Source organism: Moschus berezovskii, chromosome 27 (genome assembly GCF_049115385.1).
Source record: "Moschus berezovskii isolate FMDL1 chromosome 27, NW_MosBer_1.0, whole genome shotgun sequence".
Lineage (NCBI taxonomy): Eukaryota > Metazoa > Chordata > Mammalia > Artiodactyla > Moschidae > Moschus > Moschus berezovskii.
In genome coordinates this window covers 7,776,797-7,906,848 of record NC_142486.1, presented here as the reverse complement: position 1 = coordinate 7,906,848, position 130,052 = coordinate 7,776,797, and the positions used below count along the sequence as shown (strand labels likewise).

Here is a 130,052-nt window from a genome sequence, read left to right as displayed (position 1 = left end):
CCAGCTCTGCCAGGCCCCCCGACGCGTGGGCCCCTGGGAGTTGTAGTTCACCCTGTGATGGGGTGATATGTTGGGGAGATCAAGGACAAAGGGGCGGTCAAGACTACATCTCCCAGTGGTCATAGCGGGCAGACGAAGGAGGATTGAGGAGGAGATGTGGGTCGCGGGGGGCGGTCTAAATCCGCGGTTACTGGGGACCCCTGGCGGGGACTAAAGGCTGCCCGAGTCCGCGCGAGTGCTGATTCACGGCCCCGCCCCATATTCTCCGGGAAATTACTGGGGGAAGGGGCCGGGGCCTCAGCCCTAGACCTTGTTTCCGAGATAAAACAGCAGGCCCGCGGGAGACTGGGAAGATGGGACGCATTCACTATTTGATCCAAGCTGTCTGGGTGGTACCCACCTCAGAGATGTTTGAATTAAAAGAGCCAAACCTTGGGGGGGACTGCCACCCTCCCCCACAAGGTTCCATCTCTCCTTCCCCTCCTTGAGGTTCTTGGACTTGACAGGTGGAAATGTGTAAAGACAAATACTGGCCAGGCATTCTGGTTAATATACGGAAAGGATGCAGCTGTTTGCAGCCTGATCCCTGGGGAGCCCTTTCTTCCTCTCCAGGGTGGAGCGTTAAAGATTCAATTCAGTTACCAGAGCCAATGGATGCTTACCACTGGGTTGTGTCTGGGGGTTGACTAACACTTCTCTCCCCGCGTAGGATATACACGCTGGGGTCAGGCTGACTAATTCTTGCTTACATGCTTCCCTTTTTTGACGTTCCATGTAGCTCCCATACCCCAAAGTTTTGAGTGCACATTTATTTGGTACTTATCTATTGAGCACCTAGTATGTTCCAAGCGCTGTTCTAAGCAGTGCCGTACAGCAGTGAACAACAACACAAAATTCTGCCCAAGAAAATAGGCTAAAAAAAGATAATGTGTAGAGTACGTTAGAAAATTATAACTAGTTAAAAAAAAAATTAGTGGGCATGAAGTGTTGTGTATGAGAACTAAGAATGAGGGAATTTCTGTGAAGGAATAGTCCAGGCTCTATGCTAGGCACTGGAGGAAGAGAGCATGGAAGGAACCCTGCCCTCAAGGAATTCAGAATGTGTTAAGTACTGTTGTTTTGTTTTGTTTTTTAATTCTTTCATGCTAGATAGAAAAAGGTTTTGGTTTTTGTTGTTTGGGTTTGTTTTTTTTTTTTGGCCTGCTCCTAGGCAGCTTCCCAACCAGGGATTGAACCCCCTCCCCGGGCAGCAAGAGAACAGAGTCCTAACCATTGGACCCCCAAGGAATTCCCAGGAAGAGGTTCTGAAAAGCTGGTAATATTTCCAACCCACTCCATTAAAGATGTATAGGATTTAAAATAAATAAAGTAATTAAAGTGAAATGAAAGGCAAAAAAAAAAAAAACTTTCAAGTAAAAAAGAGATCTATAGAATTTGAAAGCAGGCAGAGGGGACAAGCAAGGGACTTAGAGGCAAATTCCTCCCTGACATATGTATTGTTAGACAAAGAATCCAGTGTGTTTGGTGCCTGAAGTGATGGGTAGTAGGGACTGGGGATGGAACTTGGGGAGTTCCAGAACTTGGGGAGCCCTGAATCGCAGGCCAGGGGTGAAGTCTTTCTTCCCAAATAAATAGAATGCCTGTGAGAGATTTTAACCAGGGCAGGAAAGGACTAGGTTTGCATTTGGTTTCCATCATCGTTGCTTCCCCAGTGCTGAGCACAGTGCCTGGCACAGCATCCACATGTAGAATGTGTGAAATGAAGAAATGAATGAATACATGCATGTGTTCAGGGATGCTGCTCTGGCAGGAGTGTAAGAGATGGCCTGAGTGAGAAGAGTCTAGAAATAGCTCTCTTCACCCCTCCTCCAACATGGGATCTGATCCCTCCTCTCTTACACACCACCCAGCAAAATGCAATCCTGCTGGTGAATAAACCCTCCCACTTCCTTCTGTCTCTTACACGCCTGTTTGCCAAGTCCTTCCTCTTCCTTTCTCTTCCTCCCTGCAGGACAGGCCTCAATCTTTCTGGCCTGGGCATCCCAGGTCTGTAAGAAGGAACCGTTACAGCCAACCCTGTTTGTCCGCAGGTGGATTAAATGGATCAGTGATTCAGGACCCAGAAGCTAAATCTCGGGAACTTTCTGGCATATTTCAGGCTGCCTTTCTCCACCTCACTTCCTTCCCTGACCAGTTCAATGGAAAGGGGGGAAAAATCCAGGCCAAATCTGTTTGGGGAAAAAGTAAAGCTGATGCAAAAAAAAGGATGTTCTAAAGGGAAACAGGAATGATATCGGCAGTCTGCATGTTGAGACCCCTCTCTGATGGCCCTGCCTTCTTTTCCCTTTCAATTCTTTTTAAGACTCTAGGCTTACTGCTGCAGCTGCCCAGTGGCCCCAGCTGTTTTAGAGGGCTGCTTTACAGGCATGGTGACATGACATTGAGCAAGTAGCTTAGTAGTCTGGTTTCCTCCTCCACTCTATGTGGTACTGCTGAAAGAAATGTGGAGCAGGGAGGTGGAGAACTAGCCATTCTGCCTTCTGCCTGGCCCCCAGCTCAATGTGCAAGACCTGTGTTCACTCTGGCTCTTAATTTCCCCACCTTTGAAGTGAGAAATTAAACTCAATGCTCCACCCAGCCATGATGAGTTCTAGATTAGAGTCAGCCTGTTCCTCATCTGAAATGGAAGGCTATTCACATTCTTTAGCTGTGGAAACAGGGAATCTGTCTACAGACCTGGGAGCTGGTTCAGTGCCAGAGCTGAGAGGCTCAGAGTCATCTTTGTTTTTTATTTTATTTTTAAATATTTTTGGCTGTGCAGCATGTGAGATCTTAGTTCCCAGCCAGGGATCAAACTCGCACCCTGTGCAGAGGAAGCCCAGAGTCTTAACCGTTGGACCACCAGGGAAGTCCCCATCTCGGGTTTTTTTAGACTTGGAAGCTGAGACACAGAGATCTCAGCTGTATGACTGGCCAGTGGCCACACATCAGCGACCCCTAGAGCCTGAATTCAAACCCAGGCAGATCTTCTGGACTTCAGGCAGAAAGGGCACCCTTTCCTGCCCAAACTCTTGAGAGTCTACCTCTTAGGGAAAGGTGGAGCCTTGCCCTCTGAGGACCGACTTGACACAGAGGCACTGGGCAGGCACCCTATGTGGCTAACCCTTTGCTCCATGCTCCATCTCCAGTGCTGGAGGATATGACCTTTAGAGGCATCCTCTTGGGGCTGAGTTGGCGGACAAACAGGCCAGCCGGAGATATTAGCGTCTTGCTGTTTCTGGGCAGTCGTAAATCACTGCAGCCCCATCCCCTGGCTCCTGGCTTCCTCCTGCGGCTAGGAAGCTCCCTGATTGGTGCAGGGGCAGCAACAGCAGCAGCAGCAGCAGCAGCATCTTCCGAAGCAGACCGGCAACGCTCCCCACCCTGTCCTCTGGGAACACTTCCCAGTAGCTGCCCTAACAGGCAGGTCTGCAGTAGGGGCAGGGCGCATGACAGATTCAGAGGCAAAGGACAACAGGGAGATCTCAGTGGGCTGCCTCTCTCCCTGAGGATTCGGGAGCCACTAGTGGAGGAAGCCTGTGCTGGGAGGTAGGACCCACCGGTTGAAGCCTTGACTTTGATATTGATCCTGCTGGGTGACCTTGAACAAGCCGCTTTACCTCTCTGGGCCTCAGATTGTACACCTGTAAAATAACAAAATTGGATGGATGCTTCTTAAGGTCCTCCAGCCTGTCAATTACCCTACCTGGGTGTCTCCCCAGCGTCTCCAGTATAAGAACTGAAAGATGGCTCTATATGTGCTTCCCATCTTCTCCTGGGCTTCCCTGGGTTTCCCAGATGGTAAACAATCTGCCTGCAGTGCAGGAGACCTGGGTTCAATCCCTGGGTCGGGAAGATACCCTGGAGAAGGAAATGGCAACCCACTCCAGAAGTCTTGCCTGGGAAATCCCATGGACAGGGGAACCTAGCGGGCTACAGTCCATGGGGTCTCAAAGAGTTGGACACGACTGAGTGACTAACACTTTGATCTTCTCCTTCCCTCACCTTGGCTTTGCATGCGTGCCACTCCCATTTTATATGCATCAAAGTCCCTGCTCCCTAGCCTGGAGTTCACAGGCTTTTCCCGAGGTTCCTTCCTACCTCCCTGGCTACGTCTCACATAAGACACTTGACTGGCATTTCCTGACCAGGCAGTGCCCTCTTCCAACTTTGGGCCTTTTCAAAGGCTGGGATAGGGATGGGAGGATGGGACAGGAATCGGGGTGAGAGACCAGAAGACTGGCCACGCAAAGGTGTTGCCCAGCAGTGGATCTCAACTCCTTCAACTCTTACCCCCCATACCATCCCACCTCTTTAGCTTTTAGACTCAGACACTGCATGTTGAACTGACCACTCCCCCAGGAGCTCCCTCCAGCTCCCAGCACTGGCTCTAGACCTTGTCACTGCACTTATAGGTATGGGACTTTGTCTTCCCCTGTGGTCTTACAAGTGGATTTCTCAAAGACAGACCCATCTGAGTCACCTCTGAGCTCCCAGCCTGGCATGGAGCAGGTGCACGGGGAAGTTTTGTTCAATGAAAAAGGCTCTGTTTCAAGAATGAATCACCTGGTGATGGTCTGACCTCTTGAAGAGGACTTAAAAGGTTTTTCCTCCAAACAAATGGCCATGATCAAATTGTGGCCAGAACTCAGGAAGGCAGAACTGTAGACAAATCCAGGAGCAGATAGGGCCACAGTCAGACAGGACGGTCTTGAAGAAGAGTCAGACAGAGGATTTCAAAAACAACCTGTTGACATGGGGCTGACAACCACAGAAATTCTCTCTTCCGTGTGTCTGACCACTGCTCACCAAACCAGCTTCCCTAAATCTAGGGTCTCTCAGATCCCCTAAAACTAATTGGGCTGAAAGGAGGTAGAGATTGAAAAGTCTGACACATCTTTCCATTTTAAGTTTTGCATTCCCCTAAAGAGGCCCACTTCAAAGTTTACCACACCAAGGGAATGTTCATCACCATTAAAAAAAAAAACACAAAATAGGCCGTTGTTGGATTTCCCTGGTAGTCCAGTGGTTAAGATTTTGTGCTTCCACTGCAAGGGGCATGAGCTGGATTCCTAGTCGGGGAAGTTCCATGTGCTGTGTGGTCTGTCTCCATTCACAAGAGATGGACTTTCCAGGGCAGAGGAGCCTGGGATAGAATCTTCTCCTCAAACTCATCTGTGTGAACTTGGGCCAAGTGCTTCCCCAATATGGACCTCCCATTACACCCCCCAAATCTGAGGGAACTCTCCATCATGCCCTCTTGAATACATTCTTGACTCAGTAGAGGGGTCTGAAGTCAAGGTCTTGACGCTTGACTCCAACAAAGAGCAAATGACTCAGCAGGGAGCCACAGTGATGGGGCTGGTGGCAAACTACCTACCACAGGGAATGAGGCAGGGGCTTTCTGTTTTTAGAAGACGCCAAGCTTCCCTGGTGGCTCAGACAGTAAAGAATCTGCCTACAATGCAGGAGACCCGGGTTTGATCCCTGGGTGGGGAAGACCCCTGGAGAAGGAAATGGACACCCACTCCAGTATTCTTGTCTGGGAAATCTCATGGACAGAGGAGCCTGGCTGGCTACAGTCCATGGGGTTGCAAAGAGTCAAACACGACTGACTGACTAACAAGCTGCAGGGAGACCATCAGTTTCAGTTCATTTCCAGGAGGCAATTTCTCCATCAGCTGGAGCTGTCCAGTGATGGCCTGGGCTGAGTTTGGACAGGGTGGGACTGGAATCAGGGGTGAGGGACCAGTAGAGAAGCACGGCCAGAAGGCTGGCCACTTGGAGGTAATGCCCAGCGGTGGTTCTCAACTTGGCTGTGAATGCAGTCCCCCAACATCCAAGGGAGGAGAAATAAAACCCGTTCTGAGAAAGCCCTGAGGCTGGGAATCTCAGAACGGATCAGCTTCTGCCCTTTGGATTCTTCAGCCAGAGCAGATGTCAAGCAAGCGAGAGATGGGGTCCAATTTGCATTTCAGAATGGCCACTCTGCCAATACCTAGACAAGGGGAACTTGCCTAGAATCCAGAATCTCAGGTCCAATAGAGTGGATCAAAATCTCCAACCGTGGGGTCTGGGAACTTGAAGCTCTCTGGGGGATTCTGCCACCATCAATGGTCTGCCAGAGTGACCGCGAAAGACCCTGGGAACCCTGAAGAAGGTCAGGCTGGGCTGCTCAAAGAGGAAGTGGCATGGCCACGAGGCTTCAGAGAGCTGGCCGAAGAGGTACGGAACTGGCATTTTCTTGCGTTGGCCACTCTGCCGAGTCAGCCCAGCAGTAATGCTTCCAGACTGCAAACCCCACTTGATCATGTAATAGGAACGTGGGTGCTGACGCAGCGGGCAGACTGGAGCCCAGGCTGCACCAGGGGACGGGAGGTAGGCCCAGACACTCAGCACCAACTCCGTGCCCTGAGACTGGGGACAGACAGAAGCAAAAGGCACTCCCTCCGCAGCAAGCCTGGAGCGAATTGAGATGACTCAGGAGCATGGGGCTTGCCCTGTCTTCTAGGTTTCAGAACCAACCATGTTTCCTCCCTGACTTCCCAGACCGGTTGGTAAAGCAGAAGGGACAGCAGGAGGACCTTTGTTCATCCAATAGAGAAATCCCTGATACCGCACCCCGCCTGCTGTGTGTCAGCCCTTGCAAGCACACCTCTGGCTACAGGCAGCTTACCGAAGCCCCGCTTCGTCTGTGGGACAACAATGAGGTTCCCAGGTCCTTTTCCCCATTGTTCCTTATTCTACCTTTAGATGTCATAAGAAAAAGGAGGGCCCTTCTTCTCCCCCAAAGCCTTTTACATTTAAGGCCAGAACAGGTAAAGCCCTTTTGTCTCCACACTGAACAAATTTCTCCAGGAACAAAGAGTAGATTTTAGCACGTTCTTTTTTCCCCCTCCATCTATAATGTCTGGTGTATGATGGGAATGGAGAGATGGCCAAAGAGATGGATGACCAAGATATATGGGACTGAGCTCCTGACTCCCTCCTCGTCCAAGTCGAGAAACCTGTGCCCAGGGACTTCCCTGGTGCTCCAGTGGTTAAGACTCTGCACTCCCAGTGCAGGGGGCCCAGGTTCGATCCCTGGCCAGGGAGCTAGATCCCACATATTGCAACTAGAAAAAAAAAGAGAGTGAGAGAGAAGAAAGAAATGTGTGCCCAGAGGGTTATACAAGGCCTGAGAGCACTTCATGACAAGTGGAGATTGGGCCTCCAACCCCAGGCAGGGCAGTCACAGCAACCTGGGCTGAGCCAGGTGCCTATATCAGAGGCTGCCTCAGAGTCTATAGTCTCTCCCCCTAAGTCCTTACCTTGTTTCTAACACTCGGATGGCAAAGAAAGGCCTCTGAGTGAGAAAACACAGGCACGCATGGGCATTTACCCCCGTTCTTCCACACTATAGATGGGGGGTCCAAGGCACAGAGAGGTTAAATGACCTGTCCAGGTCACACAGCTAGTAAATGGGAGGGCTGAGTCAGGAAGGAGGTTCACATGTCTCCTATTCTCCACTGGAGGGGTGAAGGCAGGCCCGACTCCCTACACACAGTTGGGTTTAATTCTAACCACTCCCATGGGAGGATGCAGATAAAGCTGGGTAGGAGGAGGAGCCCGAGAGAGGAAGTGAATGACCTGCTCTCTCATGTGAGAGGGAAGGAGTGTATTCCCCAGGAGGATGAGTCAAAGCCAAGGCCCTCCTGGAGAAGTTGGAGGGACAGCAGTTTCCAGGCATCCTGCCCAAGGCAGTGGCTGTCCATGCTGGATTCAGGGACCTGAGGCTGCAAACGGAACACTGGAGACCGGCTGAACCAATGATGGGCTAAATAACCTCAAACAAATCACTGATCTTCTCTGGATCTCTGTTAATTCTGGAACGCAGAACTAATGATCCATCAGCACAGAAAAAAGCCACTTGGGTTAATACTAAAACCTTGACACTTTCTGCTCTCTGCTAAAATGATCTGAACTCTAGTCACCCTGTGCAAATCAGAAGACTTCAAAGAAAACTTTGGGGATTTCCTGGGTTTGGGGGCGTCAGGGAGGGGAGGATAAATAAAACCAGCCTTGAGAAAGTCCTGAGGTTGGGAATCTGAGACTGGATTGGATCAGATTGGACCAGATTCTGATCTTTGGATTTTTCAGCCAGGGGAGATTTCAAGCAAGGGAGAGGAGGAGTCAGGTTTGCATTTTAGAATGGCCCCTCTGGAAGCTGAAGTAGAGGATGGACCAGATGGGGAGACAAGAGAAAGGGAGACCACTGGGGTGGGGGTGTTCCTATAATAGCCACTGTGAGAGGTGGTGGGAGTGAGGGTAGGGCAGCAGTGGTGATCAGAGGAGATGCCCAACATGACTCCTACACAAGTGGGTAGACAGGGAGAGTCCCATTCTCCTCGACAGAGCAGGGTTAAGGGAAAGATGCCAAGTTCAGTTTGGGAGGTGAGATGCCCAGACTGGGTCCTGACAGAGAAATTTGAGTTTGCAGTGGGTGGTGGACCCATGGGCCTTTGAAGAATATAAATGGGAGACTTCCCTGGTGGTCCAGTGGCTAAGACTCTGCACTCCCAATGTAAGGGAGCCCAGGTTCAATCCCTGGTCAGGGAACTAGATCCAGTATGCTGCCCCTAAAGATCCCAAGGGCCGCAACTAAGACTTGGTGTAGCCAAATAAATAAATTAAATATATTTTTAAAAAATGAAGAGTATAAATGAGCAGGGAGTGAGGTATGGGGTTGAGGCAGAAGGCAGATGGGCCCTGCCCACCCCCTCCTCCCAGAGTAAAGCTACTGGAGATTCATTCCCTATGGACTGAAACTCCAAGAATATCAGGACAACTAAGGGAGGAGGCTGGGCCCTGCCCAGATCACATATTTCTTTTCTCAAAGTCAGGAGACCTCCCCAACCACACGTGTGCAGAAAAGGCTCCTTGGAGGTCAAGGGGGAGTCACGTCAAGGGATATTCCTTACCCAGACACCTTTTCGGTAAAATCCATCTTGGCTAAGAGACGCGTGTGCACACATGGGAGGATCCTGAGATGCACCAAATATAGACTGTGAATCAGGCAAATCAAAAGGATTAGCCAAAGGAAACCCGGAAGAAATGCCCCACAAAAGTAAATCTAACTGCCACGAGGGCGCAATTCAAGAACTCTGCCTCCGAGGCTGTGCTCGTGCATTATCTATCCACACGCACTGTACTTGTTTCCTTCCCGTTTTTATGGGAATTCTTCTCTGCAAAGCTGCAGGGCCAGGGCCCTTGTTACTGATCATGGGTCTAGTAGCTGAGTCTGGTGCTTTCTCCACTGCAACCCAGCTTCAGTCTCTGGCTGGGAACCCAAGACCCACTCCAACTCATTGCAGGCCCATGCCACCCGAGATCAGGGTGGGCTCAGGAGATCTGGAGAGATCACCAGGAAGCACTAGATGTGACCATCCATTCCTCATGGTGCCAAGTGCCTCCAGAAAACTGGAAGGACACAGAAACAGGCCTTGGCTGAGCTAGGGCATCTTTGTCAATCTTGGCAAGTGCAATTTTAATGGAGTTGAGCTGTAGTGGATGAGAATAGCAGGGGTTAGCAAGGTGGTGAATCAGAATTTGGAAATGACTGTTGTCTATCTCTTTTTTTCAATTTAATTTTAATTTTATTCTAGAGTACAGTTGATTGACAATACTTTGTTACAAAAATGACTATCTTCATCCGTCATTTAATAGTCAGATGAAGGAGGGAGAAGCTGATATTGCTGGTGGCTCAGGACCGAGGGAGGGTTTCCTTTGTCTGCAAAAGGCTGGGGGTTGTTTGAAAGCCTCAGGGAGAGTCTGGAGAGAGAGAGAGGCTGGAAGGATGGGGGTGAGGTGGGAGGAGCAGGTAGATGAATCGATGTGGGAGAGGTCTGGAGCCCCGGAGGAGGGGTCAGCGGGGATGGAAGGCAGGTGGAGACTTCCGAGTGGAGAGCAGGGAGGTTCCTGGGAAACTTCTTCTCCAAGAAGAAGCTGAAGTCATCTGCTGAGTCACGGGAGGAGGAGGGGAAGAGGCTGTGAACAGGCTGAAGGTTTGAGGGAGCCTCTGGGGAGGGTGGGGGAGTGAGCTGGGAGAAGAACCAGCTGGGCCTGGAGGCCGCGTGCACCGGGCCCCCATCTGCTGGGCCCTGTGGTTTTCTGCAGCAGTTCTCACTCAGCACTGTGGATCAGAAGCTGTGAAGGTGGAGGTCAGACCACCCAGGGCAGGCAGTGGTCGGCAGCGGTCGGCTGTGGCCAAGAGACTGGGGGCCAAGAGGGCTCAAAGGAGTGGGTGCTAGGACTGGCCAAGGACACAGACGGGGCAAGGTGGGGAAATCAAGGCAGGAGGAGGTCAGAGGCTGGAGGGCTCAGGGACAGGGAAGAGCAGGCAGAGGGAGCAGTGAAGTGGGGATGCCAGAGCATCAGGAGAGTGGGAAGCCCTTCAAGAGTAGCAGAAAATTCTGGGCAGTGGACAGGCGCTAGGGCAAAGACTCCCTTGAGAGGTTCCAGTTGAAGACACTATGTCCTGTGGATGCTGGAAGTCCCCAGGATGAGGTAGGGCCTGGGGAAGGAGGAAAATGACCACTGGGGGTCAAAGGCTCAGGAAGGTCACCCAGGACCAGGCTTTATGGGCACAGGGATAGTTGACAGAGCTACAAGCTTTGGGCCCCAAGGAAGGGGGCCTGCCCAGGGAGTTTGGAAGAAGCAGCGTGGCACACGGGGCAGCTAGTGGCTTGAACCTTCATGTCTCTCCATTCTGCCAGGCACAGGGCCCTGCCACCCTTGCATCTTGCTCCCGTAACTCTGATCTCTGGGCCAGCACTTCTACCTCAGGAGGAAGATGGGACGATTTGGGCCTCCTGAGCTTCACAACCAGAGAAGAGGAAGCTGAGGGCTTGAGCAAAGGGGAGTGTGACCACGGTATTCCCCCGCCTTGCACTTTCTTTGTCCACTGGTCGTGCAGGTGGCTGAAGACAGGCACCAAGCACAGTAGGGGCCACCGTAATTCCCCAGGTGCTGGATGTCCCGGGGTTACTCCTGGGGCAGGAAAGATCAAGGAGGAGACCCCCGAGGCTGCTGCTGCTGCTGCTGCTGCTAAGTCACTTCAGTCGTGTCCGACTCTGTGTGACCCCATAGACGGAAGCCCACCAGGCTCCCCCGTCCCTGGGATTCTCCAGGCAAGAACACTGGAGTGGGTTGCCATTTCCTTCTCCAATGTGTGAAAGTGGAAAGTGAAAAGTGAAAGTGGAAAGTGAAAAGTGAAAGTGAAGTCGCTCAGTCGAGGCAATTAAAAAAAAAAAAAGCAGAGAAGAGAGAAATAAATGGAGACAGAGGGACAAGGATCTGACAGGACAGAAAGACAGACAGGAAAGCAGGATGGCTGAGACAGAATCGTGGAGGGAAGGTGCTGAGCTCGCTGGCCATGTGCCCATGGCTCATTCTGGAAGCTGCTGGGATGGACCCAATCAGTGCAAGACGGATGGCTGTTCTGGGAAGGCAGAGGCTGCTAGGCCAGGCAGCCACAGCATACCTTCCATCTGCACCACCTGCTGCAGGAAGCCCAGTCAGGTGACTCCTGCTAAAGACTGGAGTGCCCCCAGGGTTTCCTCAAGGGCAGCAGGAAGTGGGAGAAGGGTTCTGCTTTGGAGGCATGGACACAGCACTCCTCCCCAGCCCCGGTCTGCCTCTCACTAACTGTGAGGTCTGGCAGCCATTGACCTCCCTGCAGTCCTCATCGCCATCAGTAAGATGGAAACAGCCACCCAGTGCTCAGTGGTTGTGACATGTCTTCACCTGCCCACAGGGGACCTGAGTAACCTGGGCGTCAAGGCTGTCCTGCAGGTCTCACAAGAACTGACGTCTTCTGTTCCTGGCATCGTTTGAGGAGAGTTCCAAAACTCTGGCCAAGCCGTTTGGGCCAGGGGCGGGGAGTCAAGAGATTAGGTTGTGACCCCAGTTCCCAAGCTGCACCACTGCTAAAAGTGAAAGTCGCTCAGTCGTGCCCGACTCTTTGCGACCCTATGGACTATACCGTCCATGGAATTCTCCAGGCCAGAATACTGGAGTGGGTAGCCTTTCCCTTCTCCAGGGGATCTTTCCAACCCATGGATTGAAACCCAGGTCTCCCACATTGCAGGCAGATTCTTTACCAGCTGAGCCACCAGAGAAGCCAAACAACACTGGAGTGGGTAGCCTATCCCCTTCTCCAGCGGATCTTCGGGACCCAGGAATCACTGATAAAGATCTCACCAATTAAAAGCTCCTACCCACCTCCCCAGGCTTCCCAGGTGGCTCAGTGGTAAAGAATCCGCCTGCCCATAAGGAGGCTCAGGTTCCATTCCTGGGTTGGGAAGATCCCCAGGAGAAGGAAATGGCAAGCAACTCCAGTATTCTGGCCTGGAGAATCCCATGGACAGAGGAGCCTGGCAGGCTACAGTGTTGCAAAAGAGTCAGACAAGACTGGAAGACTAAACAACAACCCACCTCTCCTCACCCCCAAACCCTAACACTTATGCTGGCTGCCAAGCCCCAACGACACAGGGACGAAAGGACATGTATCGTTGCTCTGTCCCACCCACCTAAGAGCACTGCCCCAGATGGCAGCCCTCCACAACTGGGCTGGAGGAGACCCTCCTGATCATCAGGGTTGCCTGCACACTGGCCTCATTCTGCCTCTCCACCATTTACTTGTCCCTCCATTGGTTCAAATGTTGGGTACTTATTAGTTGCATTATATCTGGCGGGTGAGACAAATAAAGACATGTGATAAGAAGACGAGCCCAGGATGCTGGGGAGGGACATCAAGGGGACCCTAATCCTGTCTATCCAAGTCCTTGGCCTCCAACTCCAGCTTAAGTGCTTCCTCTTCCAGAAGGCTTCCCAGAACTTCTTCTTGGAGTGACTTCTTTAAAAATATATATATTTATTTATTTTATTTGGCTGCGTCAGGTCTTAGTTGCAGTACGAGGGCTCTTCAATCTTCCTTGCACCATGGCAGCATGCAAACTCTTAGTTGCGGGGTATGGAACCCAGTTCTGAGACCAGGCATTGAAAGCAGACCCCCTGTATTGGGAATGCAGTCTTAGCCCCTGAACTACCAGGGAAGCCCCTAGGAGTGACTCCTGCTTATGAGCCCACATTTCTCCACAGCTGCACACACCAGGCTCTTACTCAAGGGCTAGGAATGTATATGCACAGTATCCTTACAGACTGTCTCCTCTTTGGGGTCAGAGTCCAGATCCTATTCATCTTTGCTTTCCATGGAACCCAGCACAGTTGCAGGGGATCAGAGGTCAATGGATACATATATTTTTGAACCTCAGTGGAGTTCATCAGATGCATAATAGTTTATGTCTTTAAGCCTTAGTCTCTTCACTTGTTAAGTGGGGATAATAATTTTCACTTCCTGGCGAGGCCAGATGGATCAAATGAGATATTGCATGTGAAGTCCTTTGGCAAGCTGGAGGCTGCACAGCTCTGCGCAGTCGTGGGTTGTTGCTAATAATACTGCAATCTCGGGGCCGGAGTTGGACGCAGAGAGGCAGGGAGCAGGCGCCCCTCTGTCTGCAGCTTCTCCTCTTGCCTGACAGTGGTGGAAAGGCTCTCAGAGCCTAAAACAACCCAAATGTGGGCAGCCAGACTGCGGTGGGAAGAGAAGCCAGTGGGAGCCTGGATACTCAGGTTCCAAGTCTGCCTCTAGCTCAGCTGGTGACCTTGGACAGGTCAGTCCCTTCTCTGAGCATCAGTTTCTCCATCAGCCAAGTAGGAATTGAATTCACTGGCTGGCTGGCAGCAGAGATGAGGTGAGGCTCTGGTAGGAGCTGGGATGCAGAGGAACCCCACACCAATGTCCCAGTATTGTACAGCTGTGGGGTCCCAGTGAAGTCTGTACCAACCCATCTGCAGACATTACCCTTTCCCTTCCAGCCCAGCTGGGTCAGATGGCAGAAACCAGGCATAATTTCTGGCCAGAGTGGTGCTCAAATGTTTGTTGAATGAAAGAATAAATGAGTGGATAAAGGGGACCCCACAGGGGGAGTGCCACTCAGGCTCCCAGAGCATTACAGCCCCCCTTGGACAGGTCAACAGTTCATCCCTCAGTTCATGGTCTGTACTGCTTCTACCAGAGTTGGAACCATCATCATGGCTCCCCTGCATTAATGCTGCTGGTTTTTCTGTTTCCATCTTCTTCCCCTACTATCTATCCCTTCTCCACAGGATGCTTAGAGCGATCTTTTTAAACCTCAAATCCTATTATGTCTCTCTTCTGCTTGAAATCCTCTGGTTAGCTTCCTAGTGCCGTCAGGATAATCTTCCTAACCATTAATGAGCCTACAAAGGCTCTCCTGCCATTTCAATCCACTGTCTCCCTTGAGTCACCTGCTTCTTCTTCCATTCCTCCAAGAAGCCCAGGCTCCCTTTCATCTGGGTAAAAGCTATTTTCTTTCAAAAGCTTTCCCTGGTCCCTCCTCCTAGACTCAGTTGTGTTCAGTCGCTAAGTATCGCCCAACTCTTTACGACCCTACAGACTGCAGCATGCCACGGTCCTCTGTCCTCTACAATCTCCCGGAGTTTGCTTAAATTCATGTCCATTGAGTCAGTGATGCTATCTAACCATCTCATCCTCTGTCGTCCCCTTCTCCTTTTGCCTTCAATCTTTCCCAGCATCAGGGTCTTTTCCAATGCGTTAGCTCTTCGCATCTGGTAGCCGAAGTATTGGAGCTTCAGCTTCAGCCCTTCCAGTGGATATTCATGGTCAGTTTCCTTTAGGATTGACTGGTTTGATCTCCTCGCTGTCCAAGGGACTCTCAAGTCTCCATGGAGTACTCATTTAATTTTAGTGTTACACTGCTCGGTCATGTCTGACTCTTTGTGACCCCATGGACTGTATAGCTCGCCAGGCTCCTCTGTCCATGGAATTCTCCAGGCAAAAATGCCCTGAAAACTGCCCCAGACTTATCCCTCTATTCTTCTCCCATCCAACTCTCATCAGTATTTCATGGAATCACTGGTCTATCTCCTGCCTAGACTGTAAACTCTACAGGAGCAGAGACCTGGTTGGCCCTTTGATGCGCTGTTTGCTCCAGTTTGACACAAGGAAGGGCTCAAATATTAATATTTGCTGAGTAGCTGAGTGAGGTTGACAGGAAAAAAGGCTGCTAGCAGTCTTTGAGAGTAAGATAAACTTAAGCAGACCAAGACCAAGGGCAGAGGCCAGACAGGTGGGTGGAGAGCAGTGCAGGGTAGATGGCGGGGAGGGGGTGGGGTGGGGGTAGGGAGAGACAGGGCCTAGACTATGAGTTTGATGAACAAACTGCTAAGATCCAGAGACCAGCCTCCCTGCCTCTTGTCTACAGCTCAAAGACCCTCAGGGCCAACCTTGCATGCCCAGGCCTTTGTCGGCTGGTCAAACTCTCAACCTAGAACACATGTCTGCAAGTACCTGGGCCCGCCCCTTCTAAATGCCATTTTAATAAAAACTGGCCTTATAATTTTAATAGTCTTCTGCAGGGTAATCCAGGAGAAGGCGATGGCACCCCACTCCAGTACTCTTGCCTGGAAAAATCCCATGGACGGAGAAGCCTGGTAGGCTGCAGTCCATGGGGTCGCTAAGAGTCGGACACGACTGAGCAACTTCACTTTCACTTTTCACTTGCGTGCATTGGAGAAGGAAATGGCAACCCACTCCAGTGTTCTTGCCTGGAGAATCCCAGGGACGGGGGAGCCTGGTGGGCTGCCGTCTATGGGGTCGCACAGAGTCGGACACGACTGAAGCGATTTAGCAGCAGCAGCAGGGTAATCCTCCCCTAAAGCAAGAATAAATATCCCAGCCTGGCCCCATTGTCAAATGCTCTTTGTAAACTGAGAATGGCCGCACAGACTAGAAACGCTCGCCTTCACCCCAAGTGCTTGGGCGCTGTTCCTGACCCTTTCCTCCTGACCCCGCATAGGTGGCACCAGGCTTCCACGCCTGTACCAGGCACACCCGCCTCTCCAGTAGCGGAGCCCAACACGCTCCCCAAAGCCCCGAGGGGCGCGCCCGGAAAGGGCAGATTCTCGGATAGGAGAGGAGGTAATGTCTTTGCCTTTGGCTCCGCCCCACCCGCACGCTGCAGCTTGCTGTGACTGGATATGTCAGTCCATGGCTCTCCAATCAGGAGGCTACCCCGGAGCCAGAGGCGGGGCTTCGGTTCCCACGCAGGGCGGCTCCTAGTCTCTCTCTTGGGGCGTCCACCCCGCCCTGTCCCTCCGCCGTGACTCAGCAGGAAGGCGCGACCCGACTGGGCCGGAAGGGCCGAGCCAAGTCACCCCTTCCAGGTCCACGCCACTGAGCGTGTGGGACTGGGAGGAGGATTTGGGGGCGGAGGTGAGAATCCCTAGACCTGATCCCTGATCTTTGTGACCCAGAAAAACTGATCCTTCTCTGACCCTGCGTTTCCCTTTTGAATAGTAGCGATAAACACGTCCAGGAGAACTCAGGAGACACGATCATACTAGTTAGTAGGAAAAGCATGGGGCTTTTCTGGAGTTTGACAGTTCAGGGAGTGAATCTCACCCACTTAATTATCTAGTTGTGTGATCCTAGCCAGTCCCTAAATCCTCCTGTGTAAAATCATAGATTTTTATCTCCATCTCTTAGGTTGAGACAGTGAAATGAAACAAATGAATACAATGTATATGAAACCACTTAGTTTCACAGGTGGCTGCAGAATTCAATTAGGAGAACCAGCTTTGATTAGCAAAACGAAAGGGACAGTTTTGGAAAGCTAGTCCTGGAGGCTAGGCAGTAGACAAAATAAACAGTTCTGCCTAAGAAATGGGCAAGAACCCAAGCGAAAAATGGGCAAAGGACTTGATAGACATTTCTCCAAAGAAGATACACAAATTGTCAATAAGAGCAACAACAACAACAAAAGAGACTTGACATAATTAGTCTTTGCTGCTGCTGCTGCTGCTGCTAACTCGCGTCAGTCGTGTCCGACTCTGTGCGACCCCATAGACGGCAGCCCACCAGGCTCCCCCGTCCCTGGGATTCTCCAGGCAAGAACACTGGAGTGGGTTGCCATTTCCTTCTCCAATGTGTGACTTTAGGGAAATACAAACCCAAACCAGGAGATAACACTTCACAGTCACTAGGATAGCTAGAAAATTTTTAAGGGGATGGGGATAACAAGAGTTAACAAAAATGTGGAGAATTGGAACCACTGTGCACTGCACGTGGGAATGTAAAATGGCCCATCCACCTTGCAAAACAATTTGGTAATCCCTCAAAATGTTAAACATGGAATTACCATTTTTGCTCTTGTTGTTTAGTTGCTAAGTCGTGTCTGAGTCTGCAATCCTATGGATTGTAGCCCACCAGGCTCCGCTGTCCATTGAATTTCCCAGGCAAGAATACTGGAGTGGGTTGCTATTTCCTTCTGCAGGGGATCTTCCTGACCCAGGGATAAAACCTGAGTCTCCCATATTGCCTGATTGTATGTCTACAAAATGTCTAGAAGCCATCGGGACAGAAAATGAATTAGCGGCTGCCAGAGGCCCCAGGGGTGGGGAAATGGGGAGTGACTGCTAATGGGTATGAGGTTTTTTTGGTGGGGTGATGAAATGTACTGGAATTAGATAGTGGTGACGGTTGCACAACCTTGCAAATAGCTAACGGACCACTGAATTGTACACTTTAAAAGGGTGAATGTTATGATATGTGAATTATATCTCAGTAATGCTGTTGTTTAAGAAAAGGCAAAAATGTGGGAGTCAGAGGGCTTGCCAACTTTGGGGTAGGAGACAGGGAGGGTCTCATTTGGGGTAGGCTGTTAGGGCTAGAGTAGAGAAAATCAAAATAAAAATGATGTGGGAATGTGCCTGTGTGTGCAGTGGTGGTGCTGGTGGCCCTGCGAATGTACAAAAGGGCTCTTTAAAAACAGGATATGTAGGGACTTCTTGGTGGTCCAGTGGTTAGGACTCTGAGCTTCCACAGCAGGGAACCTGGGATCCACCCCTGGTTAGAGAACTAGTATCCCACAGGCTGTGTGGCATGGCCAAAATAATAATAATGAACATGAGTTTTTTTAAAAAAGCAAACAGGGTATCTCATTTTTAATTTTCAGTTGTTTGGTTCTTTAATTGTTCTTTGTATTTATTTACTTGGCTGCGCCGGGCCTTCGTTTCGGCACACAGGGATCCTCGATCTTTGTTGTGGCATGCTCGATCTTTATTTTTTAACGTTTATTTATTTATTTATGGCTGTGTCTGGTCTTAGTTGTGGCACATGGGATCTTTCGTTGCTGTAGGTGGGCTTCTCTCGAGTTGCGGCACTGCATGGTTCCAGAGCCCTCGGGCATGAGGGCTTAGTTCCTCTGAGGTGTGTGGGATCTTAGTTCCCAACTATGGATCAAATCCTAGTCCCTTGCATTGGAAGGTGGAGTCTTAAGCACTGGACCACCAGAGCAGTCCCTCAGCTGCTTGTTGAATGCTTGCTCCAAATCAGTGGCCAAGTGTGCACCATGCAGCCTGGAATCGGTGGAACTTTGTGGGTGAAGGGCTTAGTCAGTGAACGGGTAAAGGGGGAGTCACAAAGGCGATAAAAGCAGCTGCTGCTGCTGCTAAGTCACGTCAGTCGTGTCTGACTCCACGACCCCGTAGACGGCAGCCCACCAGGCTCCCCCGTCCCTGGGATTCTCCAGGCAAGAACACTGGAGTGGGTTGCCATTTCCTCCTCCAATGCATGAAAGGGAAAAGGGAAAGTGAAGTTGCTCAGTTGCATCTAACTCTTAGCGATCCCATGGACTGCAGTCTACCAGACTCCTCTGTCCATAGGATTTTCCAGGCAAGAGCACTGGAGTGGGTCACCAGTGTCTTCTCCAAAAGCAGATGGGAGATTCAGAAATCAGCAAAAGTCAGGGGGACTTAGCAGGACCTAACCTCCTTAAGGGGCTTCCCTCATAGCTCAGTTGATAAAGAATCCGCCTGAGATGCAGGAGACCCCGGTTCGATTCCTGGATTGGGAAGATCTGCTGGAGAAGGAATAGGCTACCCACTCCAGTATTCTTGGGCTTCCCTTGTGGCTCAGCTGGTGAAAGAATCTGCCTGCAATGCGGAAGACCTGGGTTCGATCCCTGGATTGGGACGATCCCCTGGAGAAGGGAAAGGCTACCCACTCCAGTATTCTGGCCTGGAGAATTCCATGGGCTGTGTAGTCCACGGGGTCGCAAAAAGTCTGACATGACTGTGTGACTTTCACTCACTTCACTAACCTCCATAAGAATTCCTGAGACTTTTGGTAGGGATCCTCGGTATCCTATTTTAATGGGCCATTTTAATTAATCTTAAGAGGCAAGCTGCAGTCAGGAAGTTGATTATTCTAAGATTGCCCTTAGAATAAAACTCCTCCCTGTGGCCCAGAAAGCCCTGAGTGGTCTGACCCTTACCAGCTTTCCTGACTGGTCTCTTGGCACTTTGCTCCAGTCACAATGCCCTTCTTGCTGGTCCTTCTGCAGGCCAGGCTAAATCCCTAGTGAAGGACCTGGAATGGTCTACCCTAAACCTTTTCACGGTCAACAAAAGGCTTAGTGCTGGTTCCCACCCAGGCCCAGCTCAAGCCTCACCTCCTCAGAGGCTTTCCCTTAGGAGCCAGTCCCTCCTGTAACACTCTGCTTCATGTTCTTCATAGCACAAATCACTGCTCCAAATCTCTTGGCTGTTGATTTGTTCAGTGGCTTACCACGGGACTTGCCTTGAAGGTAACCTCTGGGCCATGCAAACAGAAACAGGTCTAGATCTTTCTGGGGCTCTGCAGCCCCAGAGTCCAGCCCAGTGCTCAGACTAGCACACATGTGCTCCAGAAATATTTGCTCAGGTCCTCTGTTCACTGGCCAAATATTATTTGAGCACCTGCCGCGTATGAAGTCTTGCATACAAAGTTCAGCACAACAGCCCCAGCCCCAGGAGAACACAGCCAAGTCAGAGCAGTCTGCTGAGATGTGGGGGTGGTGCTGTCCCTGGGCAGGTACAGGGTGTGATGGGGGCTCCTAGCCCCGACCGTGGGTGCAGGAGGCGGTACCCATGAAGGCCTTCTGGAGAAAAGGAAAGCTGAGCCATGAGGCTAAATAAGAGTTGACTAAGGGGGAAGGAGGGGAGAGGGTGATGTGTATTCCAGGCAGAGAGAACAGCATGTGCAGAGGCCTGGTGGGAAGAAAGCCCAGACATTAGAGGAACTGAAAGTGGTTCAGCCTGGAGAGATCCTGGCACCAAGTGGTGATGGATGATGTCAAAAACACAAGCAGGGCCAGTCTGTGCAGGAGACTTTGTAGACTGAACTAAGAAGTTGAGCAAAGGGCCTTCCCTGGCGGTCCAGTGCTAAGATTCCATGCTCCCAATGCAGGGGGCACGGGTTCGATCCCTGGTCAGGGAATTAAGATGCTGCTTGCCATGTGGTACAGCCAAGAAAAAAAAAGAATCTTAACTTCCAGTCCTGCGTCTAACTTATCTGCAAACCTGGATAAGTCATTTCCTGTCTCTGAGCCTCAGTTTTCCCTGTCTGTAAAAAGGGATGCTAATACTTCCCTTGAGTTGAGCACCGATGAAAGCACTTTGTTAGATGGGGAAGGGGCGTCCGGGGGTGGGAAGCTGTGATACACCTCAAGACAGTGGGAAGGCATACTTGAACGCGGCGGTACCTCAGTTCGTCAGTTCAGTTCAGTTGCTCAGTCGTGTCTGACTCTTTGCAACCCCATGGACTGCAGCACGCCAGGCTTTCCTGTCCATCACCAACTCCCGGAGCTTGCTCAAACTCATGTCTTATCAAGTTGGTGATTTACCTGGAGAGGTAATAACCCTGGGCTGTGCAGAATGACAGTGTGCTGCACTCAGATCTGGGGCTCTGGGTGGCTTGAACATCCCTGACTCTCTGCCTGACTCCCTCCATTCTTTGGTGCTCTCACAGGAGGAGATGAGCACATGTCCTTCTACTCCACCATCCTGAACCAGAAGCCCCAATTCCCTGAATTCTTCAGCATTGTCATTCCTTCCCTCCTCCAGCCCTCATCCCGCGAATGACACAGTGGGTTGCAGGGCACTCCCTGACAAATGGAGACAAAACCAATAATGCCAAGAGCTGATGGAGTTTGGAGCTTAAGTGTCTGCCTCGCTCTTTGGCTGGCAGCCAAGACTTGGGTTTGGAGCCTGTGGGAAGCAGAAATAATGCCTTCCCCCTCTAAGATGTCCATGTCCTAATCCTTGGAGCTGGTGAAAATGTGACTTTACATGGTTAAAAAGATTGTGCAGATGTGGTTAAATTAAGGACCTTGAGGTGGGGAGATTATCTTGGATTATCCAGGTGGGCCTGATATAATCATAGAAGACCTTTAAGGATGGAAGAGGGAGAGTCAGAAAAAGAGATGAGATGATGGAAGCTGGGGTTGGAGTGATGCAGTTGCTGACCGGAGGAGGTCTTGAGCAGGCATGGAATGCAGGCAACCTCTAGAAGCTGGTAAAGGTGAGGAAATGGACTCTCCTCCAGATCCTCTAGAAAGAAAATTGCCCTGCCAACAGTCTTGAATTTAGACCAGGGAAACCCATTTCCAACTCGTGACCTCAGGAGCTCGAAGATGATAAATTTATGTTGTTTAAAGTCACTAAATTTGTGATAATTTATTACAGCAATAAGAAAAAAATCATACAGAGCCTTCAGGCTAATGTGGAAGGCTGAGTTTTTTTGGTCAGACAGTTGCTGTTGGCAAGTCATGCACCTTGGGGCTGAGAGAGGCTCTGGCAGGATCCCCCACTTCTCTGTGGCCCTGGGGCTCCAGGTGAGATACCTCAAGAGCTGCCCTTGGGGAAGCCCCAGTGCTGCTTCCTTTTCCCCATCATCCTTTCTGCCTCCTGTCAATTTTTTTCTCTTCTAGTCACTCCACTACCATGACCGCCATGTTTTGTGACCTTGAGTAGACCCCGTCAAGGACCCAGATTTCTGTGAATGTAAAAGTGAGGATGGCCCAGGGGACCTTCTAGGAGCCTTCCTGGCGGCCTGACACTGCGAGTCAGCGTTTCCAGGATGCGATGGGCCTGCGGAAAGCTCTCTGATGATGCTCTTGACCTGCCCTCCATCCCCCAGCGGGTTTCCTCCAGAGTCCTAACCAGAGTCTTTCTTGCTGCCACAAACAGTGCACTTACGCCCCAACATTGACCTTGGTTAAAAGACGAGGGAGGGGGGAACAATGCTTTATTGACTTGGCACCTATGAACGGGTGGCTACAGGCCCCCAGGGTTCTTTGCATCTGCAAAATGGAGGCTCTGTTGTGGGGGCAGCAGAAATCAGAGTTGCTGGTTCCAGCTGCAGGGAGGGGCCACTGTCACTGCTTTGGCCCCTTCCAGTCCCCTTGTCCAGCCAAGCACCATCTGGCCTTCTTGGAGCAGGCCAGGGCAACGACCCCAGTTCTTCTGCAGCCCTTGGCAGTCTAAGCTCAGACCTGTAGGCCTCTCCTGCCTTCCCTCTTCCTGAGGATTCCAAGATGAGTAGAGGCAGGAGGGAAGGGATATACCCCATTTTCAACTGAACATTCTAGAGCACAGGCCAGGAAGGCTGGGTCAGGGTTCCCGTAACGGGACCCCTGCCAAAGAGGACAGTTAGGAGTTATTCACGTCCCACCGCTTTCTGTCTGAGCTGAGCAGAAAGTGGGAGCTTTCATTGAACTGGGCCCACCAAAAGTGATGACAGTGAGGTCACACACTAAGTTGATGGGCTATGCTCCCCTAGGCAGGACCACACCATTTGGGCAGGCTCTCTCCCAGGCAAGGGGAGGGTAGGGCAGAGTGAACTGCTGCTCTCACAGGAGGAGGACTTCCTGGAGGAAGAGGGGCAGGCCACAGTAGGTTCCCAGAAGAGGTGGTCTGCAGAGCAAGCTGGGTCACACCGGCTGGCACAGGACACTGGCATCCTCGCTGTGGTCACAGTTGTGGGCATCCCAGCGGATGTGAGAGCACAGCAGCAGGGCACTCTCATCCCCACGGCACTTGACATTGTCCAGGAGAATAGGGCCTCGGCCTGGGCCAAAGTGGGCCTCACCGGGGGCTGCCAGGGCCTGGCCACAGCCCAGCTGACGACACAAGACGCCAGCTGCCCGCAGGTCCCAAGCATCGTCACAGACAGTGCCCCACCGCTGCCCTAGGAAGAGCTCCACACGCCCCTCACATCGGTGGGCTCCGTTGGCCAGACGTAGGTGTCCTGTGGGGGGACAAGGCCTGGGGCTGGAAGGGGCAGGCCCAGGCCAGGCCACTCCCAAGCTGGGCCAGGGGAGGGGTAGTTAAGAGGAGACAAAGGGTGGTGGTTTGGGACACCTCACTGCCCTGGGCGCCACTGGATGAGGGCAGACAAATGAGATAAAATAAGATGGGCATCGGGAGAATGTGTACAAGCCCTTGTGGGGCGCTCTGTGCATGCTGCGAGCTCCATGTCTGCTCTCTCCTCAGTTGTCTGTTTACAATCCCAATACCTCAGCCCTACGGCTGTTGTCAAATGAGATTGTCTCCCCGAAAGTCATCACCATCTCCCCTCCCCTCTGGACTCCCCAAGTTAAAGCCTGAATTCTTTCATTGATCTCCTCAGGACAGGAACCCCGCCCCTTTATTTTGGTCTCAACTCTAGAAATCTCTCAGTTGCTCTAGCTTAAAATCCCCCTCCCTCTTTCCAGACATCCTATCTCTATTGATGAGGCCTGAGACTAGCAGGAAAGGACAAGAGTTCGAGGACCTGGTGCAAATATGCTGTGTAACCCGGGGCTGTGACCTCCCTTCAGATCTGGTCCCTCCTACCCTGATGCCTCCACCTCACTCTTAGGGACTGTGAACACCTACCGTCCCTAGGCCGAGGAGTGGGCACCCGGGTGGTCTCTGCACCCTCCTGCTGGACTAGCTCCTCTGGACCTGGCTCAGCAAGGACAGAGAAAGAGGTGACTGTGATACTAGGGAACCAGTCCCTTGAGACCAGCTCACCTCTTACCCTCCAAGGGAAGCCTGATCTAGGATCAGAAAGGACTTCATAGGCCCCCACTCCTTGGAACAGAAACGGGGGTTGTGTTTCTCTCACTCTGGGCCCAAAGCAGAGCCCTCTGTGGCCAAAGCTACCACCAGGGCACCAAACAAGGGCAAAAATATCAATTCCCACATCCATCAATAAAGAGACGCATTTTTAAATGTGTCGGACTCTGTAAGTATCCCTTTTCCAGTGACTTCCCAAGGTACAAACGTATGCTCCCCGAAAGCTGATCAACTCTCGTTGCTAACTAGAGCTTTTCGGATCCTTGACGCAGCACAGCAGAAGCTCCCCGACCACGCCCTTGACTGACTCTCCCACACAGTGCTCTGGGACTTCGGACTCAGCTCAGGCCCCGCCCCGCACTGCCGCAGAGGGCGCTCCCTCCCCGGCCCCGCCCACACCGCGCAGCCGCAGAGCGAGTGGGTTCCACCCGATGGTGGGCTCCACCTCTTACTGCGGAGCGTGAGCACTCTCCCGCCGCGCTCACGCAGCAGTGCCGCGGTGAGCGCTCACGCGCGACCCCGCCCTGCCCGCGCTGCAGAGCGTGCCTCCGCGAGGCCCCGCCCACCTTCAGCCCGCCTCCGCGAGGTCCCGCCCACCCAGAACCGCCCCCTCGAGGCCCCGCCCACCTCCAGTCTGCCTCCACAAGGCCCCGCCCACCCCAGAGCCTGCCTCCGTGAAGCCCCGCCCATTCCTCAGAGCCTGCCTCCGTGACGCCCCGCCCACCCCTCAGAGCCTGCTGGTCCGGCCGGCACCGCGGTAAGCGCCAGCACGCGGCCCCACCCATTTTACAGCAGGCCCCCGCCATGCCTAAGTAAGCGCCTGCGCGCGGCCCCGCCCACTTCTCAGACGGAGCTCCGCCTCGCCTGTGCCGCAGTGCACACGTGGCCCTGCTGCGGCCTCACCTGAGCAGAGCGCTCCCGCATCCTCATGGTGGCCGCAGTTGTGCTGGCCCCAGCCCAGGTGGAAGCAGTCGCTGAGGCGGGCCTCCGTACCGGCGCAACCCACGTTGTCCAGCAGCACGGGGCCGCGGCCGTAGCCGAAGTGGCCGAGGCCCGTGGCGCCCAGCGCCGGCCCGCAGCCCGCCTCGCGGCAGGCCACGCGCGCGTCCGCGAAGTCCCAGTCATCGTCGCACACGGTGCCCCAGCCCCCGGCGTACAGCACCTCCACACGACCGCGGCATGGGCCTGGGCCACCCACCAGCCGCAGCCGCCCGCCTGTAGGGCGCACAGGCCCGCGGCCAGAGGGGCTGGGCTGGGGCCGCCAGCTCCCTGGCAGAGCCCCGGCCCCACCCTCTCCCACCCGCAACGGAACCCCTGCCCTGCCACTTACTTTTTTTCCCTGCCGCCCAGGCGGCAGTGGTGAGCCGTGCGGGCTCCCTGGAAGGCAGGGCACCAACTCCTGTAGCTGCAGAGACAAGGCATCTAGAGCGTTTGAATGGGACAAGGGGGACTTCTGGCCTGCAGTAGGGCACAAGGCGCGCCTACGGAGATGTGCGACCTCTACCACGCCTTCACCCTGCTCAGCCTCAATTCTAGAGTTACCGTGTTGTCTGCGGTGGTGGGGTCCTCAGGAAGCTTGAAGGGAATGAATCAAATCCTACTTCCAGATTTCAGTGCCAGCAATAGCTCCAGACCTCATTCTAAAAGTACTTCTATCCTTCATTCAACTTGTATCTCAATTTTCCCAAGTCCCCTTGATTTCCAACCTCAGCACCTCACTCCAACCTGCCCCTGCCAAATTTTATTTCAGAGCTTCGAAGAAGTGCCTCCTCCCACCCTGCTGAACTTTTCAGAGCTCTGGATTTCATTCTTGCTCCATCTGCTCATCCGTTCTCTCACCCACCTCTTTACCATCTGGTCAAAAGCCCTGGCCTGCTAGCCGGGGCCCCCGCCCCATGGATCCAGACAGTCTTTCCAATTCCCAGTCCTACCCACCTAACCCGTACCATTCCAGCTTAGAGGGCAGGGCTCCTTACCCTCTGCCTCTGTGTGCCAGGCCCAATCCGCTCTTGTGGCCGACGGTGGCAGTGCTGTGAGAGTCAGGTGGCCCAGGACTAGAGCAGGAGAGAAGGGAGTGGGGTCAGAGGACAAGGTTCTGGTTCCTGGAGAGGATAAGAGGATTTCCCTGGAGAAGACAAACAGATTTTACTTCCAGAGCTGGAGGCTCAGCCTCAGCTGGGGTCCAAGGAAGTCTGCCCTGCTTTGCCAATTCTGGTCATTTATTTGTGCTGCCTAGGCGTACACTCTACAGTTTATACAACACCTTCACAGGCATGTTTTCATTTCTTTCCAGGGTTCTCAGAAGCCCAGTGGGTGTCCAAGTTGGGGAGATAAAGGAGTGCCATGCACAGTCCTGAGGGGCTTGCAGAACAAAACTCACTATCCCCATCTTACAGATAAATAAGATTAGAAGGGGCAAGGGGCATGCTCAAGATTACGCAGCAAGGTTAGCTGAGGCTTTGCCAGGGCACACTCTGCCTCATTGGGCCTCAGCTTTCCCATCTGTACATCAGGATTGATGACTCCTGGTTTGCCATGAGGCATGGGCAAGCACTTTATATCTGGCAGAGTGGAGTCCATCTGTAAAGTGCCATTAACAGCCCTATTTCTATTTGTTCAGAAAACCTTTTACTGCGGAAGAAGGACCAGGTGAGGGGAAATACTATCATAAGAGAATCAGGATTGAGGAGACAGGGAGTTCTGGGGACATGCCTGAGTTTCAGTAAAAGAATTCTGGAGTATCTCTGGAGCCATTTTAAAGTACTATTACTTTACTCCGAAGTATTTCACAAAAAGTGCTTAGTGCTAAACTAAGTAATCAACAAGAACCTACTGTATAGCACTCAACATACTGTAATAATAACATATGAGAAAAGAATCAAGAAAAATCCATGTATATACATGTATATACATGTAAGTATAGTCTAAGGGTTCAAAGAGTCAGACATGACTTACACACACACATATGTATAAGTAAATCAGCGTGCTGTACACTGAAAAGAATTACAACTATATTCCAATATAAAATAAACTATATTCCAATATAAAAATTAAACTTGAAAATGCCAACAATTAAAAAAAAAAGTACTTAGTGCCAGAAACTCAGCAGTGGTCACAGGACTGGAAAAGGTCAGTTTTCATTCCAATCCCAAAGAAAGGCAATGCCAAAGAATGCTCAAACTACCACACAATTGCACTCATCTTACACACTAGTAAAGTAATGCTCAGAATTCTCCAAGTCAGGCTTCAGCAGTACGTGAACTGTAAACTTCCAGATGTTCAAGCAGGTTTTAGAAAAGGCAGAGGAACCAGAGATCAAATTGCCAACATCCGTTGGATTATTGAAAAAGCAAGAGAGTTCCAGAAAAACATCTATTTCTACTTTATTGACTATGTCAAAGCCTTTGACTGTGTGGATCACAAGAAACTGTGGAAAATTCTTCAAGAGATGGGAATACCAGATCACCTGACCTGTCTCTTGAGAAATCTGTATGCAGGTAAGGAAGCAATAGTTAGAAATGGACGTAGAACAACAGACTGGTTCCAAATAGGAAAAGGAGTACGTCAAGGCTGTATATTGTCACTGTGCTTATTTAACATATATGCAGAGTACATCAGGAGAAACACTGGCCTGGACGAAGCACAAGCTGGAATCAAGATTGCCGGGAGAAATATCAATAACCTCAGATATGCAGATGACACCACACTTATGGCAGAAAGCAAAGAAGAACTAAAGAGCCTCTGATGAAAGTGAAAGAGGAGAGTGAAAAAGTTGGCTTAAAACTCAACATTCAGAAAACTAAGATCATGGCATCTGGTCCCATCACTTCATGGCAAATAGATGGGGAAACAGTGACTGACTTTATTTTTGGGGGCTCCAAAATCACTGCAGATGGTGACTGCAGCCATGAAATTAAAAGACTCTTGCTCCTTGGAAGAAAAGTTATGACCAACCTAGACGGCATATTAAAAAAGAGACATGTCTTTGCCAACAAAGGTTCATCTAGTGAAAGCTATGGTTTTTCCAGTAGTCATGTATGGATGTGAGAGTTGGACTGTAAAGAAAGCTGAGCGTCAAAGAATTGATGCTTTTGAACTGTGGTGTTGGAGAAGACTCTTGAGAGTCCCTTGGACAGCAAGGAGATCAAACTGCTGCTGCTGCTGCTGCTAAATCGCTTCAGTCGTGTCCGACTCTGTGCGACCCCATAGACGGCAGTCCACCAGGCTCCCCCGTCCCTGGGATTCTCCAGGCAAGAACACTGGAGTGGGTTGCCATTTCCTTCTCCAATGCATGAAAGTGAACAGTGAAAGTGAAGTCGCTCAGTCGTGTCCGACTCTTAGCGACCTCATGGACTGCAGCCTACCAGGCTCCTCCGTCCATGGGATTTTCCAGGCAAGAGTACTGGAATGGGGTGCCATTGCCTTCTCCGGAGATCAAACTAGTCAATCCTGAAGGAAATCAACTCAGAATATTCATTGGAAGGACTGATGCTGAAGCTCTAATATTTTGGCCACCTGATGCAAAGAGCCGACTAATTAGAAAAGACCCTGATGCTGGGAAAACTTGAAGGCAGGAGAAGGGGACGACAGAGGATGAGATGGTTGGATGGCATCACCGACTCAATGGACATGAGTTTCAGTAAACTCTGGGAGTTGGTGAAGGACAGGGAAGCCTGGCGTGCTGCAGTCCATGGGGTCACAAAGAGTCGGACACGACTGAGTGACTGAACTGAACTGAGTGCCAGAAAATTCTGGAGACATATTTGGAGTACTGTTAGACAACTCTGGAGTATTGGTGGGGTAATACTGCAGTACTACATAGTCGTAGAATTTTCTGAGGCACTTCTAGAGCAGTACTGAGAAATAAAAACTAATTTGGGGGCCTTTTCGAAAAAACGCAGGGAAACATCAGCCACTCAACATCCGGGTACCCTCCGAGGCCCCTCTCCCGGTCTCCTGCGTCAGAATACAGCCCCTCCCCGCCCCGCCCACCGGCACCGCCCCGCCCACCGGCACCGCCCCGCCCACCGGCACCGCCCCGCCCACCGGCACCGCCCCCAACCCCGCACCTGCGCAAAGAGCGCCAGCGTCCTCGTGGTGGCCGCAGTTGTGCACGCCCCAGCCCAGACTCAGGCAGGCTGCTAGACGGGGCTCGCCGCCTTCACAGTGCACGTTGTCCAGCAGGATGTGCCCCGTGCCGTAGCCGAAGAAGGCGTTGGTAGTGGCTGCCAGGGCCGCCCCGCAGCCCAGCTGGCGGCACACCACGGCGGCGTCCGGCAGCCCCCAGTCGTCGTCACACACGGTGCCCCACAGGCCACCGTGCAGGATCTCCACTCGGCCCTGGCACGGGCCTGCGCCCCCCACCAGGCGCACGCTGCCCTCACCTGGTGATGGGGGCGGGAACCAGGAGCATCTCCCGCAGGGCTTTGCTGCCCATCCCAATCCAGTGGTCTTGCTATTGCCCCAGGCCCTCTGCATACCCACAATACATGGTGGCCCAGGACCTAACACCCAGGAGGACCTGCTCACCCGCTTACCCCCAAAGCACTGCCTCCTCACAGTCTAGATTAGGGGCGCTTTGGGGGATCTGAGGATAGAATCCTATGACTCTGTCACTTTCTGCCTGCCCTTGTCCACGCTCTCCTAAACCGTGTGCAATGTGCTGATTCCTTACTTCACAAACAACTCTGCCTCCAGGAAGCCCTCCCTAATCTCTGATGAATGAGATCCTCTTCCTCCTCTGGACTCCCTTGCCTTTTTATCTGTGCTTCTGTAAGAGAATTTTTCATTTTTCATTTTCTTGCTCTAAGATCATTATCAGCATTTCTATATATAGTATATCTGACTCTCCCATTGGATTAAGCTTCAGCCCCCACCTCTTTTGGAGAAGGAAATGACAATCCACTCTAGTATTCTTGCCTAGAGAATTCCATGAACAGAGGAGGCTGGAAGGCTATACAGTCCATGGGGCCACAAAGAGCTGGACACGACTGAACGACTAACACTAACCCACCTCTTTTATTTTCTCCAACCTTGTGCTGGCTGTTTTTATCATCTCACTAGAATGAATCCTCTTTCCCTATCCAGACAGTGAGCAGCCTGCGGGGTGGGGGTGCAGGGGGCAGAGCAGGGGTGAGGGAATGACCAAACTCACCCGTCAGTAATCCCTCTCTTCCCACTGCCTAGGGTAGGATTTGGGAGATTCCTCCTGGGTCCCTCTCCTGAGACCCGGGTGGTCCCCACATTGCATTACTTACCTTTTCCATTCTGCGGCGTTGTAGGGGGTGCCCTGCTGGTTAACACTCTCCTTGTTGGGGGCTGCGTGGGCAAGAATTCTGGGAAAGAAGAGAGGAAGATGTGGATATTTCTGTTCTCCATACTCACACACACAGATATGTGAGGGGCAGTGTATGGACCCCTAAGTTTCCTGATCTCTGGGCTTCTGGCCACACAAAGGGTCAAAGCTGGGAACTCTGGGTAAGAGAGGAGAAAGGGCCGCCTGAGTCCTGAAAGCAGTAGCTTTAGAGGAGTTTGCTTTAGAGGATTTCTTTCTGTTCTTGGTTTCCTTAGTTTTTAAAGCAGCATCACATCACCTGAGAATTTGTTAGAAATGCAACATACAAATTCTCAGGCTCCATCCCAAATCTGCAGAAATTCTGGGATGGGGCTAACATCAGTGTGTGTGATTTTCCTGTGCCATGCAGCATGCAGGGATCTTAGTTCCCTGACCAGGGCTTGAACCTGTGCCTCCTGCAATTGGAGTGCAGAGTTTTAACCACTGGACCGCCAGGGAAGTCCCACCATCTGGGTTTTAATAATGAGCCCTCCAGCTGATTTTCTTAAAAAACAGAACTACTGCTTTCGAGGTCAAAGCCTCCCAGGGATTTGTTGCAGGTCTGTGCCAAGTGGGCCTTAAACCACCAGACCCCAGTGGTGTGGATATAAAACTGGGAAGGGGGCTCTCTGCTGGGATGATTGAAGCCCTCTGTGGAAGCAGTATTGCTGGTTTTCAGCGGAGGTCATACCACAAGTCGGAGCATGGCAGGGCCCAGTTTTCTGCCTGCCAGGCTGGGGTCTTGCCCAGGGCTGTGTACACACTGCAGCTGCTGGCTTGGTCTTCACTGGAACATTCTGACCTCTGGGAAGTCCCTTCACGTGTCTAGCCCACAGCCCTGCTGCCCAGCAGTCTGTCTGCCCTTCTGGGTCACAGGCGGGCCCGCCCACTCACCGTCACACAGGACCGCCACGTCCTCATAATGGAAGCAGTTATGCACGCCCCAGCCTCGGCTGCCGCACTCGCTCAGGGCAGCTTCCTGCCCGCGGCACTCCACGTTGTCCAGCAGGATGGGACCTCGGCCCTGGCCGAAGGCGAGGGGCCGGGGCACGGGCAGCGCCAGGCCGCAGCCCAGCTGACGGCACACCACGTTGGCGTCCACCACATCCCAGTCATCATCGCAGACGCTGCCCCAGGAGCCCCCGTGCAGGACCTCCAGGCGGCCCCGACAGCGGCTTGGGCCCCCCACCAGCCTGAGTTCTGTGGAGAGAGTTGAGCTGGCACGGGGTTGGGGGTGGGGTCACTGGGCCCTACCGAGATGATGCCCACCTTGCCACGAAGCCATGGGGACCTTGGGATCAGTCCCTCCTGGGCCTTATTTTGCCCTTTCTGTAAAATGGGGACACTGGAGCTGTCCCTTTGCATCTTGAGTACCAGAGGTCTTCTGAGCACCTGAGTGCTTTGGGAGCGAGAGTTGGGGGGAAGGGTGGGGAGAGAGGCAGGGGCACCTACCTGGAAAGGGCAGTGAGGTGGGCTGTAGGGCACCAGCTGGAACAGAGGGAGGAAGAGCATTGGCCCCTGAGCCCCTTCCCTTGGCCCCAGGAACACAGCCTCCCCTCCAGTCCTCACCATCACCCGCTTCCTCATCACTCCCCCTGCTTTGCCAAAGCCCCTGACTGCCCCAGTTGGCCTCCTAGCTTCATCCCTCACCCATTGGTCCATGGGCTGCCCCAGAGAGATCTGCCTGAGACCCAGACAGGCTGATCCCATTCCATTGCTGAATTCCTCAAAGCCTCCCCTTTTCCTGCAGAAATCCTGGACTCTAAACTTTCTCTGCAAAGCCTTCTAGGATCTTCTGAGCAGCCTCACCTTCCTTCTTAATCTTGCATCCGTCTGATCACTCTAATCTTGCTATCTCCTCTGCTCACCCTGCTCATTACAACCCTGTAGATGGAGCCCCCTCCTATGGGAAGCCTTCCTGAAGCTCTCAGCTAAAAGGGCTCTCTTTTTCCTCTGAATCTCTGGGTGCCATATACATACCCCTTTCCAGGCCTTCTGCCCAGTGATGTGGCCAGGTCTTTGACATCTTGGTTTCCCCCAGAGCTCCCTGCCCAGAGTCTGTTACTCCCCAGATGTTTAGTAGCTTTGCCTTAGGGTTGTAAATTAACTTTGGGTTTCATTCTGGTTTCCCCCTAAAGAGTTTATCTATGTAAGTCTTTCTGTTTCCTTTGGGTTTCTTTTTTGGTTTTTTTTTTTGGTTCTAGTTTTTTGGTCATGCTTTGTGGCATGTGGGGTGTTAGTTCCCTGACCAGGGATAGAACCCCCACCACCTATGTTGGAGGCACAGTCTTAACCACTGGACCCCCAGGGAAGTCCCTATCAGTCCTTCTGCTTCAGCTCTCACATATGTATATGTCAGCACTGTGCTCATTGCTTTATGCGGCCTGGCTCACTTAATCATTAGGACAACTTACGAGGCAGCTTGGATTTTGCAGAAGGGAAAACTTCAGGTTTAGTGAGGTCAGGCCACTTGCTCAAGGCCACATAGCAAATAAAGAGTGAAGCAGGAATTCTAACCCAGCTAGCCACACTCCTGTTCACCGAACAGTGCTGAGCACGTGGCCTAAGAAGGAACCTGGCCTGGCGTGGGAAGTTCATACCCCATCAGTTCAGTTCAGTTCAGACGTAGCCCTTCATTTGTGCTCAGGCTTGTCAGACACAGCCACATACCTTACCGTACAACCTCTGAGGCAAGTACTAGTGCATCCATCTTATAGATGAAGAAACAGAGTCAGTTTCTTTTTCCCTAAGTTAGGTTAGTCCCTAGGTTGTTTGATTCCATCTATTCTACCAGCTGGTTTTCCAACAGCCGTTGGTGAGCCCATGCCTTTTCCCTCCTTCCCTATTTCCAGTATCCTCACTGCCTAGACTCTGTGTGCATTGAACTCTCGCCTTTAACACTGAGCCTTCCCCTCCCCCAACTCGGACCTTAGCTTTCATCAACCTGGGGCAAATGTCAGAGCTGGAAAGAATGTTGGAAAACACCTCATTTACAGGCCATGTCCCACCATAATTTTACAACTGGGAAAGCTGAGAGTCAGAAAAGGGAAGGGGGAGGGTCAGGGGAGTTGAGGGGCACTCACCGAGTGGCAATAGGAGGAGGAAGGACAGGGCTGGGGGGAGAGGGGAAGGGGCAGCGCTCCTATCTCCGGGCCCCCATCCCCTGCTCCTCTCATCAGGCTGGGGACCAATGTGCATCTCTGCTTCCTTGTGCGTCCAGCCAATGGGTGGTCTTTCCAATGGTCCCATCAAGGTGCGGTGAGAAGTCACAGCTGGAACATCTGGAATTAAAGGTTCCAGGTCTCTTCTTCCAGCTGGAAGAGCCCAGGGAGAGCTTTGGGGGCGGGTTGAGGTGGGGAGTGACATTTCCACTGGGGTTTGGTATTCTGAATGGAGGCAGTGGTTGGAGGATAAGAATGGAAATACTCATAGTAACTCCTCATGAGGGGTTAAGTCTGGCTGAAGCAAAGGTATATGAAAGCAGGTGGTGGGAGATGAGGTGGGAGGGTCATGCAATCCCCAACCGGGATAGATCCACATGTATGTGCCAAGGGCTTTGAGTTTTTCTCCAGGGCAGCCCATCTCAAAACAAGGTGCTGATGCCACTGGTAGCAAAACTCACATCGTTTTGTGGGGGAGATAGATGGACATTTACTGTTGCCTTAATTTTTTCCTTTTGCAGTGCATTCTGTTTATGACAAATGATCCTGGCTTTCCATTGATCTGGAACAATATCAGGCTTCCCTTGGAAGTTAATTAAAGTTTAAATTAATTATTTATTTATTTTTGCTGCACCGTGGCTTGTGAGATCTTTCTTAGTTCCCCAACCAGGGATTGGACCCAGGTCTCAGCAGTGAAAGCACCAAGTCCTAACTGCTGGACTGCTAGGGAATTCCCTACAGTTAATTTAAATCAGAAAAAAAAAAAAGGGCCAATGTAAAGAAAAAAACATCAAGGAGACATGGTTCCCATGAGTCACAAATATGCAAAAATGGTGTAGGACTGGAAGTTTAAATGCCATTTGGGATGCTCTGCCCTTTTTAGGTAGGAAGCCCTGGGAGATTATTTTGTTTAATTTTGGATTGAAGTTTACAAGCCAAGAAGAGCATAAATCCTAAGTGTAGAGCTCAGTGAACATTCACACCATGTCACCAGCATCTCAGTCTGTGGATAATGATTGGATGGTTGTGGCGGGGGTGGTGAGGGGTGGCTGGTTTAGAAGATGGTTCTGTTTGAGGGACTTCCCTGGTGGTCCAGTGGCTAAGACTCCATGCTCCCAATGCTGGGGGCCTGGGTTCAATCCCCAGTCAAGGAACTAGTTAGATCCCACATGCTGAAACTAAGACCCAGTGCAGACAAAGAAAAAAAAATTTTTTTTAAGAGAAGATGATTCTGTTTGGGATACACTGGGACTGAGGTGCCCAGGGACGTGGGTGCCCCTCTCAGCAGGAACACTGCCCCCCGCCCCATCTTTCCCTGGGTCTGCCTCCATCCTGGCGGAAAAACAGGCTGGTTGGGAAGAGGATGAAAATCTATCTGGATGTGGACACAGGGTTTTCAATACTCCATTCATGGAGCCCAGTACAGCCCACAGTGGAATAATCAGCTTTTGTCCTTCTGGGGACAGATGGGAGATGGGAGTTGAGAACTGTGAGGAGGGGAAAACTGTGGTCCAGGCTTTGCTGAGGGGAATCCACAGTGACCTGGGCCTGCCCCTGCCTCCCAGGCCTGGGAGCCACCCACCTCTCAGGCTGCTGGGACACTAGCCCCCCAGGTCAGGGAAGCCCCCGCTCTGTAAGTGTGGGGACAGATAGCTCCCAGGGAAGCTGGCAGGGAATCCTGAAGTCCTCCTGCTGTATCCCCCATCACTCTGGCCCTCAGAATGAGAGAGGGGGACCCCGATCCTGACCATCACTGACCTCAAGTCCCAGATGACCCAAGAGCTCTCAGTGAGCCTCATGAGGGCTGCCTCATCTCCAGGGTCAATGTAAAGAAAAAAACATCAAGGAGACATGGTTCCTGTCTGAGCTTGGTCCTGTCTTACACTCTGAGAGACCTTGCTCAAAATGAGGCCTCACTGTTGCCAGCCCCCGCAGACTCCCTCCCTGCGCTGTAGTGGTGCACCTGTTGCCCTGAACTGTCTCTTTACAGTGCAGGGAGGACACATCCACAGTGGTTCCAAGCATTGGTTCCACAGCTGTGTGACCTCATCTCACTGAGCCTCAGTGTTCTCACCTGTAAAATGGGGCTAGGAATACACTTAACCTCTTGCAGTTTTTGCTAGGATCCATGAGCTCAAGTTGATCAAAGCTTAGGCCAGTGCCTGACCCACAGTAAGTGTGGTCGCTGTTACTACGATTACTGTTTCCCCATCCAGACTGGGGACCGTTGAGGGCAGGGATCAGGGATTATCTAGTGGCAGTACCTGGCACAGGACGAAGGAAACGCTGAACAACTGAATGAAAGTTAGGGCTGCAGAATCAGCACCGAAGCGGTCAGAAGGGGCCTGGGAGATCATTACGGACAACTTCATCTCTGACCAATGGAAAACCTGCCACACACACTCATACTCACACATGCCAGCAAAAGTGAAGAAATTCTTACCCTGTGGAAAGGTTCTAGGCTCTTTCTATTCCTTCTTTTATAGTCAACCCGAGGTCAAATCCCTTTTTCCTGCCTCCATAAGTTTAGGACGGGGAAGGATCTCCCAGATGCAAAGCAACACAGACCTTTCTTCTTTTCTTTCCAAAGCTGGGAGGTGAGCAGAGGCGAAGTCCCCCGTCCATGGAGCTGGCTGGTGGCCCCAGCCTGTCCCCACTCGACCTTAGGGGCAGATGGAGGCAAAGAGAGAGCGGAGGTGGCCTGCAGGGTCTGGAGCAGCCCCCAGAAGGGGGACCGGGCTGAGGAGGAGCTCTGGGGTGGAGGGGGACAGACGTGGACTCTCAGGGCTGGGCAGCCCCTCCCCCTCTCCCCCACCCCAGGGTTCAGGTTTCTGAAAGGCCTGGCTAGGTCTCCACCCCTTTGTAGAGGTGCCAAAAGCATGCCTGTCTCCTGTTCCTGGGACTGCCCTTGACCACCTCCCACCAGGGAGGTTTGGAAACATTGATCGTAGGAGCCTGAGTGGGCTTTCCACGCAGGCAGAACCTTTGATTTTGCTGCCAGGTCTTTTGCCTTGTTATGGTTCTTTTGAGTCTGGACTTTGTGTTAGCTCTTTGTTGTGTTCAGCTCTTTGCGACCCCATGGACTGTAGCCCACCAGGTCCTTCTGTCCATGGGATTCTCCAGTCTAGAGTACTGGAGTGGGTAACCATTCACTTCTCCAGGGGATCTTCCCAGCCCAGGGATTGAACCTGTGTCTCCTGCATTGCAGGCAGATTCTTTACTGTCTGAACCACCAGAGAAGCCCTTTGGGGCTTTTTAAATTCCTGGTAACAGATAGTGGCATGTGGCTTACTCTGTAGCTTATAGCTTCAGTCAAATGCTGTGCCGGAATTCTGCACCATCCTGGCAGGGTGGGGACTACAAACTCTCAGAGCTGGAGGGGTCCTGAGAAGCCTGGCAGGGTGGTTCCCAAACCTGGATGTGCCTTCACATCATCCCTGGCCATACTTTAAAAATATATACAGGGACTTCCCTGGTGGTCCAGTGGCTAATACTCTGTGCTCCCAAGGCAGGGGGCTGGGTTGGATCCCTGGTCAGGGAACTAGATCACACGAGCCACGCCTAAGAGTTCACATAGCCACAACTAAAGATCTGCGTGCTGCAACGAAGACCCCGTGTAGCTAAATAAATAGGTAATAAATATTTTTTAAAGTACGTATATATACATATGTATATACACACACACATACACACACAGATTCTTGCCCTTATCGCTTTTGCCCCAGAGTCTGATCCAGCAGCTGAGGGTGGGGGTCCCCCCAAAGTGTATTTTTGAAAAATCCATCGAGGCTTAAACAAGTTGGGGGAGCAGGGTTCTAACCCAAGCTGTTTATTGTGCAGGTGGTAAAACAGACACCAAGAAAGGAAACCAGAAACACAGTTCTGTGCAACCTCGAAGGACTTAGCTCCCTGACTCTGGAGCCTGGCCTTGCTTCCCGCTTCTCAGGAAAAGAAGCTTCTCTGGTGAGAGGTCTGCCGTCACCTCGCTCCCAAACCTGCACCCCCTTGCGTGTCCACTCTTGATCCTCCCGTCCTCCTGCCTCCCTCCTCCCCGGGCCTGAGGATCTGTTCCCCCGCGGTCCAGACTCCATCTTCTGCCTTCCCAGGGACCTCCCTCTCTCCATCTGGGCGTCTTCCCTCATCCGTGTTCGGCTGCTCTTTCCCAACTTCGCGTGGGACTTCTGAGCAAACTCTGGCCTCTGTCATTTAAAGCAAACAACAGAAAACCCTTTCCATCCATGTTGCTTGGGTCCTCAGGGTAGCAATGGCCCGGCCCGGTATCCCACCCTGCTTTGTCACTGGTGGGGGATGCCCGGGAAGAGTGTATCCCCAGCTCCAAGGTGCTGCAGATGGAGGCTGTCGGCTGACTGCACTCCTCGGGGCTCATCAGCTCTTTTCTCACAGGGAGATCTGAGCAGAGCCTTGGCATGGCTTCCCCTGGCCTCCACGTCCCCTCCAGCTGCTGCTGCATCCCTCTGCTCCCCATCACAGCCAAATCTCCCCCAAAGCCATCTGCTTACCCACCTTCATTTTTTTTTTTTTTTACCTCTCACTCACTGGTCAGTTGGCTTCAGTCTGCTTTTGGTCCTTAGTACGCCAAGCACCAAACCTTTCCTTAGGTTAATAGTGAAGACATGCTTCTCCCCTTAAGGGGCACGACCATGTCCCTTCTGCTCTCTCAGGACCGGAACATCTTCTCATGGCCTTAGCCCGGTTAAGAATTCTATTACTGTGTAACAGTGGGGGGAAAGTGCTGGGAACAATTACCGTTTCTGCTCTAGCCCTTGTGTTACCTGATATCTCAGAAGTGTTTTTTTTTTAATTGAAGCATGGTTGATTTACAATGCTGTGTTAGTTTCAGGTGTATAGCAAGGTGATTCAGGCATATATATATATATATATCTTTACTGCACTGGGTTTTTGTTTGCTGCGAGAGCTTTTCTCTAGTTTGCAGAGAGCAGGGGCTACTCTCTAGTTGCTGTGTGTGGGCTTCTCATTGCGGTGGCTTCTCTTGTTGCTGAGCGCAGGCTCTAGAGCTCGCGGGCTTCAGTAGTTGCAGCTCCCGGGCTCCAGGGCACAGGCTCAGTTGTTGTGGCCCATGGGCCTGGTTTCCCCACGGCATATGGAATCTTCCCAGACCAGGGATTGAACCTGTGTCCCCTACAGGCGGGACGGGTGGATTCTTGATCACTGGACCACTTGGGAAGTCCTATGTATATATTCTTTTTCAGACTCTGTTCTCCTACAGGTTATTACAAAATATTGAGTAAGTTTCCTCAGAGGTCTGACACTCTTATCAGTTACAATGTTTTGGCTGTAATAGAAGATGCAAATCAAAGTTACTCAAAAAGAGGAGTTTTTTTTTTTTTTGGCCTCACTTAGTGAGAAAGTGAAAGCGTTAGTTGCTCAATCGTTACTCTTTTCGACCCCAGGGACTCTAACCTACCAGGCTCCTTGCCATTTCCTCCTCCAGGGGATCTACCCGACCCCAGGGATCAAACCCAGGTTTCCTGCACTGCAGGCAGATTCTTTACTGTCTGATTCACCAGGGAAGAGGGAAGGCCATTTCAGGACTGGTTAATTCAGTGGACAGACATCATCAGGGACCCAGGTCTACTCTGCCGTCTTCAGCAAGTTGCTCCTCCCTTTGGCTGGTTTCCCTTATGACTCAAGATGGTGGCCTCAGTTCTGAGTAGCTCATGCATACGACAATGTTCAGAGCCAGAAAAGAGGAAACATCCCCACCTTGTGTCCTATTTTAAAAGCTTAGAAGACTTTCCCAGAAAACCCAGAAGAGAAATCCCCTCACGTCTCACTGGCCAGATCCAGTAACTTGCCCATCGCAAAGCATGATTGGCAAGAAGACGGGAGCCCTCGGCTTAGTCCCAGACTTTTCTCCATCCATGCTCCCTGTCTAGGAAACTTTGAACAAGCTCTGGGTGTGCAATTTACTTTTTCTGTGTATACTCACAGAGTTGTACAACCATCACCATTATCCAATTACGGAACATATTCACTACCCCCAACGAAACCCTGTGACCATTATCAGTCAGTCCCTTCTCCCCCTCCTTCCAGCCCTTGGCCGCTGCTAATCTACATTCTGTCCCTACGGATTTGCCCATTCGGGGACATTTCCTATAAGTGAAGTCTTCTAACATGTGGCCTTCTGTGTTCTGCTCCTTTCACTTAGTATAGTCTTCAAAGGTCATTCATGTTGTAGCATGTATCTGTATTTTATCCCTTTTTATGGCTCAGTAATATTCCACTGTATGGATATACCATTCATTCCTGTAATGGGTAGCCTGTCCCTTCTTCAGGGGATCTTCCAGACCCAGGAATCCAACTGGGGTGTCCTGCACTGCAGGCAGATTCTTTACCATCTGAGCTACCAAGGAAGCCCGGAGGGTTCATGGGGCTTCCCTATACATTTCTTTTCTTTTTAAAAAAATTTATTTATTTGGGTCTTAGTTGAGGTATGTGGGGTCTAGTTCCCTTGCCAAGGATTGAACCTGTGTCCCCTGAATTGGGAACACAGAGTCTTAGACGTTGGACTACCAGGGAAGTCCTTCCCTATACATTTCTTTGTAATTTCCTATGAATCTATAATTCAGTTCAGTTTAGTCGCTCAGTCATGTCCGACTCTCCGCGACCCCATGAATCACAGCACGATTAGTATTTCAAAATAAGACATTTTGTAAAAAGTCATAGATGACTTACAAAGCAATATAGATTACCCTTGCAAAATAAAAGCAAAAAAGTTTTTAGCACTTCTCAAAATGTGTGTGAAAATGGATTCTGACAAGGGGTTTTCCCTGGTGCGAGAAACTGCAGGTGCCCAGGGGGTTGAGTCACTGATGTACCTTCTCAAAGATCCTATGGAGGAGACTTCCCTGACCTTCCAGTGAGTGGTTAGGAAATCCAGGTTTCCAGTGCAGGGGGCACAGGTTTGATGCCTAGTTGGGGAACTAAGATCCTGCTTGCCAAGGGGTGAGGCCAAATTAAAAAAAAATATCCTCTGGAAGCAGCTGGGCTTGACTGAATAGTAGGAAATCCTGGTGTAAGATGTGTGAGTAGATCTCCACGAGGGCCCCAAATTCTGGAATGCCTTTCCCGAGTGGAGCAGCTGTTCTGCACCCTGGGAGGGTGGTGACCTGTTGACTGTAGCCCACCAGGCTCCTCTGTCCTTGAGATTCTCCAGGCAAGAATACTGGAGTGGGTTGCCATTTCCTCCTTCAGGGAATCTTCCTGATCCAGGGATCAAACTCACATCGCCTGCACTGGCAGGCAGATTCTTTACCACTGAGCCACCTGGGAAGTCCCTTAACTACCAGACCACCAAGGAATTCCCCTAAGCACCTCCAACAGCCCCGCCTATTTGGAGGAAATCTGTTGCATTAAATCATACAATGGCCCACATCACCCTTCCTTCTTGGTGTGTTTTTCTAGGCTGAAGTGAGAGTCCGTTGCAACTGTTGTTGGGAAATGAAAGTCCCATTGTGAGATACGTTTGCACGGTGACAAAATGCAGTTTCCACAGAATACCCAAAAGTGGAATCAGAGGATAGAAGAGACGTGCCCTGTATCTCCCCCTTGAGTCACTGAAATTTCATTCTTTGATCTTTCTGGGGACTTCGGCCAGGAGCATGTTTGGGGCAGCACTGGTGCTGGTGAATGACCAGAAGTGAAGACCGTTATGTTTATCCAGCCCTTTATTTCAGAAGCAGCCTAAGGGCTGCCAAGGAAGAAAGATCCCAAGGGGCGTGCCTTGTATTGGGCAACCAACGGTGCAGAGGAAGCTTCTGGGAGCAGCTGCTGCATTCTGAGAATCAAGCAGGCCCTCTTGGCTAGAAATTGGATTTTTTTTTTTTAATGAAATATTTTAAAACTATTTTACTTCATTTTTAAGCAGAAAAATATATTTAACAGAAAATTTACCATCTTAACTAGGGTTTTTTGTTTTGCTGTTTTTTTTTTTTTTTTTTCCTGGCTGCACTGTGTGGGGTGCAGGATGTGGGAATCCAAACTTAGTTGCCCAACCAGGGCTTGAACTCATGTCCCCTGCAATGGAAGTGCAGAGTCTTAACCACTGGACCACCAGGGAAGTCCCATCACATATACCTTTTGACCCACAAATCCACTTCTCAGAATTGATCCTAAAGAAATATCTAAGCAGATATGGAAAGAGAGATGGACAAAGAAGTTCTAGTTTAACAGCAGAAAAAATCACAACCATCCACATGTTCAGCATGAGGACATTGGTTGGATAAATTGTGGTTACCTCACTGACTCGATGGATGTGAGTTTGAGTGAACTCCGGGAGTTGGTGATGGACAGGGAGGCCTGGCGTGCTGTGATTCATGGGGTCGCAAAGAGTCGGACACGACTGAGCGACTGAACTGAACTGTATAGTGGTGTTCTATTCAGCCATCAAAAAGAATGGAGTGACTTTCAGCATGAAAAATGTCCTCTATACATTATGAGAAAAAGCGGATTGTGGAACAGTGTAGAATATAATCCCCATTTTAAGTTCATATTTAAAATAATCTTTTGGAATAATTTTAGGTTTACAGAGAAATTGCCAAAATAGTACACAGATTCCTATAAATTCTTCACCTAGTTTTCCATAACGTTAAGACTCTTACACAACCACAACACATTTGTCAAAACCGAGAAATTAACATAGGTGCGTTAATATTAACCAAACTCCAGTCTATTTGAATATACCACGTTTCACACTAATGTCTTTTTTTTCTGTTCCAGGATCCAATCTAGGACGCAACATTGCATATAGTAAGTGTATTTTTAAGTGCTTTTATATGCATAGAAAAATTGTCTGGAAGGATTCATTACAAACTGGTAACAATAGTTGGGGGTGGGAGGAGCTGTATTTCATTTTCCCTTTAGACACGGTTTTCTTTTTTGCCACACCAAGAGGCTTGTGGGATCTTAGTTCTATGACCAGGCCCTAGCAGTGAGTGTCCTAACCACTAGACCACCAAGGAATTTCCAACACTATTTTCAAAGGTAATTTTTAACACTCTGTAATTAAAAGCCAAAACATTGCACAAAAATCAATTTTTCTTAGCTGTGATCAAGGTGACACACTCAGGGACTTCCCTGGTGGTCCAATGGCTAAGATTCCATGCTCCTGATGCAAGAGGCCCATGTTCGAACCCTGGTCAGGGAACTAGATTCCATATTCTGCAACTAAGAGTGCATATGCTGCAGCTAAAGATCCTGCATCCCTCATGCCACTAAAGAATAAAGATCCTGCATGCCAAAACAAAGACTGACGATCCCACGTGCCACAGTTGAGACCCAGTGCAGGCAAATATATATGTGCGTCCACACACACACTAAAAAGCTCACTCACTCCGTCAAGCGGGCTGTAAATGTTGTACACAATCTGACATTTAATAATGAAATAGTGAAAAGTTTTCCCAATCGGCTTGCTCTTTATAGCCCTAAATCTCTCTCCATTTCTCCCACTGCACAAAAAAATGTGCCAAATCTCAGCCCATCAGGGTCTCTCCAGCTCAAGTCTGGCTACAGAATTAATGCAGTGGCAGTAGTGTCAGTGTTGTGTGTGTGTGTGTGGCAAATTTCAGCTGCCCCACAGTTCTCACTTTCTCAATCACACTTCGGTTCGTTTGTCTTCCCAGGGCGACAGGTAGAAAGTCCTATTTTTTAAAGTATCTACTATGAATAGCTGGGGGAGACAGGCACGAATCTGTAAATCCTAACCCTTGTTTGTATTGGAGTTATTTATCTGGGCGTGTCTACCCCCAGCCCATACACAAATTGTGTGGTATTGACTGACCTGACTTGTAAAGTGTCAGAGAGACAGTAAAGGTTAGAGACAGAAGAACAGGAACCGGAGTCCGATCAATCTGCAATCAAATCTTGGTTTGGGTGTTCCCTGGCTGTGTGACCTTGGGTACCACCTGCCTGGGTCTTAGTTTGCACATCTGTAAAATGGGGCCAATGACACTTCCCTAGATTAGTATAAGGATTAGGGTACCCAGCCTAGTCCCCATGTATTATGAATACCTGGTGAATGGTAATTATTTTTATTATAGCTATTTTATTATTATTTATGAAACTGCCCTTAAAAAGTCATCTTTCTCTTATAATTTGTGCTTTTTTGTGGAGGGAGGACATGGGGTCATATTTAGGAAATACCCTTCACCTCACTCTGCCCTGCGAGGTTGTATTTCCTTCTAAGTGTCTTAATTTTTGTTCTTTCACATTCAGCTTTTTAATCTCTCCAGAATTCATTTTTATGTATGAGATAGGAATCCAATTTTCCCCCATATGGATAATACTTGTCACAGCTCCTCTCACTGAGTGGTCCATCTGTTCCCCTTGTCGTGCTTCATATTTCCACATATGCGAGTGGCTGTTTTGGGCTCTCTCGTCTATTCAACTGTACATTTTTTTTTTTTTTGTCCTAACAGCACCCTGCCTTCATTACCATGGCTCTATAATACGTCTTTGTATCTGTTAGGGTGTGTCTCTCACATTGTTCTTTTTCTTCAAAAGTCTTGCTTTACGGCCAAGTAAAGGGCCAACTCAGCCCTTCCATATAAATTTTAGATTAGTTTTGTTAAGTTACACACACTCACACACACTCACGCACACACATGCGCACGCACACACAACCTGTTGGGATTTTGATAGAGCTTACAAATTAATTTTGGGAGAACTGTTATCTTTGAGATTGCGTTTCCCATCCATGAATATGGAATCTTTAATTAGATTATATTCTTCGATGATTTTCATAAATTATTCCTCAAAAATCTTACACATCTTTTTGTTTTCTACCAAGTAACCTCATATTTTGTTTCAGGCATTGCTTTTGGAAACTGGTTAACAGCCTTTTTCTGAAAACAGATCCCGATTGTCCTCTCTTTCACTTGAATCTGACCTAGAAAGGGTTTATTTTTAATCTCTTATTTTGAAATCCTCTTTACCCTTTAGCCATATAGAGCAAATATGAACATTTTGCTATATAAGCTTTTTTTCCGTATATATGTAATATGTGTATGTATGTAATTTGCTATGTATTACATATTTATCCATATACACACATATGTATACATGCACATGGATTTTTACATACACACATGTATATTTACACATACATAACCTTTTCCTAAACACTGGGCATCAGGACTTCCCTGGCAGTCCAGTCAGTGGTTAAGACTCCACGCTTCCAATGCAGGGGGCTTGGGTTCGATCCCTTATCTTGGAAATAAGATCACACATGACTTGGGGCAAAAGAAAAGAAAAAAAACCCACTGGGCATCATCTCTTCTCATGAGGAGGCACATGATGTCCTTTTATCCCACTAAATAAATAATAGTGTTTATTCAACTAATGGTTAACTTTGACAGCGTGGCTAAAATGCTATTTGCCAGATTTACCCACAGGTGGCTAAGTGATAAAGGATCTGCCTGTCAATGCAGGAGACATGGGTTTGATCCTGGGGAAGATTCCCTGGAGGAGGGCATGCCAGCCCACTCCAGTATTCTTGCCTGGACAATCCCTATGGACAGAGGAGCCTTGGGGGCTGCAGTCCATCGAGTAGCAAAGAGTCGGATTCGACTGAGGAAACGGAGCATGCACACATGCTTATTCCTTGTAATTAATAAAGAATCCTTAGGGAGAAATTTTGAGACTATGTATTCAAACTTCCATCAAGCTGTTTTGTTTTGTTTTAATTGTGGTAAAACACACATAACACAAAACTGACCATTTTAACCATTTTTAAGTGTACAGTTCAGTGGTGTTCAGTATCATCGCCAGAGCTTCCCCCTGCCCAGCTATATCGATATATAGTTGACATAATGCTGTATAAGTTTAAGGTGGATAATATGTTGATTTGATCTTATGTTGCAAAATAATTATAGAATTAGCTAACATCTTCATCACACCATCAGCTAATTCTTTTTCATTGTGGTTTATCATAGGATATGTATTTTTAAAATTTTAATAGGTGATATTGAATGTTTGGGCTTCCCTGATAGCTCAGTTGGTAAAGAATCAGCCTGCAATGCAGGAGACCCCTGGTTTGATTCCAGGGTCGGGAAGATCCCCTGGACAAGGGAAAGGCTACCCACTCCAGTAGTCTGGCCTGGAGAATTCCTATCTGGTCCATGGGGTCTCAAAGAGTCGGCAGGACTGAGTGACTTTCACTTTCACTGAATGTTTTAGAAGAATGAAGTTTGGCCTCCTTCTGTGGCATGTGGGATCTTAGTTCCCTGGCCGGGGATTGAACCCCAGCCCTCGGCAGTGAGAGGATGAGTCCTAACCACTAAGCTACCAGTGAATTCTCTATCACAGGATATTTTTTGAAGTATCATTTATTTAGCTGTGTCAGGTATTAGTTGTGGTTCGCAGGCTCAGTAGTTGTGGCACATGGGCTTAGTTTCCCCGAGACATGGGGGATCTTAGTTCCTTGACCAGGGATCGAACCCACGTCCCTGCTTTGCAGGGCAGATTCTTAATCACTGGATCACCAGGAAGTGTCCTATCGTAGGGTATTGAATGCAGTTCCCTGTGCTAAACAACAGGACCTTGTTTCCCATTTTTTTGTTTGTTTCTGTCGCACCATGTGGCCTGTGGCATCTTAGTTTCCTGACTAGAGACTGAACAGTGGGCCCTCGGTAATAAAAGTGCCAAGTCCTGACCCCTGGACTGCCAAGGAATTCCCTGTTTCCCATTCTGTATGTAACAGTTTGCATCTGCTAACCACAAGCTCCTAATCCATCCCCTCCCCACCCATCATTAGCTGATTTTTAACCTGCACTAATAGTTCTTGCCTGCATCTGTTACTACTGTGATGATTGCAAATGGTTATTTTCTGAATCTATTTCTCCTTCTACCATCATTAGTTTGCACTGTACTATAAGGAAGTCTCCCTTTTTATGGAAAAAACTTACTCATTTGTGTGCTTTTAGCTTCTGCATGGACACTCATGAATTCTCTTTTTTTTTTTTTTCAGTGTGCTGTCCTTATTGTCTTCATTCATTCAGGTGGATAGTTGTCCCCAGCTGGGCTAGTTCCCACAACCCCACTCCATTCATTTGGCTCCTATATTCTTCTGACACATCCTTATCATTTTGTGAGCATTTTTTTTTGGTATAACAAGATGTTCCAGATTCACCCTGTACTTTCCCGGCCCTAGTCCTGGAATCAGCCATTTCTCCAAGGAGACTTGGGTCCTGAATTTAAAGAGGAATAGTATTTTAGAAACCACTATGGGCTTTGGGTTTCCCAGGTGGCTCAGCAGTAAAGAATCCAGCTGCAATTCAGGAGACGTGGGTTCCATCCACGGGTCAAGACGATCCCCTGAGGAGGAAATGGCAACCGACTCTAGTATTCTTGCCTGGTAAAGCCCATGGACACAGGAGCCTGGCAGGTTACAGCCCATGAGGGTCCCAAAAGAGTCAGACATGACTTAGTGACTAAAGCAACATTATGACATCTGGGCTTTAAAAAGTTTTAAGTAAAGGAAAATGCTCTGAGCTGGTGGCTCCGCTTTGGTGCATTCTGGTCACCAGAGGGCAGCACTTCTCAGAAAAAAATGTAAAAGATCCAGAATCTGGTCAGGGTTGGTGTGGTGGAGGCTGGACTGGCCATGCTCCCAGGGGTGCTTTCTCTGGTCCTTGTTCTGAAAAACGGGAATACACATGCTCACCACCACCCGTGTGCATATAGACTCTCACCCAGACTCCCCCTGCCCAGTGCATGCCTCACCCCTACCCTCACCAATTCTTACCTATTTTTCCCCTGAAGCCCTCCATACTATGATATGCTTAGTTGCTCAGTCATGTCCGACTCTGCGACCCCATGGACTGTAGCCCTCCAAGCTCCTCTGTCCATGGGGATTCTCCAGGCAAGAATACTGGAGTGGGTTGCCATGCCCTCCTCCAGGGGATCTTCCAGACCCAGGTATCGAACCCAGATCTCCTGCATTGCAGAAGGATTCTTTACCATCTGAGCCACCAGGGAAGCGCTCTAAGGGGAGTTAACTCCAAGGTGGAGAGGGGTTGATGGCTTCAGGGATGCCCTCCCTGGTCGCTCATCCCCAGCCAACCCCACCCTACTCCCACCACCATCTGGGAACTCTGCTGTGGGACTGAGGGGTCCCTTTCCCAGCAGAGGACACACTGTCTCCAGCTGGTTGTCCCTCGGGGGCCTCAGGCCACAGCTGGCTCTCTGCCTGTGGGCCTGCTAGGCAGGAAACCCAGGTGGTTTCTGCTGTGGCGGGCAGGCTGTCCAGGCAAGCTTGGAGCCTGAACTCCCATCTGCTTTTCTCTGCCGCCTTCCTCCCACCACACCCCACCCCTGTTGATCAAGTCAAAGGAAGTGGTGGGGGTAATCTCGCCCCTGCATTTATTGTCCCACAAGTTTATTAACAAAAACACACACATTTATTAACAAAATAACAAGTTTATTAACACAAAAACAAAAAACACCAAGGAAGTATATCAAGCAACTTACAAGTGTGGTTCAATCTCCTCAGCTTAAAAGCAGTGTCTGACTTTTTGCGACCCCGTGGACTGTAGCTCAGATTCTTTACCATCTGAGCCACTAGGGAATTAGAAGTAAGCATTTACAAGAGTACACACTTCTGGTGGTAAAGAAACCACTTGCCAATGCAGAGACTTAAGAGACGCTGGCCGGTTCCATCCCTGGGTTGGGAAGATCCCCTGGAGGAGGGCATGGCAACCCACTCCAGTATTCTCACCTGGAGAACCCCACGAACAGAGGAGCCTTGCGGGCTACAGCCCACGGACTTGCAAAGAGTCGGACTGAAGCGACTTAGCACGCGCGCCTGCGCTTCTGGTGCCGAAAGCTCAGCTGAATCAGATCGCAGAGACAGAGTTCTGGGTGAGGAAGAACAGGATAACTTTGTTACTTTTCCAGACAAAGGGGGACACAGTGGGCTAGTGCCCTCAAAACCGTGTGTCCCCCCTTTTGGAGAAGACAGTGAGAATTTTTATAGTAATTGTTCAAAGCGGGCATGATCAGCTCGTGGACATTCTTCTTGGGTTGGTGAGGCAGGTGGGAGTCAGCATCATCGACCTTCAGGTCCGGATGGTCTGGGGTCTGCATGCTTGTGGGCAGCACACCGTTGTTAATCGTTAACTTCTCCCACCTGGAGGGGCTTTCAGTATCTGCAAAATAGCTCAAAGATATTGTTGTGTGTACCCATTCATGGGGACTGTTTGTTTCTCCCTGGTCTCAAATCCCCTCCCTTCCCTAATTAACAAGTGCTTGAATCTGCCCTTTGGAACCCAGGGAAGGGCATGGGGGCTGAATGAAGGCTGTCTCCTGAAATCAAAGAAATGAGGGACACAGAAAGCCTTTGTGCCCAGGAGCCCCACAACGCCCTGCTTGGTATCACTTCTGCCCGTAAGAATTTAACGCCATGACTATTTTGAGTTCTTCCTTTCCTCTTGGAGGAATCTCACCCAGGCCTGGCACAGAGTAGGCCGTGAGGAAGGGCTGACCCTGTTTGTCAGTCCTCCACCTCCCCAACCAGGACTGGTGCAGTAGCCCCCCTGACTCTTGTCTTCAGACCTACCCCTCCCCAACTAGAGCTGGCCAGATCACTCATCTTCCCCACCCTACCTCTCCCCCACTGAGAGCAAAGTCCAGCATCTCAGCCCAGCACCTTTAGGATCCTGCCCCAATCTACTTCCCCAGCCCCTTAAACTGTCACTCTGGCCCCTAGGGACCTGAGGCTCCAGCAACTCTGCATTCCTGAGGTTTTCCCTCAAGTCTATCCAGTGCCCTGTCTATACCTCTGTTCACACAGATCCCTCTGCCTGAACTGCCCTTCCCCGCTACCTCCTATGAAGTTGAGCAGCAAGGACTTCCCTGGTGGTCCAGTGGCTAAGACGCCATGCTCCCAATACAAGGGGCCCAGGTTCGATCCCTGGTCAGGGAACTAGGTCCTGTATGCCACAATTAAGACCTGGTACAGCCAGATAAATAAATATAGAAAAACACGGTCTTATAAAAAAAAAATAGAGTTGAGCAGCAGCCCACAACATTCCCTGGTCTCCTAATGATACCATGGTTTCTCTGCTTGGAAACAGCTCCTATCTCTGATAAAATTCTCCTCGTCCTTAACCAATCCTTAGTGAAGGGCTTTCTCCTGGTCTCCCCCAACGATCCAGGCTTCCCAGGTGGCACAGTGGGAAAGAATACACATCCAATGCAGGAGATGTGAGAGATGTAGGTTTGATCCCTGGGTCGGGAAGACCCCCTGGAGAAGGAAATGGCAACCCACTCCAGTATTCTTGCCTGGAAAATTCCATGGACAGAGGAGGCTGGTGGGCTACAGTCCATGGGGTCACAGTCAGACACGACTGAGCAACCAACACACACATACCCTAAGGATCCAGGGTAGCTCTTAGCTCCCTCTCTATGTGATGAGGGAAAGGCCAGCAGAGGGTGGAAGGAGGGAAGGGGTGAGAAGCTATGACTGACCAGGCCACCAACTGATGCTTCTCAAAGCTTAGGGTGAATACAGATCACTCGGGGAATGGGAAGAAGACCAGGTCCTGAGTTAGCGGCCTGGGCTGTGTCAGAGAGTCTGAGTTTCTTTCTTTCTTTTGGCCTGCCCACGGTGCTTGCAGGATCTTAGTTCCCCCATCTGAGGTTGAACCCGTGCCCTCTGCAGTGGAAGTGCACCTTCCTGACCACTGGGCCACCAGAGAAGTCCCAGAGTCTGCCTTTTGAACAAGCTCCCAGGTGAGGCCAATGCTGCGGCCACTTTGAGCATCAGGGGCCTGGCCCACTTGATTGGCTAGGGAAGAGAGGCAGTTGGGAGCCCAGGTGTGAGTGGCCATCATCGGGGCTATAAGACGGTGGGTGGTGCCTGCTCAGGAGTCGCAGTGGGTGGGAGTGGCTTCCTGGGCACCATGGGGTCGCGCTCTAGGCTCTTCCTCTACTTTCTGCTCTGGGGAAGTACGGAGCTCTGCAGCCCCCAGCCCTTCTGGGATGATGAAACTGAGCGCTTCAGGCCATCGAAGCCGCCCGCCGTGATGGTGGAGTGTCAGGAGGCCCAGATGGTGGTCACGGTCGACAGAGACCTTTTCGGCACCGGGAAGCTCATCCAGCCTGTGGACCTCACTCTGGGCGCCGACAACTGTGAGCCCCTGGCCTCCGCGGACACGGATGGCGTGGTTAGGTTTGCGGTTGGGCTGCACGAGTGTGGCAACATCTTGCAGGTGAGGCTTGGGTCAAGCCTGGCTTTGGTGGGATGACACGGGAGGGGCCAGCAATGCGGAGTGTGGGTTTGAGGTGGGGCTGGGGTGGATCCCTTTCATTCGGGGGAGCTGGGTGGGTGGAGCTGCTGAGACCTGAAGCTGGGCCTTGGTGGCGCTGGGGTGGGGGAGTTCCTGCCCTAGGTGCCAAAACTGGGGAGGTGGGGTGGAGACCAGAGGTGGCAGTGCACTTTGTGCCAGACCGGGCACCCCCACTCTGATTCTTGAGGACTTCTGAACCCCTAGGGGGCAACCAGAAGACATATAGTCAACATGGGTGCAGGGGTGTGCGTGATGGGATACTCCGCAGGTAACCCAGCACTTTCATGGGGCCCTAGACACTTGTATGGAAGAGGTGAATTCTGAAACCTCAGAAAGCCCAGAAGTCATCACAAGGAAAAAAAAAAAAGCAAAAACTATTTTGGTGTCCCTCATTCATGCTAACGGTTTTGAAGCCTTGAGTTGAAAGTGGTTTGAGGGCAGGGTCAAAGGGCATCGTGAAGAGGCTCAAAGTGTGGGTCCCGTGGGGGCAGTCTCAAATGGGGGTGTGTGTGCAGGGGGAAAGCTGAGTGATTCAGGCCAGACCGCCCTCAAAGGAGAGGGGCAGGGGCAGAGCCTCGGTAGGAGGGCCCTCCTGGCAAGGGCCGGTGCACTGGCCTAGCAGGAGCACAGTTCCTGGATCAACTTCTGCTGCCCCTGGGAGGGTCTGTCCTCCCCTCCGTTACACCTCCCCTGCAGCTGTCCCTTGGACTCATCTCAGTTTGGCTAGAGGCAGGGCAAGTTCAGCCCCCAGAGTCTTCCTTGGGAGCTCTGGTCTCAGGGTGGTCCCCAGGGCTGGACTTGAAGCCACCTGGACCTCATTTCCCTGGGGAGAGCTTAGGGAAGCTAGACCTGCCCAGAGTTAAAGAATTATCCTAACTTAGTAACTCCCAGTCTTTGGGCATCAGAGTCACCTGGGGAGTGGTTAGAATTCCTGATTCCCATATTCCATCTGAAATTGGAATGGAAGTGGGAGCAGACGTCAGTATCGGTAAGATCCCCCCATGACTCCACCGTGGAGCACAGCTGGGCAGCTTGCCGGGTCTCACCAGATGAGAATCACGTGAGAAAAATCACGTGGGGTTCTGGCGGCTGCAGGGAACACCACCTGCGCTGACTCTGGGGACCATGCTTGCTTTAATTATGCTCCACTGTCCTGTCATCCTTTCCTGTTGGACAAGGAGCCCCACATTTTCTTTGCCCTGGGTCCCACAAATATGCAGCTTCTCCACCCGGGGACTCGCTAATGGACCAGCTAGGACTCTCCCCTGAAGTTTGAGTGGTGAGGGCGGGCTGGGCAGCTGCTCACTGGGAGGAGGGCGTTGGGAGGGGATGCAAATTGCCCAGCAGCACCTGCTGCTGCTCTTCCGGCCTCGGACAGCCACAAAACCAGCTTCTCTCTCTGAGATGAGCGTGAGAATAAGTCAGAAGGAGGAGGGTGAGTTAGGTGGTAACCGCTGTGGCAGTAAGTTGAAATTCCTGGAACTTTCTAGCCTCTTCCTGGGGACTTTCTTGGCCCCCAGGCCTTCCCTGGAAAAGGAAACGGTGTATGTGTCTTGGGGTGGGGGGCGGCAGCTTGAGACGGGAGCTCGCACCCAAGGCCTCTGGTCACAGGGCGCTGCTTGCTGGTGACACGGAGCTGATCCAGACCCCTGGGGCAGTGTCACTATTTTGCAGTGAAAACAGGTGTGAAGTGGGGTGCCTGTGCAGGCGCTCCCACGGGTCAGCCAAGTGGGCTTTGAGCCCAGGGCCTATGTTCTCTCCACCTCCAGCAGCCCCGGGCACACCTGGGGCAGGTGATGCTGGTAGAGTTAACCCCTTCCCTTTCCCTCAGGTGACTGACGATGCCCTGGTGTACAGCACCTTCCTGCTCCACAACCCCCGCCCTGTGGGAAACCTGTCCATCCTAAGGACTAACCGCGCGGAGGTCCCCATCGAGTGCCGCTACCCCAGGTCTGTGTGGCCGCTCCTGGCCCAGAGGCCCCTCGGCAAGCATGTCAGCCTCCTGGCAGCATCTGGCAGTGGGGCTCTGAGGAGGGGGGAGGGACTGTGGCTGTGGTCGCCACCCTCAGTCCTGGTGGAGGTGGGGGTGGCCCTGCGGCCTCTGCTCAGAGCCCCTGAAACTGGCCGGGGCCACAGCTGCCTCCTGGGGGAAGCTGCAGGGCTGCCCCACCCCCTCAGTTCAGAAAGGGTTGCTCGGTAGAGCAGAGGTGGGTTCCAAGCTCTGACCTTGACCATCATCATCGCAACATGAACTCTATAGCTGAGTGAGGGTGGGGGAGGCCCCAACACGAAGCATGTGCCTGTGACCTTGGAGCATCAAGGGTTGGGGACCGGGTGACTGGCTTATAACTATAAGGCCTGGCCCTGCGTGCTGGGTTGAGTGCAGAGTGAGTAAAAGTCGTTCAGTCGTGTCCAACTCTATGTGACCCTGTGGACTGTAGCCTGCCAGGCTCCTCTGTCCATGGAGTTCTCCAGGCAAGAATACTGGAGTGGGTTGCCATTTCCTTCTCCAAGAGATCTTCCCAACCCAGTGATCAAACCCGGGTCTCCCGCATTGCAGGCGGATTCTTTGAGCCACCAGGGACTCCTAGGAAGGCTTTGAACTTGACTCTGATCTAGGAGGGGAGAGGGTGTTGATATGATGAAGGCACAAGGGACAAGGCATGTGTGGAAGGGCCTCCCCGGACAAGAACCTGGGGGGCGGTGCTCAGACAGGTGGGCAGACACCCCAGAGGAAGACAGTGGCTCTAGTAGGGCCCAGAGCTCCACGCCAGGTGTGGGCAGCTGCTCATCTCTTCCTAGGCAGGGCAATGTGAGTAGCTGGGCCATCCAGCCCACCTGGGTGCCATTCAGGACCACGGTGTTCTCGGAGGAGAAGCTGGTTTTCTCTCTGCGCCTGATGGAAGGTGAGCACGGTGGGCTGGGAGGGGGCATCTGGCGGCGAGGGGCGGTGCTCCGGCAGGCTCTCACCCCCGGCGTGCCTTGCAGAGAACTGGAGCACCGAGAAGATGACGCCCACCTTCCAGCTGGGAGACAGAGCTCACCTGCAGGCCCAAGTCCACGCCGGCAGCCACGTGCCCCTGCGACTGTTCGTGGACCACTGTGTGGCCACGCTGACGCCGGACTGGAGCACCTCCCCTTACCACACCATCGTGGACTTCCACGGGTGAGGCTGGCCTGCCTCTCCGGGGGCCCCCTCTGGGATGTGGCCTGTGTCCCCTTCCTCCATCTCTGACTGTGCTTCACTTGCTCTCTTCAAAGCTGCCTCGTCGATGGTCTCACCGACGCCTCGTCTGCTTTCAAAGCACCCAGGCCCAGACCGGAGATCCTCCAGTTCACAGTGGACGTGTTCCATTTTGCTAACGACTCCAGAAACACGGTAATGCCTTAATAGCCTGGAAGAAGCCTGAACTCGTAGGGTCAGGCTGACCAGGCTTCCTAAGCTGGCGCTGTCACTCACGAGCTGTTCCTTACGCAGTGATCTGATAGTTCTGCCCTATCCTACTAACTTAGCAAGTAGATAAAGCCATGCTCTCCAGTGAGATCTTTGGGAAAGCATAGGCCTTAAGAGACTGGTAGAAAATCTATGCGGGATGGAGCGAGAAAACCCACAAAGGATGGAATGAGTCAGGGATCCTGGAAACAGAACAAGGTAGGAGAGTGGGAACCCAGGAGACTCAACTGACCGTTCACATCAGATGATGATACTGCATCAGCAAGGCAGTATCCGGTGACCAGGTCACTGACCTTGTCCTCACCAAGGTCAGCAGGACTGGAACCCAGATGGGCTGAGTAAAGCAGTTCATCAGAGCAGGCGCCAGCCTTTCTGAAGGATTTATAGAAGGGGCAAAGGAAGCAGGTATGATATTTCTCATCCTAGTTAGCCTCTCAAACTCGAACATCGGCTGGATCAGTGACTTCTTGAAGCCTGAGCTTATCAGCGTCACCTGGAGGGTTTGTTGAACTAGACTGCTGACCCCCATACCCTCCAGGGTTTGGTTCAATAGACTTGGAGTGGAGCCTGGCCCCTGCATTCCTAACAAGTCTTCAGGTGCCGTTGATGAACCACTAAGCTAGGAAGCTCAGCTTGACACTAAGGGCAGCGAGCAGGGAGGGAGCTAAAATTCAGACCACGCGTGATGACTGGCAGGAAGAACAGGTAGGACTGGAAGCTAGCCAGAAAGTGCTGGTAGAATCTTACAAACCAAGATGCTTTTATTTTTCAAATACTTATCTTTGGCTATGCTGGGTCTTTGCTGTGGGCTCTAGAGACGGGGGCTTAGTTGCCCTGCAGCGCGTGGGACCTTCCCCGACCAGGGATCAAACCTGTATGTCCCCTGCATTAGCAGGTAGATTCTTAACCACTGCACCACCAGGGGAGCCCTCAAGTAGCTCTTAAAGTGAGTTTTCCTGAGATGGGAGTGGGAGGGTGGGAATTCGGGATAGCTGGTCAAGAAGGAACAGTGATTAAAGCAAGGATTTCCAGCTCTGGCTCTTGTACTAACCACCTGGAAAGCTCATCAAAATACTGATATTTAATCATCCCATATATTTTCACTTAACTGGGGTGGGGTCTGACATGAACTTTCCCATTCCATTAAAATCTGCAGCTATGTGAAGGAGAAAGGATTTCAAAGCAAATACCTATGTACCCACCATCTAGGTTCTGTTAGTGTGTTATGCCATACCTAGTCACCAGTCTCTATTTACAAATGCATCAAAAGCCATTTAAGTTCCCTAACAAGCAGCTGGGTTTACAGAGTGCTGAGCCAGAGGCTTACGTGGCTGGGTGGCATTGAGAGGCGAGCAGTGGGAAATTTGTAGATGTGAAGTAGCATCTGTGGGCTCTTCACCTGAGAACAGAAGTCGTTCGCTACAGCTGGTGATGAAAGGGACAACTGAAGCTACTGGGTGTTGTCCTGAAGCTTGATAATGGCAGGTCATGTGTTTGAATGGAGCTGGGTAGAAAGGAGACTAGGCAAGGGAAGGGTCCTGGTCCCCAGATCAATGACCTTGTGGGTCTTAAGGTAGAAGATCCTGGTTGGGGTAGGGAGTTGACCTCACAGGTGGTCCAGTGGAGGGAGAAGACGAGGCTTCACACAGGTGCTGGCCATCACGGCTGACACCTGAGCCAGTATCTGCATATCTGAAGATGGGGTGGTACCTAAGACCAGAGGAGGATCCTGATCAAGGGAAGGCAGCCTGAACTCTGGGAGGGCTCTCCCTCAAAGGTGGGAAGGCGGCTGGGCCAACTGTGGCTAGAGTACAGGGGAGATGGACTCTTACTCGAAAGCTAATGAGGAACCGTCTGGGGATCTGAGGCCTCAGTTATAGCATCATCTGGGAAGAAGCTGAGGCTCAAGGCAGTTCCCTTCCTGGAATAGGGATGCTAAAGGACCAGGCAGCGCTTCTCTGGGTTGTGAGCAGGGGTGGAGTCAGATAGACAACGGGAGTGCAGCCTGGCTGATTCAAGTTTCTGAAACCGGTTCCCGGCTGGTGCATTCAGCCACTAGGTGGTGGCTACAGTCTGTAGTTCTGCACGCAGAAGGCTTCAGGAAAGGTAGCTGGCGTTCAAGTGCCTTGGCAGGGTGTGTGTGGGTGTGTGGAACCCCTAGAATATGAGGGGGACCTAGTTGTGGATGCCTCTACCAAGAGGCCCTGGGCTGACCTGAGCTCTGGTCTTGTCGAAATTCCTCCCATTCCAGCAGCCAAGTTGGATTTTGTTCCACTGGGCTTGTTTCCCTGTTCCTAAGGTTTTGATTTAATGAGGCCCTGGGGGTGAGACACAGCTGAGTGACTGGAAAAGTGTGAGAGAGTCTAGGAATAAAGCTGATGGGTTGGGTTCTAATTCAGAATCCAATTTGCAACTTGCTCTGGACTTGTAGGCAAGCTGATCTCTGAATCTGCATCCTCCTGTCTCTAAAGTGGGCTTCCCCTCCTCAAAAGCTAAGTGTTATTGAAGAACTGGCTTACCAGTCACTGAGCTGCCTAGAATTTTGCCTGGTAATAGCTGCTCTTATTTCCAGATATATATCACCTGCCACTTAAAGGTCACTTCAGTTGACCGAGTCCCAGACCAACTAAACAAAGCCTGTTCCTTCAGTAAGTCCTCCAACAGGTAAGGAGACCAGACTGGGGTGGAAGATCAGCCACCCTCGCTCATGTGGATTTCCCCCAATGTGCCCACTATTAACAAACTGCTTCCTTCAGGCAGCACAGCTGTCTAATTTCCTGTATTTTGTTCTCAGGTGGTCCCCGGTTGAAGGCCCCATTGACATCTGTCGATGCTGTAGCAAGGGGCGCTGTGGCATTTCAGGCCGTTCCAGGAGACTGTCCCACCGGGAGGGCCGGCCTGTTCCCCGAAGTCGCAGGCACGGTAGGTCTCGGGAGGCCCTTCCCCGCAGAGGCACCAGCCATTGCCTTAGGGTGACAGTCCTTGTTCCCCATTTAAGGCTGCTTACCCCTAGGGGATGATTTTCCAGGTGGGCAATGGCAAGCCACTCCAGTACTATTGCCTAGAAAATCCCATGGATGGAGGAGCCTGGTAGGCTGCAGTCCGTGGGGTTGCTGGGGGTCGGACACGACTGAGCGACTTCACTTTCACACATTGGAGAAGGAAATGGCAACCCACTCCAGTGTTCTTGCCTGGAGAATCCCAGGGACAGGGGAGCCTGGTGGGCTTCCGTCTATGGGATCACACAGAGTCGGACACGACTGAAGTGACTTAGCAGCAGCAGCTAATGGTAAAGAAACTGCCGGCCAATGAAAGAGACATAAAAGTTATGGATTCTATCCCTGGGTGGGGGAAGATCCACTGGAGGAGGACATGGCAACCCACTCCAGTATTCTTGCCTGGAGAACCCAAGGACAGAGGAGCCTAGTAGGCTACAGTCCACGGGGTCAAAGAGTCAAACCCTACTGAAGGGACTTAACATGTATTTCTAGGGGATACCATCTCAGAGCTAAGTGGGAGAGGCTCCAAGCCCCCACCTGATGTTGGCCAGGGCCATTCTGCAGTCATCCTGGATTCCTGACACACAGTTGTGGGGTTATTGTTAAGTTGTTCAGTCGTGTCCAACTCTTTGTGACCCCATGGACTATACCCCGCCAGGTTCCTCTGTCCATGGGATTTCCCAGGCAAGGATACTAGAGTGGGTAGCCATGCCCTCCTCCAGGGGATCTTCCTGTGTTGGCTAGAGATTCTTTACTGCTGAGCCACCAGGGCAGCCCATAATCCCGGGTCTGAGAGACTAATGCAGCTGATAAAACTAAACCTACTGGTTCAGCCCGTTAAGCAGAGCAAAACCCCTCACCTGATTCCTGGCTCGGGGACTCGGGTAACCCTCGGAGGTCTTGTCTTTCAGTGACGGAGGAAGCAGACGTCACAGTGGGGCCGTTGATCTTCCTGGGAAAGATGAATGACCGTGGCGTGGAAGGGCTCACCTCCTCTCCCCCTCTGGTGATGCTGGGCTTAGGCCTGGCGACTGTGATGGCCCTGACTCTAGCCGCCATTGTCCTGGGTCTCACTGGGAGGCGTCGGGCTGCTTCTCACCCCGTGTGCCCTGTGTCTGCTTCCCAATAAAAGAAGAAAGTGAGCTCGGTGTGGAGCAATGACTTCGATGGCGGTGAATTGGGGGTGGCTGTGTAGGGGCAGAGAGCAGACAATAATGGAGTCATGGGTTCAAACAGTGAAATCGAAGTACCACTGTGTCTTTAGTGAGTCTGTATGGGCTTGTCTGGTGGTTCGGTGGTAAAGACTTTGCCTGCCAATGCAGGAAATGAGAGTTCAATCCCTGGGTTGGGAAGATCCCCTGGAGGGGAGGGTATGGCTATCCATTCCAATATTCTTGCCTGGAGAATCCCATAGAGGAGCCTGGAGGACTACAGTTCATGCATGGGGTCGCAAAAAGTCTAACACAACTTGGCGAGTAAACAACAAAGAGGAGAGAGGCCAGGATTGTTAAGACAAGCCTGTGTTTTCCTGGCTTTGGGCCAAGGCTTGCTTGTTCAGGGGCAACTGTAACCCCGTGTCTCCAATGAGCCCAAAATGAGAGATGTTGGGGGCTGAAGTGGGGTGGGCTCTGCCCCGCTTCTAGGCTGGCAGAGGGTCCTGGCTCTGGGCCCCACGGATCTGGTTCAAGGAGGAAAGGACTTCTAGTCTCTTTCTCTAGTGGCAGCTGGCAGAAAGTCATGTCTGTGGGTTAGAAGCTCGAAGGCCATAGGTGATGGCCAAGGGCAGCACTCATCTTGAGAGCTGAAGCTGCTGTAGAGGAGCCCCTCTGGGGTGTGGGGGTGCTGTGGTCCCAGTTCAGTCACTCAGTTGTGTCCAACTCTTTGGGATCCCATGGACCGCAGTATGCCAGGCCTCCCTGTCCATCACCAATTCCTGGAGCTTGCTCAAACTCATATCCATTCAGTCAGTGATGCCATCCAACCATCTCATCTCCTCTCGACCCCTTCTCCTCCCGCCTTCAATCTTTCCCAGCATCAGGGTCTTTTCCAATGAGTCTGTTCCTCGCATCAGGTGGCCAAAGTATTGGAACTTCAGCATCAGTCCTTCCAATGAATATACAGGACTGATTTCCTTTAGGATGGATTGGTTGGATCTCCTTGCAGTCCAAGGGACTCTCAAGAGTCTTCTCCAAGTGTTAAAGCTTTGGTACATATACACAATGGAGTATTATTCAGCCATTAAAAAGAATACATTTGAATCAGTTCTAATGAGGTGGACGAAACTGGAGCCTATTATACAGAGTGAAGTAAGCCAGAAAGAAAAACACCAATACAGTATACTAACGCATATATATGGAATTTAGAAAGATGCAAATGATAACCCTCTATACGAAACAGCAAAAGAGACACAGATGTATAGAACAGTCTTTGGGACTCTGTGGGAGAGGGCGAGGGTGGGATGATTTGGGAGAATGGCATTGAAACATGTATGTTGTCATATGTGAAACGAATCACTAGTTCAGGGTCAATGCATGTTATAGGATGCTCGGGGCTGGCATGTGGGGATGACCCAGAGGGAGGATAAAGGGAGGTGGGAGGGGGGTTCAGGAGGGGGAACTTATGTAAACCCAGGGCGAATTCATGTCAATGTATGGCAAAACCAACCAAAATAATATTGTAAAATAATTTGCCTCCAATAAAAAGTAAATTACAAAACAAAAATTTAAAAAAAAAGTCTTCTCCAACACCATAGTTCAAATGCATCAACTCTTCAGCGCTCAGCTTTCTTTATAGTCCAACTCTCACATCCATACATGGCTATTGGAAAAACCAAAGCTTTCACTAGATGGCCCTTTGTTGGCAAAGTAATATCTCTGCTTTTTAATATGCTGTCTAGGTTGGTCATAGCTTTCTTTCCAAGGAGCGAGTGTCTAGTCACTAGCTATGGGTGCTTCAGGGCTTCCTGTGACAGACAGGAGCTGCTTCTCAGCCTCTCCCATTTTCCTCACTCCCTTCACAGAGGCTTCTGTGCTCTCAGCTGGGCCACAGCCCCTAGGGCTGCTCAGCAAGGGAAGGGCGCCCAGGAAGCTTGCGGCCCCTCTCCAGGGGAGGTGGCCATGCTCTTTCTGCCGAGGGCTGGGCTGTGATGTCCCTACCTTGGGCTGGCCCTTAGCCACCTCCAACCTCGCCCCCAGCTGTGACTCCTCACTGGGTGAAGATCACTGTGGAATCCCAGCTTTGCTAGTCGCCTGCCGTGAGCCCTGAGCACCCTTGGGGGCCAAACGGGGCTGGTTCCAGCTGGGCAGGGCTATTGAGGCACAAACTGATTGGAGCCAATGGCGCTTAAAAACCTTCAGAACAAGATTTTGTGCTTCTGGGTCTCAGAAGTAGAGGAAAGCCTAGATCCTTGCTCCTTTGTTGTTGGGTTTTTTTTCCAAGGTTTTAAAAAATGTGTTTTCGGTTGCACTGGGTCTTCACTGCTGCACGCAGGCTTTCTCTAGTTGTGCAAGCAGAGGGCTGCTCTCCAGCTTGAGTGCGTGGGCTTCTCATCACAGTGGCTTCCGTTTTTGTGGAGAGCGGGCTTCAGTAGTTGCAGCATGAGGGCTCAGTAGTTGGGGCACCCGGGCTTAGCTGTTCCACAGCATGTGGAATCTTCCTGGACCAGGGATCGAGCCCGTGTTCCCTGCATTGACACACAGATTCTTAATGACTGTACCACCAATGAAGTCCATGTGTGTGTGTGTTTTTTTTTTTTATAAACACCACTGGGCATCACCTGGGGATTGTGGGAAAGGCAGAGTTTGGGTCCCCATTCTAGACCTAAGACTCTGTGTCTCAACAAAATCCCCAGCTGATTCTGGGCCAAGAAGGAATCTACCTCCCTTTCTATCAGGTATGCTATATAAGGGGAAAAGAGACTTGGGGTAGGAAGGTGGGCTTCCTGGAGGTGGTGATCCTGGAGTAAACTCTCAAAGATCAAGCAGGTCCTAGCTGGGCAAAATGGGGGAGGTGGGTATGAAGGGAAGAGAGGACAGGGAGAACATGGGTTCTGACGGATTGGAGGGCCTGGATGTCCAGTAAGGGGGAGAGTAGAGAGGGAGGCCATGTAGGGCTGATGACAGGAAGAAGAGCCATGGAAGGGCTGAGTGCCATGGATGGACCGTCCCTGTCGGGGAGATCAACCGAGCAGCGGAGTATGGTCCAGGGGCCAATAGAAAGCTGGCCACGGTCGGGTTGGCAATTCCCTTCATCTGTAAGATGGCACTGTCTGCAGATTAACAGAGCATTGCTGGAATCCTGGTCCGGATCCCTGGGCCAGGCGACTGGTCTCACATTCCACCTAGCTCCACCCCTGACTGAGCCCGCTTCCTCCTGCTAAGCTTTATCCTGTTTCAGGTAGGGGAGCTCTCAACTTAAGGGTTATAGGAAGGATTCATGTGATGCTTGGAACGCAGTGTGCGTTCAGAGCTGTTCTCCAGAAAGATTACTCCCAGGACCCCTGGGGTGCTGTCCCTACCGCAGACACCTAAGGGTTACTTGTCCTAATGGTCCCGGGTATTGCAACATCTCAGGAACTCATCTCTCATTCAACTTTTGTTGTCCTCAGAGGAAGTGGCTGGGTCTGGTGTGGGGAGGAAGTGTGCTGAGGATGTGACCCCGAGTGTCGACCCCAGCCAGTTTCCGGGGGGCCTCAGCTCAGTGAGCGGAGACACTGGCCTTCAGCAGTAATGTCAGAGGACCCTGCCTGCCCACCTCAAGGTGGAGCTTCCGTGGGAAAGGGAGGAAAGCGGCAGGCACATACCTCAGGCACACAGTTCCCTGGTGTGTGTTTGGGGAAGCTTCCTATTATATGCTGGGAAACCCTGGGTGAATCAACACTTTGAAGGTTTAAAACTTCACCCAAAGTCACATAGCACATCCTGGGGGCTCCAGCTGCCCCTTGCTTGCCCTTTTGGGAAATCCCACACACTGTTGCCTGGACCAGGCTGCAGCCCCAGCCCACAGGCATTCCCTGCTGGTAAAACATTTAGAAAAATAAGACAACTTAAACTTTTGCCTTCCTGATAGCCAGGGGAAAAAGGGAGATATGAGGTATGTTAAAGAACAATGAAGAAAAAAACCATGATCTCACAAATATAAAATAAAAAATGTCAAAGATGTTGTTTTGACTCATTCACTGAGGGTAAGTGCAAGATGTAAAAAAGAGATTCAAAAGAGAATCAGGAAAAAAAAAAGAAAAAACAAAGGAGAATTAAAAAGAAAAACCCAACAGATTTACAAAGGCAAGCAGGAATGCAGACATGAATTTGCTGATAGAGGCAAAAATGGCTTCCACAGACAGAAGTCAATAGCATCCCTCTGGATAAGAGTTATTTGTATTACTATGGGTTTTGTAAAAGGAAAGGCACAGATTCAAAGAATCAGGTAACTGGACGTTTTCTAACACCCTTCCAGATTAACTTTCTGCCTACTTCAAGGTCTTCTGGGGGCTTCCCTGGTGGCTCAGACGGCAAAGAATCTGCCTACAATGCCGAAGACCCGGGGTTCAATCCCTGGATCAGGGAAGATCCTGGAGGAGGGAATGATTACCCACTCCAGTATTCTTCCCTGAAGAATCCCATGGAAAAAGGAGCCTGGCGGGCTACAATTCATGGGGTCGCACAGAGTGGGACACAACTGAGTCACTTTCATTTCGCCTGCAAGGTCTTTCACAATTTTTCCTGACAGGTGTGAGATTTATCAGCTGTATTTTTCCAACAGATTCTGAGCAACTCCTAAGGGCTAGTGGAAATTTTCAGGGGGAGGTTGGACATCACCAGAAAGATAACCCACTGTCTACCAAGGGACCACCTGCCCTCAGCCTTCAGGCTAGGACACCTGAATTTGTCCACACACCACAGTGGATCCCTTCTCTTTATCTTTTTTCCCTTTGGCTGCACTGCATGGCATGTGGAATCTTAAATTCCCTAACCAGGGATTGAACCCACACCCCTGAAGTGGAAGTGGAAGCTCAGAGTCTTAACCACTGGACTGCCAGAGAAGTCCCTGATCCCTTCTCTCAGATAACTCAAGATCCCAAATGAATGTAAAAAACAAAATTCAGCTGAGTAAATTTAAATACTTTATTGGCTTCAATCAACAATTCGTGAGTTAGGCAGCACTCTGTCTAGCAAATAGAAAGGACCTCCAAACAGCTGTACAAAGTGAAAGGCTTTTATGGGCAGAAGCAGGTGGGAAGAGGAAGTTTTGAGCAGAGTGGGTTATTTCAGGGAAAGTTACCCTCCTACTATGGGGCGCGAAGTGTCTATGAGGCGAATCACTTCACTGATACATGCGCGTTAGTCATTCAGTCGTGTCCAACTCTTTGGGACCCCCAGGACTGTAGCCCACCAAGCTCCTCTGTTCATGGGATTCTCCAGGCAAGAATACTGGAGTTGGTAGCCAGTATTCTGGAGATCAATGGGAAGCCTGATCTTGCCATTCCCTTCTCCAGGGGATCTTCCTGATCCAGGGATCGATCCAGGGTCTCCTGCGTTACAGGCTGATTCTTTACTGTCTGAACCACCACTGGTACTGGCTAGGTAGTTCCAGACTGACTGGTTAAAGGAGAGGCTGGTTAAAGGATTATTTTCCTGGGAGAAGCTGAAACTGCAATTAGGTATTAAGTCTTGGTTTGCTGTTGTGGGGCTTAGCACAAGTGAGTCCGTTTTGGGCCTGTTGGATCTCTCTCGCTTTCTCTTTTTCTTTTCTCTCTCTTCTCTTTCTGACACCAGGGTGCCAGAGCATTACTTTACAATAAAAACAATAACTGTGGAGTGGTGGCCAGAGGTCAAGTGTGATTGCTTAGATTTAAAACAAACGTCTCCAATGTATTAACTCTGAGTACACATTAGTTATTTCAGACTGGCAGCAAGGGAACTAGCGTGGACAGGAGCAGTTCATCAAATCGTGTTCCAAGGGCCTGGGACTTACATAAGACAATGCTTTCGGTGGGGACAGCTTCCCACCCCAGGGCTGCAAAGCCATCGTGCTCTTGTGGGCTGTGTAGATCACACCTGGATCCTGAGCCAGCACCGTTGCCCGGAGATGCCAAGTGCTGCCTATTAATCAGAAATAATGAGCAAGGCAGCTGTGGCTTCTAATCACACAAGCCCTCTGGAGTATCAGATGGAGACCAATTAGCTGAGGCACCAGGCAACAAAATTCTGCCTTCCCAAGCAAAACATCAGAAAGGGCTTGATCTCCTCAGCGGCATCCTTGGGCTCCAATGTCTTGCCTTTCCCCAGGTTTATGTTGATCTTTTCTTGCTCCAGGGTGAGCTGGAGGCTGGTTCCAGGGTTGGAACTTTTGGAAGCAGTAAACGCTGACTCCTGGAGTGGAGTTGAAGGACTTTATTTTTTTGGCCACATCACGTGGCGTGTGAGATCTTAGTTCCCTGCCAGGGGTTGAACCTGGTTGCCTCCTGGAGTAGACGGTCAGAGTCTTAACTACTGGACCACAAGGGAAGTCTGACCGTTAGTTAATTTATTTTTAGGCTAATTTATTTCTTTTGGCCATACCCCATGGCATGTGGGCTCTTAGTTCTCCAAGCAGGGATCGAACCTGCACCTCCTCCATTGGAAGCACAAAGTCTTAACCACTGGACCACCAGGAAAGTTCCCCTTACCCCGACTTTATTTTTTAATCTAAGTTCCTTTGGCCACCACCACTCCCCCACCTATGGCCACCTCTTTCTTGGGCCACATCATTCATTCTCAGTTGCTTGTGTTCATGCGTGCTAAGTTGCTTCAGTTGTGTCCTACTCCGTGTGACCCCATGGACTGTAGCCAATCTCCTCTGTCCATGGGATTCTCCAGGCAAGAATACTGGAGTGGGTTGCCATGCCCTCCTCCAGGGGATCTTCTTGACCCAGGGATCGAACCCGCATCTCTTAGGTCTCCTGCATTGCCAGGCGGGTTCTTTACCACTAGTGCCACCTGGGAAAACCCTCCGTTGCTTAGGAACTCTCAAAGGTCCGTGGGTGGTACAAAAGCCAGTCTTTGAGACGTTAGAAAAAAGTCTTCCCTTCTGGGCAGGTGATTAAGGACAGAGCCTCTGCCAGGAATGTTTCAGCTCCCACAAGGCATACCTAATGTACCCTACTGTGTGTGTGTGTAGGGGGGCAGTCTCATATTTTTGTGATAGAAAAAATTAGCATTGAATATTGCTATTTCCACCTCCAGGGGATATTCCTAACCCAGGGATCGAAACCGTGTCTCCTGTGTCTCCTGCATTATAGGCAGATTCTTTACCTCTGAGCTATCAGGGAAGCCTAAATATATAGTAAATAAAAATAAAAATCTTCAGCTCATCTGTTACCTTCTTGGAGCATCTTAGGTTTCCTCCCAGAAAAATCTCTGCCGACGAGCCTGTGTGTGCATTTTAAACACACACAAATACACACACACACACACCCCAAGGCTCACTGCAGCACTATTTACAATAGCCAGGACAGAGAAGCAACCTAAATGTCTGTTCATTGACAGAGGAATGGATAAAGATGTGGTACCCATTTACAGCGGAATATTGTGCTCTGTGCTCAGGCATTCAGTTGTGTCCTGTTCTTTGGAACCCTTTGGACTGTAGCCTTCCAGGCTCCTCTGTCCATGGGATTTTTGGGGTAAGAATCCTGGAGTGGGTTGCCATTTTCTCCTCCAGGGGATCTTCCCAAATGAGGAATCAAACCGGCGTGTCTTGTGTCTCCTGAAGTGCAGGCAGATTCTTTACCCACCAAGCCATTAGGAAAGCCCAGTTGAATATTACTCAGCCATAAAAAGAATGAAATAATGCCATTTGCAACATGGATGGACCCAGAGATTGTCATACTGAGTGAGGTAGGTCAAACACAGATATATGATATAGCTTATATGCAGAATCTAAAAAATGGCACTAAGGAACTTATTTATAAAGCAAAAATCGAGACACAGATGTAGAAAACAAACATGGTTATGTGGGGAGGGGGTGAAGAGGGGCGTAAATTGGGAGATTGGGATTGACATATCCATGCTAGCATATATAAAATAGATAACCAATAAGAACCTACTGCATAGCACAGGGAACTCAATACTCCGTAATGACCTATATGGGAAAAGAATCTGAAAAGAATGAATATATGCCTATGAATAACTGATTCACAAAACATTGTAAATCAACTACACACCAATAAACACACACACACACACACACAAGTACCTATTCTACTGTAACCCTCTGCTCTGAAAATTCCTTTTTTACTTAACACTAGATCTCAGCTACCAGTTCCATCAGCACCTGAGGGTCTTCCTCATCCTTTCTACCTAGCATCCCAGGGTCATTTAACCAGCCTCCTTCTGCTGCATGCATTGGCTTCAAGTTCAGTTTGCAAGTGGTCCGTCCAGTTTTGCTCATTCCCAGCTTCTCGAGGGACATCTTGCTGTGACCTCAGGACACAGCACACTCACTTTCTCCTGCCTAAAATCTCAGAGTCCCTGTCCCCCTTCTCCCTCTTGCTGCTGCCCTATTTTGCTTCTTTTCACAACTGGAACTCTTCATTTTTCCCCAAATAAAAATAGTCTTTCCTTTCAGGTTATAAAAATGGAAACTATTCATTGGGACACACTCAGATGCTACAGCAAAAGTACAAAGAAAGTGACTATCACCTGCTATTCCCGCCTTTCAGAGGTCACCGGGTTGGCTCGTGTCCTCCAAAGAGCACACGGCCATGGACATCCTTATGTAAGTGGTGTCATCCCCCCTGTGGGGGTTTATCCTCTATGGTCCTCTTAATCCCCCCTCCCACGTGTGGAACACAAAGATGGCTCTTGGAAGAGCCGCCTGTACTCCCGGGCGTTCCTAACCTCCATGACCTCAGTTCCTGTCTCTCAGTGGAAACCACTGTGCAGTCACCTATGGCCTTCCTGTGCTAAGTCAGAAGTTTGGGACTTTTCTGAATGTCAGCTGGTTGACTGAAAAATACGGGAGCCCCAGAAAGGGAAGCAGGAGCCCTGGGCTCTGGGATGGGCTCCCTCCCGGGGACCAGCAGGTTGGGCCTCTCAGAACTGTCTGTCATCACTGAGCACCCCCTTCACGGGACCCTTCTCTAGGATCTAAGCCATCATGCTCACCCCGTGTCCCCAAGTCCAGCCTTTTCCCCAGATATTCTGCCTCTCGTTTGTTCTTCAGAAGTCAGCATTCCTCAGGGAATTCCCTGGCAGTCCAGTGGCCAGGACTCCACAGTCCTGCATGCTGTGGGGCGAGGTCCAAAAAAATGAGAATAACATCCATCTCATTGAGAGGGCTCACTGAGGTGACGCATGTCCAGGGCTCAGCGCCTACAAGGTGCCTTAAACGCCCTGTCGATGATTATGGCTGAGGTAACTGAGGCTCTGAGAGGGGAAGGGACGTGTCCTGTTCTAATCTGTAGCCACTTCAGGCCTCTAGTATAAATCGCAGGTAAAACACTACCCTTCATTCCTCTATGGAGAGCTGGCTCTGGGCATAACTGGGAGACCCTGACTTCAGTGCCTTCCCAGGCTCAAGACGGGTGTCCTCTAAGTCAGCTCCCGGGTGGTGAGAGGTCCTGGCCTAGGGTACCAGAAACTAGGCCTGCTGCAGGCACTCCTTCTCTTCCTTCACTAGTTTTTGATTAAATTATGTGAAGATATTCAATTAGAGTCCAAGATTCAGAGGACTCTGAACCCCCTGGAACTGTATGTAAAATGTCTGTGTGTATACGTGTGAATGCATCTGAGCATTTTTCTGGGAACAGCTTTCTTTAGTTTTGCTAAGGAAGTCTGTGATCCGAAAGATTAGTCATTAGCCTGGTTTAAGCCTCATCACTTTTGACCTGGACTACAGCCTAAGCCTCCAAACTGGTCTCCCCACTCCTTTCTCAGTCCTCCACCCACCACAAGGGTATCCTTCTAAAGTGCAATGCTGCTTCTCTTTCCCCTGCTTAAATCCTTCCATTGACTGCAGTGGACTAGATTTCTTGTGTGATATTTAGAGTCCTTCATGATCTCACCCAGTCGTTTCCCGTATCCTGCCACACCATAATCCATCTTCTCTGTCCTCATCCCGTCCATGTACCTATTCTCTGCCTTGGCTACACAGAACATTTCATTGCTTCCTGAATGCATCAGGCACTTTCTCATCTCTCATCCTTTGCAAATGTTTCCCTGTATTCCATTTGACAAACCCTTATTCAGGCTTCAAAATCCAATTCTAGTGTCACCTCCCTTGCAATGTCTTCCTGACATCCCGTCTTCCTGTAATTAGGCACCCCTTCTATGCTCTTACTCCTTTATCACATTTATCACACTAGATTGTAGTTGTGTATTTAAGTGTTTGTCACCCGAGTAGGTATGAAGCTCTCCTGGAATGCACCTAAGTAGGTACAAAGCTCTTTTTTTCTTGGAAGAAAATCTATGACCAACCTAGGCAGCATATTAAAAAGGAAAGACATTACTTTGCCGACAAAGGTCGGTCTAGTCAAAGCTATGGTTTTTCCAATCGTTACGTATGTATGTGAGAATTGGACCATAAACAAAGCTAAGCGCTGAAGAATTGATGTTTTTGAACTCTGGTGTTGGAGAAGATTCTTGAGAGTCCCTTGGGCAACAAGGAGATCAAACCAGTCAATTCTAAAGGAAATCAGTCCTGAATATTCATTGGAGGGACTGATGGTGAAGCTGAAGCTCCAATACTTTGGCCACCTGATGCGAAGAGCTGACTCACTAAAAAGACCCTGATGCTGGCAAAGATTGAGGGCAGGAGGAGAAGAGGGCAACAGATGAGATGGTTGGATGGCATCACTGACTGAATGGACATGAGTTTGAGTAAACTCCGGCAGTTGGTGATGGACAGGGAAGCCTGGCGTGCTGCAGTCCATGGGATCGCCAAGAGTCGGACACTACTGAGCGACTGAACTGAACTGAACAGGTGCACGTCGGGCTCGGCCCCGCCCCCTGCTGCCCCGCCGGAACTACGTTTCCCAGAAGGCCCAGTGTCTTGGGCATGCGCACTGGAACGCGAGGAAGCTGCGACGCCGAGTTTCACTCAGGCTGCCTCTTCGTTAGAGTGGGAGCTACAGCGGGAGCGGTGCCCAGGCCGAAGCGGAGCTGCAGTCTGAGCGCGGCGGCGCCCTCCGCCCGCCTGCCTAGTTCCCTTCAGTCTCGGTGAGAGGGGCGGGCCGGGCCACCTGCTTGTCGCCTCGGGCTGGGCTCCCGGGGCCGCGGGGGAGACGGAGCCGAGCTGGGACCGGAAGGGGGCGGGCGTGGGCGTGAGGGAGGGTTGGGCCGGGCTGGAGCGGCGCTCGGGGGTGAGGTCCCGGGGGATTGCGGGGACCGGCGTCCGGCTGGAGGTCCCCGGGGCCGGGAGTTGAGGGGATTGAGAGTCGCCCGCAAAGCCTTAGGACCGGACGCGGTGGGGAGCGGGGACGCCGAAGGGCTGGCGAGGAGAGGCGCGCAGACCCTGAGAGTTTGGCCGGTCGGGAGGAGAGTACCCTTTCCCACAGGGCCCGGAGGAGGCGGCGGCGGGGCCACCGGGCTGCCCTAGTGAGGGTGTGCGTCCCCCACGGGGGTCTGCCTCCCGGTGGACGGCTCCCTGGAGCCGGGGGCTATACTTGTGAGGAGTTCGCTTAACTAACTCCGCTTTCTTCGTCTCGAGTAAGGTCCGCCTTCCAGGAAGTGTCTCTCTTGTGGGACCCTGGCTCACTTTTGCGGGGTGCCAGTAGCTTACGCTGTGAAGAGGACTTACAAGACTTGCCTCCCACTTTGCCCCCGAAACTACCCTTTCTCAAGTCAGCTACTGTCCTCCACACTGGTTCCTCTTCCCTAAGTGCCAGTAGCGGTGGAAATAGTGTGTGCATAGACGCTTGGCCGCTTAAGAAACTCAAAGTATTTCTGCATGCCATCGTAGCTCGTCTAGAGCGCTAGAAGGTGGACTTTTTCTGGTAATCAGGCTTTACTTAAACCATCAGGGTAGCTATAGCTAGGCTTCTTGTTCATTTACTGTGTGACCTTGGCAAACTTATGTTCTGTAGTTTGTTGATTTCTTGGATGCTCACAAAGCAAACTGGCTTAAAAATCCTTTCAGGCCTTTCTGTGAAAGGGCTTTTTTTTTCTTTTTCTTCCCCTAACTAGCCCCTTGATTATTGAGTGGGCAGAGGGAGACTACTGTACCTTCTGCTCTGTCCAGGCTGTTGGAAAATAAATCTGGTGGTTTCCAGTCCCCAGCCGCAGCACACAGACCCAACATCTGTGCGTTCGTTTTCACTAACTGCTGTTTCCCAATTTAAAACCCGATCGTCTTCTTCCTTGTTGGCAAAGGTGCCTTGGAATTTGTGTCGCTGAGTCAGCAAGGCTTTCAGATTTGCCCGTTTTTTGTTGTTTGCGTTTTCTATCAAGATGGGAATCCGCACAAGTCATTCCTGCTAAGGATCTGGTATCTCCATCAAGAAGGCACTGTTTGTGCCAGCTCTCCACAGAGAAAAGGTGAGAGCCACGGGGACTTCATGTCGCTGCCTTTCCAATCTGGTTTTCAGTAGAGAAAGTGCAGACTGGGGAGGGGGAAATTTGAGGTCCCCAGGATGAAAGTGAGCCGTGGGAGTGGATTGTTGATTGCCTCCTGTGTCAGATAAATTCAGGTGGCTTCTTGCCAACAGCTTCTCCTGTTTAACCAGTCTTAGAAGCTACTTTCTGTTTTCACACATGAATTATGAGATGAAGGACACGAGTCAGGATTTCTGCATTGGAAATTTTCATTTCTTTGGTCCCTTGAACCTCTCCTGGGTGCTTTTTGTCAGGGCCTCTGCTCGGTGCTGAGGGTGCAATGATCAGCCACAAAAACTCTGTCTTCCAGGAGCTCATCGTTTGGTGGGAAAGATAAAACATAGACAGCGACAAGGTGTTGTCGCTGTGATCCATATCGAGGAGTGGGTAATCACAGGGCAGAGCCCAGCCCACCCCCACCCTCGCCCAGGAGGGAAGGTACAGAAGGCTTCGAGAACGTGAGAGCCAAAGTGAATTGTGAAGAAGGAGTAGGACCCAGGAAGTAGGGGACGAAGCCAGGCAGAAGAGTCAGTAAATGCAAAGTTGTGAAGAGACCCGGCATGTCTGGGTCACTGTAAGTGTGACTCCAGTGTGGCTGGGGCAGTGGGATGGATACAGGGCCGAGAAGCCTAGAAAGGTAGGCAAAGGGCTGAATGTGGGGGCTTTTGCGTGTCACGCCAAGACTTGGGGGATTTTAGCAGAATTCCAGGAAGGGCCTTGCTAAATGAGCACCCTGGCTAGAAAGCATGGAACGGAATGGATTGGATTGGATCGGATCGTTCTTCTTGTGACTATTTGCTTACATCATGCCAGCTTCTAGTAGAGGGAGGTAGACAGGGAGGTTTGTGCTCTGGCTGGTCTGTGAGCTTGTCAAAGAGATAGAACGGCCGGAGAGAACTGTGGAGGACAGATACAATGCTGTAGAAGTTGATGAGGGCGGGTTTTCTTGCAAGAGGGCACATCAGGGCATCCCGGAGGGGTTTAACTGGGTGGCCAAGTGGGTGGGGTTCCGGGTAAAGTTGAAGCACAGAGCTGGGTAAACTGGATGTATATGGGGTAGCAGGTCATCACTTAAACTCTCTGGAAGGAGTTGGGGAGGGGGAAGTGTAGACGGAAGAGGGTTACTGAAGAGAGGTGTGCTGGCAGATAGTGTTGACAAAGAGGGACCAGGCTGATGGACTTTCACCGTGAGCCACGAAATGTGAACAGTGTTTCTAGACCTTGAAGGGAGGTGTGGAAGAGGCGGGGGGCAGGACTGTACTCCAGGAAGCTCTGCCTCACCCCTGTCTCTGAGGTGGGTGAGGAGGTGAGACAGTTGGAGAAGCCAGGTGGGAGAGTGTGCTCATCAAGGTGAGAGACTGAAAGGTCCCAGCTGGGTGCTCACAGTGGGGGCTGAGGAGGCCAGAGAGCAAGCCAGGGCAGCTGCTGGGCTGTGGGGAGAAGCTGGAGGAGGGGCAGCCCAGAGCCAAGGAATCCAGGAGGAAAGGGAGAGAAGCACGGAAGGTGAGTTTGACTTCAGACATGTTGGAGGTACCTAAGAGACAGCAGGAATGGGGCCACGGACGAAGCGTCCTGCGTTCGTTCCACATGTGCCCAGGAAGCTGTGTGCCAGGGTTTGTGCTCAGCACTCGGAGATGAATTAAACAGTCACCTCTGTGGGTTTGTTTTAATATTCACCTCAGATAAACAGAGAACTGGATTGCTCCACACTGATCACCCGTTCACACATGGCCTACTTTTATTTCCTAAGTTATTTTTAATGAGTGTTGTAAGTTCCTGCATTTCATTCATTCACAACAAAAGCCAGGATCTTGAGACAGAATACATATCCAGTTTTTGATCTTTCTTCCTGTTCCCATCCTGAGATATCCATTATCCCCTTGCTTTCGTTTTTATCTCCTTTTATGGTACCTGGGTATTCCTAAGGAACCTAAAAAAATATTGCTACAATTCGTCTGTAGTATTGCATATCACTTGGTTCATTTGTCTTGAATATTGAATAATAGTCCATGGTGTGAACAAACCAGTTTCTGCGTCTGATCTTCCATTTATGGGCACCTGGTTGTTTCCAGGTTTTTGCTGCTGAGAGAGGGCTGTTCTGAACACTTCTATGCATGTTCCCTGTTGCACCTACTCAAGAGGTTTTCTTGGGTGTGAAATGAGGGGTGGTGTTTTATTATAGGGTAAATAAATATTCAATTTCCATAGCTGTTACCAGACTCTTTCTGAAGTGGTTGTACGAGTTTGCCCTCATACACTTCCACACTTGCTCCACACTCTTGCCAACACTTGATATAGGCTGTTTTTTTTTTTTTTTTTTTGCCAGTGGAATGGGTATAAAATGGGATCTTTGGGATCATGGTTTCTTTGTCACCAAACCATAATGTCAAGCATCTCTACATAAGTTTATTGGCATGTGTGTTTCTGTAAATTATATCCTCCTCTGCCAGTTTTTCTGTGGGGTTCTTGGCATTAAAAAAAAAATTGATTTGTAAGAGTTTTTTTTATGTATGCTTGATTTTGATCCTTTGTGCTTATTGCACATATCTTTTTCCAGCTTGTAACTTTCTGTTTTCTTTAAGGCACGTTTTGTTGAACAACCGTTCTTGATTTTAACACAGTGAAATGTATCTTTTCATTTATAGTCAGCGTTCTGTGTCTCATTTGAAAAATCTTTTCCCGACCATAATCCTTGCCTTGTAAGAAGCCCATGCCCCGCTGGAGGGGACAGGTAGATAATTGCACTCAGATGTCACATGGACATTGGCGATTAGATGTGGCCTCTTCTCCCTGCAGGGCAGGAGTGGGTATAGGAAAGACTTCACAGGAGATTAGGAGATGAGTGAGTGGACACTGTGGTGGGTGGGGGCCATGAAACAGCCTGATCAGTTCTGGGCCGTCCCTGAGGTTGCTGATGGCTGGACCAGGGATACGGGCAGGGTATCTGAAGAAAGATCTGGACGATCTGAAGCCGTGGGAACAGATAAGAGAGTCACGAGGGAGTGCGGAGAGGAGCGGTAGACCAGGGCCTGATTGCCCGATGCAGGAACGGTGTGGCTCTGGGAAGCTGTCGGGCTTTCCCGGGGAGGCCCGGGCCACGTGCCGCCTGTCGCGCTCTCAGGTGCTGTGTTTCTTCCTCAGGTGTTGGGCGAAGCCCGACGTGTCTGCAGAGCGCAGGCGTGCCACGAGGGAGGCTCACCAGAGCCATAAGCACTCTCCCAGTTTTTAATAGAGAAACGGGTTCAGAGAAGTACTTCTCAACTATCCGGACAGTGAGAGCACAGCGTGGCTGGCAAACCATAGCTCACGGGCCAAGTCAGCCCACAGCCTGTTCCTGTAAATAAAGGTTTATTGGGACACAACTACACAAGTTAGTTCACACGTGGCCCGTTACTGTTTTCACACTGCAGAATTGAGTAGTTGCAGCAGACACCCTGTGTTCTGCCAAGCCTACAATAGGTACTTTCTGGCCCTTTACAGAAAAGGTTTGCCGGCCCCGCCCTGGGGAGTCGTGGTAACTGTGGTAACCTTGAGAGCGGTACCGGCCACCACAGTGGTGCAGCTTGTTGTCGCTAGCTGGGTAATGAATCTGGGTCAGGCCTGCAAACATTGCCAGGTTTTCTAGTTTTCAAGAGAAGCTGGAAATCTGCATTGATTGACTGATTTATCCTAATTTTAAAACATTGGCTCAATCTGTAAATTTGCCAACTGTAGTAGGCTGAGCAGACACATCTGGCAGGCTGATGTGCCCACATCAACTTCTCCCTCTGCAAACTGATTTGGGAAAGCTGTGACTGGGTTTCCCACGTAGCTCAGCTGGTAAAGAATCTTCCTGTAATGCAGGAGACCCCGGTTCGATTCCTGAGTTGGGAAGTTCCCCTGGAGAAGGAATCAGCTACCCACTCCAGTATTCTTGGGCTTTCCTGGTGGCTCAGATGGTAATGGGAGAAGGCAGTGGCACCCCACTCCAGTATTCTTGCCTGGAAAATCCCATGGACGGAGGAGCCTGGTAGGCTGCAGTCCATGGGGTTGCTAAGATTCGGACACAACTGAGCGACTTCACTTTCACTTTTCACTTTCATGCATTGGAGAAGGAAATGGCAACCCACTCCAGTGTTCTTGCCTGGAGAATACCAGGGACGGCAGAGCCTGGTGGGCTTCTGTCTATGGGGTCGCACAGAGTCGGACATGACTGAAGCGACTTAGCAGCAGATGGTAAAGAATCCACCTGCAATGCGGGAAACCTGGGATCCATCACTGGGTTGGGAAGATCCCCTGGAGGAGGGCATGGCAACCCAGTCCAGTATTCTTGCCTGGAGAATCCCCATGGATGGAGGAGCCCTGTGGGCTACAGTCCATGGGGTCACAAAGAGTCAGATGTGACTGAGCTACTGAACACAGCACAGCACATACCTGTGACTTCTAAGGCAACTTGCTTATCTTTTGCCTCAGTTTTCTCATTTATAAAACAGAGATAATACCCTGCCCAGGATTGTGAAGATTAAGTGAGAACACGTAGAAGATACTTAGCCAGCACTGTGCCTGGTAATGCATAGTAAGCTTTTGTTGCTGGCCACTGTGGCTGCCATTGCTTCCTCAGCTCCCACATTCTGGCCTCAGGGTAGGCCTGGGAACCAGAGCTCAGCCCTCTGATGATCTGTAGGTGGTCAGTTTACTCCTGGCCAAAGAAGTGGCAGCAGGTTCTTGGTGGAGGAGGTTGTCCAGGGAGCACCTGTTGGTCACTGGGGCCCACCCCTTGGATACTGTGTGGCTCTGAACCCCATTTGGGATAGTCTGCTCAGACCTGCCTTTGGAGGCCCCAGACAGGCACCAGCCAGAAGAGAAGTTTCATTTCCCAACTTGCAGCCCCAGCGTGCAAGGGACAACTCAAGTGTTAGTCCTTGCATCCTTCTGAAGCCCTGTAAGGTCTGAGTGGCACTTGATGGATCCATCCCTTGTCTGAACCAAAGCCCTACCTTGCAGTGCTCCTGTTGTAATAATCCAGGCCCTTGGATGGTGTGTTCTTTGCACTTTCTGGGAACTCAGGGGTGGGGCGTGTGTCTCTTGGCAAGGAGGCACCATGGTGCTTTGACAGGCCTGTTAATGAAACCCCATTGGGACGGGAGTGGCTGTCTAAAGTCAGGATGGTAGATTAACAGCGGTGGGGGTTTGGTTCCTATTTACGATATTTTGAAAGTTGTGGGCATTGTAGAGGTTTGTTTCTGATAACAGAAGTAAAAGTTTCCCACTTTAAAAAATGGGAAAAGTTCAGAAGTTAAACCAAAGGTCTCCTGCAGTTTCTCCACTCAAAGGCAGCTGTTGTTAGCATTTGGGTACATTTCTACCGAGTTTTCTCTCTGCTTCTCTTTAACCAAGTTAAAGTAGTGCTGTGGGGAATAGCTAGCTTTATGTTGACAGTTTTCCTTTAATCTCCTTAGATAGATTTCTTAATGATTGGGTCAAGGCAGGTGAATATATATATGTATAATATATATATATATTTTGGTTTGGCCTCACCATGAGGCATGCAGGATCTTAGTTTCCTGACCAGGGATTGAACTTGCACCCTCTGCAGTGGAAGCATGGAGTCTTAACCACTGGACTGCCAGGGAAGTCCCCTGAGTGAATGTTTTTAAACCTCTTGATACATATTACCAGACTGTTTTCTGGAAGGGGTTTATCCCTCCCAGCAGTGTGACTTCTCAGTGTACTCTTGCGGGACTGTGTATTGAAATTAAGTTATTTTTATGGCTTTGAGAGGCAGAAAAATAATACTGCATTGTGTTAGAAACAACATGTTTCTAGCAAATTAGAACATTTCTTTGCTGTGTCTCTGCACAGGATTCGACTTTCCCAGGTCCACGGGAGTGCTTTCTGATGGTGCCCGGGTGGCCAGCTGCCCGTAACAGGTCTTTCAAGGCCGTGCTCTGATTACTGGTCATGCTCACCGTGTCAGCTGCTGGGGTGTGGAGTTGCAGGCCCGTGCTTCTGGGAAAGCACCTGAAGGAGAGGCAGCTTAGAAAATAGGGCTTAAGGTCACCCAGTGGTCTCCAGCGCGTGCCCCTCAGACGCCTCTGTCCTGCACAGCAGCTTCCTGGGCCTCCCGGAGTCGGAAATGGAGGGCGCCCTCTGCGGCAGAGCACCCCACGTTTTTACATTTTGTGTTATCGATGGGAGGCATGCAGTCACATTTGGGAAAGGGTTCTGCTGTGTATAAGAGACTTGAAAAGTCATCCAACCCCCTGAGCAGTTGAGCCCAGGAGAGGGGCTGTGACTGTCCCAGGGTCATTGCGTGTGGACCCAGGGGTGAACTGCCCACTCAGGCTTGGGCCAGGCCGCTTAGTATTTCAGTGGGACTCAAGGGGGAGGAAATGGGTCCTCACGTGTTGGCACATTGATAATCCCTGAGTCTGGGCACCAGTTTAAAACCACACTCGGGGCTCTTTTCCTGGAGGCCTCAACTGTAAGGGGATCCACTTGTGTGGTTCCCCGACTTGGAGGCCCACAATTAGGTGGGATGAGTTTCACTCAGATTCCTGTGTCAGCTCAGATCTTGTTCTAAAGCTTTCCTAAATCCCCTCGGAATAGAAAGACTGTCAGACACACGTAACTCTTCTCTTTTGTGTCAAACACCTCTCTGGTAGAACAGCAGGGTGCTGCTGTGCCTTGGGACCAGGAGCCGGGAAGGGGTTGCTTGTGGCTAAATCTGATGGAAGGCAGGATGATTTTTCTTGTGGTCAAGTTGTTAATACATTTTTTTTAAAGATAATTTTGGTCCGATAATCATAAGTAATATGATCGTTGTAGAACATCTGCCAGTATAGAGAGAAGTAAAGAACATATATCCCATACTTAACTCCATCACCCCTAGTAACGTGTCAAGAGTTGTTCCTTCCAGCTTTTTAAAAATTAGCTTATATAAGGTAGAAAGAACATGGGCTTCATGGTGTCACAGACCAGCCACCTGACCTTGAATAAATTTTTTATTTCTTTTGGCCTCAGTTCCTGCGTCTGTAAAATGGGGATAGTTTCTACCTTCAGGGGCAATTGAGGGTTGAGAGAGTGGGATGACAGGAGCTGGGCAGAGTGCCTGCCTCGTAGTAGACGTTCAGTAAATGGTGCGCCTGCCTACCTGAGAGCATGATATGTGTGGTTACATACCCTGTGTTTTTAATTTGTCATGAGAATTATCCTGGGTCTGCAAGCCTTTTCAAGACTCACATTCTGTCATTGGGATGTACCATAATTTATTTCAGAATTCCCTGATTCCACTATTGTAAAGTATTTAGGTTGCCCCCAGACTGAGGCTTTTTTCCCATGGCCAATTAGAATAATAGTTTTCATAATTAAGAGCACCCTAAATAGCCCCATCATTAAGATCCAAAACAAATTAGGTTTTTGAACTGCGGCTTGGGGATGGTTGAGGCTGTAGCAGAGAATGGGTGCCTTGACTGGCTGCTGCGTGTGTGTAATTGCTGCCTTTGAAGGGGATCGCACTGGGCATCCTGGGCCTTGCCTCAGGCCCCTGGAGTGAAAGGTGCTCCTCCCTTGTTGTGTGTGTTTGAGCCCCTCTGGGATTTGGGGTGTTTGAAGAACTGCAGCTCCAGCTTTGGGTCAGCCTCGGCTCTGCCCTCAGGGAGTTCCCGTTGAGGGGCTGTGGGAGAGGGGACAGACGCTGAAACCAATAGTTGTGGTCCGGTTCGGATAAGCGGGATATGCGGTGAGGACGCACAGGAAGGTGGAGTCAGCATTTTCCGGCGAGCACCTGGTCAGAGGGCTCGGAAGGGGTGCTCTGGCTGAGTCTGGAAAAATGGGCAAGTTTGCTGGGGGCTCAGATGCAGAGAGGATGGGACTCCAGACACGGGCAGCAGGATCCACGGCTGGGAGGTGGGAAATGGCTCCGGATGTTCTGGCACTTGCTGGGATTTGGTGCAGCGGGACAAAAAGTGGAGGCCTTGGTATTAGCGGGGACAGTGGCCGGTCATGGAGGGGCCGTGTGCTGGGTCTTTGTTGTCTCTGGGTCTCCAGGGCCCTGCCAGCCTGGACTGTGCTGTGCCTGCAGACTGTAGCTCTAGCTGAGGTTCTCGAGCAGAGTTCTCAAGCTGTTTGGCAGACTTCTCCAAGTCGGTTCACCTGGGGATGTGTGAACATGCTGGAGCATACCACGTGTGCTGGTAACTGGGAGGCCCCCCTCTGGCTGAGAGATGAGTGATGCCTGTCAGGAGGTGCCAGGGGAAAGTCTGGGTTCAGGAGTAATTGGCCCCGAAACCAGTCCTGTGATTTGTACCTGGATGTTGTTCCAGGGACCTCTAATTGCAGGTGCTGAGCTAATAAAGCCTCCAGCCATCTCAGGGGCATCCCAGGTCTGGTTCTCCAGGGTGGGAAGTGTGCTTTTGTTGAGGTGGTTGCAGCTCAGGGGCGGGCCTGGCTCCCCCAGGTGTGCTCAGAGTTATCTCCGGCCTGACTCACCGCCTGTGCGCTCAGGTAGCACGGAGCCGCCCTGGGCCACTGCTCCTCCCCCAGGCTTGAGGGGTAGGCAGGGGTGGGATGGATGGGGCAGGGAAGGGGAGGGAGGCCCAGGCCTGCTTTTATCTGCTGGGTGCCTTAGCACACCGGTCCGTCTGAGTCCCTGAGGAGAGCGCTTAGAGTGGAGGGTGATGGGGCCGTGTCCAAGTGAAGTCAGGCTGGGAGGGCCTGGCCACCTTTATCAGCAGACACGGCGAGTGGAGCGCAGCAAGCGATGTGTGGACGCCAGAGCCCATGCCCCTTGCTTTTCACATGCTCCAGGTCTGCCTTCCTTGTGGGGCAGATGGTCTTAGCCTTCTTGCGGAAACCCTGCTGGAGTGCAGTCTCAGGGGCAGCAGCGAAAGCCCAGGGTCCCGGCCTCACTAGTGGCCGTGTAAGCAAGTTTCTGAAACTTCCAGGGCCTCAGTTTCCTCATCTGCAACGTGGAAATAAAATCGGTGCCTGTGCTTAAGGGGGTTGTGTGGGAACTGGAGCAGATGCCGTGACTGGGGCCCTCTTGGCACCAGGGCCCTCCATGGATGTCACAGCTGAGGGTGCGCACGGCTTGAGACGCAGGCTCCTCTTTCCCTCCCCCTTGCTCCCTCTCTCCTCCCGAAGTGGGGCCTGAAGGCGGAGCTCGAAGTAGAGCCCAGACTGAGCTTTCCCCACCAAGAGAAAGGGCATTAGCTCGGGTTTATCTGGGTTTGCACTCTGCTGTCACTCAGCAGTATGTGTGTGGCCTTCAGGAATGCCTTGACTTCTTGGATCTTTGGTTTCCTGTCCATAAAGTGGGAAAAATACTGCCTCGACAATCTGTTCCGCGTAACTGAGACGTTTGTCACTGAACATCGGCCCCGTTCCCCTTGCACCCCCGGAGCTGGTGCCCTGGCCACTGCCACCCTGTGTGCCCACAGCCCCCCTCTCCTTCAGACACTTGCAGGCACCGGAATCGTCCGCTGCTCCTGAATTTAGCCGTGCTTGGAGCTAATCCCTGTCAGACTCATCCTGCCTGGCATGGCCCTTTCTGGGGCTGGAGATGGGGCTGTAGACAAGGCCGACTTGCGGGGTGTCTGCCCTCTGAGGGGGACAGAAAGACAGGGACCGCCATCACCCCCATATATGTTCCATGGTGCCGTGGAGGAGTTCATGTGATGGGTGGCTTGGGAAAACCCCAAATGGTGCAACTAGGCGGGGGTGACTGGGAGAAGGTCTTGGGAGATGGGTGTAAAGTCTCTGGAACTGGCTGCTGGTCAGCGAGTCCTGGGACCCGGGAGTGGGGCTCAGAGAGGCCGGAGAGGGAGGACCTCAGCGTCCAGGGGATTTGAATATCCGTCTTGGGCTCCATGCTCCACGGTTAATGGTGCGGGAGACCAAGGTGGCCTGGAGACCTGGCTGGGGCTAGTACCCACCCCAGCTTCGAATCCCTGCTCTGCCATTGACCCCTGGGCTGCCCTTGAGCCCCTGGTCCTTTCTGAGACTCTGTTTTGTTTTTTTCTAATCTGTAACACAGCAGGTACTGTGTTTGTACTAACAAACCTACTTTGGAAACTGTGGCAGCCTCGCACAGGTATAAAGCATCCTCATGGCCCCAGTCCACGAAGGATTTGAGGCAACTCATGAAAATATGCTGTAAAAAGATACACTTAGTGGTTGGGCCAGAGGGAAAGTATTGGTAAAAGGACAGAAGCAGGGCTGATGGTTGGCACCAAGAATTCAGTCACTGTGTCTTCCTGGACATTTGTAGAGGTATGGGTACGGCTTGATTGACGCTGGATTCTTCCTGGCTGCTTGAGCAGAGAGATGAGGTATTTGGTTCACGAAGCTTTTAAGGTATTAGGGGAAAAAGTGACTGGAAAAGCATGATCTTTTTCCCTGCACCTAGACCGACTCGGGCAATGCCATCGTGTGTGTGGGTAACCGCTTGTCTGTCTTGTTTACAGGTCTCCTGGCAGCACTGGGCAATGAACCCGAGACTCCAGCCCAGCGTGGTCTGAAGCCGCTGGGGAAGACAGGGAGTCCTGGGGAAGATGGCCATGGCCCCAAACCCTTCCCTGGCTCAGGTGTATGCCAGCCCGGTGGCAGTGGCCGTGTGGGAATGGCAGGATGGGCTGGGCACCTGGCACCCCTATAGCGCCACCGTCTGCAGCTACATCGAGCAGCAGTTTGTGCAGCAGAAGGGCCAGCGCTTTGGGCTGGGGAGCCTGGCCCACAGCATCCCCTTAGGCCAAGCTGACCCCTCGCTGGCTCCTTACATCATCGACCTCCCCAGCTGGACGCAGTTCCGCCAGGACACTGGTAAGACCCTTCCTGCCTCTAGCATGTGTCTAGGTGCCTACTTCGGGCTGGGCATTGTGCTCTGTGTTCAGGTCACAGAGTTGACTCTCAGCGTCATCCTGCCTCTGAAACCCACAGGGTCAGGGGGTGGACGCCGAGTGATAGCGGGTACCACACAGTGTGTGAGGTACCACTTTGTGGTACAGGGTGCCTTGAAACACAGTGCAGAGGCCGTCCCAGCCCCTTCCCCTTGTCTCCCAAAGCAGAACTGGCTGTAGAGATTCGAAGGTCTAGCAAGCAGGAGGCAAGCAGACCAGCCAGCATGGGGGTGGCATACCATGCTAGGGAAGAGGGCCTGGTGATGAGTTCTGGCTCCTGAAGGACAGTTGTGTCACCTGGGCGGGTTACTTCACCCTCCAGTGCACTCATGTTTCTTTCTTTCCTATGTGTATATTAACAGTATGGGCTCCCCCAGTGGCTCAGTGGTAAAGAATCCACCTGCAATGCAGGAGACCTGGGTTCGATCCCTGTGTCGGGAAGGTCCCCGGGAGGAGGCCATGGCAACCCACTACAGTGTCCTTGCGTGGAGATTTCTATGAATAGAGGAGCCTGTCAGGCTACAGTCCATGGGGTTGCAAAGAGTTGGATGTACTGAAGTGACTGAGCAGCTGCAGCAGCATTGATCAGTGTTACTGAGAATGGGGCCACCAACTTCTTCCCAGAGCTGTGCCTTGTCCCCCTATATCAGTGGTTCTCAGCCGAGGGTGACTTTGTCTCCTGGTACATTGGGCAACGTGTGGGGACATTTTTGACTGTCAGGACTGTGGGGTGGGTGCTACCGGCATCCAGTGGGTAGAGGCCTGGGATGCTACAAAATAAACATCCTACTGCATATAGGATTGGCCCCAAGACAAGGAACTGTCGGCACAAAATGCACTGGTGCCCAGCCTGAATAATCCGGCTTTGATCCCATAGCAGCCTCCTCGGGGGTGTTAGGACTCAGGTTTCCAGGCAGCGGATGCAGATAAAAGTCCCTCATGACATTTGCAGTCACCAAGAAAGACAGCGAGCAGGATAAATAATTCGTGACCCATGTATGGTTGGGTCAGTGAGTGTTTATGAGGGTGTGTAAAGTGTAGGGAGAGCTTATTCTGAAGTTAGAGCTCATGTGGCCTGGTCACCAGGAAGGGCCAGGCACAGGCCAGGGGGAGGGGCAGCTCGTGCAGGGTTTTTCTGTCCCTTTAAGGGACTTCAGCTTTTCTTCTGAAAGGAGGAGGCCCGGGAGGACTTGGGCAGAAGAGTGACATGATCTGATTTGGGGGTTAAGTGTATCCATCTGGCTGTTGAGGTCAGGAGACCAGGTAGAGAGTAATCGCAGTGATCATCTTTCGGCAAGTACTGTTGGAAGGATGGCCCAAATTGATTTTTTCCTTTCTCCTTTCCTTAATTGTGCATTTTGGTTTATTCATATAAGCTAACCACAGGTGTTTCCTAATAGTTGCTACCTGAGAAGTCCAGGGGAATCCAGGTACATCCATGTAAGAAAAGTCTGTAAAAGTTAATGAGTTTCTGGGACTTCTCTGGCTGTCCTGTGGTTAAGACTCTGTGCTTCCACTTTGCAAGGGGTCACAGATTTCATCCCTGGTTGCGGAACTAAGATCCCACATGCCATGGGGCCAAAAAAAAAAAATGACAAAAAAAGTTAATGAGTTTCACAGAGTCTTAGAGACCCTAAGAACTGCTTACGGCATAGTACATGGAAATAGGAAAGGTTTTCACTGTGATGATCAGCTGCACCTAAACGTATGTGCTTAGAAGACTAGACGGGTAGGAATATATTGCAGGATACGAGGTGTGCTTTCCTCTCGGTGGTTGGATTAGGGATGATTTCATCTTTAGACATTTTTGTTTAGGTTTCTTCGGTCAGCCCGCACAGGTTTCATCATTAGGAATATTTTGAGATGCCTCGTTGAGTCTGAGCCATAGCTGGTCTTTGACCCAAGCGTCCAGCATCCCCTAGTACAGCTGAGAAAGGCCAGCTGCCACTTCACCCCTTTGGTCCACAGTTTCTTTGCACAGAGAGCACACTCTACCTTTCATCCCAAATTTGGAGAGAGTCGTCAGTGTCAGCCTTTAGGTCAGACAGCAGCATGACCCATGTATATATACTGTGACCACATTATCTTATGTTGGTTGCAGGGGGAAAAGAGAATTTTAAGCTCCCCTGGTTTGAGGGTGGTGAGGGGCTGGCAGACAAGCTGTTGACGTGAGTCCCTCCGTCTGACACAGGCACCATGCGGGCCGTGCGGAGGCACCTGTTCCCGCAGCGCTCGGCCCCTGGCCAGGGCGTCGTCTGGGAGTGGCTGGGTGACGACAACTCCTGGACGGCCTACGAGGCCAGCGTCTGCGACTACCTGGAGCAGCAGGTGGCCCGGGGCAACCAGCTCGTGGACTTGGCGCCCCTGGGGTACAACTACACCGTCAACTACGCCACCCACACGCAGACCAACAAGACCTCCAGCTTCTGCCGGAGCGTGCGGCGCCGGGCGGGGCCCCCATACCCGGTGACCGCTGTCATCGCCCCGCCGGGCCCCACAGGCGTGGCCTGCTCCTGCCATCAGTGCCTCGGCGGTGGCGCCTCCGGCCCCGCGTCAGGCCGCTCCCGCCACTCCATGACCAGCCTCCCCTCCTACCCCGTCCTGCAGCCCCCCAGCAGGACCGCCACTGTTTGGGGGACGCACCAGGCCTTTGCTCCGTACAATAAGCCCTCCCTCTCCGGGGCCAGGTCTGCGCCCAGGCTGAACACCACCAACCCCTGGGCCGGGGCTCCGTCCTCCCTGGGGAACCCAGCCCTCTGCCGCTCCAGCCTCTCCCATCTGGCATCGCAGCACCAGTCCTCAGGACCGTCTGCTGTCAGCGCAGCCAGGTATCTGGTGTTCCTGACGGCTGTTGTGTCCAGCCGTGTGCTTTGTCAGGGCCTTGGGTTTCCGCCCTTGTTTAGCTGGGAAGGCTCCCCCAGTGCCTTGAAGACCTGGCGCCTGTCTCCTTGGCCGTCCCCACTACTTCGTCATCTCCTTTGCACATGTCACGTGGTGCCAAGGGGCCACGGCCATCCACAGCCTTGCATCCCACCAAGCCTCCATGACCTCTGGCACGGGAGGGCTGGTAGTTGCCACGTGGGTTAAAACTCAGTGATCTGTTCATTGGCTCAGGAGAATCAGGCTCTCTGAGCAGTTAGATTCTTTGGCTGTGCGTGTGTGCCCATAGCTGGGTACATGAGGACATTTCACTGACTCCTGCTATGTGCCTGGCCCTGAAATCACAGACATGGAAGGTCCAGTCCTCTCCCTAAGCCCATGGTCTCGTCCAGGAGAAGGCTGAAGCCCAGTTTTGGTGTTTAACAGTTGGTTGAGGAAGGAGCAAAACGCTGAGTGTGTGGGGGTGGCAGCCGGTGATGTAGGCTGGCTACTGTGCTGGTCCCTAGGGCACCCCAAGAAAGTGAGGAAATGGGCCCCGTGTAAGTTAGGTGACACTTTAAAAGTGGGAAAACCCTGGAGTGGCCAGTGGTGGATACTTCTGGGGTTCTCAGACACCTGTCCCTGACCAGGGGCCTCGGCGTTGATCATTATTGAGAGTCTGGGGCCTGCAGAATGTTTTGAGGATTCACAGTGGTGGCTGGGATGGGGGCAGATTTCTGAGAGAGGGTGACCTCAGCAGGTGGTGACTAGATGTGGGGACCTGTGGCTGCCCAGTTCCTCAGAAAGTCAGCATCTTGGTGCCAACTCATTCACCCAGCTTCCCAGTGTGGCTGAAACCTCCTGCAGCTTCTGGGGCCTCTAGTGTTTTCTCCAGAGGACCTGTCCGGCTTTGATAAAACAATGACAGCTTCGCTCACTGAGCACCCGTTACAGCCAGGCTCGGTTTTCCCGAATCCTCCCCACGGCCTGTGGTGGGTGGTGTCCCCAGATTCCAGGGGAGCATGTTGAGGCTGGCGGGATTGGCAGCACAGCCAGGACATGGCAGAGCTGGGCTCAAACCCAGGCCCCCTGAGGGCCGCGTGGGGCACGTGGAGCTCTGGAAGCCATCTGAAAGACGGAATGAGAGAAAGACGCGGCGTCCTGATGGGTGCGTGCAGAGGCTGCCGCTGCAGAGAAGAGGGTGGGCCCACTGGCTCCCGGGCTCTTCCTGCACGTCTTTTCCTTTCTGAAGTTGGGGCTCATGGATCTGAGGTCTTTCTGGGAACTGGAAGCACGGGTAAGGCTTGGGCCTTCCCCAGAGACATAAGCATGCTGGGCTCGGTGCCAGCGCAGTCCCTCCTGGTGCCCTGCGAGGCCCCTTCCAGTACGCGGGTCAGTCTGTTTTAGAGAAAAACACGTCACATCTGCCAGCCCAGAAGGGTTATCAGTAAGTGTGAAGCCGCTTTTACGACTCAGTCAGCTTTGCCCAGCCTCCTGGGGCTTGCATTCTGACGCATTAACTGAGGGAGGTTTCTCGAAGGTTCTAGAGCTGGGATTCTGGGAGGAGCCAGGCGACCACTTGGGCTTTGTTGCTTCCTTCTGGCACAGGGCTCCCCTTCGTCTTCCTGAGATTTCTCTGGAGTCTCCCCTCCCCAGCCTGAGGGCCCCGTCCAGGCAAGTTGCAGAAGGGAAGGCTGTGGGGCCAGGCAGCCTCACCTCTGCTGCTCGGTCGTGCATGTTGCTGCTTGCCTTGCCACCCTGCCTTGTAAACCAGGTGGGAACTGGGCCAGCCAGCTCTGGTAGGTGAAGAAGGGTCAGAGGGGCCTGCCTCCTGACAGGGGGTTCACCTTGACCTGGACCATCTCTTCAGGAGTGGGGAGGGGCATCTTTCACTGGCAGGGGTCAGTCTTCCCGCGTCTATAGTCTGCCATCTCTAATGGCTATTGTAGAGCCAGAAGGGTCTAATTAATCCCTGACCTCTTCACCCAGCCGAGCTGGGAGGATTGGAAACACTTGGCACCTCAGTTCTTTAGCGGCTGTGGTGTAGTTTCTCCAGGCCAAGTGAACATCAGCAGCATCAGGTGAAAGTTACCAGGTGTGAGGAGAAGGCGATGGGGTGGGCAGCGCCACGGACTGGGGAAACCTGGGAACCAGCGGCGTTTACTGGTAGCCCCTGGGAAGGACCTGTGAGTGAGCAAAATGAAAATCTGTGGAGCCCCTGTGGGTTCTTTTTTTGAAATGCACATAGTTTCAAATCCCTTCTTGCTCAATCTGGGTAAAACCTCGGCTGACGGATCTGCCCTGTGCCTCAGGAGCCTTTCTCTGAGTGAGTAATCCATCGGGAAGATACGTGATTTGTCACTGAGCCGCCGGGTTTAAGTAAATTTCCTGGTAGCTGAAGTTTATCCCTTTAAGCACCAAGACTTGTGTTTCAATGATGCTGGATGGAAGACTTTACAAAATGTGTCACGCACACGTTGTTTAATAGCGGGTGTGCCGGCCCGTTTGGCTCTCTGCTGACTCGGGGCAGTGATTGTAAGCAGCCCTCTGTTGCAGCTTCGCTGTGGTGAGGCTTCGGGGGTCTTTGCCCCTGCACTCACCTGGCCTAGGAAAACGGCTCTCATTTTCATCCATCTACTCTGTTCTTGTCACTGCTGTTCTCCCAGCCTCTGAAAGTTGCACCCTGCTGCCTCCTGCTATCATTCAGGCTCTTTAAATTTGTGGGATTGGGGTCCTGGACTCCAGTGGGACCTGACTCCTGACTCGCACGCTGTGAGCCCTCTGCTCAGCTCTGTTCTCTACGTCTCTCTTTTCCCCTTGTAAGATTATCGAGTTGGCCAGGGCAGTTGCAGAAGTTTCCCTTTGCTCTGACAGGGCTCTGGTGGTCGGGATTTAGTGAGGGTCCTGCGGCTCTCCAGAAACTCCTCGCTCCACTGGGACCTGGGACACAGCGGGCGTTTGGATCGCACTGCACACTGAGCCTGGCAGCCACCCAGGGGGCCTTGGGGGATTATTCTCATCTTACAGAGAGAGAAAGTAAAGCTCAGAAAGGGGACTCGACGTGCCCCGCAATGGGCGCTGGCACTGGGGTCTCAAGGCTCTGTCTGCATCTTAAGCATGTACTGCGCATGCTCAGAGGGTCCCCTGTGGGGAGCTGGAGGGAGGCTTTGCATGCCTTGCTCTCCTGCCTCCTAGCTCTGCCGTTTGTTCGGGACTGTCCAATCCTGTCTGAGTAGAAGATGAGAAATCTCTGTCTTGTGTTCTCAGCTCCACTTGGAAGCTCCTGCAGATGGTTTCTCAGATGGGAAAAGCAGGGAGGACCTATTAGGTAGACCCAGGAACCCAGCAGGCAGGCAGGAGGCTGATGGGAAGGAATTCTCAGAAGGGCACTTCATGGGCAAATGATGCCCACAGCAGGGAACATTCTGCCAGTCTGAGATCTTAGCAGACAGAGGAGGGGGATCCGTGACCTCCGAGGCTCTGTCTGTCCCTCAGAGTCCCCATCGTGGAAACCGCTAGATCCTTTCTCTGTCCCTTCTGATCACAGCAGAGAAATGTATGGGGGAGGAGCTGGGGAAAGTCACAGGGAAAGTGACACCATGAGACCCCTAGGCAGATGGAACTCTGACAGTTCCTGGTCCCAGTTCACGGGTAAGCTGCCTGTTGGAAGCCTTACTGCCTGTCTGCTTTCTGCTCTGATTCTTGTGGTAGAACCTGAACCTCGGCCTTCTCTCTCAGATATGGGCCTCTCGCCAGCAAGGGAAGACCCTGCTGCCCCGGCCTTACTGGGCTCGTGGTGTCCAGCCCACTGGGTCGCCCCGTGGAGTAGCAGAGCCAGGCTTTGGCTTCCCCGCTTCCTGGCTCATTGCTCCCTGTTGAGTTGGCTTAGGAGGTGAAGGATGCCTCCAAGGACTATATCTTCTCCCAGTCGTTCACTTCTAGAACCTGAGAATTGAAGAAACACACTCAGGAAGGGGGTGGGGTGTGGCTTCAAATTAAACAGCTTAGTGGGGCCAAAGCCTTAGCCCTGGTGCCCTGCATGCCAGGCCCTTCCCCCACTGCCTTAGCAGAGCATCCAGACCGGTTCCATTGTCCTCTTAGGGCTGAGGGTAGACATGGGCGGTAGGAAGCATAACAGTCCAGAAGTGAAAGCCAGTACCCGCCAGTGTGAGATTTTCTGATGTGGACCAGAACCAGCCAGCTCTCTGTTGAGTCCACCAGCAGCATCTGTGACTAGAGGCTGGCATTAGGCAGGGGGCTGGAGGCGCTCCCAGAAGCATTTGCTACCACCAGGTGGCTGCTAGGCTGTTGGCCATTGCGAGGGTAGCACAGCAGGCTGGAGGCGTCCATCGTTTCCTGAGCACATTTCCGGCTTCTGGCTGTGGCCTGAGCCCAGTGAACCCAGGCCCTGTCCTCGGGGAGCTCCGGTTAGGGACTGCAGACCCTTCCTCTTGTATCATCTTGAACATGAGCAGGGCTGGAGGACACAGTCACTGGGACGGGGAGGGAGTAGCAGGCATCTCGGGCCATCTGCATCAGCCATCTCCAGTATTGGACTCCCCACAAGTCATACTAGCATGGATTTATTACCATTTAAAAGTATAATGGCTTCCCTGGTAGTCTAGTGGCTAAGACCCTGCGCCCCAACTGCAGGAGTCCTGAGTTCAATCCCTGGTCAGGGAACTAGATCCCACATGCTGCAACTGAGACCTGGCACAGCCAAATCAATCAACAAATATTTAAAAAATGAAAAAATGTAATCTCACACACACACATATATAATGGCTTAAAACCAAGTGAAAGAGTTGGAATTAGTGACTGTGGGAAGCAAGACCTTCATTTAAAAAAGTTTTTTCCCTTTATTTTAAACTAATTTTGTATTTGCAAGAAAGTTACAAAAATAGTGGAGTTTCCATATCTCTCTTGACTTCTTGTGTTAACATCTTTCATGATAACCATAGTGCAGTTGCCAGAACCAAAGCCTCACCATTGGTGTGGGACTGTTTGCTAAAGACTCTTCCGACTGTAATCAGTGTTTCTGTGTTGTTCTCTTCCTGACCCGTGAACCCACTCTGCATCCAGTTGTCATTCCCCCTCTCCTCCCGCTCTGGATAAAACCGCTCGTCAGTCTTTCTTCATCTTCCATAACCTTGACCCTTTGGAAGAGTTACTTTTGTCAAATGGTCTTAATTTGGTTTCATCAAATGTTTTCTCATGATTGGACAGAGGTTATGCTGTTTCGGCAGAAACCACAGAAAGGGTATTAATTTCCTTCTCAGAACCTCTTTTCTTGGAGTTCCTGATGATGTTTGGCCCGTTACTGGTGGTGTTGGTCTTGACCACTAGGAGTGGTTTCTGTTGGACTTCCGCTCTGTGGGTACCCCAGAGCCCTCATTTCGGTGAAGCTGGTGAGCCCATAGTTCTTTCAGGGTTTGTCTTCAGAGTCTTGGGATTGTCCAGGAGAGCATTTTGTGACGGCCAATGCTTCGTTCTCCATACCGTGTAAAAAGATGAGTCTTGTCCCCAGCCGTGTCCTTCCCTGCCCAGTGTTCCCTCCCCTCCGCAGCACCCCACTTGGAGTCTGACTTTTATTGGTTGATTTTCACGGAGGAAGTGCTTTCAAGGGTCGTGTCCATCAGACCTCTTTGCCTGTCCTTCGAGATATTCTTTGTCGGGATCTTTCCTCTTAAAAAGAAAACCCAGCAGCCCTCAGTGCACGGAGGCCGCTGCGGGGAAGTGAAACCGCAGAGGGGCCTCGGCAGCACCAGTGCCTTCCTCACTGGCTGTTCCTGCCAAGTCAGCTCCTCACATTAAGCTCTGTCCCCTTCTTCTCCCCAAGTGCCTCCCTGCCCAGCGGTCCAGTGAGCAGCCCCCGAAGCGCCCCCGCCACGGTGCCCTTGCAGATGCCGAAGCCCAGCCGGGTCCAGCAAGCCCTCGCAGGTAGGCAGGTGGTCCCCGGTCCAGTCATGTCCGCCAGGGGTGGGCCTTGGGGGCGGGAATGTGTGGGGCAGGGGGAGGAGATTGTGGGCAGGGGTCTTCTGACCCTCTGTGTTCTTGTGGAAACCCACAGGGGCTCCTTGGGGGGCAGCACCTTTTTTCATTGACGGTGACCCATCTCCTGTGAGTGAGTTGGGTGCCCCCTCATTTGTCTCAAGTGTTGAGGGGATCATACCTGATGCCGGGGGGTGCCCAGTGCCGACTCTCTCCATCTTTCACGTTTTCACATCACCTTGAATTACAGTTCAGGAGTCGCTTTTCTGTCCCGACGTGCTTTAGGCATTTCCCTACAGGGGCCCTTTGGGGAGTTCCTCCACCTTTTTCGCTGGAGCTCACATTTTGAGCAAGTGGCTTTTGTGTCTCACTGGGTTGTTTGTTAACCCTGCCCCTTTGAACTGTTTTCAGAATTCCTTCTGTGGGTGTTGGGAAGCCACTGAGAGTTGTTTTTTAACTTAGGGGGAATGTAAACTATGGCATGAAGGTACACCGAGGCGCTGGTGAACCGCCGTCGTTTAGAGGCAGAGGCGGGGGAGGGAGCTCGCCAGCCCGTGTGCTGGGTGAGTCACTGTGAGGGGCCCAGGCTGGAGGCGGAGAGGCCCTGTGGGCCAGAGCTTCGTGCCCCAGGCCGGCTGACCACTGACCAGGGCCTTGGCAGTGGATGGAGGTAGGGGCATCTGACTCAGCGATTGGACTGGTGGTGAGATGGAAGGAATAGAATGAGGCCTGGTGTGTGCTGCCGACAGAGAGGTCCTCGTGATTAAGGAGGAAGGACTCAGGGCTCTGCATACGTGGCGACTCATTTCATCCCAATAGCAGCTCTGTGGGGGAGGAACTTTGATTCTCATTTTACATTTGAGGAAACTGATGTGCCAAGAATTCCAGAAGCCTCCCAAGGCCAGGCAACCAGTCCTGGACAGAGCTGGGATTCAGCCCTAGGCATTCTTGGCCTCAGAATCTGGGCTCTTCGCTATAACACTTTGCTGCTCCCGAGTCTGGTGGGTCCATGGCTGTGGCTGTGGCTGGTGGAGCTGTCCTGGAGGCGGGGGAGTTTGGATGGGCAGCTCAGAAGAGCACTGTGGGGTGCAGTAGGGAGGCGTCTGCCCACCTCGGAGTGTGTGAGCTCACAGAGTCCGGGTGGACCACCTGGAAGAAGAACACTGGAAGGACATGGAAGGGCCAGTCAGAGACGTAGCGGAGGCAGAGAGTGGGACCAGAGAGGACACGCTGCCCAGCACGCCCTCTGGAGCACACTCACCTGCTCAGCCAGCAGCCCTCTGCTGGGGCAGAGAGAACAGTGCGCGAGGATGACTAGATTGTTCCTGCCCAGCGTAGGTCTTCTCGTGGCATCACATAGCCCAGGTAATTCAGATTGTGTGTGTGTGTGCGCGCGTGTGCGTACATGTACTGCTGAAGAGACATTGTGGGAGCAAGCCCAGCCTGCAGGTCCCGGCTCCATTCAGCTCTGTGGTCGCTGAGGGCCTGATACCAGCGTGGCCACCTCTACCTGCAGCTTGGCAGTGGTCTGGGTGCTGAGGAGCTCTCGAGGCCGGGACCCTCTCCTGGCCTTGTTCTCTGTGTCCCCTGCCACCTTTGCTCTCAGAGCGATCCTGGAGGTGTTTTAACCTCCCATTTACTTGTCAGGGAGACAGACCCCGAAGCTCAAGAGTTGGGTCCTGGCGAGGAAAGAGTAGACAAGTTGGTGGCCAAACACCGCCTCCCCTGAACGCAGGGCTCTGGCTCGTCCCCGTTGCTGGGGCGGCTGTGTGGGGTGCCAGAGAACCAGGGACCCCGGGTCCACCCCCAGGAAGCAGGGTCTGGAGAGACGTCTCAGCTGGGCAGTGGTTGCGGATTTGGTCACTGAAGTGAGCACCTGGGCACAGGGGTTCTCAGGTAGGCTCCTGGCCTGCGGAAGGGCTGCGTACGCCCCTGTGCTGGAGGAGGGGCTGCCTCTCTGTCCACCAGGCGCCTTGGGGGATGGCTTCACTGCCTGCCGCCTGGCCAGGGCCCCTCCCTCAGGGGCGTGGGCAGGAGTGGGCCCCCCAGGCCGGGCCAGGCTCCTACCTAGCAAGGGAGGGGGAGTGTCTGCATTTTATGCTGCCAGGACCTGCCCAAGGCCGGTCAGCCCCAGGGGAGGGGTACTGGCGTCAAAGCCAGGTTAGTAAGGCCGCGGCAGGAGGAGGGTAGGCTGGCACCTGAGCCCAGTCACTAGACGAAAGGCCAGTGCTGGGCGTCAGAAAGGGGGTGTTCACATGTCTCACTGGGTGTGGGACCTGCCGGGGGCTCTGGCAGACCAAGATGAGAGCAGGAAAAGCCATGCTTGTCCGCCCTGTTACAGTTGTTTGGGGATGTTAGGAGGTTGGTGGGGGGCGGCACATCCCTGAGCCCTTGCTCTTGGGGAAGTTGTGATGGCCCCTCGTGTCCCTCCCCCCACTGGATGCTGCTTTTGTGACGCGTTGGCTGCGGGATAACCTTCACACTTTTTCACAAGAAGGCAGACCGGCAGAGCCAGGGGCTGCTTCTCCGCAGCTGTGTAAACTGAGACTCGCTGTCCGTGGCCAGAATGAGGAGGAGCGGGTCCTTCATTAGAAACAGCAGCAGCACTGTCCATGCTGGCCTCTGACAGGGCTGATGGCGTGGCCTCAGGGATGTCCGCTCCCCAGCAGGCAGAGACTGGGTCTCCCTTGTGACCAGGCCCTGCCCTGTGTGCTCGGATCAGGGGAAGACAGTCACAAAGACAGAAGCCCATGTTCCATCTGGTGCTGAGAATGGAGCGGAGTGAAGGAGATGAGCTGGAGGGGAATGTGGCCGTTTTAGATGGGCGGTCAAGGAGGGGCAGCCGGGAGAGGGGTCTGATCGATGGCCAGGGTCCGGTGGCTTCCGAGGGAATAAGTCATGGTCAGCACACACAGCTCCTGGGCTCCTGTCAGAAATTGTTCTCTTTCCATCTGTCTGCACCCCGTGCCTGCTTTTCATCCAGTCCATCCGATGTTTAGTTCCCAAGGGAGCCACATTTGAGCCCAGGAGCAACCTTGGGATGCTGTGGCATCGCATTGCCTGCTGAACGAGTGCCCAACATCCAGCCTCAGTATTCTGATGGGCACTCTGGCGTCTCCTGTGGAGCCACCACCACAATGCACCCGGCGCTGCCCAGGCCGCCAGCTTCCGCTGCTGTCCTGTGCTGGGCGCGTGGGCTCTGCTGAGAACCTCTCTTCTCTGGTGGGGGCCACGGTGGGGCCTGATGGAGCCCAGGGCCAGCTCTCCCCTGGCTGCTCTGGATTGCCTCTGGAGCGGGCAGCAGGTCCGCCTGGCCTGTCCATGGTGCCCAGACCCCAGGCCAGATTCTGAACACCTTTTAGCTCCCTAAGGGAGTGGTGGAGGGGAAGCCCAGAGCCCCTCTCCAGGGCAGGAGGTGCTTCAGGGATGGGAGGGCTGGGTGGAGGCTGCTGTGGACCACAGGGTAGCTGAGAGCGTGGCAGGAATGGTGCCTCCAGTAGGAGGACGTGCTCGGTTCCAGGTCCTTGGGGAGGATCAGCTAGGGTGCGGATGGAGCCCCAGGCTGAGGAGTGGGGCGTCCACCCTGCAGGCATCAGGGAAGGAGTGACAAGATTGGACAGTCCATTCGGGGTGGCCGCCTGCTGCCGCTCCCCCTGCTGTGGGCCACCCCTGTGTGCCCACCACGGCCAGAGGAGCTGTCTGAGCCACGGCCAAGGGGACCGGAGAAGGGAGCCCGAGTATGGGGCCTTAGCTGCTCCCAAGGAATGGTCCCGGGGGCTGTGGGGACACCTTGGTGAGGAGGCAGGCCCTGGGGCAGGATTCCTGCCTGTTTCCCCCAGTGATGGCTCTGAAGGCACCTAGACAGTTTGGGTGGTGCATGGAGAGCAGGCAGCACCCCATGGGAGGCCAGGCAACCGGGGGCCGCGGGGGCTTGGCCAAAGGGGCACAGAGGGAGGCCCGCAAGCTCCAGACCGTCCGTGTTTCCATGGCTTGGCTGCGTCCTGCTGTGTTGCCCTCTGCTCTCCTTCCTCGCGCTGGCATGGAGAGGCGCCACCCTGCAGAACCGCTCTGGATGCGTCTTGGGGTGGTGTTCTGCCCTCTGCCCTCCTGAAGCGGCTTCCCCCCCGCATGCTCTGGGCACAGGTTGATGGGGTGCTTGTTCAGACCCTCCTGGAACTTGGGGCCGAGGCTCCCACGAGCCGGCATTTCACTGATTGCTGAGCTCAGCCCTACTGGTCTGGGTGGGCCCTGGCAGCCTCGAGCAGCTGGATTCCCTGGGGAGATGGACGAGTCCTGATGGCCGTCGACAGTGCCACCTGGGCGCAGCCGGGGTTTGTGGCAGTCACGAGCCGGACGGCTCCTTCTAACGTTTCTCCCCTCTGCATGTCTGATCTCGCACCCCGTGTAGGCATGACGAGTATTCTGATGTCAGCCATTGGACTCCCTGTGTGTCTTAGCCGCGCACCCCAGCCCACCAGCCCTCCCGCCTCCTGTCTGGCCTCTAAAAGTCACAGCTCAGTTAAGAGATTGAGGAAAATGTCCATGAAAGGTAGTTCCTGCTCACAAATACTCTCTGGCCTCTGCTCAGCCTTCTCCGAGTCTCGCTGCCTCTGACTCTCCCGCACCGGCCGCTCTCCTCTGACCACCTCGGCCCTTCGCCCTCCCCTCGCCTGCAGGGGTGGTGATGGGCTCAGTGGCCTGCCCTGCCCTTGGCAGCAAGCCTGGCCCCCGGGAATCCACTCCCCTCTGAGACCCAGAGTTCAGTGCTGCAGTGGAAACGCGAGGGGCCTGTGCTTGAAGATTCAGTGACTGTAAACACAAATTCAAGGCAAGACATGGCTCAGGAGGGGGGACAACTCTGTCCCTTCCACTGCGGCCACCATGTGTCTCAGGAAGGGCCAGCCCACATGGGGCTGCTTCGGAGGGGTCCCCAACGACCATGCCAGTCCCGTCACATGGCTAGGGGAGAAGGGGTTTCAGAACTGTTAGAAGGTGCTGTGTGAGTCTGAAGAAAATTCAAGAGAAGGGGCTGCTACGTAGTAAGTTCTATGCCTGTCATTTCTAAAACTGTGGCTCTGCTGCCATCACTGGGTCAGAGAAGTGACTGCTTCGGGGACCTTCAGGATGGCGTGAGCAGGGCTTTGGCCCTGCCAGTCCTGGGTTTGCAGCGCTCGCTCACCAGCTTTGTGATCTCATGCCAGCTTCCCCATTCATGAGCAGAGGGCCTCCTACCCGACAGACCGGCTGTGGGAGGAGGAGGAAGTAAACACACAGGGGCAGTGCCTGGCCCATGGTGATGGTTGCTCTGATCGAGTTCACTGCCTGTCTGACCATCGGGAGGAGTGGAGGAGGGACGCCAGGGAAGGGCGGCCTTAAGTGCCCAGCTGCCATCGCCACCCCTCGCCTGGCTCCCTCCTCTTACTCTGCCTCAGGGCTGGATCTGTGGGCAGGGCCGCTTCCTGAGACACTCGGGCTTCTCTGAAAACACACGGCGTTCAGTAGACCCTCTGGCCTTCCTGGGCTCAGATGTCCTTTCATGGGGTAGGCGGTTACCTGGCTGGCCCTCTTTTGAGAAAAGTGGATCATGGAGAGTTACTGTCAATTCCGAAAGGCTAACTGGATGCGGGAAGGCGGGAGAGGAAGGGGTGCTAAGACAGGCCTTGCTGGAGGGGTTCTGGGGTTCAGCTGGAGACTGGCCTGTCACCAAAGTGGCCTTCTAGACCAGGCTTTTCTAGAAGGTCTCTCCCCTCGGAGTAGGGTCCCTGGTACTAGGCTGGCCACCTGGTGGTGGTGGGGATCGTGCTTTGGTCTGGCTTTCTCTCCAGTGACCAGAGTCAGGGTCCTCGAGGTCTGTGTCTGGGGATGTGTGTGCATGTGGATGGGGGTGCATGGTCTCCCTTGGCTTCTAGCTGCCTTTCAGGTCATAGCAGCTAATACCTTTCTGGTTCTCACCCCTAGGGCTGATGTCAGGTCCACTTTTTAGATGAGTGACCTGAGACTCAGAGGTGACCTGATTTGGTCCCAGCCCAAGAGTGAGACTCCATCCTGACCTCACCCAGCCCTGACCCCTCTGCTCCCTCCTGCCTGTCACCGGGCCTTCTGTGGTCTAGAGGGGGCTCCCGCTGTTGAGCCCTCAGACTTGTAAGTCTCTGCAGCCACAGGCTGATGGCCGGGAGCTTGGGCTTATGCCAGAGCCCCTCTGGTCTCAGAAGCTGGGCCCAGGAGCTCCCCCGGACTTGAGCAGGCGGGCCTCCCCGCACTGCCCTCCCAGACTGGGCTGGTCTCCCCACCTCCCTCTGCTCCTGTTTTGCCGCCACTCTGCGACTCTGCTGACTGACTCTCTAGCTGCAGGGGAGAGCTGGGGAGGGGGTGCTTGTCCTTGGGGTGGGCAGGGCCTCCCCTCCCAGCTTCATGCCCAGGCGCACACAGAGGGGTGGGAGGTTTCAGGAGGAGGCGGCGGGGGGTAGAGCTGTGGGCAGCTGAGGAATGGAGGAGGCGGGTCGCTGACGCCCACAGTCCAGGGACAAGCCCAAGAGCGCCGTGGTTGGCCGTGGCCGTGTGGCTGTCCTCTGCGGGCAGCGTGCACACAGATGTCCCCGCAGGGCAGGCTCGCACTGTACACGTGACTCAGACACTTCTACCCAGACTTGCTTCCCAGAGGAATGAAAGCTGAGTAAAATAACCCGGCCAGAACGCACTCCAGAGCATTCATTTAGAAGCTGCTCTGTGACCCTCCTGCCTGTCCTCTGAAGCCTGGGTCTGGGTTCCTGAGTAAAGGTGTGCCGGGCTGTGGCTGAGGCCCTGGTTGTGGCTCTTGAAGGCCGTGGTCAGATGCTGTCTCTGCTTCTCTTCCTCCAGGGCTCCTGGGGCCGCCCCCCAGTGGAGCTCTGGACTGTTCTGCGCCTGGCCTGTTCTCTCCTCTCCTACACACTAACCTTCCCGTCTAAGCCATCCTAACCTCCCTCCCGGCAGCTTGGACCACTCCCTGTCCCCCTGTCTCATCCCAGCATCTCGAATTCGTTCTCCTTGGGACACCATTTATGTTCTTCTCTCTCCTAGGAGGGTCCCCAAAGCCAGAGCCAGAGCAGGTGATCAGAAACTACACTGAAGAGCTGAAGACGGCCCCAGAGGAGGTGTGTGTCACAGGGGCCGCGCTGCTTTTGCTTTTGTTTGGTAATGGGGTGGCCCAGACGAGGCCTCCAGCCTGTCCTCTGCCGGAAGGTGCCTCATCCAGAGACCAGTCCTTGCCCCGGGCTTTGGGGAGGGCCGGCCGGGGTTCCCGCTTTTAACCCTGTCACGGCTTCACCTGACCGTGAAGGGGTCTCTGCTGAGTCTCATTTTGGGGCTGTGATGCTACTGTTGTCCAGTTTGAACGGAGAGCCCTGGAGAACCCTGAGGGGCGGGTTCACGGTCATGCGTGCTGGTTCAGAGCTGGGGGCTCTCTGGCCGCCTTCTCCTGCAAGTCGAGAACACAGGAAGCATCTGGTTGGTAAAGGTTTGGACCGAAACTTGGAAGTCCTTCTCACCTCGGGCCTCCGCTCCTGCCTGCCCCCTTCACAGGAGTCTGTCTGTCTCTCTGCCCTTGTGCTCACCTGACACAGCTGGGCTGTTTGGCCCCCGGCTGCCTCACCAGCTGCTGATCACACAGCCAACACGTGGCTGTGAGGGTTTAGTACCCGCTGCTCATACACCTGCCTGTTGCCATGTTGCTGTGCTTATGGAAGCAAAGAGATGGCCCTTTTCTTGAACCAGGGAGGGCTTCCCAGAGGCGGAGGCATCTTATACTGGGCGGAAGGCCCACAGGAGTCCAAGCAGGAGGAACACTTCTGCTTACCCTGATGTGTAAGACAAAACCCCAACCCCCGGTCATGGCCTTCAGGGCCTCCTGGGACCTGGTCCCCTCCCCTTTGGTCTCCTGCACCCAGGTCACCCCTGCCCTGCAGGTGCACCAGCCCCCAGCAGAAACGCTGGCTCCTGCTTCAGTACACTCTCTTCTCCTACCTGCCTGTTGCCATGCTTGTGCCTCTGATAGGTTCCCTTTCCCTTGGAAAGCCCAGTGCTGCAGGCCTCTCCCGTCCTTTCCTCTTGGCTGGGCTCTTCTGCCGCCATCTCACCCCAGGCTCCAGGCATCATAGCAGCCCCCAGGCTCGGTGCCGCCTGCCATCCCCTCTGCCACGGTGATAGTGCCTGCTCTGAGGCTGCAGACACCAGTGACCCCTTGGTGCTCCCAGCCTCCAGAACAGAGAGCTGTGGGGTTGACTTAGATCGGGGTCCAGCATTTCCACAGATGATGGCCAGTCCACAGGACTCGCCCTTGTGGCGCAGGGGCCGTGGGTGAGCCTGCCCCGTGTGGGGTCTCCCTCCAGGACTGCATTATCTGTATGGAGAAGCTGTCCGTGGCGTCTGGGTACAGCGACGTGACCGACAGCAAGACCATCGGACCCATGGCCGTGGGCTGCTTGGCCAAGTGCAGCCACACCTTCCACCTGCTTTGCCTGCTGGCCATGTACTGCAACGGGAACAAGGTGCCCATGGCCCCCGGGCTGGGGCGGGGGGCAGTCAGGGTCACCTGCCCATCCCGGCTGTGCTGCACCTGAGCAGGTGACTGGGCTGCCCTGTGAGGGGCCTGGGGCCTGCCCAGAGACCGCCTTGAGATGTCCACAGTCCTGGTCCTGCAGCAGGAGGGGGCTGGGGATGGCAGGTGATGCCAGGCTGCCCTGCCTTTGGTGTAATTTAGCCAGAGTGGACAGAGGTTGGGGAGCAGAGACAGCCAAGGTCCGTGGGGGGCCTTCGTGCCTGGGCTGTCCTCTCTGTGCAGCGTCCTTCTGCCACACGTACTGGCCAGGGCTCCAGCATCAGCAGTCCTTCTGTCACAGGGTTTTCTGTTCCATTTTAAGTATGACTCAACTGTGTAGTGGAGAAGGAAATGGCAACCCACTCCAGTACTCTTGCCTGGAAAATCCCATGGATAGAGGAGCCTGGTAGGTTGCAGTCCATGGGTTCATGAAGAGTTGGACACGACTGAGCAACTTCACTTTCACTTTTCACTTGCATGCATTGGAGAAGGAAATGGTAACCCACTCCAGTGTTCTTGCCTGGAGAATCCCAGGGACGGGGGAGCCTGGTGGACTGCTGTATATGGGGTCACACAGAGTCAGACACGACTGAAGCGACTTAGCCGCAGCAGCAGCAACTGTATAGACTTTGGTTCATAAACCTAATTTTTCTACCTGATGCCAGTCTCTTGGTACTTTGTCCCTTTAATGAAAATTGCATAATGAGTTTCTGGGGTAAAGCTTATCTTTCTAAGGAAGTTGCCAAGATTGAGTTTTTTTGTAAGGAGTCTGCCTGGGAGCTGGGCGACGGGCCCAGGACCCGCTGGGTGACCAGGGAACCAAACCCGTGTCCCTGCAGGTCTCTTTCCCATCTAGTCAGCAGGGTGGCTGGCCTGGGTGCCCTCTCGGGGCCACCGGCTCAGTCTACGACCTTCTGCCCTGTCCCAGGACGGAAGCTTGCAATGTCCCTCCTGCAAAACGATCTACGGGGAGAAGACTGGGACCCAGCCCCGGGGGAAGATGGAGGTGTTCACGTTTCAGATGTCCCTCCCCGGCCACGAGGACTGTGGGACGATCCTCATAGTCTACAACATACCCCACGGCATTCAGGTGAGGGGCACGGCACAAGAGGAGCCTCCTCGGATCTTTCTGGAATCGGCCCCTCTCCGGGGCTCTTCCTGTCCCACTCTGTCCCCCAGGGTCACCGAGGGTGCCTGGCTGCCCAGTCAGACTCCCAGCAACGAGGGGGCACTCGTGCTGGGGGCTCCAGCCAGCCCTTAGGGTTGTGGAAGCAAAGAGATGGTCCCTGCATTTTCTTGAACCAGGGAGGGCTTCCTGGAAGTGAAGGCATCTTAGCTGGACCTGTACTGGGCAGAAGGCCCACAGGAGTCTTAAGCAGGAGGAACAAGTGCTTCTGTTGGGCTAGCTGGCTGCCTGGGGAGCCCACAAGCAGGAACCCTCCCAAGGAGCAGAGCGCAGGGCAGAGAGGTGCCTGCAGTGAGGTCTGACCCCTCTTGAGGGACTGGCTCAGTGGGCTGATCCAGACCTGTGTGGGGTGTGGAGGAGCAGGAACCTCAGCTGCCGGTCCCAATGGAGACCCAGACGAGAGTCTGGGCTCCTCAGGTTTCTGCCTTGGACCGGGGGATCTCAGCGTCCCCCCAGAGCCTCGTTGGCTTGGGAAGATACAGGAGGACAGGATGTCCCTTTTTTTTGTCCAATTACGTGCTTTCCCCTGGTTGTCCTCCAAAGTGACATTGTGCTCAAAGTGAAACTGGAAAAATTAGAAACATTCTAGACAGCAGTGGAGCCACAAAGCAGATGGTGTGTCACCATGGGCTGAGGGCAGAGCAAGGGCCGAGTGTGGTTCCAGCCCAGGCCCTCTGTCTAGCCTGCTGCCATGGTCTCGGGGCCCTGCTCCATCCAGAGAGAGCTGTGCGCCCCAGTGATGGTGAAGCAGGCCCTGCCATCTAGTCCAGAGAGCCCTGTGCCCAGAGGGTTGCCAGCGAAGTAGGAGCTTCCGGCCCGGCCTCTGACAGGTCCGGTTTCCTCAGGGACGTGGAGGCCGTTAGGGGGTGGGCCTAGCAGAGCAGTATGGGTTCAGGGAGGGCAGGAGTGGGTAGCGTGTTCAGGGTGGGTCTTTAGAGCGAGATGTGAGACGGCAGTTGATTTGGTCACCCACGTGCAGGGGAGCCCGCCTGGAAGGTGCCGGGGTGGGGCTGGGGGGAGGGGCCCTGCCTCAGCAGCTCTGTAGCCCGTGAGCCCCCTGGCTCCCACTCTCACCATCTGTGTCCTCCTGCAGGGCCCTGAACACCCCAACCCTGGAAAGCCCTTCACTGCCAGAGGGTTTCCCCGCCAGTGCTACCTTCCCGACAACGCCCAGGGCCGCAAGGTAAAGGCCCAGCTGCCACCCCTGGGAGCAGCCTCCGTGCCCCTCCCCCCCAGCTGGCAAGTCCAGCCTGGCTGCCCCTGAGCAGCGGGTGGCTGTTGGGTCAGGAGAGCCGGCTCGGTGGCCGCACAGGCTCTGCCTCTGCCCACCTTACTGCAACAGGAGAAGGGGATGAAGCCTGCAGGCTGGCCGGGGTGTGGGCTGCCCCTTCCTGGGGACCTGCTGCAGGTTAGGCGTCCAGGTATGGGGTATCCAGGCAGAGATGACCTGACCACAGGTGCTCTGGGGGGAGGATGGGTCTTCCTGCAGCCTAGTGTGATGGGATGGGGCGGAACCAGGGCCGCTTCACCCTGGGTGATGGGGGCGGCCTGTGGAGCCGCCTCTGCACTGAGTCCTGACTTGGGGCTTCCCAGCTCAGAGGAGGGGCTTCCCAGGTGGCTCAGTGGTAAAGAACCTGTCTGCTAACGCAGGAGACGTGGGTTTGATCCCTGGGTCGGAAAAATCTCCTGGAGAAGGAAGTGGCACCCCATTCCAGTATTTTTGCCTAGGAAATCTCATGGACAGAGGAGCCTGGGGGGCTGCAGTCTATGGGTTTGCAAAGAGTCGGACGCAACTAAACAGCTCTGAGAACGCTGGGAAGAGCATTCCAGGCAGACAGAACAACCAGGGTGGTGGCTTTGGGGTGGGGACAGCCCCAAGGGCACGAAGAGGCTGAGGGAGGTGAGGGGGTGTCAGGAGTGTCTGCCCCCCAGGCCAGCGCCTGCAGCCAGGGTTTGTTCTGAGTACTCCTTCACAGCCTTCTCCTTGCCCTTTCCTCACCGCCCCTTCCCCCCCAACCGCCCCACATCATCCCCTCCCCTCCCTCCTCCATCCCTTCCCCCATCCCCTCCTCCCCCCCATCCCCTCCTCCCCCCCACCCCTCCCCGCCCCCTCCACCCTTCCCCTTGGGCAGGTCCTAGAGCTGCTGAAGGTGGCCTGGAAGAGGCGCCTTATCTTCACAGTAGGGACGTCCAGCACCACCGGGGAGACAGACACAGTGGTGTGGAACGAGATCCACCACAAGACCGAGATGGACCGCAACGCGACAGGCCACGGCTACCCCGACCCCAGCTACCTGCAGAACGTGCTGGCCGAGCTGGCCGCCCAGGGGGTGACTGAAGACTGCCTGGAGCAGCAGTGACCCGCCGCCGTGACGGCAGGCGGGAAGGTGCCTTTCCTCAGAGGCCGGGATGTTTGTCAGGGACACCGGTGGGCTCCATGTGGAGCGCGGGCTCCCCATGCCTGCCCATCCCCTTCCCTGTGCCCGCCGGGCCTGGGTCTCTGTGGGAACCAGGCGAGCCTGGAAGTCATACGTGTGGGGGCTTCGGATGCCGCTACCTCAGTGTGAGGGCCCTCCGTCCTCGGTGGGCTGCGTGGGGCCCTCAGTGTCCGGGGTGAGGAGAGGCTGCCTGCCGTGTGTGCCGCCGGGGCAGGCCTGGGTCTGGGTCAGCTTCTCATACCTCAGATGTTCTGTTTGCAATAAATGCCCTAAAGCCAAAGACCGCGGGCCCTGTGGGTTTGCCATTGGAGAGGCTGCGTGTGTACACGCGTGTGTGTGTACGAAGATCGGATGTATGAAGGCCCTCCACACATGTCTTGCTGCATCAGAGAAGGAGTGGACCTGACAGGCTTCCTGTTCAACCCTTTGTTTCTTCCTAAATGAGACACAGGTTGCGGGGAGGCCATGAGCTGGGCGCTGACCCGAGCGGCTCCCCTGGCCCCACCCCACTTCTCCTTGCAGTGGGCCTTCAGCAGCTTTGCCAGGGAGACCCCCCAGCCCCAGCTCCTCCCATTTACTTCCCCGGGGGTTCTGACTTTCTAAGTGCTGCTCATATGGGGGCGTGTACTGCTGTGTCCACTTCATAGATGAGGAAACGGAGGTTTAAGGGTACAGTAGTAGATCTGGGACTGAATCCCAGCCAGGTCTGGTCTGACCCCCACCCTCAAGGCTCCGATTCTTCCCAGTCTTCTTAGAAAGAGGATCCAGTACTTCTAGGCTTCCTGAGGGCCGGGGGGGTGGGGTGGGGGTGTGTGCTTGTAACCTTCACAAGCCCTTTTCTCCCTAAGAAAGAAACATATGTTTTATGATTTGTTGTTACAAAGATCAATGTATGTTAGAGTATTTACTTTCACCTAGAAGTTCCTTTTTTCCCCTTCTGATTGTGAAAAGAAAGTAAGGCAGCTTTGTGAGCCCCTGGCATCGTGCCCCCTGCCCTGTGGAGAAGTTGGTTTGGGGGAGGGCCAGGAGGCCCCGATGAGAAGCTGGACCCCAACTCTGTTAGGTTCCACAGTGAGACTCGCTCCAGGGCTCACAGGGCAGAGGGTTGTGTGGGTACCTGAGTGCCACACCCTCACCCTCGGCTCCCACCGACAGCGCGGTGAGAGAACGGGAACAGAATGTTTGCACATCTTATGCCTGATCAGAGTCTCGTATCCACAGTATATCAAGAACTGTCACAACTCAGTGATAAAAAAATCTTCAGTTTTAACGGGCAAAGGACTTGAACACACATTTCTCTGAAAAAGCTATACAGATGGCTGACAAGCAACGTCATTAGGGAAGTGCAAATCAAAACCACAAAGTGGTACCACTTCACACCCATTAGGGTGGTTATTATACAATATATAGAGGAGATAAATACTGGTGAGGATGTGGAGAGATTGGAACCCTCGTCCACTGCTTGTGGGGATGTAAAATGCAGCTGCTCTGGAAAGCTGGTGACCAGTGCCACAAGAAGCAGTTACCATATGACTCAGCAGTTAAACTGCCAGATAAATATCCAAGAACTGGAAACACAGCCACGGTAGCGTTCATAATAGCCAAGAAGTGGGGACGACCCAAATAGCCATCAGCTGATGAATGAATGAACAAAATACAATTTGTCCGTGCAATGGGATGCTATCCAGCTAGGAAAAAGAAGGAAATGCTAACACATACAACATGGATGACCCTTAACATTATATCAAATGAAAGAAGCCAGGCAGAAAATGACACATTGTGTGATTCTGTCTATTTGAAATATCCCGAAGAGGCAAATCCACTGAGAAAGTACATCAGTGGTTGTCGGGGGGAAAGGGGGATGGGAAGTGACTGTTTCAATGGGTACAGTGTTTCTGGGGTGATAAGATTCTAGAATCTGGTGATTTGTGGCAATGAAGTTTAAAAGGAAGTCTACAGGGCTTCTGTTATATGGAAAGCATAAGGTTTTCCAATAAAAAGAGACTGAGCAACACCTCCCTGCCCCTCCCTTCCTACCTTGAGTGAGAACACAATGCCTGGAGCCACAGCAGCCATCTTGTGCAATGAGAAGAAGCACCAGGAGAGGGAGTTCCCTGGTTGCCTAGTGGTTAGGACTCTGCTTTCACTGCCCTGGCCTGGGTTTAGTCCCTGGTCTGAAACAGGAATCCCACAAGCTGTAAGGTATGGTAAAAAAATGTCAAGAGAATCTCAGAGACATGGACCCTAATGTCATTTGACCAAACCCATACCAGCAGCCATCTTTCTGCAGAATTCCTGTAAATAAACCCTTCTTGTTTAAAACAAAAACAACCTCCCCAAAAAACAACCCCACCAAAACAAAACCCCCTGAACTGTACATTTTAAAGGGACATCTTAGGTTATGTGAATAATATCTTAATTTTTAAAATACATACAGGGAGTTATCTGGAGAAGGAAATGGCAACCCACTCCAGTGTTCTTGCCCCGAGAATTCCGTGCACGGAGGAGCCTGATGGGCTGTAGTCCATGGAGCCGTAAAGAGTGGGACACGACTGAGCAACTAACCCACGTATAGGGAATTCCCTGGCGGGCCGGTGGTTAGGACTTGGTGCTTTCACTGCCAGGGCCTGGGTTCAGTCTCTGGTCAGGGAACTAAAATTCCTAAAGCTCAGTACTGTGGTCAAAAAAATTAATGAAAAATTTTAAAGAATTCTAAAAAGTAAAAAATATATATGTATACATGAGAACCCAAGGGAGTGATGTAAGCAGGGCACTTGCCAGCCGTCCAGGCTCTGTGATCAAAGGAACCTAAGGGAGGATGTGGCCTTGTGAAGGGAGGGCAGGACCATGGCCCTGAGCGAGCTAGAACTGCCCCCTTCCTTCCCGGGGTGGGGATGGAAGGCCAGAGGGAGGCTCCTGGTACGCAAGGTGCAGGAATCCCTGGCATGTGGCCCTCCTCCCCAAGGCTGGGAGTCTGGGTGGGACCCAAACTCAGACACGGGCCTCTGGGGTGACCTGGCTGGCACCCTGGGGTCCAGGGGCCTCTCTCAGCCCTGGCCTGCTCCTGTCCAGAGCCCTGCCCAGCCCCCCTCCCCGGGGTGGCCTGGGCTGGGAGGCGGAGTGGGGGTGCTTTTACGTTTTCAGGTCTTTCCAGCCCTTGGCCAGCGGGGTAGCCTGACTAACCAGCTCCTCCAGGCCCCCGGTGTGTGGGGAGGGGCGCGGGCCAGAGGCAGCCAGACCAGCCCCAGGCTGTGTGTGTGGCAGCAGGCCGGTGGGCGCGCTGCAGGCCATCATGGGGCTCCCCTCCAGGCAGCCTCGCCGCTGGCTGCTGCTCTTGGTGGTGCTGGGCTGGCCCTGGCCCTGCCTCAGCCTGGGTAAGTGGGGGTCCTGGGAGGGGTGCACCCCGCCAGACCCTAGGGGCTGGGGCACCTGCTGGAGTGATTAGACCCTGGGACCCTCCCCTCCCCACCAACCAGGAGAGGCAGCCCCAGGGGCAGTGGGCCCTGGACCCTCACGCCTGTCTCCACGGCCCCAGAACTCATCCCCTACACGCCGCGGATAACTGCCTGGGACCTGGAAGGGAGGGTCACGGCCACCACATTCTCCCTGGAGCAGCCGCGCTGTGTCCTGGATGGGTACTCCAGTGCTGCCGACACCGTCTGGCTGGTGGTGGCCTTCAGCAATGGTAGGTTGGTCCAGTGCGGTCTGGGGCCTTGGGTGACGGGTGGGTCTGAGGACAGCTCCAGGGCCCTGGGAGCCCCTCTCAACTGAGTGTGAGTGGGGAGTTAGGGCTTTATCCTGGGGGGGATCTGAGAGGTGACGTCTGATTTGTGTCTGGAGGGGCACTCTGGGCTCTGAGGCATGGAGGGCGCTGCGCTGCGCTATGGGAGTGAAAGACCTGTCTCCTCCCGCCCTCGGGCTCCAGCTGTGTGTGCCTCCCTCCGGCAGCCTCTAGGGTCTTCCAGAACCCCCGGACACTGGCTGAGATCCCAACCTCCCCACGGCTGCTGACCGATGGCCACTACATGACGCTGCCCCTGACCATGGACCAGCTGCCCTGTGAGGACCCGGCGGGCAGCAGCGGGCGCGCCCCCGTGCTTAGGGTGGGCAATGACGCCGGCTGCCTTGCTGACCTCCATCAGCCTCGCTACTGCAACGCCCCCCTCCCAGGCCCGGGACCTTACAGGTGAGTCGCCTGACCTGAAACCTGGAAGGGAGCTGTACTGGGAGGGGTGGGGTTGGGGTGGGGTTCTGGGACCAGGGCTGCCCCCCCAAGCCCCGCCCCAGTCTCCGCCCAGGCCTCTGTCCTGGCCCCGCCCCTTCCTGGCTGCAGGCCGAGCAAGGCCCTCCTCTTCAACAGCCTTGGTTTCTTCCTGTGTGGGTCGGATCTCCTGGAGGGGCAGGTGGCCTCCACGAGGAGGTGGGCGTCACAGAGCCGGTGGGGGATGGGAAGGGGTCTGCAGGCCCCAGCATGGGGGGAGGGGAATGCTGGAGACAGCCCCTCCCACAGGTGGGTCTGGCAGGAAAGTGGAACCGAGGTGGGAAAGCAGGGGTCCAGCGAGCAAGGGGACAAGGCCAGACCTCCTCAGGGTGACCAAGTGCGGCTGGGGGAACCGGCAGGGGCCACAGGGGCGGCGGGGCAGGGTGTAGCCGCCTTCCACGCCCGCACCCCTCACCCTGTCACCCAGTGGCCACTCCCTGACTCAGCCTCCTGCCCCGTCCCCAGCAGCTGCCAGAGCCGACTCCCGTCAATGCCAGGTGCCAGCCTGCCTGGATCCCAGAGTGCCCCACCCCGAACAGAGATACAACTCAAGTTCTGTGCGGTGCCCTCGGAGCTCAACCTGCCTGCTCCCCTGATCTTGGTCTCTGAGCACGCCCTGAGCACACCTCTTTCTCTCCTGGCCTTTGCCTGGGGTCCCGGCTCCTATCAGGGGGCCTTCTAAGGCTTCACAGACTCCACACAGCCAGCAGTTTTCCTCTGGAGAACAGGGGTGGGGGCCTCATACACACTTGTGAGCCACCCTGAGGCCCCTTTTATGTGGCATTTAGTCATGGGGACCCCTGAACCAGAGAGGGTGTCTGAAGAATGGCAGTTCAGATGGTTGAGGGCTGATGGCAGAGGTTGCTGTGGCCAGAGAGGTCTCGGGGTGCTTAGCACAGGGAGTCCCCCTCCCCTGAACATGACAGGCCCACAACCTGGCCGTCATGAGCTGCTTGGGGCCTGGCCGAGGCGGGGGCCTTGCCCAGAGCAGTCAAGGTGCGGAGCCTCACCCCTGGTCCTCTCCCCCAGGGTGAAGTTCCTGCTGATGAACTCCAGGGGCTCACCACAGGCTGAGACGAGGTGGTCCGACCCCATCGCTCTCCACCAAGGTAGTGCGGAGGGCCGGGCGCTCTGACTCCAGTGTGCCCTGTGGACCAGCCAACATCGGTACCCTGGTCATGCTCAGCCGGCCCCTCCCCTGGCTACCGTGGGACTGGGGACCCCAAGTCAGAGTCCAAGTCCAGGCCACCCCCTAAATAGAGCCTCCCACTAGAGGGTGGGATACTGGGTCAGCCCCATGGGCAGAGACATCAGCTCTGACCACCCCAAAATCCCTAGGGCACCCCCAACCCTCGGGTGCCCTAGGTTGCAGCCCCATCATGGACAGAAATAGTCTGCCCCTCCTTCAGGGAGCCAACCCCGTGCTGGGCATTGCTGGGTGGAGAAGAGGGGCCAGGGCAAAAAAGAGGCTGGAGCCGGTGTCCTAGGAAGCCTGCTCTCTTCAGACCAAGAAAACTGCACGTCAGAGGCCGAGTGTCCCGTGAGGGGGTGCCTGGGAGGCAGGCTGCAGAGGCTGGGGTCAGGGAGGGCAGGGGGCATGAATCTTATCACGTGAAGGCCTTGAATGCCAGGCTTCAGGGAGCAGGGCCGCACTCGGTCAGTCCTGAGCTCCGCTGCCTCTCTGCCTGCCATGGGTGGTGGGAACAGTCCGGCAGGTGAGACCAAGGTGCAGGATGGCGTGATGGGTGGTCCAGGCTGGCAGAACACAAGTGCCCTGGCAGAGAGGGACAGATGAACTGGCTCAGGAGGCCGGCTGGGGATGTGAGGCAGTCAGCATGGTGGGAAGGTGACCTCCCTGGGGTCCAAGGGCAGCCTCTGAAAGCTTCTGTGTGTGCAGGCAAGTCCCCAGGCTCCATCGACACGTGGCCCGGGCGGCGGAGTGGAGACATGATCGTCATCACCTCCATCCTGTCTTCTCTGGCTGGCCTCCTGCTCCTGGCCTTCCTGGCAGCCTCCAGCATGCGTTTGTGAGTGGCGACCCCCGGAGGGCCCCTTGCCCACCCGGAGCCCCTGCTCTCTCTCTGGCCCAGCACCTTCTGGAACCCCTTCGGGAGCCCTGTGGTTTTGGGGTGGTGCCTCTTCCAGCGATGTGCAGGGAATTTCCACCCTGAGTATCTCTCATCGAGGAGCTCAGGGAGGCGGTCCAGCAGATCCTCTGATGACGGGTTCATAGACAGGGCCACTTTGCTCTGCCTGGGCCCTTCTCCCTGACCATGCTTTCTCTCCAGTGAGCCCTTGGTTGTTTCAATGAACTGATACCCAAGGAGCCAGGGTGGCCACCTGGAGGAGGCAGGCCCCCAGCTGGTCCTCCCAGGGAGGAAAGGGACATCAGAGGCTGCAGGAGAAGGGCTGTGGGAGCTCGGCAGCCTGCTCCACCCAGCAGGGACACAGCCTGTCTCCCTGTCCCTGTCCAGCTCCAGCCTGTGGTGGCCAGAGGAGGCCCCGGAGCAGCTGCGGATTGGCTCCTTCATGGGGAGGCGCTACATGACCCACCACATCCCGCCCAGCGAGGTGGCCACCCTGCCGGTGGGCTGCGAGCCCGGCCTGGAACACTTCCCCAGCCTCAGCCCCTAGCTTGGCCCACCTGACTGGGGCTGGGGCAGTGGGGGCCTAGGGAATGAGTGCATAGTGCACGTGTGTGTGTGTGTGTGTGTGTGTCCCGCATTGCACCTCCCGCCCTGCCTGAAATCCCACTGCTAGCAACCCTGCCTTGGGCTTTCTCATTTCCCCCGCCTGCGGGCAGTTGGGGGAGGGCCACGGTCAGGCCAGGCATCCAGCCCCCAATGCCATCTGCCTCTGATCTGCCCGCCTCGAGCGAGGCTGGAGGTCATGTGGACACACTGCCTGAAAGGAGGCTTCCAGGCCCCAGGAGGAGGCCCTAGGGGGTTGGGCTGGGCCGGGCCCATCATGGGGTGCATGAGGCCCCCGTCTGTCCCTCTGTCTGTCCCTCACCAGCGGCCGGGGCTGCAGTGAGGCCTTCAGAGGTGCCTCCATCTTCCCTGGACGTGGGCCCTCACTGGCTGGAAGGTCAGAAAGTGTAGATTGCTGTGACGATCAGGCTACCACTTCTAACCTCCTTGCACATGCAGATGGCACACACACTCATGCACTCACTCCCATTCCACAAGCATTTATTGAGCACCTGCTGCATGCCACACACACAGTGTTAGACATGGACCCTCACGCAGGGCCCGCTGCTGTTCTTGGGGCGCTCACTCACTGCTCGGGGCTTCAGATGACCACGTGTCCTGATGCGACCTGTTACTGCTGGGGGAGCTATCACCACTCGGACTGTCACGCGCCCTCGAGCTCACACTCCTGAGACGATCTGCCCCCGATGGACTCTCCTGTCCATTAGCCAGCGCCCCATCATCCAGCAGGAGCCACTTGACTTTCCAGCGTCCGTCCGCCTGCAAGGCCGGTGATTCCCACCGTGGACACAAGGGGGCGCTGTGGCGCCGCGGTTGTCGAGTCCCGCGCGTGCGCACGTCTGTGCACAGCTGAGGGTCCAGCCCTCTCGACCAGACGTCTCACAGCGGCCGCCACGCAGCTGGGTCTCTGGAGGTCACGGCTCCAGTTTCCACCTCGGCCAAGCCGGAGGATGAGCAGTCACACTCTCGTTTGATGATCAACGGTGTGACGTCCAACTGCACAGCTGTCACCGTTTTCTGGATGGAAAAACAGGCTCAGTGATCTGCCCACGATTCACTGCCCCTGCACCCCGTGCCCCGCGGCCGCTCCCAGGCCCTTCTAAGCCTGACTGCGGCTCCCAGAATCTAGGCCGCCCCGAGGAGGGCGCCATGCGGGGAAATCTACCCCGCTCCCCTGACTTTGGAGATGAATAAGTGCAATCTGGCTCCTCCATCCCAGCGGTGTCCGCGCTGTATCTGGAAGAGGGGCAGTTACACGCGTTGCCCAGCCTGGCTCCGCCCTGTGCAGCCTGCCCCCGACACCAGCCTGGGCGCTGCCCCGAGCCTGTCCTCTAGATTGCTAGCCCTAGCTATGCATTGGGGTGCCACCATCTCCTGATGGCCCCAGGGAAACCCAGCCCCAATGGGGTGGGGGGCCGGGCCAGGAAACCCACCACTAATGCAGGTAGATTTAGCAGTGCTCCTTCCCAGGTAAACGCTTCACGGGAGTCTGCTTTCAAAACCCATGCGCCCCTGGTCCCTGTGGTCTTCCCCACCCTGCCTGCATCCTCACCAGCCACAAGACCTGCTCTTGGTGCAGTTGGGAGCTCAGGCCCTGGTGTCCTGGGTGACACCTGGCCATGAGAATCAGCCCCGTCAGACTGCCACTTTTGGAATTCCGCTGCTGTAGAGCCCAGGATCCTCTTGGATTCTTGGAATTGTTGTTGTTTAGTTGCTCAGTTGTGTCTGACTCTTTGCAACTCCATGGACTATAGCCCGCCAGGTTCCTCTGTCCATGGGATTCTCCAGGCAAGAATACTGGAGTGGCCATTTCCCTCTCCAGGGGATTTTCCTGATGCAGGGATCTAACCTGTGTCTCCTGCTTTAGCAGCCGATTCTTCACTTCCAAACCATCTGAGAGGCTCATTCTTAGAATTGGAGGAGGGTTAAAAGTTCACCCTGAGCCATGCCAGCAACCGCCAGTGGAGCCTGGCCCATGTTGTCCCTCCCAAGCCTGGCCCCCATACCAGACAACAAGGCCCTTAAAACCTGGGATGCCTGGCTTGGGGCCTGCCCAGGAAGGAAATGATAGTGAGAAACAGGGATCCACTGGTGTTTGCTGAGTGAAAAAAATGAACAAACCTGCCCAAAGATGGAAGATCAGCCAGGAGCAGGAACTGCCCCTGGCTCTTGTGTGCCCCAGGGTCCTTTGGTGGCTTGCGCTAGAATCTCTGCGGATTCCGAGTCCTGTGATGTCCTGTGTGTCACTGGGACCGCCCCTCACTCCCAAACAACATCTTCAAGCACCTCTGAGGAGCTGCTCTCATCAAGGCCACATGGGGCTTGACTATGGAGATGAGCTCTAAATAGACATTTCAACATGGCGAGTGAAGACTGGGCAGGGGAGGCAACTGACCCCATCTGACGGTCAAGGGGACTAATGGGTGAGATGTGTCTCTGCAGCAAATGTAAGTCAAGTCAGAGGAAGGAAGGAGGGAAGGAGAAAGAGTGGAACTCGGGGAGATCAGATGTAAATAGTCTTGCCTTATGGTGACACAGGTGGTTCCTGGGGCCACAGCAGCAGGGATGGGGGGCCGGGAGCCCGGTAAGAGCAAGGGTGACCTGGTCTTCCATGCACTTGGCATAAGCCCTGAGCCAGAGCAGACGAAGCAGGTTGGGGAGGAAGAGGTGGATTCTAGAAATATTTGGGAGGTGATTGGAGGAATCCGGCACTTCTTAGACATGGGAGACAAGCCAAAAGGGAGAGGCTGTGCTTGGGTATCTTTCCTTCATTAAAAAAAAAAATTATTTATTTATTTGTTTATTATGTATTTATTTGGCTGTGTCAGATCTTAGCTGTGGCTTAGTTGCCCCAAGGCATGTGGATCCTCAGCTAGGGTTCAAACCCATGTCCCCTGCATTAGAAGGCAGATTCTTTTTTTTTAATCTTTTTTTAATTTTTAAATTATGAAAACATAGTAACACATTTACGGGAGGCATGGAAAATACAGAACAAAGTTACATACAGTTCCACTTAATCACGGTTGTTTTAGGTAGATAAATTAAGATATTTAGTTGGAATTTCAATATCAAACTCTCAGATATTAATAGGATGAGTGTACAGAGAAGCAGAAGCATATAGTAGACCTGAAAAGCACTGTGAACCAATTTGACATAGTTAAGATTTATACAAGAAGGCGGATTCTTAACCACTGGACCACCAGGGAGGTCCCTCCTGTGCCCAGGTTTCTGATGTGGGGATGGGTATGAATGCAAAATGGGGCCCCTTATGTTCTGAAAGTGGTCCTGTCATCCCAGCCTTAGAGCCGATCCCCAGAAAAAGGGGGCTCTGGGAACATCATCGTAGGTGAGTGAATCCACACGAACACTAACAAATTGTAGGTATTTTACAAAGATGGAAGCCAGCCCTGGTTAGTGGAAGGCCACCCAGTGAGCCTGCTGGGCTGTGGGCGTGCTGCCCCAGAGCAGGCATGCCTGGGCATCGCAGAGTCCACATGGAGTTGGGGCGGCGGGCCCGGTCATCACCAGCCCAGGCACCGTCACGCTGGGCCCTGGGGAGTTGTGCTGAGGCTTTCTGCCTCAGAGTCACGCTCCAGAGGGTCACCAGCTAGACCCAAGCCCGGCGAGGGCCAGCTCGTGACTGCCTGGAGCAGGGAGCCTAGTGAGAAGTGTATTGTGGAGAATCTCTTTATTGAATGATGTTTTCCATTTTCTCCAGGGCTGTACTTGGGGAAGTACCTCCAAATCCATTGGCCCATCACATCATGGCTCAGTGGTTAAAAACAAGCTCATTGTGAACAAGGGAAAAACAGCAGTGATTGTGGGGGCAGTGACTCACAGATGACTCATTGGGCCAACAATCAAAGGCAGCAGAATGACAGCAGGTAGAAACCGGCCAGCACCCCTCCCTGCCTCTCACCCTCGGGGTTCGCTTTATTCCTCTCACCTCTGAAGCATCTATTTCTCTCTACCTTCCCTGCAGTCCCCCAGGCCCGCCACCCTGGTTTCTTGCTGGGGTGTCAGCAGCCGCCCCTTTGCTGGTCTCCCCAGGCCTGCATCCCTCCTCCCCAGCCCCGTTCTCCTCCTGGCGTCCAGAGGAACTCGATGATACACCTAATGTGTCACACCTTTGTTCCCCCCTCAGAGGTTTCCTCCCCGTGAGAGCAGGTCTTCTCATTTGCGAGGCACCAGGCTCCATCCCTTGCTCCCTGAATTCATGCCTCTGTTAGCCCCTCCCCCCCCATCCTGCCACTGGGCCTTTGCACCTGCTTTTCCCTCGATAGAGACCATGCCCCCACCCCACGCCCCTTCCTCTAGATCGCTCCTCAGCTCCACTCACACTTCTTCAGGGAAGCCCTTCCTGACACCTCAGCTGTCCTAGAGCCATGTGCTTTTCCTCCTCAGCACCTTTTCTTTCCATTTTGTAATCAGACATTTAAAACGACGAGCTTTTGCATCTCCTCCACTAAACCCTCAACTCCAGGAGGGCAGGGACCACGTGTGCTTTGCTCACCAGAAAGCCCCCTAGAGCTAGCACAGTGCCCAGCTCCCAGTAGGTGTTTAATACATATTTGTTGCCTGAATGTTTTCTAAAAGACAGACACCCCTTCACACAGGCCAGAATGGACTGATGTGAGTACCCTGGGAGCCTGGCATGTCTCACCCTCTGGGTACTGCAGGGGAAGTTGCAGATACAGGCTCCGCCCCCACACACCATGGGGGGCGGGTCCTGGGTGGGGGTGAGGGGACCGAGTCCGAGCAGAGACCTCATTTGGTAGTGCTGGCTGATGGGGGCACATAGCAGTAGGAAAGCCATGTCCCGGCCATAAGGAGGGCGTTGCAGGAGGCGGTCGGAATAGCAGCCATCTGTCATGCCTGGGAAGGGGGCCAGGCACCAGGCACTGGGGGAACACGAGGAGCTCCTGTTTGGCTTTGTGGTGTGTGTAAGTCGCTTCACTTGTGTCCGACTCTTTGTGACCCCATGGACTCTAGCCCGCCAGGCTCCTCTGTCCATGGGGACTCTAAAGGCAAGAATGGTGGAGTCGGTTGCCATGCCCTCCTCCAGGGGATCTTCCCGACCCAGGGATTGAACCTGTGTCTCCAGCGGCTCCTCCATTGCAGGTGGATTCTTTACCACTGAGCCACTGGGGAAGTCTGTTCCTGTTTGGCTCTGTGCTCACGGAAAGAATTTCCTTTTATGTTGGAGTTCCTCAGAGCCTTGTTGGGGTTTGTGACTCTCTGCCTCCCAGGAAGGGCCCCAGGGCCGGTGTCCCAGCCTGAGGGACAGTTCATTGGTGCCTCCGCAGGATGGTGACTCAAGCACTTTCTGCAGAGCGCTGCCCCTCCCTGCTGTCCCTAGGAGGAAGCTGGAAGGCAGGGAGGGCCCGTCCAGCTCCTGGCCCGCCCAGCCTGCTGCCTCCTGGGTTCCCTGAGGCCCCTCCTGTCCTGCCCACAGCAGCCTGGGGAGCTGCCAGGCCCCTGGCGGAGGGTGGGGCAGGCACCACCTTCTCGGGAGGGGCCAACGTGAAACAGGAGCAGATGGACAGAGCCACACCTCACTGCTCACTCTGCAGCCTGGCCACCCCACCCACCCCAACCTGTCCCCTCAGCAGGGGGGAGGGGCAGCTGCTGGGCAGGACAGCAGGTCCAGGGACCCAGCCCAGAGGCCCTCCAGGCCACGCAGAGGGAGGGTCGGATCCAGTCCCACTCACGGAGGGGACCGGGGAGGGACCAGTACAGAGGGACCGGTACAGACGGAACCGTGCTCCTCCAAATTCCTGTGTTGGAGCCTCAGCGTGTGGCTGTTTAGTTAGTTCCCTTGACCAGCATGGAACCTGTGCCCCTGCAGTGAAAATGCCCAGTCCTAGCTGCTGGGCCTCCAGGGGGCTTCCAGAGTGTGGCCGTATTTAGAGAGAGGGTCTTTAAAGAGGTAATGAAATTAAGAGGTAATTAAGTCCTTGAGGGTGGGGATGTGACCCCACTGGACTGGTGCCCTTTTAAGAAGAGATTAGGATGCAGAGACACCGGGGTGCTGCAGGGAACAGACCAGGTGAAGAGGCAGGAAGGGGATGAGCCAAGAAGAGAGGTCCAGAAGATACCAGCCCTGCCCACGCGTGATCTTGGCCTTCCGGCCTCCAGAACCGGGAGAATGTAAAGGTCTGCTGTTAAGCAGCCTGGTCTGGGGTGTTCTGCCCTGGCGGGTGGAGCAGACTGATCCAGCCGCCCTCACAGTGTTGGGAACGTGAGCGGGGACGGGGGTGGAGTACGCAGGGCAGGGGGCCGTGGTGAGAGCTGCAGGAACAGTGTGTGCAGCAGCTTGGAGGCAGGAAGGGCCGCGCTCACGCTGGTCCCTGACCCAGCTTTCCCTGACCCCTCTTCTCCCCAGGGCCCGCTGCGGCCGTGTCCTGGCCCTCCCCCACCGGCCACCACTGCTCCCAGACTAGACCTCTAGGGACAGGAGCCCAGAGGTCAGCTTGATTCCTCCTCCTCTGGGTGAGCCCCGCAGGCAGCCCTGCCCCCCTCTGCTGGCCTCGGTCTCCCCTCCCCCGTAAGATGAGTGACCATCTCTAAGCTCCTTCAGCACAGGCACTCCAGTCCCCACCTCCCTGAAACCCCACTCCCTGTGGGGTGACGCAGGCTGGAGTTATCCCCAGGAAGAATGCGTCGCCCTTGACAACCATTCTTCTCCCCAACTGCGACCTCTCCCCCCGAGGGACAGACAGGAATGCCCCATTAATCATCCTGGCCTCTCCCACCAAGTCCTCAGCCCCCCTTCCTCCGCTCCCCAGTGGAGGTGGCCCAAGACCTCCACGAGTTGTTTCATTGTTTCATGGAAGCGTCAGGCTCAGCTTCGCCCTCCACCCCCTGTGCCTTGTCCGAGCCCTGAATCTAGGCAGCCAGGGCAGTGGGAGAGCCCTCGGAGCAGGGGGTGGGATGGCGCTGGGGGCTGAGGATGGGGAATGGGCTGAGAGTGGGCTCGGGTCATCAGACATCTCTGAGTGCCCCACCCTGGCCCATGAGTCACCCCAGGTACATGGCCAGGTAGGTCCTTGGGAAGAGACTATTCCCCAGGGTTAGGTGTGTCCCACCCACTCCCCCAGCCCTCCCTGGCTCCCCCAGGCATTCATCCCCATCCCCTTCATATTGATTGGCTCGCCTGCAGAAGCCCCGGTTTGAATACAGGACCAGGGGGACTCCTCAGGCCCTGTGGGTCTGGGAAGGAGCACTGGGCCTGGGGGACAGATGGAGCTGGCTGGTGCCCCGGAGTGGGCTGTGGGGAGGATCGACCCGGGTACATATGGGAACTTGACCTGGATCAAGTGAAAAGGGGCACTGACGGCCTGTGTCTGTGGCTTGTGATTAAAAAGATAACATTTCAGGGACTTCCCTGTTGGTCCAAGGATTAAGAATTTGCCTGGCAATGCAGGAGCTGTGGGTTTGATCCCTGGTTGGAAAACTAAGGTCCCACATGCTATGAAGCAGCTAAGCCCGCATGGTGCAACTAAGGCCTGTGTGTCTCAGCTCCTGAGCCCACGAGCCGAAGCTAGAGAGTCTCTGGGCTGCAATGCAAGATCCTGACACAGCTAAACAGAAAATTTTTTGAAAATAACATTTCAAATCAGTAGAAATCAGGCTGATTTTTCAGTATTTTAGTGTTTTTTTCCAATATTTGCGATTTATTTTTTTAGGTTTTATTACATAGGCATGATTGATTAAACCATTGGCAGGTGATGATTAATCTAACCTCCAGCCCCTCTCCCCTCTCCAGAGGTCAGGGGACGAAGCTGCAAATTCTAGTCCTCTAATCACGTGGCTGGTTCCCTTGGCAACCAGCCCCCATCCTGTGATTATCTAGGGACTTTCCAAAATCATAGCAACATAAACTCAGGTGTGGTTGAAAGGGGCTTGTTATAGAAAACAAAAAACACCCATTTCACCTTTATCACTCCGGCGCTATTTCAGGGAACCAAGGATGCTCCTTTATGAGCTGCGTGCTGGGGACACAAAGACCTTAATGCACATCACTGCAGTCATAGGTAGTTGACGCAAAGACACACCAAACTGAGGAGAGTCAATGCCTTGGGGACCGCAGAAATAGGATAGAGAAGGGCCGGAAGAGATTAGAAAAAAAAAGCAAGACCTTGTGAAGAGCAGTAATGAGGGGGCCACATACTGAGAGATGCATGGTCCTTTGCCCCTACGGCCCCTGGGTTAAGCACAGATGGAAAGGGGGCCGGTTTCCAACCCCACCACTGACCGTCCACAGGGCCGAGAAAGCTCCTCTCCCTGTGTTCTCATCTGTATGATGAGTTAATAATCAGGCCTGCCTGCCTGCCTCTGGGATCTGAGAAGATGAGTCGATGGGCAAAAATGTACTTTCGAAAGGTTGAAGCCGGCTCCTCCCGTGTTCCGATGGCTGCTTTCAGCTGCCTTTCAGAAGAGGAAAAAAAGAAGAAAAAAGTAAATCTATATACTTTTATTACTGTACATCATATTAAAATATATTACATGTAAGTAATATATACAGTATAAAAGTATGTATACATACTGTTTGTAAGTATATATATGTATAATATATACATATAGGTCTGTATTGACGTATAGAGAGTAACTTTGTGTGTGTATATATATATATGTATATATATACTGTGCTTAGTCGCTTCAGTCGTGTCTGACTCTTTTGTGACCCCATGGACTGCAGCTCACCAGGCTCCTCTATCTATGGGGATTCTCCAGGCAAGAGAATACCAGTTCCTCCTCCAGGGGATCTTCCAACCCAGGGATCAAACCCAAATCTCCTGCACCTCCTTCATTGCGGGTGGATTCTTTACGGCTGAGCCACCGGGGAAGCATATATGTGTATACTAACACACACACACCATACTCTCCCGTAGTGTGTACACACACACACACACACACACACACACACACACACACGGGAGAGGCTTGAGAGCAAGTATAGCAGAATGTGAGCAATTGTTGAGTCTGGGTGGGGCCTGATGTAAGGGCATTCTTTGTTCTATATACATCCAGCTTTCCTAGGTGTGACCGTTTCTGTAATAACAGGCTGGCGAGATAAAGAAGCTTTTCCGGGCTTGGGTCTGCCCGGGACTTGCCGGCTGGGCCCCCTCTGGACCGGCTGGTGTCCCCCTCTCTTCTGCCTCCAGGCCAGCAGCACTGGTCATGGCCTCCGAGAGGCCCACACCCCTTCTTCAGAGTCTATGTGCACGACCTCCGTGTCCCATGGCTCAACGTCAACCTCAGGATGACCTGCATCTGAAGCCCATCCAAGTAACTGGCAGCACGCCGAAGTGGCTGCTTTGTGGAGGCCCCACCCCACCCCGTGCCAGACCCGGGAGCCCACCCCCTCTGCCCGGCCATCCTGTGGGGAAGAAGGGGCAGTTCCTGCCTCCAGGAGCTTCCAGCGGGATGAGGGCCAGCTGTGTCCAGAGATGCACTTGATGAAACAACACATTTTATTGCAACGATTATATAATAAGATGGAAGTACATGTCAGGTGCTGTGGAGGGCACTAAGAGGAGGCACCAAGGCCAATCTGGGGAGTTTCTGGTGACGCCAGGCTCTGGGGTAGGTAGGGCCGAAGGACAAGAGCTTGCTGGGTACACAAGGCAGCGAGGGCCCTCCAGGAAGAGCCTGGCCTGAGCCAAGACACAGAGGTGAGAGGCCTTGGGAGAGGGCATCTCAGCTCCTTTTGGTTGAGGCTCCCCATGAACACCTGGACTTCCCCAACCTTGTCTGCCTCTCCTCCCCCTTTAAATATATATATATATATATATATATATATAAATATTTATTCATTTATTTGACTGTGCCAGGTCTTACTTGTAGCATTCGGGATCTTTAGTTGCTGCATATGGGACCTAGCTCCCCGACCAGAGATCAAACCCAGGCCCCTGCATCGGGAGTACAGAGTCCGAGCCACTGGACCACTGGGAAATCCTGTTCCCTGAGTTTTCCACTCTGGTTTTGGCCCCAAATTCCCCAGGGGCTGGGCTTCCCTAGTGGTTGAGATGGTAAAGAATCTCCCTGCTAATGCAGGAGACCAGGTTCGATCCCTGGGTCCAGAAGATTCCCTGGAGGAGGAAATGGTAACTCACTCAGGTATTCTTGCCTGAAGAATCCCATGGACAGAGGAGCCTGGAGGGCTACAGTTCATGGGGTCACAAAGAGTCAGATATGACTGAGCGACTAACACTCCCTTGAGGCCGAGTCAGTCACTGGTGAAATACAGTAATGTTCAATCCTGCAAAGTCTAGAGCCATTTACTAGCAAGTCCAAGTAAACAGTTGGTAAAAAAAAGTCTACCAGGTAATATACTATGGGTTGGAATAGTTCCCTTTTTTGAAGTTCATTGCAATAAACAATTTGCACACTCTAAGTATTTTGGGAAAGAAAGAGAGTTCAGGTGGGCTGGCAACCAAATAGATTATATATTTGATTATATAGAGATATAAATCAAATGTGTTATAACGACTAAAGAATATAATTAATTGTTTTTTAAAAATTCAAGTGCTCCCCAAAGGAGTTTGAGTTTTAAGAGGGTGGCTCTGGTCAGGTGTGGAGCTGGACCGAGGAGGGTGCCCGTGCTTGGAGCAGAGAACCCCGTGAGGGGCTGCTCCTCCAGTCCAGGTGAAAGGTGGTTGGGTCATGCTCCGCCCACCGGCCCTGGGCCCCAGCTGAGAGCCTTCTGTCGGAGGAGGGCTTGTCCTGCTCTAGCAGTGGCCAGTGGTGGAAGAAGGAGAGAGGAGGTCACCTGGATAAGGAGAGGAGGGAGGGTGATGTGGGGGAGCCCCTCCCGGGGCAAGGCTGCAGGGGGGAGCAGGGAGTCACCCCAGGCTTGTCCTGGGGGATCTTCCAATTCTGGGGTCTGCCCCAGAGAGCTTGGACAAGTGCCCTCTTCCCCTTTCTGTACCTCGTCCAGGAAATGAAGATTACTGCCTTCCGCACAGGGGGGCCGTGGGGAGCCCCCTCCGTGAGCCAGCCAGCGGGGTGCAGCAGAGAATGCCCCAACTGCCCACAGGCTTGCCTTGGGGGTGATCCTCCATTTCTGGGGTCTGCCCCGGCTGGCTGGGTGATCTCAGGCAAGCCCCCCTTCTCCTTTCCGCGCCTCGTCCAGGAAATGAACATTACTCCCTTCCGCACAGGGTGCCCATGGGGAGCCCTGGGTGCCAGGTTGGAGGACCGTTGGATGAGGAGATTCCACAGGGCCTGGCAGGACTGCCACTGGGGCTGCCTGGACCCCAGGGCTGCCACCCACTCCCAGGGCCCCTCCCTGGGCAGGCCCTCCTGGAGTGGGGGTGGGGTGTCCGGGCTGGTTTGGCAGCACAGCAGCTAATTATTCTGTTCAGACCCCTCCCTGGCAATGCCAAATCCTTGGGGCCAACAGATTCAGCCCCTAAACCCGTCTGACCAGTTGTCTGAGAGAAGGGGGCGCCTGGGAGGGGCAGCAGGAGGTGCCAGAAGCTGCCGCCCCATCCCAGCACAGGGAGTGGAGCCTCTGGGGCTCTGGATGCTGTGGACAGACCCTCGGACAGACAGACGGTTGGATGCTTGTTCTGGCCATGGGGCTTGGTGGGGGACAGTCTCCGCTGCTGATGGCACTGTTGCTACTGCTGACCTGCCTCCAGACGGGGATGAGCCTGGGTGAGTGAGGGTCGGGGCAGGGCAGGTGGGATGGGGAGGGAGTGGTGCCCACCACGCTTCGGGCTTCCGGAGGACAGAGCCCACCACGCCCAGCTGCCTCCTGAGTCTGAGTCCTGAGTCTGCGGCTGGGTCCCAGGTGGGTCAGGGGAGACAGCCCACCAGGAGAGGGCACAAGGCAGACACCTGTCCCCCGCCTCCCAAGACATGGGAGCAAGGAACGCTTCCTCCCTCTCTTTGGGCTTTTCATCCCCGTGTCTCCTGAGCCCAGTTGTCACCAAGTAGCTTCCCTCCTTCCCCTCCTCCCTGTCCCCAGGAGAGGTTTCAAGAAGACTTCAGGGGACTTCCCTGATGGTCCAGTGGCTAAGACTCTACGCTTCCACTGCAGCGGGTGCAGTTTGATCCCTGGTTGGGGAACTAAGATCTTGCATAGCGTGGCCCAAACAAAAAAAAAATTTAATTAAAAAAAATTAAAGAAGTCTTTAAGGATAACACTCCGAAAGGAAGCTCTGCAAGGAAGCGACAGACATTGTTCACTGTCAGGCTCTCAAACTGGAAGAGCTTAGAGATGCAGCCGCCAACCCTGTTGCTGCTGCTCCATGACTGTCCCCTCTGTTAAGCTCGAACATCAACTACCTGCAGTATGCAGGGGGCCCTGGGCCTCAGTGTGAGAGCAGGGAGCTCTGAGAGGGGAAGGTTCTAGCCCTGAATCTTTGGGGCTGAGCTGAATTTAATAGAAATGAGTCATATTGAACTGAACTGAACCAAAAGAGGAAGTGGGTCCTGGAAACTTCCCTAGCCCATCTCATCTTTCCACAGCTCTCCAGCATCTGAGGCTGGAGGGAGGGGGAGCTCTGACCTCAGGGGGCCCGGAGAGGAATTAGGGGTTCTGAGCTCTCTGAGCAGAGCCTGAAGGCTGGACAGGGCTGTGGCGGGCTGAGAAGGGGACAAGTTCCTGAAGGGGAGGGAATCTTGAGAGGGGCGGGAGGTGCAGAGCTCTAGGTGAGGAGGAGAGGTCACCCTGCGCTCTGAGCCAGGACCTGTCCCCACGACTGGGCCTGGGGTCTTCCGGTGTCACCACCTCCCCCTCACCAAGCCATTCATTCCTCTCATCAAACAAACCAACCTAATCCATGTGGGTGGAGCTGGGGAGACTCGAAAGGTGGGTAAACTGAGGCCTGGAGAGTGTCAGAGGTCAAGGTCACTGTGCTCTGCCAGAGTCCAGCCTAGGGTTCAGGCTTGGGCTCAGGTTCCCCCAAATCTGAGTCTCACCCCAGCAAGACCTAAGATGCCTCTCCCAGAACTGACTATCCAGCTTGGGGAGGGGCCTCCGGAGCCTCCATCTGCCCTGCACATCACTGAGACCCTGGTGACTCAAGGGGGCAAGGCTTCCCCCTGACCTCCCACGGTGCCCACCCCTAATAGGCTCCCAAGGCAGGGCCAGGGGCTGGATGCAGAGTTGCCAAGAAGCCCTCCTGAGTAATGCCTGATTAGAACTCCCAGGAAAAGCCCTAACTCCCCCATCAGACTGGGGCTTCCAGGACCATGCCTCCCCCCTCAGACTGGGGCTTCCAGGACCATGAGCCCCCAAACTAGACTGTGGGGAGTTGGTCATCGTGTTGAGCCTCTTTTCTCTGCCCCAACCTGGCCCAGAGCGCATCAGCTATGTGCCCCAGCTCTCAAGCGCCACCCTGGCAGGGAGGCTCACCCAGTCCACCTTCACACTGGAGCAGCCGCGGGGCCAGTTCAGCCACCCCAGCATCTCCGACTCTGACGCCATCTGGCTGGTGGTGGCCCATGGCAACGGTGGGTGCTGCCGGGGCCTCGCGTTTCCCTCTGTGAAATGGGCAGGCGGGCCCGGGGGGAGCAGCGGGTAGGTGGATGTGGCCGCCCCCACCGTCTGACCCTCGGTGCCACCCTCAGCCACCCAGAAGTTCACGGCCCCACAGAAGGTGGAGGACACCCCGGTCCCTGCCGACTTCCCCCAGGGGGGCTACTACCTCACGCTGAGGGCCAGCCGGGCTCTCTACCCGGGGGGCCAGCCCAGCAACCAGCTCCGGGTCCTGCGCGTTGGCAACGATACCCGCTGCTCCCCGAGGACGACAGGCTGCAACCATCCGCTGCCTGGCCCCGGCCCCTACCGGTGAGTGGCAGGGCTGGGCCGGGGTGGACGGCTCCTGCCTGTGTCCAGACCTGAGCCCGGGTGCCTGGGAGCCTGGCTCCAGTTCTGCCAATGGCAGGAGGGGACCAGGGAGGCCACGGTGAATTGTCCTGTCTTCTTGAGCAGAAGCCCCCCCCCAACTCTAGCCCCCCCGCCATGGGCCACCTGGACCACATGGGCGGGGTTTCCCCTTCCAGTCTGAGTGGGCCCCATCTCATCTCACTCAGGACTTGATTCACTGGTGTTCTGTGCTGGGGGACCTAGCCCACTCCACACACTGCCCCAAGTGGGGACACTGAGAGTCCCAGAAAGGGCAGGCCATGCACCCACAGCCACACAGCGGAGACAGTCACAACTGGGATCAGAGCCCCTTCTGGCAGACTCTGAGGTCGTGCTTTTAGCTCCAGGCTGTTCTCCCCAGGTCCTGGGAGTCAGGGAGACAGACTGACAGGCACCAGGATGGGAGGTTTCAGGTCCCGGGGACTCCCACCCCCAATGCTGGATCTCCTGTTCAGAGTGAAGTTCCTGGTGATGAATGACAGGGGACCCATGGCTGAGACAGAGTGGTCCAGTGAGACCCGCCTGCAGCAAGGTATGCGGCCAGGTGTGCAGGTCCAACACTAGGCCTGGGGGCTCTTGCGGACTGGGGGTGGGCTGGGAGGAATGGGCCAGCCCCTAGTCCGTCAGAGCCCCTCTCCCAGCCTGTGCCCCCGCCCCATTCTTTCCCGGCTGGGCTGGGAGACTGTTGGTCTGGGGGCTGTTCCAGGTCCCCCTTCTCAGGTCGGATCTCTTTCCTCCGTTCCTGCCCTACCCGGCTGTGGCACCCCCTCGCACCTTCAGCCGAGATGCTCCAGGCTGCCCCAGGGCCCCAGACCGCGGGCACTGTGGTCATCATTGCCATCCTGTCCGTCCTGCTGGCCATCCTCCTCGCTGCCCTCCTCACCCTGCTGATTTTCACCTGGTACGTGGACAGGGTCCGGACTCCCCTGGGAGGGTGGGGTCCCTGACCTGGGCCGCCTCTTCCCTTCCCCTCGATCCAGGCCTCCAACCCTGCTCCCCGTTGCTAGCTCTGCGGGAGAGGTTTTCCCTGAAGGCCAAACAGGGGTAACAGTTATTGATCAAGGGATCCCCAGTGTTGCAGAGCCGGTGTGTGTGCTTCACCCGCTGATGGGTGGAGCCGGTGGGTGGGGCCACATTTTCTGAGCGAACACCATCTGCCCCCTGGTGGCAAGAACTAGAATTGCACGTTGGGGCACAGAGCAGACGTTCCATGTGGATGGAGGTGAATTGTTCTTCCTTTAAGCGCTGAGCTTTGACTTGCGTGCTCAAAGCTTCATTCAGAACTCAGATTCGGAGGCCTGGTGGGGAAAGGGGTGTCCACAAGGCTTCCTAGAGGAAAGAGACATCTGGTCCCTGAAGAGAATTTGGAGAGTAGGGGGAGGGAAGCAAGTGGGGAGGGTCTGGGGGCAGAAGAGTTGCCACCAAGGCCTGGGCCTTGATTCAAGGCTGAGCTGTATCCTGAAGGCCAGAGAGAGCCAGTGGCCGGTTTTGATCAGGGGAAACGCAGATGCTGTTGTGGAGGCGTCCTGGGTGTGGGAGTGGAGGAGACCATGGGGTGGGGTCGTGACAAAGAGCGGGGAGACAGAGCTGCGTTTTCTGAGATTGAGGAGCTCAGCACTCCAGGCTCTGAGCTGTGGCCATCAGATTTCAATCGGGCTGTCCGTTCACCATCCTCTCCTTCTCTCCTCTCCCCTCCACGCCCCCCAGGTACGACACCTGCGGGAGCACGCCCATCTCCGGCCCAGGGGAGCTGGTGTTCGTGAGAAAATATGACACCCACCACATGTCCAGGCCTTCAGCCGTGGGGGGCACCTGAGGGCCTCCAGGAGGGACCCACCCTGCTGCTTCAGAGCCTGAGGAGAGAGTGTTTCTAACTAAGGGGGAAGGGAGAGTATCCTTAGCCCAAAGCTTGGGCCTGCCCCTTTCAGCAATAAATGTCCCCAACAGCTCCCTGAGTGGCTAGGCCATGATACATCTGTTGGTCTCCCTGCGTGTCTGTCCCAGCCCCTCTCAGGAGGACACAGCATTGGAGGGGAACCCAGGGGTTCTAGGGCAGCCGAGCCATCCGGGCAGTGAGGATGAGTCCAGTGACCCCATTAGGTCTAGTGAGGCTCACCTGCCCTGTTGGGCACGTGCTGTCCCTCCCCCCGGCCTCCTCTCTGCAGCCTCTCCTCCTGGCTGGAGGATGTAAAGCTTCGAGGCTTCACCCCCACTCCTGTGCTCGCTCTGGGTGGGGGCGCGGAAGTGTGTGAGAAGCTGTAACTCCTTGGAGATGCCTGGGTTCAGACTGGGGGCCCAGACCCCATGCAGGACACCGAGCGTCTTGTCGTTATTCACTCCACTCCAGGCTGTGATGACCCAGGCGGGGCCATGTCCTCACGTCGCTCAGCGCTGTGGGGGACAGTGTTATAGCCACGTGTTCCGCGAAACAAACTCACTCAGAAGGACAGTGCAGATAGTGGAGTGCAGTTTATTACACCAGCGGGCCCAAGGCAGAGTCTCCTCTTAGCCAAGGACCCTGACCAGTTTTTCTGAAAACCTTATATAGCCTAAGTGTACATGCCCAAACCCACCTCCCCAAATTGCCTAAAACTAGTCGGAGAAGGCAATGGCAAGCCACTCCAGTACTCTTGCCTAGAAAATCCCATGGATGGAGGAGCCTGGTAGGCTGCAGTCCGTGGGGTCGCTAAGGGTCAGACACGACTGAGCGACTTTACTTTCACTTTTCACTTTCACACATTGGAGAAGGAAATGGCAACCCACTCCAGTGTTCTTGCCTGGAGAATCCCAGGGAAGGGGGAGCCTGGTGGGCTTCCGTCTATGGGGTCACACAGAGTCGGACACGACTGAAGTGACTTAGCAGCAGCAGCAGCAGTCTGAACAAAGGAAAAGAAAGATACAATCAAAGTTAACCCGTGATTCATATGCCTTAAGCCTAGGTAGTTAACAGTGGACAGTTATCAATAGGCCTGTGGTCATACCCCAATAAGCATAGTAGAATTTATGATTCTATTCGGTTACACAGATAATTAGGGTATTCTTTTAGGCAATGGAGAGTCTAGGTATGAGCCCTGGGGTTCCTTCCATCCAGGGGGCCTGGTTTTCTAGTTGGTATGTCATTTCCATGGATACTGGGCATGTAGCTCAAAGTCCACAGTCCAGCCCAAGATGGAGTCCTGCTTTCAAGACGGAGCCTGTTCTGTTTCCTCCTTCATTTCCCCCTCTTGATGCTCTTAACTCATAGTATGAGCATCATTCATAGGGATATATTGCACCCTGGCTCTCTGACTGCCAATTTGGGAGCACGACACCAGCCTCTGGGTTACAAAGTTCATAATACATTGTAAAATGCAGGGTCCTCAAAGCAGAACTATCAAGGCAACTATAACAATGGTAAATATAGTTTCCCACCAGTCACCCTTCACCCGAGACAGGACCGAAGTCCAGAAAGGAAGATTATCATCAGACATAACTTTTACCTGACCTTTCATATCATCTAGGGTGGCTGATATACAGCCAGATAAATCAGGAATATATACACAACACTCAACTTTAATTATAGCACAGGTCCCTCTTTGTACTGAAACTATGGTCAGTCTCAAGATGATACCAGCAAGCCCTTGTAGCAGCAGTTGATTCATCTCTTTTTCTTCTTTAAGATGACCTTGGTTTCACGGGGATCAGTGGGGTCCTTTTGTGTGGGCCACTCGGCGTCCTCCGGGCCTGCGTGGTGTGCTCTCTTCACCCTCATCTGGAGGATCCAGGGAGGGACACCTGCAACTCTAACTGCAGCAGGGCTGGTTAGAACAGCAGTATACGGACCCTTCCAATGTGGGGCCAAGGAGTCGTGTTTCCAGTCCTTGACCACACCTGATCCCCGGGCACAAATTCATGAATCTGTTCCCCAAGGGGGAATGGCACCCTTTCTTGTACAAACTTAGTTACCTGCTTTATTACCTTACCCAGTTGTTCCACCTGCTGTGAAAGCTCATCTCCCCTTACCTGAGGCAAATTTGTTGACACCTGTTTTATTATGGGAGGGGGCCTCCCATCCACAATTTTGTACGGAGAAGAGCCATGGGACTGAGTCTGAGCAGAGCCGTCGGAAGCAAGTCCACCCAGGGACAGTCAGTCTCTAAGATCCACTTGGAGAGTGTCTCTTTAAGTGTCCAGTTGGTTCCTTCCACCATCCGAGAACTCTGGGGCCTATATGCTGTATGTAATTTACACTTGATGTTTAAAGTTTTGCTTACTTGTTATACTAAATCAACTACGAAAGCTGGGCCATTGTCCAATCCAATGCTGGTAGGAAATCCAAATCTGGGAACTATCTCCCTAAGCAGGCACCAGGCTCCTTTTGATGCTCTTTCAGTCCGGGTAGGAAAAGCTTCTACCCATCCCGAGAACGTACATACCATGACCAGCAGGTAATGGTAGTGTCGGTGAGGTTTCATTTCAGTGAAGTCCATTAACTCCCAGGTGTTCAAAGGGCAGCGTGCCTTTTACCTGAATCCCTGGAAGTTTCTGTCTGTGCCGAGAGGCAGCACTGACCCGAGAGCAGGCAGTGCAGTTCTGAGATTTTGTCCTGCATAGGGAAGAGAGGCGGGGAACCAAGAAATATTTTCAAATTAGCTCTTCCACTTTATCACGGCCTAGATGGGTCGCTTGGTGTGTTTGGCTTACCATAGTGGGTGCCAGCTCCTCCGGTACCAATAATTTGCCACAAGGCAATTCCCACCGTCCCTTTTCAGTCTTGATGGCCCCTTCTGCTTTGGCTAGTTGGTTTTGGGCTTCAGTGTATTTTGCAGAGTCTAGCGTTAGCTCAGGTAGCTCCGCCAATATGAGAGCTTTAATAGGGGCTTCACTTGTCACCCTCAAGCCCTCGGCTGCTTGTTTAGCGGTCTTATCTGCCAGTCTGTTCCCTGAGCCCGGGGGGTATCCTCTTTTTGACGTCCTCAGCAGTGGATGACTGTAACCCTTTCTGGTTCCCAGGCAGCATCTAATAGGGTCTTAATTTCTTCCTTATTTTTAATGTCTTTTTCACTGGCTGTCAAAGGTCTCTCTCCTTATACAGAGCCCTGTAGTGTGGCAAAAGCATACCTGGAGTCTGTGTAAGTGTTTGTCTTAGCTTTTGACAGCTGCAGGGATTAGATTAGAGCATACAGTTTGGCCCGTTGGGCGGACCAGTGTGATGGCAGAGAGCTGGCCTCAGCAATGGCTTCTCCCCTGACTACTGCGTATCCCCACAGTCATTGTCCCTGTTTCACCAGGCTCATGCCATTGGTGTACAGGAACCAGTGTGGGTCCGGGATTGGCTGGTCTCTCCACTCAGGTCTGCCGGCATATTTCCTCGCGATCATGTGAGGGCCCACCTTCTCCCACAAGAAAGAGAGTGGCCAGATTCAGGGCCTGACAAGGCTCAGTAGTAACATGGGGGTTCTCACATAGCAGTCCCTGATACTGAGTAATCCGAGTTGTTGACAGCCATTTATGGGGGTCCCCTCGCAGCAGAGTGTTGACCTCATGCGGGACTTTCACGAACAAATCTTGGCCCTAAGTCAGCTTGGTTGCCTCCCGGACCAGTAAGGCAACTGCAGCAAATGCCCGTAAGCGTCGCAGCCACCCAGTGGCAATGTTGTCCAGCTGATCAGAAATAAGCCACGGGTGTGTGCTATGTCCTGTGGGACAGCACTCCCACAGCCACCTTGTCCTTTTCAGTCACCTAAAGAGTAAATGGCTAAGCAAGGTCTGGCAGGCCCAAGGCCGGTGCTGACGCCATTGTTCCGGGTTTGAGTTCTATTACCAGTGGGACTTGTTTAGCAAGCTTGGAGCGGGGGTTGTCTTCCGCCCAGAACTCAGGGAATTGTTGAGTTAACTCTCTCTTGACTGTTTAGCCCGTCTGGTTTCCCTTCCGGTAGATTGTGCAACCTCCATTCATCTTGAGGGGTTACGAGAGGAAGAGTAAACAGGGGGTCTTTCATGGAGGGAAAGTCACTTGTGGCCCCAGTTTAGACAGCAAGTCTCTTCCTAACAAAAGTACTGGGCATTCAGGGATGTATAAAAATTCATGAGTCACTTGGTGTCTCCCCATCTGACATTTTCAGGGTAGGCTACAGACACAAACGCACAGAGTCGGACACGACTGAAGCAACTTAGCAGCAGCAGCAGAGACACAAAGGCTGCATTTATCACCATCTGAGACCCAGCAGCCTCTGCCTGGGTCTGTTGGCATATAAAGTCTATGGGCCTCGCACAGTCTTTCGCAGAACTCAGAGGGTGATTCGCTTGCCCTTTGAATCACTTGGGAGAGTTTTGCGATACTCATAGCTTTTCGGGCCCCCCTCTTGAGACCTTGTCAAATAGCCG

At 53.3% G+C, this 130,052-nt stretch overlaps 5 protein-coding genes across 11 annotated transcripts; 4 read left to right on the top strand and 1 right to left on the bottom strand.

Annotated features, from left to right (window-relative positions):
• Positions 1-22,924: 22,924 nt before the first annotated feature.
• On the bottom strand, positions 22,925-33,646 carry SSC4D (scavenger receptor cysteine rich family member with 4 domains). Its single transcript, XM_055408826.2, has 10 exons — positions 33,481-33,646; positions 31,850-31,885; positions 31,292-31,597; positions 30,321-30,398; positions 29,133-29,447; positions 26,040-26,117; positions 25,394-25,468; positions 24,967-25,278; positions 23,881-23,949; positions 22,925-23,251 (listed from the first exon to the last, which is right to left on the bottom strand). The coding sequence occupies exons 1-10, from the start codon at positions 33,644-33,646 to the stop codon at positions 22,935-22,937; spliced, it is 1,752 nt and encodes a 583-aa protein (XP_055264801.2). The 3' UTR covers positions 22,925-22,934.
• A 16,852-nt stretch (positions 33,647-50,498) lies between these two features.
• On the top strand, positions 50,499-58,480 carry ZP3 (zona pellucida glycoprotein 3). Of its 2 annotated transcripts, none has more exons than XM_088832924.1 (8): positions 50,499-50,807; positions 52,717-52,835; positions 53,688-53,791; positions 53,874-54,051; positions 54,147-54,264; positions 56,912-56,987; positions 57,134-57,261; positions 58,250-58,480. In XM_088832924.1, exons 1-8 carry the CDS (start codon positions 50,499-50,501, stop codon positions 58,250-58,252), a joined length of 1,035 nt encoding a protein of 344 aa, XP_088689050.1. In that variant the 3' UTR covers positions 58,253-58,480. The 2 variants fall into 2 exon arrangements, with proteins under 2 accessions (XP_088689050.1, XP_055264910.1); XM_055408935.2 differs by having other exon boundaries at positions 56,912-57,003.
• A 10,894-nt stretch (positions 58,481-69,374) lies between these two features.
• DTX2 (deltex E3 ubiquitin ligase 2) lies at positions 69,375-103,112 on the top strand. 3 transcript variants are annotated; one of them, XM_055410092.2, is made up of 11 exons: positions 69,375-69,532; positions 70,763-70,849; positions 81,352-81,706; positions 83,975-84,611; positions 90,482-90,582; positions 95,042-95,182; positions 97,693-97,766; positions 99,000-99,158; positions 100,137-100,298; positions 101,488-101,577; positions 102,527-103,112. In XM_055410092.2, the coding sequence occupies exons 3-11, from the start codon at positions 81,439-81,441 to the stop codon at positions 102,752-102,754; spliced, it is 1,860 nt and encodes a 619-aa protein (XP_055266067.2). In that variant the 5' UTR covers positions 69,375-69,532; positions 70,763-70,849; positions 81,352-81,438; the 3' UTR covers positions 102,755-103,112. The 3 variants fall into 3 exon arrangements, with proteins under 3 accessions (XP_055266067.2, XP_055266065.2, XP_055266068.2); XM_055410090.2 differs by lacking the exon at positions 70,763-70,849; XM_055410093.2 differs by lacking the exons at positions 70,763-70,849; positions 95,042-95,182.
• A 148-nt stretch (positions 103,113-103,260) lies between these two features.
• UPK3B (uroplakin 3B) lies at positions 103,261-111,017 on the top strand. Of its 4 annotated transcripts, none has more exons than XM_055410095.2 (6): positions 103,261-106,206; positions 106,309-106,517; positions 106,781-107,018; positions 108,123-108,202; positions 108,991-109,120; positions 109,568-111,017. In XM_055410095.2, the coding sequence occupies exons 1-6, from the start codon at positions 105,680-105,682 to the stop codon at positions 109,725-109,727; spliced, it is 1,344 nt and encodes a 447-aa protein (XP_055266070.2). In that variant the 5' UTR covers positions 103,261-105,679; the 3' UTR covers positions 109,728-111,017. The 4 variants fall into 4 exon arrangements, with proteins under 4 accessions (XP_055266070.2, XP_055266072.2, XP_055266071.2 ...); XM_055410097.2 differs by lacking the exon at positions 109,568-111,017 and adding an exon at positions 107,562-107,694; XM_055410098.2 differs by having other exon boundaries at positions 105,980-106,206; positions 106,368-106,517.
• A 10,339-nt stretch (positions 111,018-121,356) lies between these two features.
• On the top strand, positions 121,357-125,502 carry LOC129545139 (uroplakin-3b-like protein 1). The gene is made up of 6 exons (XM_055408936.2): positions 121,357-121,468; positions 123,119-123,271; positions 123,389-123,608; positions 124,142-124,218; positions 124,467-124,587; positions 125,394-125,502. The coding sequence occupies exons 1-6, from the start codon at positions 121,372-121,374 to the stop codon at positions 125,500-125,502; spliced, it is 777 nt and encodes a 258-aa protein (XP_055264911.2). The 5' UTR covers positions 121,357-121,371.
• Positions 125,503-130,052: the final 4,550 nt, after the last annotated feature.

Coding starts and splice junctions, on each gene's coding strand:
- ZP3 (XM_055408935.2), top strand. CDS start 50,499: ATGGGGTCGCGCTCTAGGCTCTTCCTCTACTTTCTGCTCTGGGGAAGT. Junction 52,836..53,687: donor ATCGAGTGCCGCTACCCCAG/GTCTGTGTGGCC, acceptor ATCTCTTCCTAG/GCAGGGCAATGTGAGTAGCT. Junction 57,262..58,249: donor TCCCCGAAGTCGCAGGCACG/GTAGGTCTCGGG, acceptor CTTGTCTTTCAG/TGACGGAGGAAGCAGACGTC.
- UPK3B (XM_055410095.2), top strand. CDS start 105,680: ATGGCCCTGAGCGAGCTAGAACTGCCCCCTTCCTTCCCGGGGTGGGGA. Junction 106,518..106,780: donor GGTGGTGGCCTTCAGCAATG/GTAGGTTGGTCC, acceptor TCCCTCCGGCAG/CCTCTAGGGTCTTCCAGAAC. Junction 109,121..109,567: donor GCAGCCTCCAGCATGCGTTT/GTGAGTGGCGAC, acceptor GTCCCTGTCCAG/CTCCAGCCTGTGGTGGCCAG.
- LOC129545139 (XM_055408936.2), top strand. CDS start 121,372: ATGCTTGTTCTGGCCATGGGGCTTGGTGGGGGACAGTCTCCGCTGCTG. Junction 124,219..124,466: donor TGAGACCCGCCTGCAGCAAG/GTATGCGGCCAG, acceptor TCGCACCTTCAG/CCGAGATGCTCCAGGCTGCC. Junction 124,588..125,393: donor ACCCTGCTGATTTTCACCTG/GTACGTGGACAG, acceptor CACGCCCCCCAG/GTACGACACCTGCGGGAGCA.
- DTX2 (XM_055410090.2), top strand. CDS start 81,439: ATGGCCATGGCCCCAAACCCTTCCCTGGCTCAGGTGTATGCCAGCCCG. Junction 81,707..83,974: donor GCAGTTCCGCCAGGACACTG/GTAAGACCCTTC, acceptor CGTCTGACACAG/GCACCATGCGGGCCGTGCGG. Junction 90,583..95,041: donor GGTCCAGCAAGCCCTCGCAG/GTAGGCAGGTGG, acceptor CACCCCGTGTAG/GCATGACGAGTATTCTGATG.
- SSC4D (XM_055408826.2), bottom strand. CDS start 33,646: ATGGGACCATTGGAAAGACCACCCATTGGCTGGACGCACAAGGAAGCA. Junction 25,279..25,393: donor CTGGGCGGCAGGGAAAAAAA/GTAAGTGGCAGG, acceptor TGCGCCCTACAG/GCGGGCGGCTGCGGCTGGTG. Junction 23,252..23,880: donor CACTCCTCGGCCTAGGGACG/GTAGGTGTTCAC, acceptor GTCCCCCCACAG/GACACCTACGTCTGGCCAAC.